The sequence below is a fragment of the Chelonia mydas genome, chromosome 1 (genome assembly GCF_015237465.2).
Source record: "Chelonia mydas isolate rCheMyd1 chromosome 1, rCheMyd1.pri.v2, whole genome shotgun sequence".
NCBI lineage: Eukaryota > Metazoa > Chordata > Testudines > Cheloniidae > Chelonia > Chelonia mydas.
In genome coordinates this window covers 134,372,089-134,492,180 of record NC_057849.1, presented here as the reverse complement: position 1 = coordinate 134,492,180, position 120,092 = coordinate 134,372,089, and the positions used below count along the sequence as shown (strand labels likewise).

The 120,092-nt window shown below is 41.8% G+C and overlaps 2 protein-coding genes across 3 annotated transcripts; both read left to right on the top strand.

The window, feature by feature from the left end:
• The first annotated feature begins 11,455 nt into the window (after positions 1-11,455).
• PIR (pirin) lies at positions 11,456-73,657 on the top strand. Its single transcript, XM_007070527.1, is given in 10 exon segments — positions 11,456-11,512; positions 12,236-12,269; positions 12,513-12,562; positions 13,055-13,261; positions 43,959-44,036; positions 49,031-49,057; positions 56,026-56,065; positions 61,379-61,461; positions 71,830-71,902; positions 73,542-73,657. Coding segments are annotated over 10 exon segments (765 nt in total).
• A 676-nt stretch (positions 73,658-74,333) lies between these two features.
• VEGFD (vascular endothelial growth factor D) lies at positions 74,334-107,683 on the top strand. Of its 2 annotated transcripts, XM_027832706.3 has the most exons (8): positions 74,367-74,938; positions 95,260-95,470; positions 98,998-99,188; positions 101,008-101,156; positions 102,454-102,551; positions 105,294-105,489; positions 106,825-106,907; positions 107,000-107,683. In XM_027832706.3, exons 1-8 carry the CDS (start codon positions 74,843-74,845, stop codon positions 107,188-107,190), a joined length of 1,215 nt encoding a protein of 404 aa, XP_027688507.1. In that variant the 5' UTR covers positions 74,367-74,842; the 3' UTR covers positions 107,191-107,683. The 2 variants fall into 2 exon arrangements, with proteins under 2 accessions (XP_007070562.1, XP_027688507.1); XM_007070500.3 differs by lacking the exon at positions 106,825-106,907 and having other exon boundaries at positions 74,334-74,938; positions 107,000-107,682.
• Positions 107,684-120,092: the final 12,409 nt, after the last annotated feature.

The window sequence follows — 120,092 nt, the reverse complement described above, 5'->3', positions numbered from 1 at the left end:
CCTTTGCAAACTATTATTTTGCAGGTATTTACATGTCATCTGTCACCATAGGATCTGGACATCTTGAATAGCATGATAAGAACACTACAATCCCTATTGGGTGGCCAAAAACATGCTTTCTTATGACGGTGTAATGGCAAAATTCATTGGCTAGCACCCATCTCATCACAGCACTCTAAAACCAATGCTAATTAAACAGATGTATCACCCTCATCCTTGAAGGGCAGCAAGCTGTACTCTCCAGTAAGAGGAAGTGAATTCCACAGCTGAAGGTCTTCTACTGAGAGACTCCTAAAACTGGGACTTCAGAGTCCTCTTCCTGGAACGGAAAGCTATCGTGTCCCAACTGCACTGTGAGTTTGTATGTATGGATGTGGATGATGGTAATTCATTTTGAAGGGAAAATTTCTCCATGCTAGGTAGGTCCAGCATACGGAATCCCTCCTGGACAGAGTTCTTCGTTTCATTAAAGCCCTCGTAGTGTTTGCTAGTAAGCCTTAGGTCTAGTTTACCCATGCAAACTGCATGTACAATACTACATTTGCATTTGAGAAGTAAGGTTGTGGTGACTCAAAATACTAGCATTTTAACAAAGTGTTTTTGGAGTTACAGTATTTTTTCTGCATTTTAAAGAAAAGGGGCTCCATTGTCTATGGGGAGAAATTTAGCACTGAGTATCAAACAAAATAGCCATGGAGGTTACAAAAAACCTTCAGGGCCAGCTTGAAATACCCTAGTTGTATTGAATACTGTTTACAGCATGAGCAATCCCATTGAAGTCAATTAGACTACTTTTGGAACAAAACACTACTCAGGGTGAGGGAGGACCTCAGTATCTCAGGAATACAAGATCAATTAACATGGAAATGGGAGCAAATGCAGAGTGACGCACTTTTGCCTTGTGGTGTGCAGGGAGTTAGCAATGCAACTCACATTAATATTTAAAGACTATCACCATTTGCCATACCAAAATTCATCCTAGAATCAGAATCTTCAGTAATGATTAATAAGCTGGTTAATTGTGTGGCGTACTTGTGCAAAAGTGATTGAGAAATCCATGGATTCCACTTAGAACTTGACTTTTTTAAGCTCATTGGCATACATTTCCAGTGAAAATGAACTAGTTGGACTCATTACGTATTCTTTCTATATTGCTGACTGTTAGAAATATTTACATTATACATAAGAGCAAGCACAAAACATACAATAGGTGTGTCATTTTAAGCTCACTATATAATGTAAATTTTTTTAAAACTGTGCTTCTTTTCCCCTCCTCAGACTAACTAGCATTCAGGCTACCAGGTGCCAGAAGGTTTTGCATGCAGCATATAAAAACAAGTAAAGCTTTCTTTTGTTGGACAAAAACCTAGACAACACGTTTTTCATGTTTTTGCACAATAATAAACTTGCTGAATCAAGTAAAGAGAGTGATTCTTGGCAAAGCTTCAAGATTATAAAATACAAATATTAAAGTGCATATAATATTAAAGTGTGCATGACACTTAATTTATTTAAAACTGGTCATTGACCAGATGGTATTCACGCAAGAGTTCTGAAGGAATTCAAATATGAAATTGCAGAGCTGTGGTATGTAACCTGTTGCTTAAATCAGCCTCTGTACCAGATGACTGGTGGATTGCTAATGCAATGCCAATTTTTTAAAAAGGCTCCAGAGGGGATCCTGGCAATTACAGGCTGGTAAGCCTAACTTCAGTACCAGGTAAACTGGTTGAAAGTGGAGTAAAGAACAGACTTATCAGATACACAGAAGAACAGGATATGTTGGGGAAGAGTAAACACAGCTTTTGAAAAGGGAAATTGAACCTCAGGAATCTGAACAGGCCACAGAACCTCACCCACCCACTCCTGTAATAGACCCCTAACCTCTGGCTGAGTTACTGAAGTCCTCAAATCGTGGTTTAAAGACGTCAAGTTACAGAGAATTCAGCATTTACACTACTTTAAACCTGCAAGTGACCCAAGCCCCGTGTTGCAGAGGAAGGCTGAAATCTGCTGGGTTCTCTGCCAGCCTGACCTGGGGGAAATTCCATCCCAACCCCAAATATGGTGATCAGTTTGATCCTGAGCATGTGGGCAAGAGCCACCAGCCAGACACCCAAGAAGGTTTAAATGGGATTTAAAATGGTGCATAGGATGGTGAAGGCACTCCGCATACAGGTGAATTGAACCGTTAATGGACTGTATATAATGGTATGCCCTGAGCCACTGGGGTAAAACTGTCCTTTACTGTTCAAGAGTGGAGGGTGAAGAGTGGCCATCTTCAGTTTGCTTTTGATCACTATAAGATTCAGCGTTGCCTTTTTTTTTTAAGGAAGACATAAAAATATATTGGCTTTAACCCAATGTAGAGAAGTGAATATTCCATAAGCAATGATAATTTATGCACAGGATAGGAACTAACCATAAACAATATGGCCAATCCCGAGTATTCAAAAATCATGAGTCAGGCCCGAAAGAATCATGATATTTTAAAGATGAATTTTTGTGGTCTCCTTTTGTCTTCTGGTTTTTGCACCTTTAAGGTGCACTCAGGTCCCACTTTCAAGCTTTTCTCCTTAAGCTTGAGTGCTAGCATTTTTTAAAATAAAAACTGAGATTCTCAAGTATTCTGTTGGCTTAAAGAGGTGGGTTTTCAAGTAGAACTCCAACTGTCTTGCGACTCGTTGTTTATAACAATCATGAACTTACAGCTTGAAGATTTAATATGTACAGCTAACATAGTGTCAGTGGGCTGAGTCCATCAACCTTTATTTCTCACGAGAACCGGCAGATGGCATTGTGTGGCAGCACTAAAAATCAGCATGCTGAATGAAGTAAGCATTTATTTCATGAGTATTTACTGGTGGGTGGAACGTACTCATAAAAATTCCTGTTTAAGTAAAGTGTCTTAATTTATGCTTTAACGGTATGATCCAATGGCTATTGAAACCAAAGGGCATTCCATTGACTTTATAACACCACGGACCTGAGCCAGTGTCCATTAGATAAGTATCTGCCTTCTGACTCCGCTAATACCGTATCTTGGAAAGAGGAGAGAACAAGAAAAATCTGAGTTTGAGTGTCCTTGTATGTGACATACTTGGGATAAAGTATTTATTTACTCCACTGGCTTAATGCAGCAGTTATTCTTCTAAATTTAATTATAATGGTAAGGTACTGCTTATTTTATTTCCCATTTTATAATAATACATAAAAAAGTGGGTTAAACTTTAAAGGAAACATTATAGTATAGTACTGATATCCTCACACCATGATATAGTTTATGAACATAAATATATCACTGTAAGGTCAATATAACAATAAGACAAATTTTTTTTAATGCAAACTACTATTTCACTCTAGTAGAACAAGGTATGAACCTGTAACTTGAAATGCAAAGGACAAATAGTATTTATAACTTTAAAATGTTCACTTAAATATAATAAAAATGATTGTCAGAACTGGTCACCCCCTGCCTCCAAATAACTGTGCTTGTAAATAGATTCCAAAAGTATAAGTTCATTTAAAATTGCAGAGAGAAACTCAAGGAAATGAATACAGACTTTGGCTGATGAAATAATGTCAATGATAGTGTTTCAAATTGTGGTCTCAGTTATAACTACGGTCAGCTTAGAATCATTACAGAGAAAAGTGAGGTTTGGAAGCACTTGCATTCAGCTCTGCTATAGAGCTGGTTGGGAATTTTTCAGTAAAATGGTTTTCATAAAAAAAATGCTGATTGATTAAAATGGAAACTGTTCACAAAACAGGGTCAAATTTGATGATTCTCCTGACTCGAAAAGCATCTGGGGAAATTTTTTTCCAAAATTGGCAAAATTTTAATATTTTAGAAATGAAGAATTCTGGTTTTCACTTTTGAAGTAGCTTTCTATTTTGAAATTTAAGCTAACTGTGATTGACAAAGGTTAAAAAATGTCAAAATCACAGTGGAACATTTGGATTGACGCAAATTGGAAAACTTTGTGACTTCCGTCCCCATTTGGGATGGGAAAAATTTTTCATTTCTCAAAAACAGTCATGGGATGGGAAAATCATGTATCATCCAGCTCTACTCAGCTACCTCACTATCAGATGTTCTCACTGTTGCTGAAAGACAATTGCCTGCTCCAGCTGGAGTAAGGAGAGGCAGTACAACCACTTAATAGGTTGAGGGTGCTTGATATTGTGAGGTGAGAACTATATCCAAGTGTTTGATTCTTTGGTGAAAGAATAAATTTCTCCTGTGATGGGAGACTAGGGCCTTTGGTTTAAAAAATGCCTAGGCCAGAGGGTTTTCCCCCCCCCCCCCCGGGATATGCCTATTACTGTACTGTCATGCTGAATATATTGAAATGTTTTTATTTTGCCCCTGCATTCTGATTTATTGTTGTCAAGAGAACTCAACCAAATGCACACAACAAGCTTGTCAGGATAAGGAGGGGGTTAGAAGGTGAGATAGCTGAGTTTGTTGGCGTATGGCTGGTCAGATGGTAGAAGCCTATACGAACAGAGGACTTCATATTCCGTGCAAGAAAAGAGAGAGAACACTTCAATATATCTTCATCCTCAGGAGGGTACAGCCTGTTGCCTCAGTAACCATATCTTGGGCTAAGAAACTCTTTGCCCTAGGGGTATTTTGGAATGTGAGGCTGCCATGTTTGTGGCTGACCTGTCAGTGAGGAATTCTGAGAGTTGTAGCAAAGAGACTTGCATAATCACATATCACAATTTTCAATCTGAAATCTCCTAGTATAAAAATAAAAGGAGAACGAGGAAAGAAACAAGTCTCTAGGGAAAAGCAGCGTGTGTCCTCTAACTTCTTGACATTCAACATGGCAGCAGACCAACAAATACTTAAAGGTGCAGTTCACAGAAAACAAAGCTCACTTACAGAGCCACACACACCGTAGGAAAAAATGTTCTCGGAAAATGTGTGGGGCCAGGTCCTGGGTGCGCATTAGCAGCATTTTCTGCTCCTGGAGAGATGGGGGGAGGGGAGGGACAAAGATAGCCTTATCCCACCTTTTTGCCTTCCAGCATATTAAATGGTAAAATTTGTTAAATCAAAAATTAATTATAAACACTTGAGTGTGTTTTCTGTTTAATAAGTATAGCTTTGGGCTTGGTATTCCCTTTATACATTGTCAAAATTATTATTACTACTATTTATGTTATGATAGCACCCAAAGCAGGCTATGGGCTCCTTTGTGTGAAGTGCTGTGCAAACATAGAGGCAGGCACAATTCATCCCCCAGAGAGTCAGAGCCAATAAGGTATCATTTAAGGAACTCATATTATTCTCCTGCAAAGTGCAGTAACTGTCCAGCTTACGCTTAATGTTTTGTTAACTTAGTGCTTAGTTTTTGCTGTGTTAGTCTATGAAACTTCCACATTGAGTACTTTAAAAACTTAACTTTTAGTATATAGTATCTGAGTTTTTCCAGCCTCTCCGCTCAAGTTAATGATCTAGCCTTATTATCATGCTTGTTGATTGCCTCTGGAACATCTCAATATCCTTTCTGTACAAGGCTGCCAGATACTTAGTGGAGTATTGTAAATGTCTTAAGAAAAGTAGATAAACTTATTCCTCTTGTTTATTGACAGACATATGTTGGTGTTGATGGTTTCATGATTTTGTCTCACACCCAGATTCCCTCTATGTGTTTGTGTAATATATGGGCCTCAGTTTCCATGGGCTGTGCTGCCAATTTAGGATGCAACTCTGCAACTTGATTCAAACTCACAATAAGACTCATTGGGTTGCAGACACATACAAAACAGAAACAATAATGCTTGCAGAATCTTCTGCAAACTGAAACCTTTGAGTTCTGCACATCACTGTTTGAGTTTTTTTGAAACCCCAAACCCTGACATCTTATTGGCTGGATTATTTGGATTCTGATTTTGTTTGTGAATTGGGACTAAGGTACATTACATTTGGTTCAGTGAAGCAGTTATATATGTTTTCATGTGAACATCTTCTTAAGAGGTTTCTTGAGGTTTTTTCTCTATTGTACACAGTAATAACTAGGCCTTATATATTGGTTTTCATTAGAAGATGACAAAGTCACTGATTTGGTCAATAGGGGAGAAGCGGTAGGTGTGATAAATCTTGATTTTATTAAGGCTTTTGACAAAGTCGCATGTAACATTCTCATAAGCAAACTAGGGAATGGTGATCTAGATGAAATTACTATAAGGTAGGTGTGCAACTAGTTGAAAGACTCTACTCAAAGTTTAAATTCAGTATACATAAGTACAAAGTACTGCACTTTAGGAATGAAAAATCAAATGCACGGTTACAAAATAGGGAATAACTGACCAGGTGGTAGTAGTGCTGGAAAGGGTCTGTGGGTTATAGTGGTTCAGAGATTGAATATGAATCAACAATGTGATGCAGTTGCGAAAAAAGGCTAATAACGTTGTCGAGTGTATTCACAGGAGTGTCGTATGAAAGGCCTCAGCTGGAGTACTTTGTCCACTTCTGGGCACCACACTTTAAAAAGGTGTGGACAAAACAGCGAGAATTCAGAGCACAGCAACAAAACGATAAAAGGGCTAGACAACCTGGCCTATTAGGAAGGGGTAAAAAAAACTGGGCATGTTTTGTCTTGAGAAAAGAAGACTGAGGGGGGACTTGCTAACAGTCTTCATTATGTTATGGGCTGTTTAAAAGAGGATGGTGAACAATTTTTCTTCATGTCCATTGAAGGTGGGACAAGAAGTAGTCGGCTTTATCTGCAGCAAGGGAGATTTGAGTTAGATATTAAGAAAAACTTTTTGACTATCACTTTAATTAAACTAATTAAATACAGAATAAATGGAGATCAGCCAAATATAATAAATCCTATTTGTGGTAGACTGAGGGCCTGTCTACACTACTGCTTAAGTCAATGTAACTTACATCGCTCAAGGGTGTGAAAAAAGCCACTCCCTTGAGCGACGCAAGTTACATCAACTTAAAGCGGTGTCCACAGTTCACTATGATGCTCTCCCGCTGACATAATTTCCACCTCTCATTGAGGTGGAGTAATAATGCCGATGGGCGAGTGCTCTCCTGTTGGCATAGCGCGTCTTCGCCAGATGCGCTACAGTGGCGCAGCTGCATTGGTGTAGTGTAGATTAGCCCTTAGTTAGATTATCATTTTAACAAACAAGTTTAGGATCATTATAGACCTAACAAGAAGCTGACCTTCAGATTATGATTTGGATGTTTCACCCCTTTTATTTTTTTAAGTAAAGAGTTCACAGTCTGACCATTTTTGCACAATACAAGAGTGGAAAAAGTCATTGGGTTGGATTCTCCATTACCTTGCAACCATATCACAAGGGCTACTTTGCACAGCCTATATCTGTGCAGTGTCAGAGTAAAAACACTACCATTTGGATTTACACTCACTTTACACAGACTTTGAGATACGTCTATTAGACAAAAGCCATGCATAAACTGAGGGAAGGCAGGCCTGGGTCAGCCCTAGTCAAATGCAGAGTGCAGTCTTGTCAACCTCAAACATTCAGGAATTATTAGTCAGCCTCCCAAAATCATGAGATTATTTTAAGCTTCATGAGATCTTAGAAAACAACACATTTTTGACTCTGTATGTGCCTTTAAATTTTTTTCATTGAGTCTTCAGTGTTCATGTTGTCAAGCTTTTCTCTGCAACAAGGGCTAAAAACATACTTTATTTTGAATGAAAACTACGATTCTCATGACTTAGGAGCTGGGGGCTGCAAGAAAAAACAGCAAATATTGTGAGATTTACAATCAAATCATGAGTTGCCAATATGCAGTAAGCAGCTCAGCTGCCCCCTGCTTTGAGGGCCCCTGAATTCCAGGGCTTAGACCCTCAGAGCACATGGCATGGTCAATTCTGGCTGGTCTCTGAAATCTTTTCACCCATTCTCTTTCTCAGAGCACAGAGAGAAGAAGCAGTGTGGTGCAATCCAAGCTAAAGAAACTCGCTTCCTGCATCCTAGTGGTCCACTGCTCTGCTCACGTAGTTCAAACAGAACAGGGAAAGGGATTGGCACGTGACAGTATGCACTGTTCCACAGTCTCTGAGCATGCTTAATGTATTTAACCAGTATTTGTGAAACCTTAATTCGTGGATCACCCAAGTCACTCCAGATGGTCAACAAAAGGAGAAGCTTTGTGAACCAAATAATGGGAGATTGGGCAGGGATTTGAGGAGGATGTTGCTCCATGAAAGGGGCTTTTGCTAAGTGAGGTGAATCACTGTCTTTTGAGGTGAATCACTGTCTGTTGAGGTGAATCTCTGTCTGTTGTGACTAAGCAGTTTTCTATGCGATAACAGTTAATTTATCTCATAACACATAGTAACAGAGATTGTACCACAGTCCTTCCAAGTGTAAGCACATTGAAATAGTGATGAACTTGGCCCAAAAATCTGAGTACATCTTTATATTTTTTATTTCCATCAGCGGTATTTTGGGAATTAAAAGTTGGGTATTGAGATTTGTGGGAATGGCTCCTAATTTATTCTGTTTTTTTTTCTGACTCGACTTTTGTCATATTTTGCAACCCTTCTGATTGTTGTAATATACAAGAGCTGACTCTTGGTGGTATTAATGGTTATTAATATTTACGGGTATTCATTTTACGGTCACAAATATCTGTTCTAGAAAAGGTTTCTCCGATAGTTAAAAGCTTACATAGTCATGCCAAACCTTTAACCACATGATAGTCTACAACTGTTTTGAAGGACAGTAATTATGTCTGAGGGGTACTAGTGCTATGCAACTTTGTTGGAGTCTCACAAATCAAAAATAAACCAACTAAGTAACTTCATCTCGGTTATGTCTTTTTGCCATGAGTGTTGAAATGTGCATATGTCTTGGACTTCAAGAATGTGACTTTTTTCCTTCCACTCCATTCCTCTGATAAGTGTTTTGTTTCAAACAAGCTTAAAAGTCTCAATGTTTTTTGTTGACATGGGCTCATACTGTTATGTGCTGTTGGCAAAAGGGGCTCTTCATTCTTTGGTTACTTACTATTAAGTGGTTTTTTCCCCTTCCATCTGGCAGAGTCTCAAAGTGAAAACGAAGATTACAAATGCTATTGTGGGCAGTGTGCTGAATGTCTGAGTTACTGCAAACATTCTTATCCCATTTGTGTTAAATTTGACTATTGTCAGATAGAATTTGCATGTAAAAATTATTTGACTGTTTCATGTTGGTAAGCCTCTTGTGAGATTATATGCATTGCAGTAATGCTACTATTAAAAAATAAATACTAGTGCAAGAAGAAAAATTGCAGCCATCTTTATTTGACACTTTCCTTGGGCTAGGGCTTGGTGCTGTTTCCATTCTCTTTTCAAGAAGAGAGTAGATGAAGTTTAAAGCAACTACTTTTAACCCAGTTTAGACTGATTTTTTTAAATCATGGGTTGCCCATGAACTCCATCAACCAGTGCAAAGACCTTGTTTAAATTAATCATAGTTAGACCCGGCAGCTTAAATTTTACGGTCAAAGTTGCCTAAAACCCATCTGCGGTAACACTCTTGGGGGTGGGGGAGGGACTGCAAAACAGCTCTCACACTCCCCTGCCCACCCTCTCAGATGTGACTAGCTTTTGGCCACTCTCACCATGCCACTATGCATAAAGCCAACATTAGGATTTTGGGGAGGATCGGTGAGGTAATAATTTAGAGGAATTGCTTCTTAACTCCATCGCCATGAGCCTTCTGCTGAAAGAGAGATGGAGCCCAAAAGTTTGTGCTGGGGTCTCTATATAGCTGCCAATATTTTGTGCAGATACAAAACAAGTGGCCTTTTTCTTTTAGGCCACAAACCCCAGGAATCAGCTGGAGGCACAGAAGCTCTGTGGCTCTGTACCATCCCTGGTAGCTCCACTCCTTAGCGTATGGCATCTCTGCTACTGATGGCTGCTCCCTGAAACTGCCTTTGAAGGGGTGATTCTACTGCACAGTCAACCCTTTTTATGGAAGAAAAAGCATATGTGTATTTCACCCTTGCATAACTCAGAAATGTTTGAATAGGTTTCCCCTTAAACTTCAGGGCTGATAGCCGGCCTAGGAAAACTTTAGCTAAGCCAAAAATACCTTTGGAGAAAGTTAAGAGCTTACACAAACAGAAGGTTTGTAATGGAAGTCTCAAGGTAGCATACCCTATACCATCTATACTGTAACAGAATAAAAGGGTAAAATATATTTTGTAATACCATATGTGGTCTGCACACATCAAAATGTTGTCCATCAGAGTCTAAATAGCCTGATTCAATACCAATGTCATGCTGTTGTAACTGTACTGACTTCCATGGAGTTTACGTCAACATCAAATTAGAGTAATGTAGTAATGAAGCGGCCCTTTGATTTAAAAATTAGCTTTCCTTATGTCTTGAAAGAAATAGCTAATGCATGATGATGCAGGTTTTGGTGTATGAGTAAGCCAGCCAGGCACCAGAGGGAGCTCACCTTCACTAAAAAGTTCTGAGGAAATAATCCTCCTGAAGTGGAGCTGAAGGACAGCAATCAACCTTTAGTAAATGAAAAGGTGAAAAACGAGCAGAGAACAGTTGAACTAAAACTTCTAATATGGCATTAAACCAGAGTAAAAATGTACTGTTACAGCATTTGACAATGTCTTTTTAAAATGGAGGGGGAAAACCATTGAAAGTCAGGAAAATCTTTTTTAATTGGAAGAATAGCTGTAAATTGGAAAAAAAAAACACCTGGGTTCTTACTATGCAATTCTTGAGTACAAGATGAACACTTCTCATACTGAACGTAAAGCGGTGCATAAAACTTCCTAGAAGGCTGTAATTCAGTGGATGCATAGTATAGTACAAACATCATAAACCACAAGGACTTAGCTCTAGAGACTTAGACATGTTAGCAATGTCTCTGTAATTGAAATAGGCGCTTCAGAAACTTGTAATATATGCAGGATAAATTTCAGAAGTTGTTAGGCTTTAGGTTGTTTGAAGAAAGGCAGAGAGGGTACATGAGATGAGGAGGAAGATTAGTGTGGGTACAATGTCTAACAATGAATTTGTTCTCTTTAAAAATGAGATTTTTCAGGAATTTGAAGCAAACTCACACTGTACAAAAACTTAGTGGTTCTCTAAAATATTAACAGATCCATAGCTGCACAGCTCAGGATGCTTTTTGACCAGGTGTCAGTAATACCTGCTGTTTGCCTGCAGACGAGACTTCCTTCTTATGGAAAAAGTCTCTATCCCTTTCTTCCATCCTCTGATTCCTGCATAAATAAAACCCAGCTGTTTGGCTATGTTCTGCGAGCAAAGTTCAGCCTTGACATGAGGACACTTATCTGTATCAACTCCAATGACTTGCCCTGCTTAATCCACCTCTGAATCTACTGTTGCCTCAGTCTTGTGATATTTGGAGGTTTTAAATGTCACCTGATCTCTGTATTTCTGCCTTCCAGCTTATGAATTTTTCCTCATCCAAAATGTCCATCTTCTCCAATGGGGCTGAAACCAAGGAAGATGGCTGCCATTTTCCTACGGTCCTGGCATGTAGACTTGAGGCTGTCTCTAATAGAGATGGGCCCCATTCTCATTGTTTTTAAAGGGAGTTGAAACTATGATACCCCAAGGAGAAACCTACAGATGTGGCCTGACAGGCTAGCCTCCTGGGCCAGGAGCTCAGGGGAGGAGGGTCCTGCGGGTCGGATGTGGCCCAGGGGCCGTAGTTTGCCCACCTCTGGCCTAGGGTGTCCCCACTCCAGGGTGCTTTCTCTGCAGTGATGATAAACTTAGTTGGTTTTACTTTTTCCTTAATGCCATCAGAGCAAAAACACTGGTATGCAGAAGATAGAGCCTTGATTAGTTTCTTCTGCAGTTTCCCTTTGTGTTGGAATTGAGACCAAAAAGAGGAATGCTGAAAGAAAAACAAAGGGAGAAAAGGAAAACATGATGATGGGAAAGGTCCATAAAGAGAAATGGAAGAAGAAGAGGAATGAGTGAGAGGCTGAGAACAAAAAGGTGTAGTGCTGATCCTAAAACTGTAATCCTTTTCAACATGGGTAATTTTGACATCAAAGATTGTGTGGCCATGTGAGTCACTACTGGGCTACTAGAACTTTCTGTTTTCTGCTACAGTGGAATAGACTAATTCTGTTGTTGTCTCACCTGTTTTCTTATGAGTGCTCTATATCTGTTAAAAACAAAACAAACAAACAAAAGGGAGCTTTTGCATAACACTTTCATCTGTCTCTCATTCTTCCAAGGTAACTTACCTGTTAGATGGTGGCTCTATGGCCCTCAAGTTGCAGTGGGGGAGATTTAGGTTGGATATTAGGAAAAACTTTTTCACTAGGAGGGTGGTGAAACACTGGAATGTGTTACCTAGGGCGGTGGTGGAATCCCCTTCCTTAGAAGTTTTTAAGGTCAGGCTTGACAAAGCCCTGGCTGGGATGATTTAGTTGGGATTGGTCCTGCTCTGGGCAGGGGGTTGGACTAGATGGTCTCCAGAGGTCCCTTCCAATTCTGTTATTCTATGATTCTATGAAGATTTTTGTGGACATGCTGGTAGATTGAACCCAGGAGATTTACAGGTATGGGAAAGTGGGCAGAAAGGAATCGTTGACATCTTAATCCTAAACAATGACTACTTGTGCCTTTTCATTTGAATTTGTGAAGAACCTACGGCTGAGGAACACTACCCCTCTTTCTGTTATAAGAGAAATTGAAACTGGCTGCTTTTCAACTCAGCCACTATATTGCACTCTGTTGTCATATGGTTAGATAAATTCCCAGCATGCCATATTACCATGGGAAACTTCATATTTTTCTATTTAAAATCTCTGCTAAAGTAGATTAACAATAAATTATATTATTTCAGTGCAGCACTTCAACATTTGAAATCAATAGATAAACTAAATGTTAGGAAAGATTATTGTTTATCTAATCTGTCTTCTAACCAGACAAAAGCTTTAGGCATATTAACTTGTCCAATTTAATGAAATTCGAGTGTGTTTTCTCTTCTCCATTTTCTAAAATTTAATGTCTGTGTTGTGTATTCTGTTCCTTCTATATCATCTTTCTAGTAGATGACAGCCGGGCGGGGTATTCTTCATGCAGAGATGCTCTGCTCAGAAGAACCAGCACATGCTCTGCAACTCTGGGTCAATTTGAGAAGTTCAGAGAAAATGGTGGAACCACAATACCAAGAACTGAAAAACAAAGACTTCCCCAAACCCTCCAAGAATGGTGTGACTGTGTCCGTCATTTCAGGAGAGGCACTGGGTGTAAAGGTAAACTGTGATCATTGGTACAACTGGTGACTATGTACAAGTAATATTTACATTTGAAGCTTTAACTATTTATCATATATTTGCTGACAAGTTTAAACATCAAATGTTTTGTCAGCTCACTTTTGTTGTGAAAGGAGAGATCCTGTGAGTTTTATAAACATTCTTTGAAGGTTGCAGTTATATGGTAATTGTTCCATCTTGTCTTTTCTGTTTGGTAAGATATGTTTCTTGTAAGAAAATGCTGCATTACATGTTATTCCCTTAAGTAATGTACTATAAATCATGCATATGACACAGTTCTCCACTCAAAAAGAGCAAAGTCTGTGTGCTAGGCAGAAGATTCCTTGGCCTTTTGGAGGGATGCAGTTAACTGTCAGTTAACACGCCCTAAAACAAGAAATGTTGTTGCAGCCCTTACTCACATGCGTAGTCCCTTTTAATTCAATGGGACCATTTGCATGAGTAGGGCTATTCAATATAAGGGTTGCAAGTTCAGGCCCTTAAACGTATATGAAGAGCTAAATAATGTTTCTGCAACAGGCTGGCAGTTCATCTGAAGCAACCCATCCTGTTAGCACGGTTTGCTCTTGTTGGGATCAAAGCAAGTTGGGAAAGGCAGGTGCTTAACTGTTCAGCTGCAGTAGTGTGTGGGGAGGGCATAGGGATCTCAATTCTCTAGTCCCGTGTTCAACCATGTTGGGGGCAAACACCTTTTGTTGGGATGCACAAGTGGTGTGGTGAGCAGGCTGGCTAGTGGTGCCGGCAACAGTATAGTGGACCCTGCGGGCCTCGTTCTATCATGCCTTGCGCTTTGTGTAATCATTGACATCTATGCAAAGTGGGTGTGAAATGCATCAGATCAGAATAGCAGCATTTCACACTCACTAGCACAGATGCAAATGATTATGCAAGGCATTGGGGAATCAGGCCCAGAATGAGCATATCTGCTTGGGGCCATGACCCGAACCACTCAGAGTGCCTGGGTGGCGGCACTGTGAGGAGCACGTAGCAAATGGCTCTTCTGGGCACACTGCCCCACATTTCCAGCACCCAAACAGACTGTGTCTCTTTGGAAATCATAACGCTTCAAGCCATCTCTGCTCTCACCTTTGCAAAAGGCAAAACAAGTTCCCATAGTCTCTGTACTCACTGGAGTCCAGCTGTATTTGAACCTTCTTTTTAAAATTTTGGCTGACTAACTGAATGTTGGCTGAATATATATTGACTAGGACCTGATTCCCCCATTGGCTTGCCCTTTGTATGGTCATGTAACATTTCTGAATCAAAATGGTAGCATTTTACAGCCATTCTGCACAAGGGGTATGGCAGTGGAGAATCAAGCCCTGAAACTATTCATAACATTTTCCCTGCTGACACTTCACAACAATGGATATCACTATTGTGCATGAAGTAAAGCTTCATGTTAATGATCAGTTAAAGGAGAATTTGGGGACTTTAGACCTGTAAATTCCTTTTGACAGATCTTAGTGTGTACTTGTAATTCCTATTAATGGAAATTACGTGCAGCAGAAGGAAAGCTATAAAATGCTTAGATTTGTACTGGAAAAAGCAAGTTTTTGCAAACAGTGACCAGATAAGAATTGGTACCAGAGCAATTTCTAGATATTATTAGGGCAATTTGAAATATCAAACTCAACTTATTTGTTAAGTCTATGTGATTATGAAGTGTCTATTCCCTGTGTTTTTCTTTCAGCTGCAAGTAGACTTGTTGTGGAATGGACGCCAAGTAACCAATGAAATATTATTGTTTCACATTTCAAGTTCTGCTTTGAACTCATATTTACTAAAACCAGGAAAATTAATATAATTAAATCTTGGTTATTTTCATGGCAAACGATGAAGGTTCATAATCTTGGTATTTGAATCAATCTTTTTATTAGGCGTTTTATAAGCTAGTTAAATTGCACATAAATCTAGCAGCATATGAAAAAAATTGAGCCAATGTCCTCATATACATAATGTTACTAAGAGAAGACATGCCTTTGTAATCTACTGGAATGTGCATTGTAAAGGAAGACTGAGCTTTTGTATTTGCAGACAAGGTTACAAAGAAAAAACAAACTACACAGCTGGCTAGGCTGGGGCCAACTGCCTACACGTAGTGCTTGTGAGCCCGTCCCCTCCCTTTCCAAGGTGAATCCTGACCACTCCATTTTGCCTCTACATTCCACTGCTCTCATTAAACTGACCGTTACCTTGTAGAAGCAGGGCAGCAGACAGTTGTCTCTTTCAGAATGCTTGTATATTTTTCATCCACACCTAGGGGCAGTTCAATCTTGATGCCCATTGAAATCTGGGCCTCACATGGGACTGCCAAGAAATCGCATGAGCTGGAGTGATTACATCAGTCCTGCTTGAATCCTTGTACCACCTCCCTCCTTTCTACTGCATCAAGTTTGGTCTTTGATCCTTGCTGTCAGGGCCCTACAGGAATGCCCCTGCCTAATTATCCAACCCTTAATTCAATGAGGCTGCATGGGTGGTGTAAGCAGGGTGGAATTTGGCCATCAGATTATACCCTTTTGGGTCCAGAACACTTGTTGTCTTACCCTACTGGACTGTAAATCACCTAGTACATTTTGGCACTACATAATTTTATACTGGGAGGTGGGTTGGAAGAGAACAGTCAACATGCACAACAGGAATAGTTTGTCTTGGACAACTCCTCTAGCAAGTCCATACTTGCATCTTTTAAAAGAATGATTCCTAGTCCCCTACTAAGAGCAAGTATGGCTGGTCATTTCCTAACTAAGGAAGTGTGAAGTAACTGGTTCCATCTGTAGCTGCAGACATTTAAATGAAGAGATGGGTGTGACAGGATCCCCAAAGTGCAGCCTGGGACCGTGGGACTGCTATGCCCCCTGAACTCTCTCCAGCCTGAGCCATCTCTCTCAATGCCTTGCTAGTGATGAGCAGCAAACCCCTCCAGGTGCTGTTATCACTCAGCACAACTGCATATGGAGCCCAACACTCAGTAGATTGCATGAATGCTCCCAGAGCCATTCATGAATCACACAGAGAAAGGCACCAGCGCAATCCCCCCACACCAGCTCCCAGCACTGTACCCCAGGAATATACTTGCACTCTTCAAGACAAGCCATGTACATTTATTAATTGGTTCACCACTTCATCATTGAAAAGTGGATATACACCAGCCTTTGCAAAACCTGAGCAGATCTGCCACACACTTCATACAAACCCACTGGTAAACATAAGCAGTAAAACAAATTTATTGACTACAGAAGATAGATTTTAAGTGATATTAGATGATAGGCAAAAAGTCAGAGTTAGTTACCAAAATAAAATAAAATATAAGCACACAATCTAAACTCTCAACCCTATTAGACTGGGCAACATCTAGATTAAGCAGTTTTTCTCACCCCACTGGATATTGCGGTCCTTAATATACAGATTTGGCCCAGGTTTACGGGACAGTCTCCTCTGTTGGAGTCCTGTCTTTGTCTTTGTTGCTTGCAGCAAAGGTGGGGGAAGGAGAAAGGCCCAGCATGTGGCCACCGTGTTCTGTTTTATACTTTTAGTCCCATGTGCTTGGGGAGCACAAATCCAGGCATGTCTGGGGGGTATTGCTGAGTCTCCAGGCAAGGTTGAGCATTTCTCCTGGTGTGGCCTCATGCAGGTGAGTCATTGAATTGTAGCTCCCTTCTTGGACAATGGTTGTTGATGGTTTGTTTGACACGCTGCTCAGGTGTTGGTTACTTTCTTTGCTGTTGCCTCTGAGGAGCTAATATCTGGCTGATTCCCCAATGTACAGCATGTTTTAGTGACAACCATATAGCACAATTCTCATAACTTCATATGCATTAAAGATATACATATATGGATAGAGAAATGACTTTCAGCAGATCATAACCTTTCCCCTGATACCTTACACAGCATGCTTTAAATGTAAGATCACGATGATATAAAACTGAGGAATATGGGGGTTACAGGATGCTCCTCCAAGGTATAGAATGTCACAATGGGGAAAAAGTAAACAGTTTCAGGAACGCTCAGTAAGGCATAATCATCTTGTTGCGTTTTTTCTTGTCATCATTTTTGTTTGTTTTTGTGATCGGCACAATGCCTGTGTGGAACGTTGAGCAGGAATGAGTTAACTTTTCTGCTACACAAATATAGCTTGGTGCAGGTACTCCATTTCTGTTAAGGCTGCTCTTGAGACATAGAGAATGTACATGGTAGCATAGAGTATGGAATTTCTGTCGCCTTCTCTCAGTGGACATCAATGAACAAGGAAATAGGCTTTTGGGGAGTGGCTTTGCAGATGATAGCCTGCTACTATGGGTCCCCTGAAAGGCATTCATTGTGAACATCTTCTACAATATTTTCTACAAACTAGTATTTTATTTATTTCACAGGTCCCTTTATTTTAAGAAGTAGATACTCTCCCAAGGAATATCCATACTTCCAAGTCAAACTGTTCCCCATGAGCTTTGATCTTACAACTACAAGCATGAAGTGCTGCAACTTCATTTGTAACTCAGAATTGCCAAACAAACAGTGCTGCAGAATGCACACAGCTCAATTGGTCCAAAATCTTAGTAATGTTGATCTTGCCTGTGCTCTTGCTTATTCAGGGTGCAAGTCCTTGACATAGGGCTTGTCTTCACAATGGAGGTAAGTCGACCTGAGTTACGCTACTCCAGCTAGATGAATAAAGTAATGTAATTTAGGTCAGCTTACCCCGGTGTCTTCACTGCATTGCATCAACAGGAGACACTCTCTGATTGACTTCCCTTACTCTTCTCGGGGAGCGGGAGTCCTGGGGTCGACTGGAGAGCGCTCTGCCATTGATTTAGCAGGTCTTTACTAGACCCGCTAAATCAGTTTCTGCTGCATCGATTGCAGCAGCGTCGATCTCCCCATAGTGAAGACCAGCCCATAGTTACCCGGAAATTACATTCCCACCTACTAGGATGGGATCAAATATACTCTTACATCGAAATAAAAATATTTGACTCACTACAGCATCATTATCAATATAATGGATAATAGTGAGAATAAACACACATCTGGTGCTCCACATTTGTACCTGGTGCTCCAAAAATATGAATTTACAGTAGGACCTCTCCACCAGAGCAACAGAAGATGGAACTGGTCTACAAACGTTGTGCATAATATTGTGTCAGAGATGCAGTACCGAAATGATGCTGGTTTTCTTCCAAATGGAAGAATTTATCTTATGCTATAAAGAAAGACCACTTATTCTCTGACTCATGGTTTGACTGGGTATCTTGTGGAGATTGTGCCGTTAGAAGCTGCTCAGCCAGGTAGAGGACACATAGACACTTGGATGTCCAAGGTGTTCTTTTGCCACTGCTAGGTAGTTGGTGGAGCCTCTTCTATCTATAGAGAAGCTAAAAGGGACTACACTGCTCAGATGGAGCAGGATTTCAGGCAACACAGGCCATCCACATATACTCCTCTGTAAAACACCTTCTGCTGTTTCCACCCATAGTGTTTAGAACCCACATACTTGAGGTCTGCCCTCCTGGAATAATAGCCTGTCAACTAAAACAAAGGGTGTAGAATGGACTGATTGCACAATAGGATGGTTACTAAACAAATACACCAGAAAACTGCTATATTATTTAGTTTTTACAAAACACACCAATTAAAAGTTCTCAGTCTAACTTCATGGTTAAGATGGGAGAAGAGGCTGCTGCAAGAGAGAAGGAAGAGAAGCCCTGACGATTTTGATTCCTTCAGTTGCTATGGCCAAAAGAAACTGGTAGGGTTGGGGCTGATGCTCTTTGTATGGTATTACCTTGCACCAAAACAGCAAGTCCTGCATGGGGGCATGTGTGCAGCCACTGCCTTGCAGAAGTTTCTGAATTTCAGAGCTGAGCGCATTAATACTCCTAAGTGTGAGGGATCTATACTGACAATATCTGAAGGAGTAATAAACCTTTCGACAACACCAAGTCCCTTAAGAGTAAAAAATCAATGGGACAGTCTCAGACTTCCAAATAGCCAACTGTCTTCCAGCCAAAATTCAGTGCTATGCTTAAAAACAATCTCTTAAATAGTCATTGGAATAGAAGAATGGTGAATAAGACAATAAATTGCAGTCACTGGGTCTATTGCTACACTCAGAATGTTGGACAGAGTGTTAACTTTTGCCTGCCAAAAACTCTGTATTTTGATGCAGGAGCAAGTCCAGCAGCAGGGAGTATCCCTTGATAATCTGCATTTAGGAAATCAGTCTGAGAACCTGAAATCTATCACATTAAAACGCAAAATCCACAAAAAATAATAAAATAAACTACATTGGCGTGTACCTTGTAATAACAGTATCTGTTCAGGTATAGCTACAGATATTCTCTTCTCACTCTGGAGAGGTAGCATCTGTTGTGTAGGGGGCACAATCTACTGGAAACTATCCACAACTCATTTTGGGTGTCTCCCTAACTCTCTCTTCTTACACATAGACCATAAGAATGATATCTGTTCTGTAAGACTTCCATGCTGTGCAGATATGAAACTATTAAAGTGGGGAAACTCCTTTTTTTAATGATGTAGAAAAGGAAGATCAGATGCTTCTGTTCTCCCTGTCCGAACACAAGAACAAGGGGAAGTTCAGTGAAACTGGAAGGTGATAAATTCCAAACTGACAAAGGGAAATACTTTTTATGCAATGTGTAATTAGACTGTGGAACTCATTGCCACAGGAAGTTGTTGATGCCAAAAAATAACAAGATTCAAAGCAGGACTGGAAATTGTATAGAGATAACAAGAATATCCAGAGTTATGTTTATTGCTAACAAAAATTTTGGAAAGGATATTTAAACCTCATGCCACAGAACTGAAGCCAATCACTAACTATTAGAGATCAGGATAAGACCTAACGTGGGAGGCCAGTTATCCAACATCTTTCTGATGTGGGGTTCTTACACTATCCTCTGAAGTGCCTATTGCTGGCCATTGCTGGAGACAGGGTGTTGGACTAGGTAGATTTTGGGTCTGATCCAGTATGACAATTCCTTTGTACACAGCACATAGAAACAAAGGGACAGTCTCCACTATACTCCATTTGAAATGAGCTAAAATTCCCTTGGACGACTCAAAGTATGCTAGGTTTCAGAGTAGCAGCCGTGTTAGTCTGTATTTGAAAAAGAAAAGGAGTACTTGTGGCACCTTAGAGACTAACAAATTTATTTGAGCATAGGCTTTTGTGAACTACAGCTCACTTCATCTGATGCATTCATTGAATGCATTCACTGAAGGACGACGCATCACTCTCACAGATCTTGGGAGACAGGCCAGTCCTTGCTTACAGACAGCCCCCTAACCTGAAGCAAATACTCACCAGCAACCACACACCACACAACAGAACCACTAACCCAGGAACCTATCCTTGCAACAAAGCCCGTTGCCAACTCTGTCCACACATCTATTCAGGGGACACCATCATAGGGCCTAATCACATCAGCCACACTATCAGAGGCTCGTTCACCTGCGCATCTACCAATGTGATATATGCCATCATGTGCCAGCAATGCCCCTCGGCCATGTACATTGGTCAAACTGGACAGTCTCTACGTAAAAGAATAAATGGACACAAATCAGACATCAAGAATTATAACATTCAAAAACCAGTTGGAGAGCACTTCAATCTCTTTGGTCACTCGATTACAGACCTAAAAGTTGCAATTCTTGGACAAAAAAACTTCAAAAACAGACTCCAATGAGAGACTGCTGAATTGGAATTAATTTGCAAACTGGACACAATTAACTTAGGCTTGAATAGAGACTGGAAGTGGATGGGTCATTACACAAAGTAAAATTATTTCCCCATGTTTATTCCACCCCGCACTGTTCCTCAGACATTCTTGTCAACTGCTGGAAATGGCCCACCTTGATTATCACTACAAAAGGTCCCCCCCTCCCGCTCTCCTGCTGGTAATATCTCACCTTAAGTGATCACTCTCGTTACAGTGTGTATGGTAACACCCATTGTTTCATGTTCTGTATGTATATAAATCTCCCCACTGTATTTTCCACTGAATGCATCCGATGAAGTGAGCTGTAGCTCACAAAAGCTTATGCTCAAATAAATTTGTTAGTCTCTAAGGTGCCACAAGTACTCCTTTTCAAAGTATGTTGTTTTTCTTCTGAGCTTATGTACATATTAATATATGCATGTTGTAGGCAGTCACCTAATGAAGCTCTGGACAATGTGGATCACTTCTGCTATCTCTGCTCAATTCTTACCAGCTCACTTATCCTTGATAGGGAACTTTTGATGCTAGAATCAGCAAAGCTTCTATTACCTTTGGCAAACTTACCTCATGTATTTGGAGCAACAAGTTGCTAAACCTGAACACAAAGGTGGCTGTTTATCAGGCTTGTGTCCTGAGTACCCTCCTTTATGTTGGTGAAAGCTGGGTAATGTACTCCAAGCAGGAGTGGAGATTCAACAGTTTCCACCTCCGCTGTCTTAGAAAAATCCTTGGAGTTACTTGGGACAAACGGATCACCAATGATGAGATCCTTGAGACAACTGGCCTACAGTCTATGTAAACTACGCTGGACATTTGCAGGCTTCACTGGTTGGGGCATGTCGAGCACGTGCCTCAAGATTGTCTGCCGAAGGCTGTGCTGTACAGTTAACTTAAGAACTGCTCGCGACGCAGAGGAAGGCTAAAGCTCCGATACATCAACAAGGTGAAGCAAGGCCTCAAGAAATTCAGCATTCCCACTGACCGCTGGGGAAAATCCTTCCCAAAATTGTTCAGATTGGAGAAGCTGGGTTAAGACTGGTGCAGTCACTGCAGAGAGCCATCAGACAGACCAGGCTGAGGCTTGCAGGTGAGCCAGGAAGCAGAGTATGCTTCAACTTTCATCAGGCAAGCATAGGCACTGACTTCTAATGGCGCTGGTGGATGCTTGACCCCCCTCTGCCCCCAGCCCTGCCCCGACTCCACTGCACCCCGCCCCCTCCTGTCCCCATTCCAACCCCTTCCCCAAAGTCCCTGCCCCAACTCCACCCCCTCCCTGCCCCTATTCGACTCTTTCTCCAAATCCCCGCCCTGGCCCCGCCTCCTCCCCTGAGCGTGCCACGTTCCTGCTCCTCCCCCCTCCCTCCCAGAGCTTGCTACTGCTGTTTGGCGGCAGCAAGCGCTGGGAGGGATGGGGGAGGAGTGGGGATGCGGCGCACTCAGGGGAGGACGAGGAGGTGGGGGTAGAGGTGGGGGGGAGTTTGGCTGCCGGTGGAGCACCCTGGAGCTCTGGAGCACCCATGGAGTCGGTGCCTATGCAGGCAAGTGGACCTATAGCCACCATGCGAAGGTTTGTTGCTCGTGCATCAGGCTCTTTTCCCATACCATTGCTAAGCACCCTGATGGACCGACTTTGTCATGTCTCCTTTCATCTGCCAGGATGTTGGATGTCCGTACCCATATAGCATACTGTGCGATGTCTTCATCTTAGGATATGGCATTCTTTCTGAAGGAGAGGTTCAGATGAGCAAAACTGTAGAACAAAAAATAGAGTTCATGTCACCCGCACTGAGAATTAGTGTTTGGTGGAGGTGGAGAAGCTACTAGGAGAGGCTGTTCTAGATTTGAGTTTGACAAATAGGGAGGAACTGGTTAAGAATTTGAAAGTGGAAGGCAGCTTGAGTGAAAGTGATCATGAAATGATAGATAGAGTTCATGATTCTAAGGAATGGTAGGAGGAAGAACAGCCAATGGATTCCAAGAAGGCAGACTTTAGCAAACTCAGAGAGTTGGTAGGTAAGATCCCAGGGGAAGCAAGTCTAAGGGGAAAAACAATTGAAGACAGTTGACAGTTTTTCAAAGAGACATTATTAAGGCCACAAGAGCAAACTATCCTACTGCATAGGAAAGATAGGAAGTATGGCAAGAGACCACCCTAGCTTAACCAGGAAATCTTCAATGATCTAAAAATCAAAAAAGAGTCCTACGAAAAGTGGAAACTAGGTCAAATTACAAAGGATGAATATAAACAAATAACACAAGTATGTAGGGACAAAATTAGAGAGGCCAAGGCACAAAATGAGATCACACTAGCTAGAGAAATAAAGGGTAACAATAAAACATACTACAAATACATTAGAAGCAAGAGGAAGACCAAGGACAGGGTAGGCCCATTACTTAATGAGGGGGGGAAAATAATAACAGAAAATGTGGAAATGGCAGAGGTGCTTAATGACTTATTTGTTTCGGTTTTCACCGAGAAGTTTGGTGGTGATTGGACGTCTAACATAGTGAATGCCAGTGAAAATGAGGTAGGATCAGAGGGTAAAATAGGAAAAGACAAGTTAAAAATTACTTAGACAAGTTAGATGTCTTCAAGTCACCAGGGCCTAATGAAATGCATCCTAGAATACTCAAGGAGCTGACTGAGGAGATATCTGAGCCATTAGTGATTATCTTTGAAAAGTCATGGAAGACAGGAGAGATTCCAGAAGACTGGAAAAGGGCAAATATAGTGCCAATCTATAAAAAGGGAAATAAGGACAACCTAGGGAATTACAGGCCAGTCATCTTAACTTCTGTACCCAGAAAGATTATGGAGCAAATAATTAAGCAATCAATTTCCAAACATCTAGACGATAATAAGGTGATAAGTAACAGCATGGATTTTTCAAGAACAAATTGTGGCAAACCAGCTTGATAGTTTTCTTTGACAGGTAACAAGCCTTGTGGATGGGGGGAAGTGGTAGTAAAGCTTTTGATACTGTCTTGCATGACTGTCTCATAAACAAACTAGGGAAATACAACCTAGCTGGAGCTACTATAAGGTGGGTGCAAAATTGGTTGGAAAACCATTCCCAGAGAGTAGTTATCAGTGGTTTGCAGTCATGCTGGAAGGGCATAACGAGTGGGGTCCCGCAGGGATCAGTTCTGTTCAATATCTTCTTCAATGATTTAGATAATGGCAGAGAGAGTACATTTATAAAGTTTGCAGATGATACCAAACTGGGAGGGGTTGCTAGCACTTTGGAGGATAGGATTATAATTCAAAATGATCTGGACAAACTGGAGAAATGGTTTGAAGTAAATAGGATGAAATTCAATAAGAACAAATGCAAAGTACTCCACTTGGGAAGGAACAATCAGTTGCACACATACAAAATGGGAAATGACTGCCTAGGAAGGAGTACTGCAGAAAGGGATCTGGGAGTCATAGTGGATCACAAGCTAAATATAAGTCAACAGTGTAACACTCTTGGAGAAAAAAAAGCAAACATCATTCTGGGACGTATTAGCAGCAGTGTTGTAAGTAAGACATGAGAAGTAATTCTTCTACTCTACTCCATACTGATTAGGCTTCAGCTGAAGTATTGTGTCCAGTTCTGGGTGCCACATTTCAGGAAAGATGTGGACAAATTGGAGAAAGTCCAGAGAAGAGCAAGAAAAATGATTAAAGGTCTAAAAAACATGACCTATGAAGGAAGATTGAAAAAATTGGGTTTGTTTTGTCTGGAGAAGAGAAGACTGAGAGGAGACATGACAACAGTTTTCAAGTACATAAAAGATTGTTACAAGGAGGAGGGAGAAGAATTGTTTGTCTTAACCTCTGAGGAGAGGACAAGAAGCAATGGACTTAAATTGCAGCAAGGGAGGTTTAGGTTGGACATTAGGAAAAACTTCCTGTCAGGATGGTTGAGCACTGGAATAAATTGCCTAGGGAGGTTGTGGAATCTTCTTCACTGGAGATTTTTAAGAGCAGGTTAGACAAACACCTGTCAGGAATGGTCTAGATAATACTTAGTCCTGCCATGAGAGCAGGGGACTGGACTAGGTGACCTCTCGAGGTCCCTTCCAGTCCTATGATTCTATGATAATTTATTGCTTATACCCCATAAGATGATGGACTCTTAGCTAAACTTCCACCTCATAACAATTATGTTGAAAACCTCTGCTATGCTGTGTTTTGCACAAAGTGATAGTGAGGCTTGCGTTGTTCAGTATCTGATCTAATAGATTAACTACTCGTGGCAGAAGCTTCAGGTGTAAGGCAGAATCTCTTTTATTTATCTGTGTATGTTTCAAACGTGTTACTTATTATTTATTTGTATTACCATAGCACCTAGGAGCCCTAGTCATGGACCAGGACCCCGCTGTGCTAGGTGATGTACAAACAGGGTATGTCTACATGACAGCAGGGAGGTGTGATTCCCAATGTGGATTGATAGACTCCTGCTAGTTTTGCTCAAGCTAGCACATGAAAAAGCAGTATGGATGTTGCTGCCTGGGTGGTGGCTTGGGCTAGCTGGCTGACCTCAGACCCAGGGGGTCAGGCGGGCTTGGACTTGGGCAGCTAGCATGAGCTGCTGGGCTTGCAGTAATGTCCTACTCTGTACCCTTGGCTATTGCTCTTCTGCCAGACTCTCTGAAGAGTCTCCTACCAGCTCTTGCCTCATCCCTGTTTCTCCATGACTAAAGAACAATTCATGCCTTTCATTTCCTGCCTTGCTTGCACGAACAGTTGTGACCCAGAACTAAATCCTCAGAATTCCTTGCCTTAAAGGGCTACACTGGCTGTGCCTGTGTTTACATGGCCAGCATCCTGTTGCAGAATGTCAGAGATGGAAAAGACTATTGAGTGCTCCAGAACTTCTCCTTGCCAGTAAAGAACCATGTGTTCAGGCACGGTATTGCAGAAGTTTTTTCAGCTTAGTACCCCCTCTAGCCATTTTTGTTCCACAGCGATCTGTCATTTTCCATGGGCTAGCCCTCCAGCCAGGTCACTACTTAGTGCATTCTCCTGCCGGCCCTTAAGGCCAGGGCACCTCATCACACTTTCCTTAAAAGATTATTCAGGACATCTCACTGTTAGGAAGTATTTCCTATTATTTTGCCAGTGTTTCCTATTGATGATATCATTCCATTACTCCTAGTTCATGCACCCAGTTAAGACACTAAATAAAAATATTGCCAACCCTTAGTTTCAGAAATCATGAATAGGCCTTAAAAATCATGAGATTTAAATTAAATAATACATTTGGGGCTCTTTTTATTTGCCTTCTGACTTCTGAGCCTTTAGAGTGCACATGGATTACGTTTTCAAGCTTGTCTCCACAAATATAGGAGCTAGATGCTTTGGTTGGTTGGTTGACTGATTTATAAGGAATGCTGAGATTCTCATAATCACATGAGTCCAGGAGCTGGGGCTTTAAGAAAAACACCAAATATCAAGATGTTGTTTTCTCCAGGTTTCTTCCCATCCTTCTGATCTAAATCCCTTTGTATGATTTTTATGTCCTGACTGCTGTTTGCAACTCCTCACAGATTAGTAGCATCGGCAAACTTCATAAACACACTATTTCTTCACTTTTCCAGATCATAAATTTACACATTACAAAAAAACAGATTTAGCACTGATCCCTGCACCACCTATTAGCTATCTCTCCATAACTCTGTACCGTTGCCATTTTTACCCTTCCTTTCCTGTTGACAGGTTTTCAAACCACATGACAGTGTTCCTATCCTAGCCAATTCACATTAATTTTGTAAGATTTTGTAAGACACACGGGTCGTCTACAGAGTGGGGTAATGCACTCTATGGGGATGTGATTTCTAAAATGCATGAATGTATTGTGCATTAATGGTCCATGTAGACCTGCTGATGCTCTAAAGGTACTAACTAAAGATACGTTAAAGCATACTAGGAACCATTAGTGCACATCGGCAAGGTCTACACAGACCAATTAATGTGCAACATGTGCGTGCTTTAGAGCACATTACCTCTTCCATAGAGCACATTACCTCTCCACGTAGGCAAGCCCACAGTATGAAATGCTTTGCTGTAATCCAAGAATGATATTTATTGCATTTCCTTCAACCACTAGTCGCGTATGTATGTCGAAAAGCAATCATGAGAAAACAGTGAGCATAAGTAAATAAAGATGGAAGGTGTAGATTTACATAAGGTATATATAATCAAGACCTCACTCTTAAGTAATATGGCAGAAACAGTATTCACAGCTGAGGCCTCCACGTCTCACATAGGTATTTTCCTTCTGCCATTCATGTAAATGGGTTTCATCTGTGTGAAGTACTGCAAATATGGCCAAAATAATGAGATACCCTTGGGATTTTATGGTTTTCATTGCCAGATGAAGCAATTGTCTGTTTACAAAAAGGCGGGGAAATAGTATAACTGAAGTCACTAAAGTCTGAGTTGGATACTAAACTAGATGAACCACTGGTCTGATCCAATATGACAATTTCTATATCCCTTTGAAGCATACATGACATTATGAGAAGGCACGTTTTAGTTCCACCTTTTGCCCATTGCTCTTGTTCCTACCTCAGTACTCTGTACATTGGACAAGAGAGGGAGGCTCTGAATTAATAGTCCTGATCTCCTCTTCTTTCACAGGTCATTTTCTATCAGGTTTCAAGATTTAATAATGGGCTCTTCAGTCTGGCAGAGAAAGATATAACATGATCCAATGGCTGGAAGTTGAAGCTAGACAAATTCAGTCTGGAAATAAGATGCCAATTTTTAAAGATGAGAGTAATTAACCATTGGAACAATTTACCAAAAGTTGTGGTAGATTCTCCATTCCTGAGAATTTTTAAATCAAGGTTGAATGGTTTTCTAAAAGATACTCTCTAGGAATAATTCTGGAAACGTTCTATGGCCTGTGTTATAGAAGAGGTTATAATCATAATGGTCGCTTCTGACTTAGAATCTATGAGCATGTCCCGATTATACGCATTTAAAATAAGCAGGCCCTTTAAGGGGAAGAATAGTGTTTTCTCCAAATCCCTCCGACATGACGTCAGATTTGTCAGCTCCTTTAATTTTATTTGTGAGTGTTGTGATAGTTGGTCATTCGCTCAAGGCCCTAGCTCCTGGAGTCAGATTATTAGGTGAAAATCTCAGCTTTTATTTATTTTTAAAGGAAATTTCTAGCCTCAATGGTTGTAGAGAAAATCTTAAAAAATTGTAGTTCAGAAACTAGAAGGGAAATTTAAAATAAAAATCTTACTAATTTTTACACCTTGTGATTTTTAGGCCAGTCTCATGATTTTGGGGAGTCTGACCGATTTTTTTTTTTGTAACACTTGGGGTTCTGTACTAGGTAGTCAGACCAAATCTATCCATGCAATACCAAAAAGAGACAGAAACTTTCATCCTGACCCTCTGTCTAGCAAAAGGCACTAGCTTGATCTACCAACCTCAGGATACCACAGATGGATCGGACCACATAAGTTCCCCAATATTTTAAGATGCAGAATCCCTGTTAAGATTCATGTGGGAGGTTCTTAAACTGTTGTTCGTTTTTTCAGCTTGGGCTACAAACATGCAATATGGATAAGCTTGGCAGAATTCTACTTTTCTTCCTTTATAATTTTGATAGATGATATTGATGTTTATTTTAACCATTATTTAGATTTTTATCTATTTTAATTTTCACAGTTGTGAAAAATTATGCATTTAAGCATTTTTATTTTATTTGTATCAATTTAAATTTTCACAGTTGCAGGAAATTATGAGATGACATTATTAATGATAGTAGATGTTGAGATTCAAAAGGTTAAAGCTTTATGAACCATTTAAACACAAATTGTCAACATCGCATGTCAACACATACAAAGTAAATATCCTTAAATCAACAGCTCATAGCTGTTTTTACTGTTCATTTGCTAGTTCAGGTAATAAACCGAATTCAAAAATCTAAATCACTGGATTTTGACTCTAAGAAGTCCTCAAGCAGCATTTTTCTTACTTTGCCTATCTGTAAACTTCGATTATTTATCAATGGAAATATTTTTTTTGTCAGTGTGTGTGCACAGTTAAATCAACGTTTACTGACATTTACTGGTAAAAATCTAATCCTTGCAAACTTAATATGGGCTTACACCATCCCTTCAGCATAGTCACCCCATATTTCCTATATCCTGGGATGGCATTCATCACCTGACCCAGTCCTTACCTTCCTCCATGCGCACACACATTCACAAAGGACTGACTGTGGTATATCCCTGTGACTGTTTGTCACTCAGGAGCTGCTATGCTGGAGATCAGGGGTGGGGGGAGGGAGGAAATAAATGAAATAAGCAGGGGGTCATGTATACTAGTGGGGCAGCAAAGAAAATAGCAGAGCATGCCCCACAGCTGTACATTACTGCGTAGTGTGGCTCTTGTTTTGCCACTATTTTTTTGTTGTATCTCCAACCAAAGCTAGACATTATTGCTCTGTGTCAGCATTGCTGGATTCTCCTGGTCTGCAGAATGTGTCTTGGAGCTTGCAGCAACTTGGCACATGCAGACAGTGCTGTTGGAACTGTCTGTTTCCAAGAAAATTGAGGTAATTTTTCAGTGTGGGAGAATGTTAGTGTTTGTGGGTCACTGTTGTTCTGACTTGGTTTATAAAGCTGCATGTGGCACTCTCTGTTATCCAAATTGAATTCAAGGTCAATGAGATCATTGCAAACATGCCCCATATGTAGAGTGTGAACTAAATGGAAGCTTTGAATTCAGATTTATTACTTGATCATTAAACTGACAGGTAATTCCCTAACACTGATACATTGCACTGATTCTGATAGCCAGTATCAGGGGGTAGCCGTGTTAGTCTGTATCCACAAAAACAACAAGGAGTCCAGTGGCACCTTAAAGACTAACAGATTTATTTGGGCATAAGCTTTCATGGGTAAAAACCCCACTTCTTCAGATGCATGGAGTGAAAATTACAGATGCAGACATAAATATACTGACACATGAAGAGAAGGGAGTTTCCTCACAAGTGGGAACCAGTGTTGACAGGGCCAATTCGATCAGGGTGGATGTAGTCCACTCCCAACAATAGATGAGGAGGTGTCAATTCCAGGAGGGGCAAAGCTGCTTCTGTAAAGGAAAATAACAGAACATCACTGGCCATCACGTACAGCCCCCAGCTAAAACCTCTCCAGCACATTATTAACGATCTACAACCTATCCTGGAAAACGATCCCTCACTCTCCCAGACCTTGGGAGACAGGCCAGTCCTTGCTTACAGACAGCCCCCCAACCTGAAGCAAATACTCACCAGCAACTACACACCACACCACAGAAACACTAACCCAGGAACCAATCCCTGTAGCAAACCTCGTTGCCTACTCTGTCCCCATATCTACTCTAGTGACACCATCAGAGGACCCAACCACATCAGCCACACCATCAGAGGCTCATTCACCTGCACATCTACTAATGTTATATATGCCATCATGTGCCAGCAATGCCCCTCTGCCATGTACATTGGCCAAACCGGACAGTCCTTACATACAAGAATAAATGGACACAAATCAGACAGGAAGACACAGTTAGGCCCTGATCCTGCAGTCGGATCTTTGCAGGTGGGTCCTTGTGCCTGTGTGTAGCCCTGGTTCCTTGCTTGGACACAAGGATCCACCTATGGGGATGTGACTGCATTAGTTAAATAGCTGATAATCTCTTTCCCTTCTGTGTGTTGGAAGGGGGACTGGGCGGGGAGGTGTTGGTGTTTTTTTGAGAGAAGAACAGAACACTCTATCCTCTTATATAAATATTTCAGTCCCATTTCAGCTACCAGCTTCTCAGACCAGTATCACTCAATGAGGGTAAGAGATTAAGGCCCTCAATCTTGTATCAGGATTTTCAACAGCAGACCCCCTGCATTAGTATGATGTCCCATGGAAGCAGGGGTCCACACTAGCAGATCCCGATGCAGGATTGGGGCCTATACAGGAGTTAGTGGCCTGCAGTTGAGCCACCACATTCACACTGAGGTTTTTGCTATCTAGATAGGGACAATGGACAAAAGACTTCATTAAAAAAAAAAAAAAAGCACACAGGGTAAATGCCCACTCAGTCCTCTCAGGTCTGTGCTCAATGGAAGTCTTTGAACCAATATAAGATAAACAGCTGTTGCCCAGCCTGCAAATAAAGTGTGAAATCTGGTATGGCTTTGGACCCCTTTACAAATGGTAAGTGTAACGTGGGTACTTACATTTCACTCCTGGTAGCTTGTTTGTTCAATGATCTCATTATTAGTATTAAGGATTTTGCACAATCAGAAGTAAATTATAGGAAATACTGCTTTTGAAATTCTTCTGGGCAGGATGTGCATTTTTATTAGATTACCTCATCCTTGGAGAGAGAAGAGCAGGTCTGTCCAAAGTAGATTCTGATATAGAAGGCTGGCTGCCAGGCATAGTTTCAGTTTCTGGGTTTACACTCTCGAGCGTGTAGTAGAGTTGAATGATTTGATTTCAATGACCGGTGTGTCCAACACAACAAAATACCGAAAAGTGGTAGCCACTGTCATCAGGGTTAATCATTTTGAATTTAAAGTTTATTTTAAGTAGAAAATATACTAGACTGTTGACATTGAATGCCCTCTGGCAAGAATTCAGCAGGTCCACATGGTAGTGTTTATTTTTTTCTCCCTTATAAAAAGAATGATCATCTTAGTCTTTCTTTCTTTCTACATACGTCTGCTCCTGATGAGCCAGTGGTGCAACAGGCTTAAATGACATCACAAATAAGGGGGGTCATAAGGTACACATCTGTCTGGGCCCCACTATCATCTTAAAAGCATGCCACGTCTGTGGATAGGTAGGGAGGTGTCTATATCTGCGTGCAACAGCCTTATCAGTCTCACAAAGGCTGTACGTCAACCCATCTGTCTCACTGCCACTAGCCCCACTGGTTGTAGTGAAACTGTCACTTCCACAATATGTGAGACCAATAACATAGATCCTTAAAGTCCTTCGTGTGAGGGAGTCAGAGGGTATGTCTGCATGGGAATAAAAGACCCATGGCATGGCCACATCTGGCCCAGGTCAGCTGACTCAGGTTTGCAGGGCTTGGGCTGCAGGGCTAAAAATTGCGTAGCTGTTCGGGCTTGGGCTGGAGTGTAGGCTCTGGGACCCTCCCACCCAGGGCCCTCCCTAGGGGGGTGCAGGGCCTTGGACATAGGCACTGAGTTTCTATCTGCTTAGGGGGTACTCCAGCACAAGCCTGAACATCTACAAAGCAATGTTATGGCCCTGCAGCCCGAGCTCCGCAAGCCCTAATCAGCTGACCTGGTCCAGCTGTGGGTACTTCATTGCTGTGCAGACATATCCATAGAGGCTAGCAGTAAGAGCACTGTTTTGCTTGAGGCTTTCAGATGCTCTCCTGTGACATGAAGAAGAAATCTGAACTGAGTTAGTGGTTTAAGCTTTATTCTGGGTGCAAGGTCATTTGTTGCCATTTTTATAATTTTGCAATATTTAATTATATTTTTCAAGTTGTGTATGTTGCCCTGTATATGTAAATAATGTTACCATTTGTGACAGGATCCCCCTGGAGTGCAGCCTGGGACTCTGGGACCACTGTGTTCCCTTAACTCTTTCCAGCCTGGGCTGTCTCTCACAATGCCTTGCTAGTGACCAGCAGCAAGCCCCTCCAGGTGCTGTGATCACTCAGCACAACAGCATGTGGAGCCCCACACCCAGCTATATTGAATGAATGCTCCCAGAGCCACTCATGAATCACACAGGGAAAGGCATCAGAGCCAAATCCCGCCTCTCCCTACCCCCCCTGCCCCCCAGCTCCCAGCACTGTATCCCAGGAATATACCGTCTTTCACTGCTCAAGATGGGCAGTGAAAATTTATTGATTGATTTACCATTTCAACAATGGAAAGTGAACATACACCAGCCTTTGACAAACCTGAGCAGACCCACACTTCATTCAAACACACTGGTAAAGATAAACAATTAAACAAATGTATTGACTATAAAAGGTAGATTTTAAGTGATATTTAAGTGATAGGCAAAAAGTCAGAGTTAGTTACCAAAAGAAATGAAATATAAGCACACAGTCTAAACTCTCAACCCTATTAGACTGGGCAGCAACTAGATTAACTAGTTTTCTCGCCCCACTGGATATTGCAGTCTTTAATATACAGGATTGTTCCTTAAACCTGGGCCAATCTCCTCTGTTGGAGTCTTGTCTTCTCAGTGTCTTGGTTGCTTGCAGTGTAGGTGGGGGCAGGAGAAAGCCAAGCCTGGGCCCCCTGTGTTCAGTTTTATTCTCTCAGTCCATGTGCTTGTAGAACACAAGTCCAGGCATGTCTGGGGGGCATTCCTGAGTCTCCAGGCAAAGTTGAGCAATCCCCCTGGTGTGGCCTCATGTAGGTGAGTCATTGAATTGTAGCTCCCTTGCTGGACAATGGCTGTTGATGGGTTGTTTGACACCCCGCCCGGGCTTTGGTTACTTTCCTTGCTGTTGCCTCTGGGGAGCTAATATCTGGCTGATTCTCCAGTTGACAGCATGTTTTAGTGACAATCATACAACACAATTCTCATAACTTCAGATGCATTAATGATATACATATATGGACAGAGCAATGACTTTCAGCAGATTGGAACCTTTTCCTGATACCTTATAAGGCATGCTTTATATGTAAGATCACAATTATATACAGATGAGGAATATGGGGGCTACAGGGTGTGCCCTCAAGATATAGAACATCACACAATTATACTTTGTTTTTCTTTGATTTCCATGTTTCAGATTACATACTCATCACAATGTGACAGCCTGGATTTTTGTCGCTGTATCCCGAGCTTCTGTAAATTGGTGGTGATATGTCCAAATTATGGCTGTCAAGTGATTAAAAAAATTAATTGAGATTAATCGCACTGTTAAACAATAATAGAATACTATGTATTTAAATATTTTTGGATGTTTTCTACATTTTCAAATATATTGATTTCAGTTACAACACAGAATACAAAGTGTACAGTGCTCACTTTATATTTATTTTTGATTACAAGTATTTGCACTGTAAAGAAACAAAAGAAATAGTATTTTTAATTCACCTAATACAAGTACTGTAGTGCAATCGCTTTATCATCAAAGTTGAACTTACAAATGTAGAATTATGTACAATTATGTATGCATTCAAAAATAAAACGATGTAAAATTTTGGAATTTGCAAGTCCACTCAGTCCTACTTCTTGTTCAGCCAATCGCTCAGACAAGCAAGTTTGTTTACATTTGTAGGAGATAATGCTGCCCACTTCTTGTTTACAATGTCACCAGAAAGTGAGAACAGGCATTCTCATGGCACTGTTGTAGCCGGCGTCACAAGATATTTAAGTGCCAGACGCGCTAAAGATTCATATGTTCCTTCGTTCTTCAATCGCCATTCCCGGGGACATGTGTCCATGCTGATGACAGGTTCTGCTCGATAACAATCCAAAACAGTACACACCGATGTATGTTCATTTTCATTAACTGAGTCAGATGCCACCATCAGAAGGTTGATTTTCCTTTTTGGTCGTTCAGGTTCTGTAGTTTCCACATCAGAGTGTTGCTCTTTTAAGACTTCTGAATGCATGCTCCACACCTCATTCCTCTCAGATTTTGGAAGGCATTTCAGATTCTTAAACCTTGGGTCCAGCGCTGTAGCTATCTTTAGTAATCTCACGTTGGTACCTTCTTTGCATTTTGTGAAATCTGCTGTGAAAGTGTGCTTAAAATGAACAGCATGTGCTGGGTCATTATCCGAAACTGCCAAAACCATGAAATATATGGCAGAATGCAGGTCAAACAGAACAGGGGACATACAATTCTCCCCCAAGGAGTTCAGTCACAACTTCACACATGAAGGAATCAAATTCCATTTTGAAGATTTCAAATTCTGTGATTAAACTGGTGGATTGTTAGTCCAAGGTTATAGAGAGGGAGATGGAGAAGAGAGAATATACACTACCACAGGAAATAAGTTACAGGAAAAAACACATGGGATAGCTAGGAGCTATATTTCACTGTGTATATGATATTGAGAACTCCTTTCTGGGTTCGGGCTATTTGTAGCGATTTTGATATTCACATACTAATGTACAGTGCATACATTTAAAACTTTATTGCATCTCCTTATTGTTCCTGTTTAATTGTGTTTCTGGTATGTCATCCAACTCCTTCCTGTCCCATTTGGGGACAGCACTTTTTATATATATAGATGGCGACTTAAGTTATTAAATTCAATTTTGTTGTGAAAAATTGAAACAGAATTACATGTTATGTTAGTATAATATAAGATGCAGGAGCACCAGCATATTGTGATTGCAGTGGTCACATTGCCTGGGGGAGACTGGAAAAGGCTTATATGATATCCAGTCCATCTCCCTTCCCATGCATAATTGTTTTCTGCTGTACATTTTGTATTGTCTTCAAGAGTTAGCTAATTCCCTAATGGCCTAAAATGAATATATTCCATTTTTATTGACTTATATATGTTCACAATTTTCAAAGGATCCTGGGCCTGTTTTATATAAATCATTATTTTACAGGGTCTTTTTACTTATTGATTATTCAGATCTCTTGTCTTTGTTTTTCTTGCAGAAGTCCAACTTTTAAAGAGGAGCTCAGGATCTCAGCAATTTGTGAATTATTAATTTCATCCTTCCTTTCATTTTATTGTTTAATTTTATTTATTTTGAATTTATATATAAAAGGATACCTTTCCCTGGATGTTAACTTTTTCTTATATTTTCTGGGAGTTAATTTATCACAATAAAAATCACAATAGATAAATGGCAGCATGCCACAAAATCCTGCCCTTCTGCAGAGAAAAATAACAAAAATCCTCATCTCTTTTTCCCAAAATTTACTTCTGCCCCACTCCGTTCAGCCCTCCCCAAACGTCTTTGCAGCATGCCGTGATGGTAACCAGATTTGGGATATTTTGGACAGGAGGTTAAGGGAGAGAGAGTTCTACAGTTAGGTGGTATCAGGGTAGCAGCCGTGTTAGTCTGTATCCAGAAAAAGAACAGGAGTACTTGTGGCACCTTAGAGACTAACAAATTTCTTTGAGCATAAGCTTTCATGAGCTACAGCTCACTTCATCGGTGTGGTAGTCACTGAGCATGCCCTGCCAGCACCTCTCTCTCTTACAAACTTAATGATCATTAGCTTCAGTCCCTCTGATAATTGCAACTGTGACAGGATTGCATGGGGGAAAAAGGTGATCTCTGAAGTAGGTAAATCCTAGGCCAGTGTCAACCGCTTAAATTTCAACAGACAGCCAATGCAGGTCATGAAACACCAGTATCCTGTTCACAGAGCAAGATACTCCACTTAGCAGCAGGCAAAGTGTAGCATTCTGCAGTAGCTTCAGCTTTCAGAAACTTGGGTTTAAGGTTTTCCCCCTGCAGAACATGTTGCAGAAGTCCTGATCTAACGGTGGTGAGAAGTTCCTTCCTAGCCCTGTCAGTGGATGGTTGGTTTATGCCCAGAATCAGTAGAGTTTATATCCCTTATCTTAAAAATTCAGTCTAGAAATTCTGGATGTGCTCACTATTCATATTAATTTCTAGGTCTCTCCCTCCCCTTTTTTTTAATTCGTTGTCCTTGGCCTCAATGATATCTTGTAACTGTAGATTCAAGAGGTTAATTGTCATTTTCTTAAATTGTTTCCTCTTATCAGTTTTAAACTCTTCACCTTTCACTTTAATTGAATATCCCTTTGTTCATATACTTTGAAAGATAAAGGATAAGTATGATAATGGACTTGAATGACCTAAACTGTAACTCCTGAGGTTCTCTGATAACTTGGACTCTCATTATTTATGAAATAGTTATTTAGTCTTTATTAACAACATTTGATTACAAAGCAAACAGTTGAAGTAAAAGCTTTTGTTTGTGTCTTTGATTTCTCTGTTGGTACTATTAACATTGCATACAGAAATATTACGTGTGTGCAGCCTGAATCTGTGGTCCAAACTGCTTCAGGTATTCATGTTAATTCATTCATTATTGCTTGGAGAGGAAAAAAAATTAGCTTCTAAATGAGTTTTTTAACAAGCCGTGGAGAATGAAAACTAAACTGTTGTGCTTTGATGTCTTGGAATTTACTCTTAGTCCTTTTAATATGGGTCAGGTAACCTAATCACAACAATCACATTCTTTGTTAGCAGTCTCAGCAGGGAAGGCAGGAATTGATTTGGCATGGAGACTAACCTCTCACCCCTTCAGGTGGTCCCCTCAGGAAAGCATGGAGGCACATAAATGGATTAGTGTGGGGAACCTTACACTGCTGGCTGTTAGTTCAACACTTTCCATGAGCATTACATTCATCTGGTTGTGACAATAGTACAGCTCTGTGCAACAAGTGAAACACAGATCTATTTCCATTCCATTCCTGTTTTCACATTTGTTTTTGTATTCCCTTTTCAGACTAAGCTTTTCCATTGCATTTGTACCCTCAGTTCATAGTAATATGATGGGAATATGACTAATGTAGATCAGTATCCTAATTGTTTTAACCAATAATGACTGATGGGTGGGGTATTTCCTGGCAGCTAGTGACCATCTGGAGGAGGCCTTTAACCCATCTGGTAATTAACTGCCAGGAAATGATTGACTCTGAGGTTGTTATAATCTGTTATAAACCAAATAGATTTTTTTTTCTTCTCTCACCATGTCTATTGCACTACCTACCTTATGTGCTCTCCCTGATGAATATTTTTTCTTTACTGAATAATTTATTATCTGTATATGTAGTTGTCCAAGATGCACCAGGAGCTTTACAGAAATAAAAAATGTGGTTGCTGCCCAGAAGAGTTTACAACCTGGGGCCTCAATCCTGCATTTGGATCTGTTCAGTGGACCCTTGTTGAATTAAAAGGGGCTCTACAACAGATGCGAAGGTCTGTCCACTCAGATTCAGTTGCCATATCAAGGCCTACATTTAGGTATAAAGCTACAAAATTGGAAACAGACAACAGGGGGATTATGGGTAGGGAAAATGATGGTTACAATAATGTGCAGCATCCCTAAAAGATATATGTAGATGAATGTTAGCATGTAGGATAGTTATATAACAGTAACCACCCAAGAAGCAGCATTGACTGGCTCTGGATGAGACCTATCTGTCAATGGTCAGAAGGACTCGTCACTCTAACGCAGAGCCTTGAAGAGGAGGAAAAATTGAAGGACTCTGGGCAGAGCCCCCGCAAAAGTCACTATTTGCTCATACCGTTCATAATGTTCCATGAATTGTGCGCAGCTCCGATTCTAATATCCTGATGGCATGTCATCAGTATGCATCTAATCACAAATGCAAACGGAATCTGTGTGATTTCTTCATTCATCTGACAGGAAACAACTATTTTAGGAGAAAAGAGCAGATAGGACCACTAATTATGAGATCTGAAGATGTGGGATTTTCATACCTCAGTTACAAATTGTAATCTGATCAAAAATTGAATCACAATTAGAAATGCACCATAGTGAATTAAAAAAGTGTGTCCTCTGAAAAACATTAAAACAAAAATATCTTTTAAAATGATACTATAAAATACTTATGGAAGCATTTGAACCCACATGTTGATAGAATTAATCACTTTATTGGTATGTAAACTCCACTTCATTTCATCGTATTTTATTTGTTTTGTCTGAGTATGGCAATAAAGTGCCAGCATTAAAAAGGTTCAGTAAATCAGCTCTGATACGTAGAAAGCAAATTGATGGAGGACTTAGTGTGCTTTTGTCTGTCATGCTTGCATTAGAAAATGCAGTTTTGCCTCATTGGTGCAGCCATGATTTCATTGGGCTATACAGCTTACATGTGGCAATGATTTCGTCTCATAATTAAGAAAACGTTTACAAATAAAGCCTGAGGAAGGAAGGAAAGAATGTTCAGAGTGATAAAAATTACAGACTTGTGAATGGGAAGTCTTTGAAGGGTATGCAGTGTGGGTAATCCTTGGTTTTAAAAGGAAATTTGTAAGTATTGATTAATGACACTGTGTTTTTTGTTTTTTGGGTTTAATATGGAGAATCTGCATATGATTAGAATGGGCCACTGCTAACTAAAGGCCAAATTCTGAACTTCTTACTCATTGCTTGGTCAGGGAATTTTCCACTGAAGCCAGAAGAGTTTATCTGAGCAAGGATTACAAGAAAATGAGCAAAGACTTCAGGATTTGGCTTTATGATTATATATCTTAGGCACTTAGGAAGTGGTGGAGATATTTTTACATGTCTGGTAGCACTGCATAGTTAAGGGTCCTTTATAAATCATCTTCAGGATGTGCATAACTTACAGCTAGACTGGTCCCTTGGGTATGTGGAAGGGGGAAATGTCAACTCCATGGCAACATATTCTGTCCCGAAGCCCTGTGAAGAGCTCTCTGTGGAGTTAATGGTTTATGAGCAGAGAGAGACTGGAAGGGGAGGGTGGAATTGGTTTACTGTTTGCATCATCTCTCCCTATTTCCCATGGGAACCACTAGGAAATCCACAGTCAAATGAATTCTGAGGCTGAATTAGCTTTTTGTATGGAGCCCTTCCACTCTGTGGAACCTTCCTTTAGGGGAGGGCTCCCAAGGCAGCTGTAAATAGGGAAAGCCCTGTCAGCACAGCTCCACCATGGTGAGTGACTTCAGAAGCACTAGGTCCCTGCATGGATAGCTCTGTCCTTTGATTACATAGGCAGATCCCCTGAGATCCAGACACTCTCTAGGCCAACCCCCTGCCTTTTGTTTAGGGATGAGAGCTCCATACCTTTTCCCCATCCCTGAGGAAATGATCTGGAGGCCTCTTCAGGAGTTTACCTGTTAGTGGGCTTTTCCACAGTGGGAAATGATCTGGCCCGTGTCTATGGAAACTCGCTCTTGTATGAAGCTGGCCTGTAAGGTTAAAGCCTAGCTGCAATTTGAAGACACAGAAGAGTAATGTAACATGGCTAATAATATTTGTGCCTTTACAGAAGAATAAAAGGAGGCAAATTTACTAATTCTGTGGCCTTTTTTGTGCTGTGACTTTAGAAGCAGATTTTATTTTTTAAAGGATGGTTTTGCAGTTCATTAATCCATACATAAAACAAAGCCCTTTAGGTATTGGGTATTTAACAATATGAGTTAACCCACAAAGATGCAGATAGTTTAAACCAGTCTAGTGTACATGTGCAGGAAATAATATCCAGACGCATGTCTGTTATATTTTGGATGTGATGGATAAGCCTGTATTACTTTGTCAGCGATCTCCTACAGAAAACAGTAAATGATTTTGTCGTGAACAATATAAAATCTCTGTAAAATTCCAACTCCCTCTTTTAATTCTTCTCCATCCCAGATTTTTCTAATAGTTCCTAACCCTTTCTTCTATTGTTGATTTATTTAAGTTTAAGCACTGAGTTTATGTATTCATGTACCGCTGTGATCTCCTTCACTGTGCTTTGCATCTGCAATGAGACAACTTATTTATTATCCATTTATGTAGGACTGTAAAGTGTGCACGGTACTTTACAACTGGTCAGCGTGCCATACAAGGAACGTCATCCCTGCTCTAAGGTGCTCATGGGCTAACGGCATAAATGGGAATATTTCTTTAAAGGGTTCTCAGAAGCTGCTTAAAAGACAAGATGGAAGAGGCTGCATTGAGATCCCTGACGCAATTTCAAAGCCAAAAGACTGGGCCCATTGTGTTCATTACAATGAAGGTGAAAGTGATCACTTGCTAGTGAGAGGCTCTGCTTGGTCTTGCTTTAGGTAAACAAAAGAAAAAGCCTCCTGTTTACAAATCCTCCTCACTCCCCCTAGGATGGATTAAAGGAAGAGAGAATGCTTAATGTCAACATCCTCCCTGTTCCAACATAACAATAAAATTACCCTTTTCAAACTAGAGCTCAAAGGCCACTGAAATCATCTTGAAAATGTTACTTTGTGTGTGTGTAAACAATGAGACAAAACTCACCCACTACTTAGGAACTGTTTGTAGCATGCTGATGGTACTAAATCTGCTATCAATAACTTTAGAGGCCACTGTTGTTCATTACAAACTCCATTTGTTTTGTTCCAATCTGAGTCCTTGTTAGTGTGCATAAAAGGCAATTTCTGCAGAAAGTCACGTCATAAAATGCAAAATTTTTAGTATTCTGCATTCTGAGTAAAATGAACACTACTGTAGTTTGAAAAAATATTTTGTGAAAATGGCTACATTGTTGTTATTCAGTGACCTAGATGTGTCATGGGAGGGCTGTGTAAAAACTGTCTATTGCACCCTGCCTTCAGATTTCGCTATCATTGTTCGTTCACAGATTCCTTACAGCGTGCTCTGTCCTGTGAAAACAGAAGAAGACATAGTCCCTGTTCCAGGGATAATCTCCTGCAAACATTTACTGTCAAGTGTAGTGCTCATTGCCACAGTAGTTCCATATGATATATCTACATGTCAGAATTTTTTGTGGTCAGACATGAATCTTAAATTGGCTGCTGCAATACTGACTGTCAATCAGTGTAGATGACCGAAAATCATGTTCAAACTTGTGTCAACTCTTAGTTAATCTGTTAGCTGATGTTATGCTGAACACAATTTGCTCTAGTTTATATTGGCCAGTCAGCTGTGGTCAGCATTGTGTCAGCAAACTCAACTCTTCACACTTCATGGTAAAATTTTATAATGCCCATCAACATCTGTAGGACTAATGACACTGAGCATCCTTCTGAAAATGTCTTATACAATTTTGAAGCTATGAAACCAATGTATTTATATAGAAATCTAATGGAGTCCAATAAAAACTACTCTAACTATAGAATTTAATAGAGAATGATAGTGTTTCTAGATTTTTTTAAACGTATAGAATTCTATAGCAGTGATAGATTTCTTTATTAAATTCTATAGGATGATTCAAATCCCTGTAGCAAGGGGTTTTTTTCTATTAAATTCAACAGCACTTTTCTAAAAGGACACTAGCTTAGCAGTAAATGTTTCCAGGAATGGCCCCTGCATTGTTAACTATTTTGAGGGAAACATTCTGCCAAGACTGCAATGCTATCAAATCTAGCAACACTCCACTGGGAGGTGACTGAAAAATCAGGAGAAAATGGCTGTCAGCATTTTGGAATAGACTGCCTTTTCCTAGATACATTCTGACAGTTTAACCAAATTATTCCAGCTAAACAACTTTATATAACAATAGTGAACTTATCAGTTGCTCCTGTATGTTTGTCATCCAGTTGTTTATATAAGATCTAAGAACATCTTAATAATTATATAATACCTTAGAAGGTTCTGAGATAGCTTTATCGCTTGTCTCCTAGGAAGGAAGGCTGTACATATTGGAGGATTTTCTTTTTGGGGCCTTTTTCATGCAAGTCTGGAAGTGCCTCTTAATTAGAAAAACTTCCAAATAAGGATAGGCCAAGTAACCTCCCCCCGACTGGAAAAAGTATTTTATTGCAGTAATAGTCCTGTTGGATATATTTATTAGTTTTATTTGCTTCTGTTCTATTAACATCTGTTGCATGCGTGAGATTTCATTGTTGTTGCTGACTTCTCTGAGGAGCGTTTTTGTACAAAACAAGGAAACATAATCATTAGAACACTGGCATCTTTCAGATTGTTAGACAGTTGATAGCCAATATGGGTATGCACGCATGTTTGCCTGTAGTCTCCAAAGGCCAAATGTAATATTGTTGATGGAGGTGGGGGTTATGCTAGTGCTTAAAAAACACCTAGATTTTTTAAAAAAAATCTTGATTTTCTTCAATATTATGTAAACAATAAGAATGCATGTATATAAACCTATTTATCCAGCTTTTGGTTAGCTGAAAGTCGGGCATGTCTCTACACATCTATGCATTTCTCTTCTGCTTAGCCCATACCCTGTTTTTCTAAAGACTTGTATTGTGACTGTCATACCAAAAAGAGAAAAGGCTACTCTTCACACAATTTCTTTTATTGGATGGGCTGGACACTTCCCATGAGTATACAGTGTATACTCCCAAAGGAATAATGGCTTCCTTGAAACAAGCAGATGTAGGGAACATTTTAAATATTAATCAAAAACTGTTCCTCCTCAACTCCAACCTCTCAGTTGGTAACTTTGTAATCTTGGCATAATGGTTTACTCTGAACTTTTCTCCTTGATCTTGTATTTTTGTGAAGCTGCCACTATAACAGTGGAAACTCCTACCTTGACTCCATTGCTATAGAAATCTTCATCTTCCACTTCATCTCCTCTTGAGTACTGCAACAACCTTCAGTATTGAATAACTAGAACTTGGGGAAGCAGACTTCATATGTACAGTGCTGTTGCTTGCCTTCTTGCACGTACAAAGAATATCTTATCCTCAAATGCCTTTACCACTATTCATCTCTGGACCCAGTTCAAAACTGTATAAGCCTTTCCCATGAGAATTTGACTTTATGCTACTTCTCACTCTCCCTGTTCTGTTAGCACCCAGCCTCATTCCCTCCATGCAATCTCACCGTTTTTGGGTGTAAAAGCCATTTTTCTGCAGGTCTTGCTATATGGAAGAGCCTATCTGTAACTCATCACCTCATTCACACTTTCAAACATTTCATATCTCAGCTGGAAATACAGCTTTTCCCCTTTGTCTTTACCTCTTGAGCTCTCTCATTTTTCTGTAATGTATTTATTATTTAACTTTGTCGTGGAACTATTTAAGTGTGAAAAGTATTTTGGAAAATGCTTCATATGAAAGATGCTACAAAATACAGTTAAATAATTGTAGTGCTGAAATGATCTTCAAATACTGTATGGAGTGTGTAACTCAATTTTTGTGTGTGTGTTAAATAACAATAAACTCAGTTATTCATTTGACGACATGCTATTTATTATGTGAAAGTCATTGTATGATATAAAGGTACATTTATAGAAGTGACCTTTTTCTCCCTACTTCTTCCCTAGTCAAAGGTTTATACTCGCACACCAACATTATATCTGGACTTCAAGCTGGACAAGGAGCCAAGCACATTCAGCACAAAGGTAGGAAAGATTGCATTGACCAGTTTAACAAAGACATTGAAGCCACTTCTCCTGTAATGGGTTGAGTATGAATCTCGGTATCTTTGTATCATTATAGGTAAAATATTCTCCTTATGGAGTGTTCTATATCCTCAGAGTTTAAAAGTTAGTTACCCTTGGCCAAATGCTGCCCTTGAATACAGGGGCATAATTCTCATTGATGTGAGTATCGTCCATGTATCCAAGGGCTGAAGATCCTCCCTGTATCTAAAGTATAATACTAGGTTATCAGGCCAAATTCTCGTGTCTGAAAACCATTAATAATTGGGAGATATAAAACTAGTCTAGATGTAAAACTACTACTAGATGTAAAACTAGATGTAATTTTGGGAGACTGGTTTGGAGAAAGGGATGTGCCTGGTTTGGATCCACTAGTTGGCAGTGACTAAAAATGATTACCATCCTCACCTGTGTAGTGGCTTGAGTGAAAGGATTGGTGCTCTCAGATTTGGGGTTGGGGGTTCACATCACAGTTGGCACTGTAGTATCTTTATCGCTGTTCTCAGTGGGGAGATTTCAAAGTAAAGCAGCAAGAGGACTAAACTACTCTCTTCCCTTCACTGCATTAAAGTTGAAGCTATTGGTGAGAGAATTTGCACACAGTTGCCTGTACTATGCCTTGTCTGTGGATAAATAGGGCCTCCACTCTCCGGGACTGTAAATCCCAATTTACAGCAGGGTTCAGTGGCCCTTCCCTCACTGTGGGGGTGGGCCTTCCATTACTTTGGTGGACTGTGCTCACCAGTCCCAGTCATTGGATAGGCTCACCACTAAATTCACTTCAGTTGGGAAACATTAAGAAGATTAAAACCAAACCAAACTAATAAACAACCTAAAGTTAATTGGTTAGCTCTCTGTATTGGCCCATGAGAAGCCACTTCAAATATCTTCAAGAATCAGCCATTTTCCTAATTTGATAGCAGAGAAGCAGTTTGACAAATGGTGGAACATTATTAAAGCACAGACTACTTGAGCCTTACAGTTTAGCTGTGGTATTTCAAACATTGTTCTCTCACTATTTCCTTGTATGTAGAGTTTTAATATAGCCTTTGTAGATTTGTTAATTAATAGATTACACTCTGTTGTATAGCAAATACCAATACAATTTGGAGGATTTCCCACCAAATCTACTGTAAAGAAGCATGGAAACAGTGTAACAATATGGGATTTTCATGTACATCCATTTTATTCTATAGTGACTACTAATGCACCCTATTTCCAATTTTTTTTCTGGGTCATCTTCGTGATCCCTTCAGACTAGACGCATCTAAGAGTTCAGCAGCAGGTCAGTTACTTTGCTTCCTCAGAAAACAGATGTTTATGCACAGTATTTTTACAATAGCAGCCGAAGCAAGTCAGTAAAATGTTGCCCATTACATTCTATGTCACTTGCAAAGAATCTAGGGCCCAATCCTCCTTCATGCGGTAACCCTTACTCTCGTGAACAGTCCCAGTGACTTCAGTAGGGCTCCTCATATGTGTAAAAATTGGCAGGACTGGTCTCATAATTAGCAAAATCTCCATCATTACCAAATTCCTTCACATTTGCAACACATTTTTGCTTGTTAGCTTGGTAAAAAAGAATTCTGTGTTGTTCATTGCTGTAACTGTTGTAAAGTATTTGCATAACAAATTGATTTTACTTCTAGTAAAACAATGTAGAGTTGTTCGCTGTCTTACATTTATGGCGGGGGAGGAGGGAGATAATCTCAGAATTTCGGAACATGCTGCATATACAGAAAAACAAATTACCTGTATATGCATTTGTCACAGATTTCATCAGATACATTACTCATGTACCATACAAATAGTAAATGTGACAAGTTTGGCCTGACATCTCATCTCAAAATATATATATACCATGCCGTCATTCTGTTTGTGTGTGAATATATAGCAAACTGTCAATCTTTAACGGCTGTGTTCACTCCATTGCACATAATGGGCCAGAACTTGGCCTCCAATAACACTGCTTTTAATAGGACAGCTGGGGTTTCTCTCAGTGTGGGGGATAGCTAGGTGCAAAAGCTGATACCCTTCCCCTTCTTGGAGGTATGTCAGGTGTGAGAGGAGGCGTGGCAGTCCCTGGCTGTGGAATGGCCCCTATAATTAGGAGACTCTGGCTTCAATTTAGTAACGTATTTAAATACCTGCTTATGTCTCATTCACTTAATGGACTTAAGCCCATGCTTAAGTGCACTGCTGAACTGAAGCCTGTAACCCAGCCTTCTGTGTGCGTGAAGGTGCAGTGCATAATTAAGCAGTATTCTATTTGCTATAAAACCAGTTCTTTTCAACCCCTTTATAAACGGTGTTACGTGCCTGCTACAACATGGATGTTTCAGAGAGTGTCTGTAGATAAGCATAATCAAATTGAGCATTACCCTTTCATCATGCTTTTCTCTCTCTCTGTATGTTACCAAATTTCCAGTACAAAATGTCAAATCTAATATTGTGCACTGGGCAGGAAGGAAATCAGCTTATGGGAGCACCCAATGGCTCACCCCCAAAAGGACAACCTATCAATAGAGCATCTTGCAAGTCTTGGCTGGTTCATTTCTTTTCTTTGATATTTCTTCAAAAAGAATTCTCATTGTAATTGTTTTATATATTGTAACTTCACGGTACCTTTTTTCTTATTGTCTGAGGGTTGCTCATCTTGTGTTGTAACTGTTGAAATGCTTGTCATATGTGTGTTGCTTTTATGATGATGATGTACCTCCGTAGGTGGTGTGGACTGAGAGAGAGAGCACTTCAGTAAATGTTTTTACTATACATTTGTGCAGGAGCATGATTTCCCTTGTGTGCAAATGTGGGAGAATGGCATATGAGGTGCAGCTTGGCATTTTATGAAATACTGAGGCCAGTTCTCGCCACAGAAAGGCAGGCACAACTCCCATTGAGGGCCATCCTCTTGCTGAGGATGGTGGCAGGGGCCAATATGACCTCACTTTCTCCCTGTCCTCTTGTGGTTCCTTCCCAGTCCTTCCCCCATTGAGATAGGTTCTTCTTTCTCCCGCAAGGTGCTTAGGCGGTGTGACATTGCACTCTATGTGATTTTATAAAAATATGCTAATGAGTGTGAATATAATGTAACTGGAATATGCTTCATGCAAAAGGTCTCTTGTAAGGTATCATTACAAAGCTTATAATCTACTGAGTGTGGTCATCTTATTTGGATAAATGTATCACTCTTGTATCTGAAACTAGTGTGACAGGGCAAGGCCAGATGGCTATAGAAAAGTAGTGGGAGATAGCTATATTAGCCCCAGGCTAAACAAATCCCTGGTACCAGGATAAGTGAAATGGCAGCTGCTCCAGGTCAATTAAGACACCTGGGGCCAATTAAGAACTTTCCAGAGGGCAGGGAGAAGGCTAGGTTGATTGGGACACCTGAAGCCAATCAGGGGCTGGCTGAAAGTAGTTAAAAGCCGCCCAGTCAGTCAGGTGGGGGTGCATGTCAGGAGCTGTGGAAGGAAGTTGTGCTGTTGGAGAGGCTGAGTAGTACACACCATATCAGGCACAAGGAAGGAGGCCCTGAGGTAAGGGTGAAGTGGAGCTTGAGGAAGTGAGGGCTGCTGTGGGGGAAGTAGCCCAGGGAATTGTACATGTCATGTTTCTAAAAAGTCAGCTACCATAGCTGAAACTATTAGGGTCCCTGGGCTGGAGCCCGGAGTAGAGGGTGGGCCCGGGCTGCCTCCTGCCCCCCATTTGCCCCCTGATTAATCACTGAGACTGGGAGACAACAGAGACTGTGCAAGGAAGGATAGCTTCTCCTCACCTCCCTCGCTGGCTTATGATGAAAATGGCTCAATAGTCTGTGACCCTTGTCTCTAGAGAGAGAAAGGTTATGTAGAGGGTCATGGTGAGCCTCTGAGGCCAGTGAAATCTGCCAGGAAACGCAGGACCCACAGAGGCAAGGACAGAACTTTGTCACACTAGAAATATGAAATATAACTCTGAGGTCCTATTGTAGTTATGCAAAGTGTGGACCATTAATGGGTGGTTTGGAATCTTAACGGCTCCCATTAACCAGGACAATTACCTGTAGATGGCTCTGTTTTACTTGTAAGTCTTCCTGTATACCTGTGGGCTGGCAAGTGGGTAATGAAGTCTTACAGTGACGTGATCATGTTACGTGAACTGGAATCCATCTTTAACCTAGTGCTTTTCCATTGAGAAGAGGGGTGGGAACCCAGAGGGACAAAGGATTCCCACCTTAAGCAAAAGATATATAAGTGGGTGGAACAGAACAAAGGGGTGCCATCATGAGAAATCCCCTAGCTACCACCTGAGATGGAACAAGGGCTGTACCAGGGAAAGGATTGTGCCCAGACCAGGAAGGTGTCCAGTGTGTGAAAGATATTTATTGAAACATCTGAGGGTGAGATTTTATTTGTATTCAGTTTTATTACTGTACTAGACTTAGACTTGCATGTTTTATTTTATTTTGCTTGGTAATTCACTTTGTTCTGCCTGTTACTACTTGGAACCACTTAAATCCCACTTTCTGTATTTAATAAAATCACTTTTTACTTATTAATTAACCCAGAGTATGTATTAATACCTGGGGGGGGGAGCAGGAGGGGTAGACAGCTGTACATATCTCTCTGTCAGTGTTATAGAGGGTGAACAATTTATGAGTTTACCCTGTATAAGCTTTATACAGGGTAAAACGGATTTATTTGGGGTTTGGACCTCATTGGGAGTTGGGCATCTAAGTGTAAAAGACAGGAACACTTCCTAAGTTGCTTTCAGTTAAATCTGCAGCTTTGGGGCACCTGGTTCAGACCCTGGGTCTGTCTTGGAGCAGAGAGGGTGCTGGAGTCCCAAGCTGGTAGGGAAAGCAGGGGCAGAAGTAGTCTTGACACATCAGTTGGTGTTCCCAAGGGGGTTTCTGTGATCCAACCCATCACAGCGGGATCAGGGCCTCCCTGCTTATTCTTACCTCTCCTTAGAAGATTAGGGTCCTTCCCTCCGACTGGGTCCTTGTGGTGGGGGCAAGAGCCCCATGGCACCACTTGCTGGGGATCCATGGGACTGTCTTCCTGTGAAGGGGTTGCTCTTCCACCTCACTGGGGGCGGATGCAGCCCACACAATGGGGAGAATGGGCCTGATCTGTCTCCTGTTGAGTAGAGCTCATTGCGTATTTTCTGACAAAATGTTTTTTGCTGGAAAACGCTACTTTGTCAAAACTGAAAGTGTTCATGGATGAATCTTCCCCTTTGAAAAAAAATGGAAAAAAATATTTTCCTATTTTGGAACTTTTCATTTTGAAATTTTCACTTATTTATATTTCAAAAAGGTTTAAAAATGTAAAGAGTAAAATCAGAAATGTTTTGAAATTATTGAAACACAATGTTTCGATTGACCCAATCAAAGTTTTTTTTCATATTATCAGTTCACAAACATTTTTGAGATTTTAAGTTCTCGTCTTGGTCTGGCTTGAGAAGAAATTTCAAAATCTCAAACTTTCACAAGATGAAGAGACCATTTCCCGTCCAGCTCTGTAGTCAAAGTCACTGTGAGCCATTCCACTGACTTCAGGGAGTGCTGGATCAGAGCCAATATTATTCACTCACTCACAAGAATGATGTGAACACTTATCAGGGTTTGCACAGTGCTTTGAAGATATGGTAGGCGATGTATGTGCTAAGTATTATTAAATGGATAGTGTCAGGTCAAATTTTTATCCAGAATTTAAGGTTTTGTAAAAACTATTATTTACAAAATCTAAAACCCATGGAAATGTTACCATGGCTATTTTTTAATTCCAGTGAGAAGAGTTTTCTTAACCATACATTCCTCTCTTCTGTTTGTAAAGCAAACATCACAACATTAAATGAAGTCATGAAAACTTGAAAGTGAAAATGACTAAAATTGAGTGTAAGTGAAAGTGACTAGTTTATTTTCAGTGACCACTGTGAGAAATATGCAAAATCAACAAGCAGTAGCAGGTAAAATAGTTATGTCAAGTTCTTCCACTTTTCATAATCTAAAGTGTTGTTTGCCAATGAGTAGGAAAATTAGAAAATGATTTTTTTTTACTTTTAAGACTTTCGAGAGGAAGCAGTGCAATTTAGTGGTGTAATACCATACCCAGAGTATTAAACTGATCTAGAGCTCTTAATACATACCGGGGAACCTCTTCAATAAAGGGTTGCACAATTGCACCCTGGAGAGCCTTTGTCACTCTGAAGCACATTTCCCTTATATACCCAAACATTGATACAAGGGGATTTATTTACCTTCATTCTTTTCTCACACTGCTGAATACTGACTTACCTGTATATTTTCCTTCATAATTGGCTTTTTTCCTGTGCCAGTGTCCCTAGCGACTCACAGAATTCACTCTCTCTTTGACAGAGGGACTGTGATGTCACATACATTGTATTAGTGTCTCAACTATATTAGTCCAGTCTGTTCTTCAGAGTAAAAAATTGTGGAGGGGAAGAAATTAGTTAAGAACGTCTGTGACAACACTGGGTAAGGTCATTTGTGGCTTTTTTGAGGATTGGGATGAGCATGAAGTGTTTTCCAGCTCAGAAAACCTGCTTCCATGCTGAAGACACTAGTGCAGCTTTGTATAGATTCACTGGCAATCGTCCAATGGTGGGAAAGCTAGTGACTAATCTACCCGAGTGCTCTCACTGTTGCCAGCACCTATAAAGCTGCACCAGTGCTAGAATAACAGTGAGAGAATTTCTGAAAATCCAGAGTCTTTTCAAGTCTTCTGCTGAAAAGATGCCACAGTTGGGAAGTGAAATGAATGGAGTAAGAGGGATTTTAGAAGGCTATCATGTGAATTTGTGAGATACCTTTGTGTAGGATTGGAAAACAAGTGATACAGTGATTTCACTATTTAATTTTAGATCTACTGTTTTTGCAGTCTGTGATCATCATTATCATCATGGCAGATCCCAACAGGACATAGCCTCCTTGCAGTTCGAGCACCACCCAGATTGATGTCTAGTTATGTCTGCCATGCGCAATCTTACCATGCCACTGAAGCTTCTGGTGATCGCATGATCGCCAGACATGTAGCAGCATTTGTTGGTAAACACACTTCCTAATTCAGGAGTCCTCTATCCTAATATAAGACTGTACCAAGAAAGCTGCTGACAGAGGTGGCTGGTGGATTTGGCTCTGGATATCCTCATTGCTGATCTTGTCCTGCCGCTTAGTATGGAGTAGCTGACAAAGATAGCGAGAATCAAAACTACCAACCCACCACTCTTCATCCTTCCTCAGCACCCACATTTTACGGCTGTTCAGTAGAGCGGATGTAACTGTAGTCCTATAGAGCCACAGCTCATAGCAAGTTCAATGTCATGACGGCCCAACAGAGGCTGCAGAAGGGCCCGGGACATGGTGGTGGCTGCTGCTGATATATGAATGTCTGCAGTTTTTGAGCATCCTCCAGCACTGTCTATGATGTTGCCCATGTATTTGGCAGTTGCCACCTCCTCAGTGTCCTAACCACACAGGTTAATACTTGACTGGTTGTAATCTGGAGCTGGAGGCTGCTTGATGGTAACGGCCAGGAACTTAATTTTGTCTGAATTGATAACCAGACCAATGCACTCTGTTTCTTGCCCAAGCAGATCAGCCATCAGCTGTAGTGATTCACCAAACTGAGCCAACATGACAATTTCATTGGTATATTTGAGGTCTCAAAGGAAAATGGTGTTCTGTTCAATGCCTACTGCCTCCTCAAGCTTGTCCATCAGCCAGTCAGTGCTGATATTGAACAATGAAGGTGACTCAATGCAGCCTTCCCGAACTCGAACGTAGTTTTCTGTTCCATTGTAGAGCTCTTCAATCAATGACACTATCTTCCCAGAGATGCCAAGTCACCTCATCGGCTTTCACAAGCTTGCTCATTGCACTGAATCCAAGGCCTGATGGAAGTCTATAAACAGTAATGTGCCCAGCTTATTAAATTCAGCCATCTTCTTAAAAAGCTGTCTCAAGGGAAAGATCTGGTCGATAGTGGACTGATCAGGTCCAGAGCCACACTAAATATCCCGGCCTCTACCATGAAGTGTATCATTGATTTGAAACATTAATATGGATGATAATAACAACAGCGTAATACCTCCATGGTTGCTACATTCGCCCTTATTGTCCTTTTCTGAACAGAGGCAGAATAACTCATTTCTTCCAGTCATCTCAGATGATAAGAGTGCACCAGATGGTCTGGAAGAGCCTGTGTAGCCATGGTACAACAATACTCTCACCTGTCTTCAGCACCTCAGGGTTGACATTACAAACCCCTTGTGGCTTCCCACATTTCAACTTATGGACTGTGATCCATGTCTCTTCTTGGTTGAAAAAAGATGGTAGTACCGGAACTTCCTGACCCGCTTCAATCAGAAGATGCACAGTAGGTGGTGGACTGCTGAGGAGTGTCTTGAAATGAGCTTCCCATTGATACAACTCATCTTGCAAACTTGGACTGACTCTTCACTTGGCAAGCTGGTGCCACCCTCCCCTACAAACATTGCAAAGTTGAATAGAGGATGTGAAGGTTTTGCCTGGGGACAGCCTGATCTAAACAGGCTGCGTGAGTGGACCACCAGCACAATGACATGATGACGTTTTGCAACTTACACATAGGGTCAAATGCTGTCTTCAGCTGTGAAGATGGACTTACGCATACAAATTCAGCAGTGGATTATTTTGAGCTACAACAGGAGCATATTGCAAATCTAAAAGAACACTCTGTCCCTAAGCTTAGTATAGAAATGGAGAATTTAAAGCCCCAAATATCCAGAATGTTATACACTATATTGCTGTTTCCCAGATACTGTACATACAATCACTATCAGAGAAATTCCATTATGGTGTCTTATGTCATCTTTCTCATTTTTATTCTAATAATAAGTGTGTCTTTTGGCCTGCCCATGTTTCCAGTGAAATCAATAGTAAAACTCATATTGAGTTTACTGGGGAAAGGACTGGGGCAGTAGAAGTTTTAGCAGAACTTTTAAGCCTGGGAACATAGTGCAGAGAGAGAGGTCGTTGGCAGAATGAAACAACACCTTCCTGAAATAACAGGATTATAATAATGCTAATTAAGTGCTGTGTTGCAGCTACCTGTTCTCAAGACTCTATGCTTAACCCATTTTTCCATATGTTTCTATTTATGGAGAAAGCTGTTGAGCTTACAATAGAAGTTTATATATCGAGTTTTTCCAGGCTAATGACAGACTGATAAACAGGGCCCAACTATCTGCGTGTTCTGGGCCTCAAGCCCAGAGAGTTGGGAAGATGTAGATTGTTACAGTTATTCTCTGCAGTAGTACAGTAGTACACCTATTAGATGTGTTCTTTAAATTTAGAAAAAAATAAGGACTTGGAAGGAAAATCCAGAAAGTATTTCAGAGGGGCATGTACTTAGACTATGCTTTCTTACTGCTATAACAAGTCTCCACATAGATGAGAACTACATAATAATAGCTTGTATATACCACTTTTAGATTTCCAAGGACTTTCCAAAATAGGGAAACTGAGGTATAGAGCAGTGAAGTAACTTACCCAAGGTCATACAGCAAGTTAGTGGCAGAACCAGGACTAGAATCTTGGTCTTTTGAGTCTGTGACCTGCCTTAACTACTGTATCAAGCAGCTTTTTGCACAGCACACATTTGAGGGCGGGGCGGCAATGTAAATGTATTCATTCTTTGGGATTTTTAAAAGAATTTTTTTTTGGGGGGTGGGGGCGTGTTTTCTTTTGGAAAACTTAACAGGTTGCCTGATTCTTCCACTACAAGGATACAAGTAACTCTTATCAACGTCACTAGCACTACTTCTGACCTGTGCCAGATGTAACTGTAGACCAGAAAAAGTTGCGCTGTGTTCATTTGTTTGTTGGTAATTATTGAATTTAAATATAATTATTTGCAGAATCCTTGTTTCTGCAACATTACCATTGCAAAGCGAAAACCAACCAGAAAAAAGATCTAAAAATGTGAAGGTTAATATTTCAGTAGCAATGTTAACTTGGCTTCATTGCACAAAGCCAAATATAGGACAACACATAGTGGATATTAACCACTATACTTACGAATCTGATCATTAATTGAAAATCATATAAACCTTTTTAACTCACCCTAATGACTGGGAAACCCATGCAAATTATTGAATTTTGGACGTTACCAAGTATGTGAATGAGTAAGACCTAATACAATCACCAGTGAGAATACTATATATCTCAAATGAGAAACCACAGCTTCTATTAAATTTAATGATTTCCTCCAATAACATTAAAAGAAAGATTATTACAGAACAAGAACGGCATCCTTACATTTAATTACTCTCCTCTGTGGCTTGCATGGTGAGGGTGTGACTATCAATCAAGCGCAGTTAATAATAGAAGGAGGCTTCTAAACTAAAATATGTGGTAAAAATCTTATACCAAATGACAGAAATTGATGCAGGAGATGGTTGGTATGGATTATAGGGAAAATATTTACTCAGGGTAAATTCAGCATTTCATCTTACAGAAGAGAAATGAAGAAAGTTAGCAAGGAACTCCTTGGAGAAATTAATGGGCCAAATCCTCAGATGGTATAAATTGCTGAAATGACACCAGCCAAGGATCTGGCCCCAGGTGTTTAGAAGAATTGCACAAAGAAAAAGGGTCCAATACAATAGTAAACTGTTACAGCAGGTAAGGAAAATGTGTTACTGATAGAGAAAACTGAGAAAGCTCTGAGGCTAATACAGAATTACTGTGAGGAAAGTAATAAAAGTGGATACGATTCTGGAATTTACATTTCAGAGCCAGGAAAGAAAATCCATAAATATATCTTATGAAAGAAAAAAGAAGGCAGACTTAAGTGCTTTTCCATCCAAGGAGATTTGCATGGAATTTGTGGTATTTTCTCAGAGACTTTATGCAGCCAAAACAAAAGGTGGAGAAAAGACATACTGAAAATGATTTAAAACAGGCAAACATGCCTAAAATCTGAGGGCACTGGCAGGAAAGTTTGGAAGACCTCATTTCAATTTGGGGGAAAGGGACATGCAGTTAAAATGTCTACAATCAGATGAAGTAAAAGATCCCGAGGGACTATTTTGTGAATTCCGTAATTAGTCAGTGGCCTGTCTGGTCATGCAGTAAAGCTATTTAAAACATTTCTACAAAGATGGAGTCTCCCAGATTGTATATAAGAGGAAGGGAAAAATAAATCCAGAGTGTATATAAAGTACTGTGATGTGCCAAATTCTTTGTGCCACCCACAAGTGTTAGAACTGCTCAGTTTTATACAGACAAGGTGGGGTGAGGTAACATCTTTTATTCTGCCTGAAGAAGAGTTCTCTGTGGCTCAAAAGTTTCTCTCTCTCTCCAACAGAAGTTGATCCAATAAAAGATATTGTCCCTCATCCACCTGGTCTCTCTAATATTCTGGGACCAACATGGCTACAATACCACTGCAAAAAACAATTTTACAGAAGCCTAAATCAAAATGGGGGATAAAAATGTGCCCCATAAGGGACACATGGGAAATTTTTCCAAAATGAATCATGTTGGAGAATTTTGAACAGGTTTTCCTGGCTATTTTCAGTGACCTTTCTGCCCTCTTTCTGTGCCAGAGTTCCACATAAATAACAAGAGAAACTAGATAACTTATACAGGGGAAATAGTAAAAGTGACCACAGAAAATGAAACAATAGGAAAAAATATCTAATTGTTTCCAGTTATAGTAATCTGAGGGATTACTTATAATGATAGTAGATACAAAATTTTCAGATGAAAATATGAGCTTTTAAATTGCTGGTGTCCCTTTAAACTGAAATAAATCTGTATAATTACGAGACCCACTGTGGAGCGTATCGTGGAGAATGGAGCATACAGTATCAGTATAATTCCATGCAGTGTTAAATATGAGTACATTAACATTATGTATGCTTACCTTTAATATTGTTTGATTATATTTCAGGGTAGACATCTTGTATTTACATGCTGTCTGGCAATCTGTTTGTTGGTAAGTTTCCCATTAAATTTTATTTCAGTTGTTCATAGGGAGGATTCAACTTATTAAAAATTACTGTTCTGCAGGAAAAAAGGAAGATCAGACCTACAAATAATTTAGATCCCATACTTAAAAAATTGAAAATAACAAAGGTATGTGGTTTAGTGCAGTGATCTGTTAGTGCAATCGTTTATACAGTGTACTTCCACTGGGTATCAATACATGTGCCATTGATACCATCAGGTTTTAATAAAAAGTATCCCAAAGAACATATTTACATTATACATTTTCTATATATTTTTTTCAGATCTGTTTGACAACATAACAAAACTGATTATGGCCCCTGTTGGGCAAACTGTTCTATGTAGGCTGATTCCTATGCCTTCACAGAGTCCTCATGGGGCTCCACACAGGTGCAGGCATCCACCCTTATAAGGCAACTTGTGTGCTGTGCTCATTAAAATGGGCTTTAGAGCAAAATGACATAGACATTGCCTCAAGCAAATCAAGGAATATGACTAGTGTAACGTTCCATCTCTTTAATGTTTTTTAAACAAAGACTAGTCAGTTAATAATAATCTCTAGCTCTTATATATAGTGGTTTTCATTAGTAGCTTTCAAAGCATTTTACAAATGGGGAAACTGAGGCACAGAGTGCTGACATGACTTGCCCAAGGTCACTTAGCAAGCCAATGGCAGAGCTAGGAAGAGAACCCAGTTTTCCTGAGTCCTAGCCCACTGATCTGTACACTAAGCCATGCTGCCTCCCATAAGTGGGCCCTCTCTCCTTCAATCATTTGTGAGTGGAGCCAGCTGCTGGCTCCCATATGCTTCTAGGCCAACTTGGTCTGGGGAGAGCAGGTCACTGTTCCTAGCTCTGGGTCTCTCAGACACACTCCTGGGTAAAGAACCTTTGCCTGACACCCTTCCATGGGCCATGGGGCTCTACAACCCGGCCACAGTAAACCACCAAATCGCTGCCTCAACCCTTCCAAGCCCCCGGTTCCTTATTCACCGTGCCTCAGAGTTTCACCTAGCTGTGGGCATGCTGACCTTCTTTCAGAGACAACGTAGCAGGCAAGCAAGGGATACAGGCTTAGCAAAGGAATTTCTTAATCACAATCACTTTTAGGTAATGTGACAGGGCAAGGCCAGATGGCTATAGAAAAGTAGTGGGAGATAGATATATTAGCTCCAGGCTAAACAAATCCCTGGTACCAGGTTAAGTGAAATGGCAGCTGCTCCAGGTCAATTAAGACACCTGGGGCCAATTAAGAACTTTCCAGAAGGCAGGGAGAAGGCTAGGTTGATTGGGACACCTGAAGCCAATCAGGGGCTGACTGAAAGTAGTTAAAAGCCGCCCAGTCAGTCAGGTGGGGGTGCATGTCAGGAGCTGTGGGAGGAAGTTGCGCTGTTGGAGAGACTGAGTAGTACACACCATATCAGGCACAAGGAAGGAGGCCCTGAGGTAAGGGTGAAGTGGAGCTTGAGGAAGTGAGGGCTGCTATGGGGGAAGTAGCCCAGGGAATTGTACATGTCATGTTTCTAAATGGTCAGCTACCATAGCTGATACTATTAGGGTCCCTGGGCTGGACCCCGGAGTAGAGGGTGGGCCCAGGCTTCCCCGCCTACCTTTGCCCCTTGATTAATCACTGAGACTGGGAGACAACAGAGACTGTGCAAGGAAGGATAGCTTCTCCTCACCTCCCTTGCTGGCTTATGATGAAAATGGCTCAGTAGACTGTGACCCTTCTTCCTAGAGAGAGAAGGGTTACGTGGAGGGTCACAGTGAGCCTCTGAGGCCAGCGAAATCCGTCAGGAAACACGGGACCCACAGAGACAAGGACAGAGCTTTGTCACAGTAATCACTGTAGAGTTACGGATCTTTGCAACATAACAAACAGTCCTGAAACACAGCCTGTTTTAGACTGTTCTCAGTATTTCTGAGGTCGGGTCAGCATTTCAGACTGGGCAGACTCTCCTGTCTTTTCTGTCTCCAGCCCAGTCTTCTGGCATGTGGAGGTGGACATCCCCCTTCTCATACAACAGTGACCCCTTAAATACACCTTCTGAAGCTGTTTTGCAATGTGCTTTTGATGAGTATAACTATTAACAGTAGGCTAACTTTTGTCTTTGCCCCAGGCCTATGGAAGGGGCAGCACGTAGTTACACTGCGCCAGGAGCAGACCAGGAGCCAGATTGAATGAGTGTCCCAATCTGGTTCCTGGCTGCCCCTCCTGCTCAGGGGACAAGGGGAGGTATCCATGTCAGCCCTCTACCCGGCACAGGTTACTTACCCCTGTGTGCCAGCTCAGCTGTGCTTGCTGGTGCAACATGTGGATGGAATCAAGGTCCCTCCCATTCCATGCTCCTGCCCACATGTGCAAGAATGGAAGTAGCATCACGGAGACAGCTGTCTCCTGTGTTGTAACCTTCCAGATGTGTTGCTCATGCAGGGGTGTGCGGGAGTGTCTTACATCACCTCCTCACTCCGTTGTGCAGGTGTGCTTAGGGCAAGGCACAACCTTGCTCTGTGTTGGCAACCAATAGAAAAAGAATAAGACTTGGTAGCAGTATAAAGTTTGATTGCATGTCCGGCGGTGTTTCTAGCTGAATATTTGCATTCAGTTGGTTTGGGTAATATACCTTATAATACTAGCAATTGCGGACTCTTTTCATTCTTAGCTCCAGAAAAAAAAGAAATAAACCCATTGGGGAATACATAAACAGTAGCTGAGATAGTCACACTCTAAAAATATTACAATGTACATGTAGAACCTGGTTTTTCAGGTTGCTTTTCCTTTCCTTTTACAAATGTTCAGACAGCCAAATCTAACAACACTTGCAGCAGAACTATTTTCAGTGGGGCTTTTCTGAACAGCACTGTTAGATTTAGCATTCTTGGCCAAAGTGAGTGATGGAAAATATTTATCTGATTTGGCTGTATTTATAACTGACAGCCATTTTAAAAACTTTTTTTTTCTCTTGAAACTTCCTTTTTTAATTAAAGAAAAATAATGATATTGATAAAATACTAGAGAAATCACCTGTGAACATAGGCACTATCCTCTTTCCTGCTACTCGGCAGCCCTTTTGCAAACATTTTACACCTAGTCTTTTTTTGCAATATTGACTAAATTTTGTAACATCTTACATTTATTTTCCAAGGACCTACCATTCAACTATGAAGCCAGAAATTGCTAGAACGGGAACAAAACGTTTGGATTACATCTATATCTGTACCTCATTTTAAGTGATCCTTCAAATCACAACTTTATGGCTCCCATCCATGCACTATTAAAATGAGTGGGAAGGAGCAATAATCCCATATAAAGTCCGACGTGCAGTTCCTTGGCAGACTTGTGCTAGTCAAGTCTAAATTCTGATTCCCTGGAAGAACAGTAGAAGAGAAATCACTTAGGAAGCTATAAGGTCATTCTTAAAAGGATGCCGATGCTATGTTCAGAATATGGGCCACTTTAGACTTTATTTTATTGCTTTGCAAAGTCCAATTCAGTTTTCAAAATGAATGCTTCGGTGTTCTTTCTGTGTATAAGGAACAAATTCATTCCAGCAGTCTAGCACTCCTTGAATATCAGACTACGGTGTGCACACAAAGGAACACAGATGAGTATATTCACTATCCTTGTACAGCTGCCCTTTCAGCGATGCTTGATAGCTTTTAAGGAATCTTAGCTCTGTCCTTCCACGTGACACATGGCGACGCATCCTTTTCCAATTTCTTCATGATTTTGTACCAGTTAACCAAGCCTACAAGAATTACATTAATCCCAATATACAAATGTTTGTCTGAAAAAGGTTCAGTACAATTTCATTTGTCCATTTTTAAAGCCCTCCCCATGTTGAAGGGCTTAGAAATGTCAGTACAAGAAAATAAAGTCATTTCTTACTCCTACCATAATTCAAGGTGTTAGTTTTGTAAATTATTCCCACTCTGAAGCCTACAACTAACTCAGAAGTCCACAAATCAGGTAGGGACAAGAGTTTGGGATTAGGGTAGGGGTGGGGGAAGTCTTCATATCAACCAGAAAAGCCAGATCACATCCTGCGTATCTGTGACTAACAGTCTTTCAAGGTGAAAAGGGCCCATGTAAGGTCCTATTCACCACTTAGGCCTCACTTGCACCTTTAATATTGGTCTTAAGAGGGATCTAAGTGCAGGGGTGAAAGTAAAGCCAAAGACTTACCAGTATGGGGGCCGGCTCCAGCCCCCGGAACGGGTAGGGCCTCAGGCGGAACGGGTGGGGCTGGGGGTCAGTGACCCCTGCCAGCCCTTCCACGCTGCCTGGCCCGCACTGCCCAGGGCTCTAGCGGCGATTTAAAGAGCCCAGGGCTCTGGCCGCTGCTGTAGTAGCAACAGTGGCGGCCGGAGCCCTGGGCCCTTTTAAATTGCTAGCCCCGGGGCAGCTGCTCCTTTTGCGCTCCCCCCTCCCGCTGCCCCCTCCATTGGTGGCTCTGTCAGTAGGGACCCAGCAGGCACAAAAGGGGCAGCAACGTTAAAGCACTGCCATGGCAGCGCTTTAAAGTCAGCTGGGTACAGGCCGGTACTGGCAGCCACTTTTTACTGGTACACCATAACAGCCCGTACTGGCTTATTTTCATCCCTGCCTAAGTGGTAGGTAGGGCCTTGTGAGGGACTGCCACACTGGGGGTGAAATGCACTCTTAAAATCAATAAAAATCCTATTTGAATATGCACCAAAAAGCTTTCATAGGAATATGACTATTAAAATTCCAGGCACTCCCCTCCTCCCTGTCTCTTTTTTTATCCTTTTTATTAACAAGCGTGTTAACACTAGTGCAGTTCTCAATATTTTCTATCCAGAAACACCATGTTACAACAGAAAAATGGTTAGGAGCTCTTCTCTCTCCCCTTGCCTGTAGCCATAAAGAAAAGGAGGGCAGCCATCACCTCCCAGACCTGTTTACAATCCCTAGGTTGAGAACTCACGTATTAGTGTATCAGATGCATTCATCTCCATCACACTTCTTCTCTCAGCTGGATAGTACTCTAATTCCTATGGCCATGGTTTATCAGAGGATGCACATTATAGACTTGACAGAGGGGGAGAAATGGCCTTTGTTCTTCTGCTGCAGAAAGGAAATGAAAAGTAAAAGACAACTGGGGTGGACAGTGAGTATGTGTGAAAGACAGAGTGGGAGTGTTAGAGGAAGATGAATGAAAGAAAAGCATGCATGTTCTTAAATAAAATAGCTCTCAGCAGAAGGGATGACTAATTATTTCATAATTTGCAGCTTTGATCGTGTCATGCATTGTCTTTTTACATATCTGGTCTATTCAAAGGATCTGATGATGCCCAACAGAAAATAGAACCCCATCACACAGCGGTATTGGATGATGGTGACTGTGTTCAGTTAGAAAACAAGGTAATCCTTATCCTGTTCTCATGCTTGGAGTTTGTAACTCAATTCTGTAAAAGATTTTGGATGGGAATTATTAACATTATTTCTTTGATTGGTATTTCCATCAAATCCCCCCCCTCTCCCCGCCCAAGTCTTTTACTGCACAAAATGTGACAACATACCATAAGAAATGTTAGGGCCAGGAAGAGGCCAGGCATCCCAGAATGCATGTCCTTTTCATAACTGGTCTTAAAACTGTTTTCTTATTTTTTCACCGTACACATCAATTCCCCCCTTGCGCTGGAAACACATCTAGATTAGGGGTGAAATCCTAACTGGGGAGCTTTGCCATTGACTTCAGTGAGGCCAGGATTTCACCCTAGGTGTTTGTTTCAGCTCCTTTATAATCCCTTTCATAATTCTGAAAATTCTAACTGGGTCAAAGTGAAGTGTCCCCTTTCACAAGAAAGGCAAAGCTCAATTTCATTAACCCTAAAAAAACAGAGAATCATAAAATCATAGAAGATTAGGGTTGGAAGAGGCCTCAGGAGGTCATCTAGTCCAACCCCCTGCTCAAAGCAGGACCAACCCCAAGTAAATCATCCCAGCCAGGGCTTTGTCAAGACAGGTCTTAAAAACCTCTAAGGATGCACATTCCACCACCTCCCTAAGTAACCCATTTCAGTGCTTTACCACCCTTCCAGTGAAATAGTTTTTCCTAATATGCAACCTAGACCTTCCCCGCTGCAACTTGAGACCACTGCTTCTTGTTCTGTCATCTGCCACCACTGAGAACATCCTAGCTCCCTCCTCTTTGGAACCCCTCTTCAGGTAGTTGAAGGCTGCTATCAAATCCCCCCTCACTCTTCTCTTCTGCAGACTAAATAAACCCAGTTCCCTCGGCCTCTCCTCACAAGTCATGTGCCCGAGCCCCCTCATCATTTTTGTTGCCCTCTGCTGTACTCTCTCCAATTTGTCCACATCCTTTCTGTAGTGGGGGCCACAAAACTGGATGCAGTACTCCAGATGTGGCCTCACCAGTGCTGAATAGAGGGGAATAATCACTTTCCTCGATCTGCTGGCAATGCTCCTACTAATGCAGCCCAATATGTCGTTAGTCTTCTTGGCAACAAGGGCACACTGTTAACTCATATCCACCATCTCATCCACTGTAATCTCCAGGTCTTTTTCTGCAGAACTGCACTTAGCCAGTTGGTCCCCAGCCTGTAGCAGTGCATGAGATTCTTCCATCCTAAGTGCAGGACTCTGCACTTGTCCTTGTTGAACCTCATCAGATTTCTTTTGGCCCAGTCCTCCAATTTGTCTAGGTCACTCTGGACCCTATCCCTACCTTCGAGCATATCTACCTCTCCCCCACAGTTTAGTGTCATCCCCGAACTTGCTGAGGGTGCAATCCGTCCCATTATCCAGATCATTAATGAAGATGTTTAAGTGCTTCAAAATGAATTCCTTGAGGACCTGCTCCTAACGTGAATCTCAATCAGCCCCATCTATACCCTATTGAGATCATCCTGCCTTCTTGCTGTGTTCTGACTCCACCTTGGGTTCGGTTCTACTCCTCACTCACACTGAGAAGAATCATGGTGTGGGCAGTGTGTGTGGCAGAGACACACGGAATCCAGAGTTGCTTGTGCTCAGACACAGGCTGGTGCGTGAGTGAAAGCTCTCTCTCTGCTTAGAGGGGACCTTCTTCTAGAACTCAAGGACAGGAATTTTGAAGGAGATAGATTTATTTATGCATTCACATGTATTCACTCCATTGGTCCCAGGCCCTAAGTGCATTGCAAGGTGTAAATAAAACAACATGGTGTTGGTCATGAAAAGGGGCAGAGTGACAGCCTTGGAGATTGAGGTTCTCAATAGATTCACAAAACACATCCAGCATGAGTAGCACTAGCTTCCCTGTGCCACCACAATGTCTGAAGGCAGTCCCGGAGGGAGTACCTCAAGGGGTCAGAGGAAGGGAATCATGGGTACCTATCCAGACTAAAAATAGGTTTGTGTTGTGTATAAGGGCAATGGACTCAAGGGAGAATGAAAGGAGAACTCATTCTCCATGTCTATTTAGTACTCATTCTTTCACTGAGGAACTCATTCTTTCCTGACAGGGCTGCCAACTGGTGACACTGTTTTCTGTGTCCAAGATTCATGTCTACTAAGGACGTGGATTTAAGGTTACCTGCTTTTTCATATAGGCCACTGACCAGCCACCGGATGATGGTGACTAGCAATTAGTCACCTAGGCTTCAATGCCATCAGCACAATATAAATGTCTAGACAGAGAGCACTGGATTTGAACTGGTAACCCAGATGTTAACAGCACATTACCAATCCCTGTGAATCAGCCAGTCCTTTTGGAGTGATTTTTTTAATAGGAAATGCAATGTGAGGGTTTAACTGGAATCTTTAGTAAACATTATTGATGGTTACAAGATCAAATAAAGATCAGGAATGTGCTAAATGAAATCTTAAAATAGTTTTTATATGTCTTAAAAGTACAAAAAAATCATCCTATTAGAGCCAGATATGAAATTTAAATATACACTCTGTATAACACATTGACTTCTATATAAACAACCACAGGGGATAGACCATTGCTGATGTCAGGGAATTGATTTACCCTTTTATTGACCTGAGATTTGTAAATGTTAAAATCCAGTAAATGTTAGTGTAAATAACCAATATTTCATCCCCAAACTTCCACTTGTATCCTATGGGTTTTCCTTTCAAGTTAGTGTGTTATTGTAATAGATGATCCTGGAATGGAGATGAGGCCTGATAGGGCCATGATAACTCTCACGGCTTTGCTGTCATATACCATTCCATCTATACTTTCATAGTTTATACTCCCAAGTGAATTATGATCCTTCTATTCACTCTGAAGCCATTATTGCACATGCCTATACTGCACTGAGGAATAAGGATATGTCTGTAGAGGGTATCTTAGGATCAGCAATAGGCAAAACGTTTCAGAAAAATAAATGTCATCCCGTCCTAATTTCTGCCTGCTGTCTATATAGCCAACTCAAAGCCCGTAGTTTAGCTTAGTTCGCCCATAGCTCCCTACCTGTTATCTCCATTATACCTACTATCTTTCTTTGAGAAGATTACATTATGGAGTATGGAGGGAGGTTGTCTTTATTCCAGAGCCTCCATGCTGAGCCAGGCCATCTGCTCTGTTGAGCTCTTACTCAGGCCCATATCTGCAAAGGTACTTAGGCACCTAACTCCTTTTTTTAGGCACCACTCTGATCCACAAAACTCCCACCCAGCAGCTGCCTAACTCTGCAGGTGCCTAAACTTGCTCAATGCCTAAGTTTTTGTGGTAAAAGTTCCCTAGGGGCCTATGTTTGATTCTGGGCGTAGGCACTGCTGTCTCTACTCTAGGTTCCTGGGCACCTATCTCCTGCTTAAGCCCTAAAGCAACCCATGAACTGGAGGAAGATAGGCACGCCTTTGCCTAACTAACCTGTGGGGCCAGATCTAGTAGGTCAGCTCAGAGGCCAACTAACTCCACACAGAATGGCCTGGCAGAGGGGGAGCTCATTTATAAACTTTACCCCGTGGTGAGAGCACTCATGTGGGATGGGGGAGACCACAAGTTCAGGTCCCCCTCTGCCTCCGAGGGAGAAGGGATTTGTACAGGGATCTGCTGCCTCGAACCACTAGGCAATAGACTCATTCTTACTCTCTGGCTCCATTAATATGTAATTATTCAATTAAAGTGGAATAGATGCAATAGGAGAGATTCAGGGAAACCCACATCAGAATACCATGTAGCCTAGCGGTTAGGGCACTCTCTTGAGAGATGACAGACTCCTGTTCTCCTCATCAGGCAGGGGCAGGGGGATTGAACCATCTCCTCCTTCTCCACTCCCTGGCTGTTCTGGGTGGAGTTAGGCAGCCTCTGAGCACACCTACTGGATAGGCCCCGCATGTTCGTTAGGTGGAGGAGTGCCTGTCTTCCCTTGGCTCATGGTTCACAAGGAGAGATAAGCGCCTCTCTGCAGCCTGGACATAGGCACTTAACTCTGTGAGAGGGACAGGGCTTAGCACACCCCCCTCTCTTCCATCTGTCCCACTGGCTAGCTTAAGCTGCTCCCTGCCTAGTTTTCTGGCTTTGTGGTTCGCATTCTAAGGCACCTCTCTCTCCCCATTCATTGTGTAGGAAGCCTAGACAACTAACTCAGCTCTGTGGATCACAGTTTGCTCTGTGATTTTCTAAGTGCCTACGTCCCTTGGTGGATCCAGGCATCAGTTACTCAGTTCCTGCATTTTCAGCAAGGATGGAAGGGAGGATATAAAGGGAGAATAAAAGTGGCTTTAAGCCACCTTGCACTCCTTATATGGTAGGGCCAGGCAGAATCTTGTCTGGCCCCGGGTGTAAGTTAGGCTAAGGGCAGGTCCAGTTTACACTCTACTTATCATGGTCTCCTATGGGTGCTGGGAAGCAGAAAATTGTCATAGTATACCCAGGCCACACTCTTTCCTTCAGAGCCTGGGAATGGGCCTCAGGGAGCCATTTCTGCTCATTCTAAGGCCTCTTTATTCTCTGACAGAGCAATGTGACAGAACCTTTAGCAAAACTGAGAGACAACCCCTGGGACTTTGCCAGTATGGTTGCCAACTTGGTAATACTGTATTTAAAAACTGGACACTCCAGCACGAGTGCTGGATCCTCCCCTTTGCCACCCCTTCCCCCTGAGGCCCCACTCCTGCCCCGCCCCTTCCCCCCAGGCCTCACTCCTGCCCCGCCTCTTCCCCCAAGACCCCACTCCTGCCCTGTCCCTTCTCTCTGAGCCCCCCTCCCTTTGCTCGTCTTTCCCCCTCCCCACACTGCTCACTGCTTTTCCCCCCTGCCCCCCTCCCTGTGTGGGTCAGGAGGGACTTGCCTGTGGAGCCAGGGTTGGGAGCTGCTGCCACCTGATGCAGGTAGGAGGTGGTCCTGGCTGAGTAGAGGTTGTCGCAGGTGATGACTCAGCACCTCCCCTGCCCACAGTAACTGGACTTTGGGTGTCCAGTCAGTAGATCTGACCAGACACTGTCAGGTCCCCTTTCCGCTCAAAAACCAGGGACCTGACCACCCTATTTGCCAGTCAAATGGAAACAAGGTGTCAAGGTTCCTTCCCCACTCTGAACTCTTGGGTACAGATGTGGGGACCTGCATGAAAGACCCCCTAAGCTTATTCTTACCAGCTTAGGTTAAACACTGCCACTACCAAAGTGTTACACAAAGAACAGGAGAAGTGCCCACGTCTGGAAACGTCTCCCTCCAAAAATATCCCCCCAAGCACTACACCCCCTTTCCTGGGGAAGGCTTGATAAAAATCCTCACCAATTTGCATAGGTGAACACAGACCCAAACCCTTGGATCTTAAGAACAATGAAAAAGCAATCAGGTTCTTAAAAGAAGAATTTTAATTAAAGAAAAAGTAAAAGAATCACCTCTGTAAAATCAGGATGGTAAATACCTTACAGGGTAATGAGATTCAAAACAGAGAGAATCCCTCTAGGCAAAACCTTAAGTTACAAAAAGACACAAAAACAGGAATATACATTCCATTCAGCACAACTTATTTTATCAGCCATTTAAACAAAACAGAATCTAACGCATATCTAACTAGATTGCTTATTAGCCCTTTACAGGAGTTCTGACCTGCATTCCTGCTCTGGTCCCGGCAAAAGCATCACACAGAGAGAGCCTTTGTTTCTCCCCCCCACTCCAGCTTTGAAAGTATCTTGTCTCCTCATTGGTCATTTTGGTCAGGTGCCAGCGATGTTATCCTAGCTTCTTAACCCTTTACAGGTGAAAGGGTTTTTCCTCTGGCCAGGAGGGATTTAAAGGTGTTTACCCTTCCCTTTATATTTATAACACAAGGTATTTTGTGTCACTTATCACCAGAAATTTTATAGCACAAGAGCTCTGATTAAAACTCCAAAAATGCCAACATTTCACTTACTTTTTATGTAACTATGATTAGTTCACAGAGATGAGGGTTTTTTCTGCGTTCCGCCATGATGGGCTGAATTCTGTTCACCTTACTCATTCATATGGTCCCACTAACTGCTTAGGGTTTGGCCTGAGTCTAAAATGCATATGGGGAAACCAATCTTACATCTTCTGTTTCTGTTATAAAGTACATCATCTTCGATGAAATGTAATTGCCACTTGGCTATAATCTGACCTCCACCCCAAGGTGCAGTCATGCTACCATCTGTTACCAAAGCTCTTCAGTTGCACAAGGCTACTATAGGTGAGGAATGTTCCGTCAGATTTCTTTGATATCCTGTGGGCTCTCAATCAGTAGCCACTTCGATTGCCTCACTCTAGAATTTTAATGTAATCTGTAAGCAAATGACTGCAGTAAAAACCCAGCAGATAGTGTATCGACTTGGTTGATGTTATTCCCTGCTGAGATATGTAACGTTGTTCTGAGTGAGGGGTAAGTTAAATGCCAAATATATCCACCTCGTCGGCAGCACTAGCAATGCAGAAGTCATGGGCAGGATTAGCTACGTGGATTCTCTTGCTTGTTCCCTAAGGGGAATTGCTTGTAGATAGTGAGTATGGTGAAGGATGTTGATGTGATTTGAAATCTTGTCTTTCCTTGACAAATCATGTGTTTGGCGTGGTCCAAAAGTGTTTATTCAGTTGTGCAATTGGTGCAGTGTATACCCATTGTGTCCCACGATGATTGTGCAACAACAATACATGTCCTTAAGACAATGAGGTTCTATTATTGTAATTTCCTCCTTGCAAAGCATCCAGCAGTTCATCTCTTTTGCTTGCAGTCTCTTCAGTATGCAGCAACACATTTGTTCACTGCTCCAGGGCACTGGGATCACATTACACTTTCCTTGCTTATTGTACATTGACTGCTTATGAAGTGTCAAATTGACTTGGAATTGTTCATCTTGGTTTTTACACCTTTAGTGGCTATATTTGTTACCTACTCCGTAACCCTCATCTGGACAGGTAATTACATTCTGACACCACTTGCCCTCTAAGGACCACAGCAGAGTGTCAGATTCCAGCATGTGAGCAAGTCTTTGCTATAGTGGGCATTGGATGTTTGAATTCACTCCACCAGAAACCTGCCTCTCCTCCTTTTTTCCCTATTGTCCAGCACCTTAACTCTTTAAACCCCATATTTTATATTTTTCTCTTCCCTTATCTTATGTTAGATTTCCTCTTAGATTTTTTTTACAGTGGAAAGACAGGGGGTTTTATTCTATTTTAGAACATTTGAGGGCATTTTTGAAATAACAAGAAAAACAAAATTGTGAATTCATTGCACTACATGGTAGTTAATGTTTGGTGACCATTTCAGCTGTGTTCTGACTACATGTCACATAAACACACGTTAAGGGCCACAAGGTAGTCAGCCCATGCAGAGGTGTGCAAAGGAGAGAGAGCACAAAGAGCTTCCATTCTCTTTTATCTCCTGTGTTGCAGGAAGCCACAGTTACAGCTGGGGCCCTACCAAATTCACAGCCATGAAAAATGTGTCATGGACTGTGAAATCTGGTCTTTTGTGTACTTTCACTCTATACTATACACATTTTACAGGGGAGACCAGCGTTTCTCAAACTGGGGGTCCTGACCGAAAAGGGGGCAGTGGCAGGGTTCCAAGATTATTGTAGGGGGTGTCATAGTATTGCCATACTTACTTCTGCACTGCCTTCAGAACTGGCTGGCCAGAAAGCGGCGGCTGCTGGCCAGGCATCCAGCTCTGAAGGTGGCACTGCCAGCAGCAGCATAGACGTAAGGGTGGCAATGGGCGGCCAGAGAGTGGCAGCTGCCGGCCGAGGGCCTAGCTCTGAAGGCAGCTGCACAGAAGTAAGGGTGGCAATACCATACCATGCTACCGCTCTCTGGCCTCCCAGCTCTGAAGGCAGCACCGCAGCCAGCAGCAGTGCGGAAATAAGGGTGGCAGTACTGCTATCCCCCCTACAATAACCTTGCGACGCCCCCACACTATATCCTTTTGGGTCAGTACCTTACAGTTACAACACTGTGAAATTTCAGATTTAAATAGCTGAAATCCTGAAATTTATGATTTTAAAATCCTATGACCATGAAGTTGACCAAAATGGACCGGGAATTTGGTAGGGCCCTAATTGTAGCCATTGCTGTCCTCATCAGTGGCTCTGTGGGCTAGTGCCCTTAAGGGTGTGAGTTGCATCAAAAGGGCAGAGAGGAGGCAGGGTTTTGGAACACCACTCCTCCACAGCAGCCTGTAACTCTGGCTTGCTACAGACGGGATGTTGCACGCTCTTCAGAATAGGGACCATCTCCTTGGATGTGTATGTACAGCGCATAGTGCAACAGGGCCCTGATCTACAGGAAAATCTCTCTAGGTGCTACTGTAATATAAATATGAAATAAGGGGTGGCACAGCAGTTGTTGTCTCCAGGAGATTTGGGCACAGTGTCTCCCATAGAGAGCTGTTTGAAAAATTTCAAAGTATTCTACATTTTGATGATTTATTTCTGCATTTTTTTTTTTTTACCAGCTCTCCTCCTGGATCTTCCTGTTGGGGTATATGGGCCTTGCACTGCCTCCTGTTCTGGGCTAGGCGTTAGTGGCATAATCTGGCCCTATCTATACACTAAGCAGTGAATTCATGGTTATTGTCATTCATATGTGCTAAAGCTGAACAATCATCCTGCAGATATCTAAGGCCCTGATCCTGAAAAGCACTTGGTACAGATAGAATCTCGTGCTGGCACAGTGCCCCATTTCTCTGCCTGCATTCAGGGGTCCAACAGCATGGAGTAACTTGCAGGATCAGGGCCTAAATTGGTTGTTTCATCATTAGTAATAAAAATATATATATACAGATCAAACTCAGCATTTAGCTTTACATTTCCAAAACACTGTGCTATTATGCCTAGAATGAAGTTTCTGGTTGCAACAGCCATGATATTAACAACAGTGTGTTTACTAAAACCATCTTTTAGAAGTTTAATAATGTGTGTCTGTTCATTGATAAACCTAAAATCAGCATTTAATTGCTATGTCATAAATATCTTGTTAAATCTAAATTAGATCCTTATTTGAGACACTTGAGATAATGACCCAATTTTTTTTCCTTGTAATTGTAAGTGGAACAAAAGGTCTTCTGTGTGTGGATTAGTTATAGGGAATGTGTAGATCCCCTCATAGGATCAATTTACAAATACTTGCTTAATGATTTTAGCTTGGAATTATATTAGCTTCCTGAACTCTGCTTAGTACAGGAACTTGAATTGGTGCAAAATCCTGTAACTAATGGTTTCAAATGCAAAAAATGTGATGAAGTCATCTGTTATTTTGAGGTCAGGGTTAATTAACTGCTTCTATTGAGCTCATATTTTATTGTTGCAGCCTGAAACTACCAGTTTAATTGGTGATAATCTAGGGCCTGATCCCACAAATCCTTTTTCATGTGAGTAGTCCCATTGGTTTTGGTGGACTACAGTGAGCACACTTCACAGAATCATGCTCTGAATGTTTTGCTACATGTCTCTGGATTAAGATGATTTTTGTTTCCAGCGCTTCTCTTTTTGTTTTGTTTGGCATGTGGAGATGTTGGTCTGGACCCGTCCTTGGGTATAATCTGTTGTTAAATACCTGAAAGGAATTTATTTTCTCACCTGAATTTTCACACTAAAGTACACGTGAGCAGATACTATACAGAATGAATTTGATACCAGAGGAAAACTTTCTGTTCCTTGTTTTGTCTGTGTGGCACCATCCCCTCCCTGTGCTCCCATGAAGCCTACTAAGAGCCATCTTGCAGCAGACCTACCTCCCCTCAGGGAGGCCCTGTCAAGTAGCTGTCTCCAGTTCAAAGAGTATAAAACCAAAGGGTCTTCTGCTGCTCCTAGGCTACCTTTCACTGTGTCCATTCCTACAGTGCTGAACTTCTCCTGAAGGCCCAGCCCCGACTTGAGCCACTAGTCCTCAGGGTTTCTTCTCTGGAGTCCTTTCCCTAGTCTGGTTCTCCCTGGACTGGATACTTATTCCCAGGCCATCTGCCTGGGGGTTGACCTTTCCCAGCCTCCTCCGGCCATGCCACCCTCTCCTTCCAGGGCCAGTCACAGGAGACCACTTTCCCCTGTAGCTCTCTTCCAGCTGAGTCTCCCAGCTCCCCCATCACCCAGCTCTTCCCCAGCTGGGTCTGATAAATGAATAGAGCCACCTGCTCCACAGCCAGTCAGGATCAGTTGCAGAGGCTAATCTGTGACAGGCGAGAGACTGAGCCTATCTCCCCATAAAGGGCCAGCCAGCCTGTGACAGTCTGTAAAATGTCTGTCTAAATATAATCTATAATAACATAATCTAAATATATGTTGCTATTTAATTCATTCAATTTTTCAGTGTAGGGTCCTGAAATAAGCTATTTTGTCTTAGTCGCTGGTGAGCCGATTAAAGAATCTGTGGTACAGCATGATAAGCGTTTCTAGTAAACAAACCACTGGTTGGTTGATGATTTTGTCTTGTAAACTGGCAGAAAGAATTCAAAGGATGTGGGCCATCTCCCATACCTGCCTGCTTTTGAAGCCTTTTATGTTCCTCTCCATCACAAATACAGTGATTGAAAATGAAAGTCAGTGCCTCCCATGTTCCCCAGCCAGTTTGTTTATATATGAGATAGTGCTGTTGGATTAAAGGTGTATTCTTTGTATTTCTATATTCTAAAAATAAAATATACTATATTTTTAAAGTACTATACTTTTCACTTTTTTTCCATCGATGTTTGTTTGAAACATTTTAAAAATAACGTGAACCCTGAAAAAAACTCCATGAAATCCATTAGGGATTTCACTATTGCTATTGGGTTTTTTGTGGGGGAGGGGATGGAAGTGCTCAGAGACTAAAGCGATGGGTGACAGTTGTTCACTGGAAAATGAAAGACATCTGAGTCAGGACATGGTGTGGTGGGCAGGGGGAAAGTTGGGAACCATGGGTGCAGATAGTATGAGCAAGCTGTTTCCTAGAAAGTCAGCGAAGTTAGAGTTTCTCCACATTTCTGTTGACTCTTTGCTTTGTCCCTGCCTTTATTAAAAACTTTAAAGTTTGAACCAAATCCCATTGGAGTCAACAGAAGACCTTCTCTTGACTTACGTGGGCTTTGGGTCAGGTTCTTAAAGGAGAGTCTAAATATAACTGTCTAAACCTGCAGCATTTAACTTAATTTTGTAAATATGATGGAGTCTATGGCCAGAAGGGACCATTGTGATCATCTCCCCTGACCTCCTCCATAACACAGGCCATAGAACTTCCAGAGATACTGTTGAGAATTTCTGCCGTATTAATAAGACTTAGCTGTTAATACGGCACTTTTCATCAGTAGCTCTCAAAATGTTTTACCAAGGACATTGCTATCATTAGCCCCATTTTACAGATGGGGAAGCTGATGCACAGAGAGGTGAAGTGCCTTCCCCTGGGTCGCCAAGCTGGGAAGAGATCCCATATTTTCCAAGTCCCAGTCCAGTGCTCTAACCACTAGGACACACTCCCTCCCCACACTAGAGCACACTGAGTAGTGCCTCCGAAGGGAAGTTTACAGTAAAGCAAACAGGGTCATGGGCTGTACTTGGGATGGATAACAGTGTGGGAAGGATAGCAGAGAAGCCAAATGTTAAATGAGGCATTTCAGTTTAAAATATTTTTAGATTAAATAGTATTTGAATTTAAATGATTAGTTAATTAACTGATTATAATGTAGTGGGAAAGGGCACTATACAAACAGGTGAAATTCCCCCTTTGGCAAAGGACCTGAAGAAACTCTATGATTCCCCTTGCAAATGGAGGGAGGGAGAGAAACAGACACACAGACAGGGGAGAGAGGAAGATTTAGCACATCCCTCCTGGGGAAGAGAACTTCATGCCAACCCTGAATGAACCAGTACAGCAGGGACAAGCCACAGTCACTGGGGACAAACTGGTTGGCAGGGTAGAATGTTGCATTCAGAAAACAGGTGGTAAAAGACTAAAGCCACAAATAATATAACAGTGTGTTTCAAAAATAATTTCTCTATTAAGTAACAGATCGCAGCTGAAAATACTGGATTAAAATTATTTTCTATACTAGGGTCGTTTGTGATGAATACTCAGGAAGAAATTATACAAGCCATTGATGATTACAGAAATGCAAAAAATGGATTTGAGAGAGCTGCCACCTGGAAGTCAAAGATAGGAAACCAATGATCTACAATGTTAAGAGTGTAGCTGGGTGTTTCATATTTACATCATAAGCGTCTGATCCTGCAATCCCTTACACATGTGAGTAGTTCTGTTGCCTTCAGTGGAGCTACTCATATGAATAAAAATTACTAGATCAGGCCAGTAGTATATACTTAATATACCCAATTACCAAGCATGTCTGTGTGATTATTGTTTTTTGAGGGTTAACTCTACATTTTTGCATATATATATATATATATATATATATATGCAAATGTGAGTGGAAAGTGCATTAAGTCATTTTGTTTTGGTATACAAAAATATGTTTCTCTTTTGCTGCAATAAAAAGACTCTCATTTTAAATCTATTGCTTCATAAGTTCTCTTTAAAAAAATCATTTATTTAAACTATTTACTTTCCTTTGTGACACTCCATTAAGCAAATCTTACAGCCCTGAAGATATAAAAGAGTATGTGGTCATCTCCCCTTTTTTAAAAAAAAACCGAGGGAACTAGCTATTGTAATACGTGTGCTGTGTAAGAACGTGTGCTGAAGTTTCATGTTTCAGGTAATCTTTTTAAAATAATGGCAGTCTAGATTGCATCAGTTAGTTTAAAAACTGCTATGCTATTGGTAGAGACAGAATGGGATTAGAGCCAAACTTTGACTCTGTTTCTGCCAAAGTCTGTATCAGATTTAAGACACATGCTTCTGCAAGCTTCCACGAGGGTTGTGAAAAAAGTTTTAATACAGAGTTGGATTACAGCTCTCTGTAGCTCAAAACATTGGCCGTTATACTACCGTCTTAAAAGGCAGCTGTAACACAGAGCACAGAATATAGCATATTTTTAAAGTTTCTGGACCACAAATTAATTGAGTTCCTTTGTGAGTCCAGATGGAAGATCAGTTAATAACATTAATGTGAATCTGATTACCTGATTACTTGTGAGATTATCAGATAAAACCAAGCAAATGCTTAAACTTTTTTCAAATGTGTCTAAAGAACAGTCTAGGAAATGACATTGTCTAGGTGAATTATAATTGTGTTGGATGAGACAACAGTTATTTACTTTCTCACGTGCTTATTCCGTTTGGATTTACAACTGAAATTCTGGAAGTTTTTTTTTAAATTGTTGCAAGAAATGCATTTCGAAACAGAGCCTTCCAGCTGTATGATATCAACTGCGTAGTAATCTGTGGATCTTAAACATGAGAATGTACAAACCGTGGGCAACCTTGAATATTTTCATGGTGTCTTTTCTGCATCTCCTGCAGGGATCTGATTATGAGTATGGACCTGTGAAGGTAGGTGGGCTTTAATTTACTAATATAACAAATCTCAATTGTCTGAGAATACATTAATTGCATTGCATGAAGTGGCGGTAGTGTCTAAATTATTTTTGTTTGTTTACCTATTTGGTTGTGTGAGTTATTGTTGTTCAGTTACACCGATATGAAGCAAGTGGAGAGGAACCAGTATTCTATACTAAATAGTTTAATCCATAATCATTGTTTAATAGTTTTGTCCTTTTGCCACTTATAAAGTTTCTGCCTTAAATAAATCCTTTAATATCGGTCTTAAAAATAACAAATTAACTTGAAAGTCAGAAAATTTAGATTTCTTTTAAAAAATAGACGTTCCCTATCATTTTGCATTAGTATATCATCTAGGGAATTACTTACAAGGTATAGAAAGATTTCCTCTGAAGCACTTGTTCAATAATTCGTCACCAATTAATGTCTCTTCTCACGGTTGTTAAAAGGCTTTATCCAGGTTTCTAACCTATGTAGTGACAGATAATAATACAGCATATTGACCGGGGATACAGTTTTCTTCTGGGATTTGTACATTAAAAATTAAGATGAAGCATCCTCATGAATGTGGGATTTTTCGGATCTGACTTTTTGAGAAAATGTAAATACTCCCAGACAGTAATTTCTAAAGGAAACCAAGTGTCAAATACGATTCCTAGTTTGTAGGATTTCCAAGTCACAGTTAATCCAGTGTGTGCTCCTGAGACACTAGCAAGTCCTTGTGCCATTAAGGAAAAAACAACACCACCAGCTAACACTCTTGTTCTTACTTCAGAGAATGTCTTCCTCTGCAAAGCAATGACCACACTAGTCCATAAAACACACTGAATTCTGACCTCTGTTTCAAGAGGCTGGGTTGCACACACAAATGCAGAGATCCACTACAAGAATGACAATTAGCATTAGTGCATGATGTGTGTTTGAGAATGACAAATGACTAGTCCCTCTGCATCCTCCTAGTATGAAGTTTTAATTTACAGCATGAACAGTCTGTAATTTGAAACAGTGAAGACTAGTATAATCAGTCTGTTCATTTCCTTTTCACCTTGATTGACAAATCATTGGTTTCTTCCATGTAGATGACTAAAGCTATGTGTGACTGGGTGCACAACAGAAGTAAAATAGATCATGAGAACTCTGTCTGCAGATATAGCACAGAGTGCTAATTCAGTATATTGGTAGTCCAATAGTTATGTGAGTAAAAAGTCTTTCATTGAATTTTGCAACAATATACGCTCTCCCAAGAATAAATGCAATGGCTTATTTAGCTATGACATCCTTAATAGCTTTTCTCCATACTGTATGTACTATGATGCCACTGTCATACAGTCTTTTCAACATATGTACAGCTGTAATGGTTGACATTTGGCTGCACTGTCAATTAGTCACAGTTTGGCCATAACGTATTACTGCAGTATAAGACCAGTTACACTCCAGCACTAACATGAAGGTGTGGTGTAGGTCAGTCCAAAAAAAGATCTGTGTTTCAAATAGACTTCACCATGTGATAAAACCAAAGTTAATTTCTCTGCTTTCTCATACTTAAAATATTCTTCTCTTTTTTTGTGAAGAGAGAGCTTCATGATTGAGTTTTAAGCACATTTAAGTTTTTAGATATTTTACTTCTTGATAGCAAGATTTTGATATTATTTTGGCATTTACTACAGATGAATTTCCTAAAAATACAACTCTTTAATGTAATGGTGTTTAACATAATCCATAGATTCCTAGCCGTTAGGGAGGGAAAATGCCATTTGATTAATCTAGTCTAACTGCCGGAATTTTGCAAGACTCCGATCTACAGCGCTTCTACTATTGTCTGAATAAAGACATTTTAGAATAATTTCTGTGATGGCAGCTTGGCCTCGTCCCCTATTAGTTTAACCACTGCCCAGTTGCTCCTCTTGGGTAAGATCATCTCTTCTGTTATGCAGTACAAAAGGGAGTAAATGGACCTAAGAGGCCATGTGGAGAGGAAATATAGCTATGTGGGATCATATCATGATTTATCTGGTGCTATTCAGCTGTTAAGTATTTCTCCTGCATGCAAGTAGCAGCTCTGTTACCCCAGAGGGTTGCATATGTAACCAAGGATGCTACAAACATTATTTTAGTTGCAGAACACAGAATATATATAACAATTCATACCATAATCTTCTAAAGCTCTTTTAAGTCAATGAGCGTTGTGCTTGAGTATCAACTACAGAATAGAGGTGTGTGCAGTATATTAAAAATTACACTCACTCTTGTGTCATTAAAGAACATTAGTTGGGTTGCAAAGTCAAGCATGCAAAAGTCAGAAAATGCCAAAATTAAGATTGACTTTTGCGTGCTTGACTCTGCAACCCTAAATGATATTTTACATACAAAAAATTTGTGGAATTTCCCAGATTAACAACCTCCCTCCCCCAAAATAACATCATGTGGCATCATATTGCCATCCACATAGTTCATCAGCAGGGTTGGAACCTTTAGATCCACCACAGACCTCTGCCATCTGAGGTAAGAGAGTAACTAATACCAATGGTAGGTGTCTCCTCTATGTGGCCCAGCGCTGGTGGGGGATGAGATACACACTTTGCCAGTAGGTTTCACAGATATTTGCTGACAGCTGAGGGATGTTGAGAACCCCAGGAATTTTGGGTTGCATTCCAGGCTCTGTAGGGTAGTGTCTCTAGTGGGCACAGACCCTTCTGCCCATTCCCCCCCTCCCCCGCCTAGGATTGCCAACATCCCTTATTTTTTCATCTCTGTACAACAAGACTGGGACTTGCTGAGTGCTGCAAAAAGCAGGTAGAAATACGCCTGGTGAATGTAGAGGAGTACTGCTTATTCATTATTACTGATGAAGATAATAGTAATATCAGGAGGAAGGGTGGGGCGGGGATGCGAAGAGAACAGTCCCTTATTTTTGAAATACAGTGTTGGCAATCCTACAGGCCTCACCCCAAGCTTGAACCCTTCAGCCCTGCCCAGTCTTTTCCCTACACCCAGCTCCTCATCCCAGACCCATTCTCCTCATCTAATTGGTCCTAGTATTCAGTTCTCTTCTTCCTCATCCCACTCCAGGTATCCTTGCCCAGCCAGTCCCAGTCTTCCCCTCTGAGCAACCATCTGCCCCCCTCCCCACACCCAGTCCTAGTCTCCTTGCCCCACCGGTTCCAGTTCCTCCCCTCCCAGCATCTCCATCTAAGCTGTTTTTCTCCCCATCATCTACTCGCTGATCCCCCTGCCCACCTTCCCAATTCCCACTGGCTCCCAATCTCCATCTCCCACCCTGGGCTCCTCCTCCAGTCTCAATGTTCCCACCTCACCGGGCCTCTTGTCCATCTCTCTTTGCCCAGCCTGTCCAAGTTGTCCCCTCACACCCTGGCTCCTTGTTAGATATGTCTCTCCTGCCCAGTAGTTCCCAATCCCAGTCTTGACAGTTCCAGCCTTCCTTCCCCAGCCCCAGCTCTGTCTCTGATCCCAAAATAAGAGACTGTCAGGATAGTCAACTAGGGAATATTTATTCCTTTCCCTGCCCCAGCTTCAGCATCTCCCCCCACCCTCCCATTTCCCTCTGTGGCTCCCAGTCCCAGCCACCATCTCCCTCCCTGCCAGCCTCCAGTGCCAGTCTTTCCCCCCTCCACTTCCGGCCCCTTATCCCAATCTACTCCCCCTCCCTCCCCCCATCAGGTCTGGCTCTTGATCCCTGTGCATTCAGTTTAGGCAGTGTCCTTCTCCACGCTCCCTGAGCCCAGAAGACGGGGCATTGCATGCATCAAAGAGACAGACTCCCTGTTTTCAGTTTTGGGGCCTGTGCCTGGCCCAGTCACCCTTTGCTGCAATTACAGGGGAAGTCCTGCTCAGCTTGGGCTGGAGCATGCTCAGTGCAGACGGAACCTTTAGAGATTTCAGCTGCTAAACTATAAATCATCTCTACAGAACGTGTGAGAGCTGTGCTTTTTCAAAGGCTGGTAATTTGGGTGGATTTTCATGAGAATGGGAAAAGGCACATTCCTGACACAAAGGCCACCTGCTTATCAACCTTCAAGTAACTGCTCCACAGCATGGAGGGGAAGAGGAGCTTCTAAATTAAAGGTCACCTGTTTTTTAACATGAGCTAAATGATGTATTTTTCTATAAACTCATTCATGGAAATGGCTGAAGCATTTTGGCTGAAACCTTCCAAAAACAAAATTCAGCCAGAGGCAGACATTTGCCAGGATAAAGTTCATCCTGAACAGTTGAAGTTTGGTAAAGTTATGAGCAACTGAAAACAGGGTCTTCTAATGGGAACTGTGGGGCATCTTTCATAATAGGTAATGCTGACAGCCCCATCTAAAATAATGGCAGACATTAATAGTGACTCTACAGCGGAGGTCATGTTGAAATTGGCACAAAATTGGAAATCCTTTTATTTCACACTTTAACGATTGGATTCAGGCTGCAAAATTTGGCACACTGGCCGTTCAGACAACAATTGCATTTTCCGTGTCATTTTTTTGAAATTAGTTATTAATTTTTGCAGAGGAAACATTAACAAATATTCCCTAGTTGACTATCCTGACAGTCTCTTATTTTTAGGAATCTGCTGGCTAAACAACCCCAACCATCTTTTCCTGTCTCTCTCCCAGAAATTCTCTATTTTTAAGTATCAGAGGCAGAGGCCACTTTTTCCAGAACTTTAAAAAGAACTATTAAGAGAGTTGTTTCTTTTATTCGTTGTAACCCAACTGATCTCCACCAAGAAAAGCCAATGGAACTGCTCCAATCCGTCAGCTACTTCTGTTTCCAACACTACAGCTGTCTTTGTAATGGAGATGCAAGTTCCTCATCTCTGACAAACTTGTGCTTCAACTTTCCCTGCCCCCTTTTCACCCTCTGCTAACCCCTCTTTGAAAGGGAGAGATGAAGCCTAAATTGTCAGATTCACAGCCCACCTCTGCTGCTGAAGTCTGCTACCTCTGGCAAACCTCCTGTAGTTATTAGAGAGGAGCCCTGGACTTACAGACCTGAGGAAGACCATTGTACTGGAACTCCTCTGCTTGGCTTAACTGCAAGGTAAGGGATTCTAGATATTCCCCAGCCCCATGAAAACCACTGTACCTTCTCCAATTGCTCATGGACCCACACACAGTTAAAACCACTTTTCTAGGCACCCCACACTCATACAGTTAAACCTGTAGAGGCTGTTTGCAGTCCAACAGTCTTCTGGAGGCCCATCAGACTGTGATTCCCACAAGAGGCTCACCAGATGTAGAAACAGCCTCCAGAGCACAACTGGTATATCCATTCCTGCGGCATGGCCCTCACCAGTCCACCCAGCTTCCTCTGCTGCACAATGTGGAGAAAGGAGGCACGGGTCTGCCTTCAATATGATCTTCATCCCCAGGGGCACATAGCGAGAGCATGCCTTATGCCTGTGTGATCACAGGGAGTGTGAATGTAAATGTCTTCATGTAGGGTGCCCAAGGAGGAGAGAGATTCTACTTTTCCTTTCCAAAAGCCAGTCACGCTCTGTCCGTTAATGACCACATTGGCACTGACTTTCAGACAAAAACTATGCATCAGTGCAGTGCCATCTGTAACCCTGTTGTTGAGGTTAGGAAATTGGAAGCGGTGGAGTAAGTGCGTGACATTAAATTCTGAGGCTGACCTGGTTAAAGATGAGCTTGTAGGCTGCAACACCCTGAAAAAGCAAAATCCAATTGAGGAGATTTTGCAAATCTAAAACACAGCATCCTAGCTCCTTCTCGAGTGCCAGCTTTGATCAGTGGCTGTGTTCTGCAGAAGATTTTGCCCACCTTTCATAAAAAGACGAGTCCGTGAATTTCCTATCACATCTGGCTCTTTCCTTGTGGAGGCTACAACACCTGGCAGCAGAGCCAAGCACACAATGACCAATAGAAAGGGAGTTTCAAGGCTGCTGGAAAACATGCCCCACTTTTATCTAGACATCTCTTCAGTGTTCCTTACACCTCACTTTCCATAGCAGTTAGCAAACTATTTGAAACTACCAGTATGAAACAGTGGCTTTTAACGATATTTCTCGCTTTTGCTGTACCTTTGCTGATGTTGATTCATGGTGAATGAAGTTGATAGTCACTATGAGCAATATCTTAAAAAATCCACAAAATGTTCCTATGCTTTCCCTGGAGAGTATGATTTCCCTCCAGTAAGTCATGGAGAAAGCCGGTTTGTTCCTGGCTTCTCTCTCTCATCAACTTTAAAAGTAACACAGGAAGATTAAAGCAGAATTCTGTTTTATTGCCATCCCACACTGCATCAGTCCTTGACTCTTTTCTTATCAGTTTGGAAAGGAAACTAATAACGCTGTGACCTTAGCTAGCACAACGCTTGTTCATGAGAAACAGCAGGAAAAGTCCTCCTGACTGCACAGTCTCAGTAGGAAATGTAATATCTGGAGATTCAGCAGACCTCTCTTAATATGATGAACTGTTGAGGGTAATCAAACACAGGCTAGCAGATGCTTTCAATCAATCAGTTGTTTGAAATAAAGACAGCAGCTAATCAAATATGGACATCAATCTTGGCCCACAACTGGGAGGCTATAAAACTGGTGGGGAGAAGCTATGATAGATGGGGATTGGAAGACATCTTCAGACAATCATGAGGGCCACCATTCTGCTGGTTGGTGATCAGACTGAAATAAAAATAAGCAAGTAACGTGGACAGAGCAAACATTTACTTATTGATGATTTTCCTCTGCATCCCTTACTCATGCCTTATCTACATAAGAGATTTGCTTCAGCTGTACCACCAGCAACCAGTCATCAGTGTTGTTGCACTGGTGCAAACTCCTAGTGTAGACAAACAAAGCAGAAACAAGGATAGCCTGCCTGAAAAATGCGGTAAGCTACTCTGGTGCAAATTGGGGCTTGTAGCTAGGGTGACCAGGTGTCCCGATTTTATAGGGACAGTCCTGATTTTGGGGTCCTTTTTTTATATAGGTTCCTATTACCCCACACCACCTGTCCCGATTTTTCACACTTGCTGTCTGGTCACCCTGCTTGTAGCAGATTTGCCAGTCTCAGTAGCGGTTTTGTACTGGTGCAGGTGCTCCAGTGGCTTGCTGCAATCCCCAGTGTGGATAAGGCCTGAGTCGTGTTTACTCACATGCACAGTATTGACCATTCGCCATCCACTTGAAGCAGCATATTCTTATGCACTGGTTTAAATCTGGATTTGGTTTTGTTGAAGGCTTTTTAAAAATCATCATCATAAAAAACCTCGCATAGCAGTTGTGTTGTTATAGTGAAGCGACTGGGGACTATGTTTATTTTAAAGCCTTTTGATATGGCAAGTGAGTGAGTGCACTTATAAAAGCCGGCCACTGCTATATCAAAAGGGGCTTTAAAATAAATGTCATTTTCAGTCCGTTAGGGCTAACTCCTGTCCTGAAGACACAGCCATAGTAGGGAGTGGAGGGGTGCCCAACTGCCCGAGGTGAGCAGTTGGAGGCATTCTGCTCCAAGGAGGCAGGATTCCTCTCCGAGCTTGCTGGCACACAATGAAAGCACACATGCAGAGCTGTCCCTTGGGTAGGGCAAACTGGGGCACTTTGGGGGGGCCCCACTCTTCGATAAAATCGGGACTGTCCTGAGATTTAGCCCTTTGTCCAACGTCCCGACCAATGTATGGTCAGAATGCCATTTGTCCCGATATTCAGGTGAGGAGGCGGGCAGGGAGGTGAGGTGGGTGGGCGAGCAGGGTGAGGAGGCGAACGGGGAGGTGAGCAGCAGGTGGGAGGGCGGTGAGGAGACAGGCGGGCGGATGGTGAGGAGGAGAGCGGCGGGTGGGGTGGGTGCGCTGGCCAGACAGTGAGGAGACTAGCGGGGAGGTGAACTGTGGGCAGGCAGGTGAGGAAGCGAGTGGCAGGTGGGCTGTGGGGGGGGTTAGGAGGCGAGCGACGGCCAGGTGCACCACGTGGACGGCGAGGAGACTAGCAGGAAGCTGATTTGTCCTGGGCCATGCACCCGCCTAGGGACAGCCCTGCACATGTGGTACTACACCCTTACTCCCCTTGCACTGTGCCCGTCCCTTTGGGGCTACTATGGATCTTCCCTGTCTCCTCCCCATCCCCTTAGGGGTACTGTGCATGCTCCTGAGTGCAAGGTTTGCAGTTTTGCCGAGCTCTAGCACAGACTGTGCAGTGACAGGGCAGAAAGAGAAAGGTCCTTGCGACATTCCTCTCGACCCAACACTGTGCACCCATGTAAGGGGCCAGGCAAAATTTGGACTTTCATGATGACTGTGCAAAGTCGTCTAGTGTATGACTTCTGTCTCCTCAGCTGGTGATACAACGCCATCTAGGGTCCTTGGGATCTAAACAGAACTGCAGCAGGTAGACAGCTGGTGGCGTGCTATGGAATGGATGCTATTTTGCAAGACTGAATGGGCATCACAGTGAGGTTTGGAAAGGGACGATTCCAGGGCTTGTTTTGCAGGTAGCTGTATTTCAGCCATAGGCACTTTTCTAGCTGTGGGTTTGAAACACAGCAAGTTTCCTGCTGTGCCTGATGACACGTCTGCAGCACCACTGACTGCAATGGTGCTGTTTACATGGAACTTAGGAGTTAGGTTTGGCTCCTGTTCAAGCGCAAGAAGTTTTTATCCTGTTGGTGTACTCTTTGTAGTGCTGCCAGTGGAGAATGATGCACACAATTGTCCTTTCATTTGAATTAGGAATGTGATTCAGAAGCGTTTTCCTTTGGATACTTGACTGAACGGCTAGGGAAATATTACTTAAGAAAAATTACAGTTCCAGGAAATGATATGCATATGGGCGAGGTAACATAAGTTCAGTCAGTGATGGCAGTCACTCGGCATTATACAGTGACATTTAGAAATCCTGCTTTTTTGATTGGCTAGTCACAGACCTAAGTCTTTTATTAAAGCAACGCAGGTCAGAGCCAGATACTGACAAAACTGCAAAACAACAGAAAGTTCCACAGCATTAAAAGAATATTTGTAATGCATATTGCATATTCAGAATCTCTAGTTCGCTTCTCCATCTCTGGAACAGTCCAGCATCATTGTCCAAACCCTGAGGCCTTGCAAATAATGGACAGTTACCAAACTGAAATGGCAACTCCCTGGAAACATTCATATCCCAGTGTAATAGAATATTTCTTGACATGTGTGTCCTGTCACAATGTTAAACTAGCTCCTAACATTCTCTATGATGCAAATATTACTAATTAGTGTCTGGAGTGGAATTCTGTACTGTTCCAAGCCTACTAATGTCAATTTGGAAAGAAAATATTACAGCATCACAGGAAAGTATGGGTGAATATGGTATTTATACAAACGATGGTCCAAAGAATATCCAAAGAGCTACAAAGCAGATGGTACCATTTAACTCGTACTGACTGATTTAGACAATCCCAGTGTGTTTATGATGCCCCTTCACATCCCAAGCTATTGGATTTTGCATGGGGAAGCATGCGTGTGCGTGAGAAAGAGGTATGGAATCCACCACCTCAACTATTGTGGGCAAGTGGGCTGAGACGGGGCAGGTCCCCACCACCTCCAGCCCTGCTTCTTTCCTCTCCCTGCCTCCCCGTAGCTGCCCTTCTTGCTTCTCCTCCCCCATCTTCTCCTCCTCACTGAGCTTGTCAGCTCCTTACCCACTCAGTGGTTTCCCATTCAGGAGCTTTAGGAGTCTCCCTCCAGTCTTTCTCTCTGGCTCCCTCAGTATAAGTAGGAGGTGGTCTGGTGGCGGCGGCAGCCTCCACAGCTCTCCTTCTGCCTGTGCAGCTCCTTAGCCCCATAAGGATCTGGACCGAACATTTAGAGGAGGGGGCAGTGGGCAGCACACACATGTTAAAAACAATAATAATTGAGATGAAAACATGGGCCCCAATCAGCCACCAGCCAAGGATGGATGGAATGCAGTTGGCATCTTCCCTATTCAGATACAGCCCCTGAAGCCATCCTGAGGGCCACTAAAAGGGCGAAGAATTGCTGGAGCACAGATCCATGCCTGCCACATGCTACCTCTGCCTTGGAATGGTCCCTGCAGCCAGGGCTGTGGTGGTGGTGATCAAGAAGCTCCCCATGGCGATGGACCTTCCTAGGGGAGAGATTGAGGCTGTCCTATGGCTTGTTTGCACCAGTCTAGCTAGAGTATAGGGATAGCGCTGCACTGCTGCACCGGGCCCATTCTTGTTAATTTCATATTTAACTGTGGGACTGCTGTCTCTGTGATTAGCCTCCAGAATGGCGCGTGGTTTGTATTCTCTTGGCCGACTCTGCACGTCAGTAAGAAAACCAAGAGATCTATATTAAAATAAGCGGTGTGAAATGTTTATGTTACAAACTCCAAACTCACTGAGAGCTTGCTATCATTCTTAAACCTTGCAACCTGATCTGAGAAGTAGTGTTGTTTCAATGGGAGAGCAAACTGACTCCCTAAACTCTCCCCGACTCCTTTCTGCAAGCATACACCCACCTCCCCACCTTCTACTACAAAAGCTACTACTGGCTAATGGGGTGTGGGGGGGGATATATTTGTGAGACTCCTTTTGATAAAATATTAGCAGTATTTAACTGCAGCAAGTGAGACAAAAAATTGAATTAACCTGAGTTTATTTATGGCTTTACTTTAAAATCTGGTGAAAATCTGCAGGGTTTTTTTTTGCTTCCTTTGAGTTTTTCAGTTCATCCAATTCAAAGGCCCAGACTGAAACCCAGAGATAGGAACCAAAGCACGTTACTTTGCATATGTCTCTGAGGACTTTGATAGCATAAGCATGCTGTTAAAGTGCTAGAAGTCCTATCTGCATTTGCTGTAGCTTTACAAAGGATGCAATTCCAGTGGACCAAATCAATCAAAATATAGAACAGCTGCTTTCTTGAAATCACAGTGTAACTAATACAGTTTTGCTGTGAAAACACATCACATTCAGCTAAGCCAGTAGCCATTTTATGACCATTTTGTAGCTATGAATGCGAAGATTAAGAAGCAGAAGATTAATTAAACCTCCTACTTCATGGAGTGAGTTACTAGAATATGGGAGATAGGAAAGAACTTTCCCTCATGCATGGGATCGCACAGCTGGAACACGATAAGCATGTTTCCCTGTCTCTGAAGTTTTAGGTATTGGTCCAAGAAGGTGCTGCCAAGATTTTAACGAGGGACTCCCTGAAATGTTGCCCCTCTGTCGGTGAAACATATGACATTCCCTAGGTAGAATACTCCCCCTAACACAAATCCATCAATCCTATCCTCCCTCATACAAACTCCAGACAAAACCTGATTAATGTTACATATTTTTTACTCCCAGAAATCCACCCGCTACAGACTCCCCCTCCTCCTGCCTGACTGGCTTGGAGTTGCAGGGAGTACACAGTGCATTGCCTGTGTGGACCTATAGCTACAGTGGGGGGATGCAAGAGGTCACGCTGGTAAAGAGCATATTCAGAGCAGGCTGAATACTTTAACAGCCTTAGCATTTTGGAGCGTGTTGTGAAACAATTGCTGCTGTCTGTCCATGATTATCACATCACTATGCAGAGGACCACGCTGGAGAGTTTGGGATATACCCCAAGCACAACTGACACATTTTACATAACCAGTGTGTACAGAGGGAGGTCGGGGGGGGGGGGGGGGAATCTTTAAGTCTTTTCCAACTTCCTGCTGCAGAAATTGAGTCCAGCTGCATATTCTTGTCAACCCTAGCACTCCATTTGTGCACAGCACGTTTACGTTTTCAAGGTTACCTTTGCAATGCAAAGAGCTGAAGACTGACTTTTAAAGAAGTAAAGATAAAATTTTCCTTTACAGGGCCCCAAAACTGGCTCTGTCAACAAGAGGCGCATCACTGTATGGGCCCTGCTGTAACAATGACAACAAATTATATGTTCTGAATGATACAGTGGGATAGCTTACACTTTTTTCTCAAGTGTTAGAGGCAAATTTCCTAGCCTGTGGCAAGAGAGGTGAGTAGCAATGTTCAAATAACTTAAGTCCAGATTAGTGAGCCAGTGAGTAGCTTCAGAAGTGGTTTGGCATAAGTCTGGCATGCCACGGGCAAACGATCAAAGTGGGCACTGATTTACAATGTGGTCCATAGTTTGCGACTGGTGTGCACTGTCACATTGTGCATTGTCTCTCATCTTGCAGAGCTGTAAGAGATGACAGCATCTGCTGTGCAAAGTTCTGAAATGGTTCAATGCGGACCATTGTTTCCATGATAGGTTGAAGCCTGGGAGTTCTTTAGTGGGGTTGGCAATCAGATGTTTGTTTGGGACATTAACATTATCCCAGAACTCTTTCCAGTGTGCCTCAGAATGGAATGAGAATGCTTTCAGAGCTTTAGCCCAATCCCCAAAAACCTTGCAAGATTTCAGATGTGTCTTTGGAAGGTTCTGGAGGTAGTCCTGAATTGTTAAATTCAAGTTGGCCGTGGTTCGCCTCTACTCATGAGCTGTGTGTGTCTCTCTCCCGATTTTGGGTAGGAGCACATGTGCCACAGTGGGAAACCATTAAACGAGTGTTCATTTTAATCCATCATGGCATGAAGTTGCACATCCAGAGATCTGGTAAGCGAACTGTCCGCCAAACAGGTGTGCAATATTGAACAGCCAAATAATGACCATTTAAAGCTAGAATGAGGTAATGCAACTTTACTGTATAAATATTAAGCCAGGCTTCCTATAACAAAGCAAGAGGCCATCAACTTCAGGATCAGCCCATTTCATACAAGACAGCAATGTTAAAATTGGAACTCTATTACTAGGAAGCCAACTTACTTTTTTAGGATCACGTTGGTAATTAGCAAAGTGCTTGATGTGCACATTACTGCAGCTAATGATTATAATGTGTAATGTGCACATCAAGTACTTTTATTAATTTATAACATCTATAATAATACTTATAGGCAAGTACTTCACAGTGGATAGTGTTACAGATGGGAATTCATGTGTCATGATTTCATAGCTGATATAGATTCAGAAATATTGTTGGAATGTCAAGAAATAGAGAATTTCCATAATGCAACTCAGAAATGACATGCCATTGCTGGTGATGTCATAATTACTGCAAGCCAGAGCCTAGTTTGTCAGCCATATGGTAAAGCTGGACTCTTGATACAGGATTTCATAGGATTCCGCAGTTGGTTGTTAATAAGTCTTTGATTTACTCTTGCAAGTCTGAATGTTTTCAAGCTGCTCAGGGTTTTCTCTCATAATTTTAGTATAGAGCACTGCAAACGTGAAAGTCACTGTTGCACTATAAGTCTACAAAAAACAGGACGATTCAGCTGCTGGTTTCCCAGACTACTGCCTATCATGCTAACCAATATTGTTTCGTTTCCTTGTACTTCCCCAGCTGCCTATCTGTATCTATCCATTGTCTCTTGTCTTTAACTTAGATTGTAATCTCTTTGGGACAGAGACTGTCTTGTTCTGTGTTTGTACAGCACCTAGCACAATGGGGTCCTGATCCATGACTAGAGCTCCTAGGCTGTATGGTAATAATAATAATAATTATGATGATATTGGAATTTCTTAAGTGGCGTTCATGCCGCTGCAGAGCCCACACAAGCCTGCCACCACTGCTTAAACCCAAGAGTGGATGGCGAAACAGAGGAGCCTCCACATAATATATGGGTCTTTGTGGTGGCATTACATAAGCTGGTGATGGGGTAGAATGGGAGGGAATTTGCTATTACCCATGGTTTCCCATTACACAAGTAATACCCAAGTAATTCCACAAGTGGAATTCCACAAGCATCCATGTCCTGATTCAGGAAAGCACTGGAACGTTTGCTTAGGTGTGAAGATGGTGTGGGTAGGACTTTGGGGAGATGATTTTATCAGTTAAATAAGATTTTCTTGGGTTTAAATATGTTTGAATATAGAGTGAAAGGTACAAGTGGGGCCATGGTCAAATTAATCAAAATGCAACTTTGTTTTTTAGTCCAGCTTTCTGTCTCTCATTCTGCACTGGATAGGCTTCACAATAGGTACATTTCCTTAAGTGAAGAGTTGATTGTTGCAGTCCTTGAAGACAGTGGCTTTTGATTTGCAGATACGCTTGTTTCTTTTCCAGTTCCTCACATGAATTTAAGACCTGAGTATGTCTTTCTTTTTTTATTACTTTGCACTCTTCTTTTCCCATTTGTGCCAAATTCCTGCATGAGATGCTGAGGGGTCCAAACTCCAAACAAATTAAAAGTGCAAAGTCCATCTGTAACAGCCCAGCAGTTTATTAGTCTTAAGCATCCCTGTTAGCAGATGTTGATCCTGCTGGGAAAGTGTTAGATGGGTTCTGCTGACTTACTGGTGCAGATGGCTCTACAGAGAGTTCAGATGTATGGTGTGGGCTGAGCAATCCTTGGGAAGGAAACCTAGGAGCAGATGAGCCTAGGGAGAAGGTGTTACTGATACTTATGTCGTCTGAGTGTGGATTGTTTTTGTCAGCAAAGCCCAATCTCAGGACAGGGCTGAGTTTGCACTTTATAGATGTTCTGTGTGGTCTGTGGGCCAGATCCTCATCTGATGTTTATCAGCACTTTATTGAATTCAGTGGAGCTATGCCTAATTCATACTCACTGAGGGCCTGGCCTTGTCTTTGCAGGTCAAGGTGGCAAGGCTTTTGCTCACACCATCTTCTTTTCCATTCCAGTGCTACCTATTTTAGGGGGTTTTAGGGTTCTGGACTTGTCTCAAATTATTAGAGAGAAGATAGTGTGGCAGACCCAGACCAGTGGGGTACAGGAGTCTGGTAGAAGGCAAATATAGTGGCCACTGGATGAATAGTTTTCTGTTCCCTGAGTGACCAGAGCAGAGGCTGCACTAGAGCAATCAGGAACCTGCTGAACCAATTAAGACAGGCAAGCTAATTAAGACACCTGGAGCCAATTAAGAACATACTAGAATCAATTATGGCAGGCAGACTAATCAGGACACCTAGTTTAAAAAGGACCTCCCATCAGTTAGTAGGGGGGCATGCCAGGAGCAGGGAGTGAGAAGGCATGCTGCTGGAGGACTGAGGAGTACAAGCGTGATCAGGCTTCAGGAGGAAGATCCTGTGGTGAGGATAAAGAAGGTGCTGGGGGGAGGCCATCGGGAAGTAGCCCAGGGAGTTGTAGCTATAGCTGTCATGCATCTGATACAGGAGATGTAGACAGCTGCTATCCACACAGCCCTGGGATGGAACCCAGTGTAGAGGGCGGACCCAGGTTCCCCCCCACCAACTCCTGATTGGACACAGGAGGAGTTGACCTGGTCTGTGAGCAACACCAGAAGGGAAGGTCTAATTTGGAAAGGGATCTGGCCTGTCCCCGACCCACTAGGTGGGACAACAGAGACTGCAGAGATTGTTCTCCATTTCCCCCATGCTGGCGAGTGCTGAGGTTAGCTGAGTGAACGGCAGGTTTTAGCCTTTAGCACAAGCAGCCAAACTGAGGCGTGCCGTGAACCTCTGAGATGAGCAAATCCACCAAAAAGCACAGGACCCACCAAAGCAGAGGAGGAACTTTGTCACAATAGGTGTTAGCCCTTTATGGCTTCTTCTGGAAATACAAAAGTTATAAGTATCTAAACATCCCAAAGTTGACCTGATGAATTTTTTCTTGATGTCTGTGAGATTGTTCTTAGCCCAGTGCAGGAAAACAGATTTTCCTCTTATTGTTGAAGGATAGCTTTGGAAAATCTGAGAGTTCAGTGTTATGGAAAAACATACAACTTGATGCAAGTACAAATATGATTATTACCTTCTGGTATGGAATCTGTTCTTACAGTTCAAAAATAATATTGAAAATGGTGGGAAACCAAAGAGCCTGGGATCAGTCATGTAAACATAAGACTTTGGTTTGATATTTGTTTTTGGTGTCTTTCTGCAGAACCTCTTACTGCAGGCCATAGCATTTGTATTTTGTCATTTGTAGTGTGTGCTTTTTGGTATTTGAACGTAAAACTTGTCAGATTCACCATGAAATAGCTTGAAACATGATTTTGTTCACTTTGGGGTCATGTGTATGAGTCTATCATGACTAGTTTCTCATGACTCTCCCAAATCATTGTAGATGGTAAGGTTTTTGAGGCATGGATAGTCGTTTCATTAGCTGTGTGTACAGTGCCTAGCATAATGGGATTCCAGTCCATGGCTAGGTACTATCACAATACAAATAATAACAGTGGAAATGACAGAAATTTCCACATCCTCCTGGACTGAGCTTAAGGAAAGGGGAAGACAGTGAGTAAGAGATCCCTCAGCACCAAAATACTCCAGCCTGACCAACCCACCTGAGACTGAACTACCTGACCACAAGTAAGTCTGATCAGACCCGCACCAGACTTATTTCCAAAGGTAGGGCCTTGGCAGAAGGAGTGACTGACACCAAACTAGAAAGCACAGTGAGGATCAGAGCAGTGTGTGATGGAGGGGGCAGGCAGGAGGTGGTTACAGAGCGAATTGAAGTGAAAGAAGGTAGAGATGGGGTATCTGGAATAGACCGGGGTATGGACCAGCAGAAGAAGCCATGTCCGGAATGTGCAAAGAGTGCAGAAGGGATGGGATCAGGGCAGTGAGAGGTGAGTGGGAGGTGCCCTCTGCACATTGCTTGAAGTCAGAGATATCCGAGAAAATGCAGCTCCAGTCATCTGCCAAAGCAGAGGGGAGCTCCCCTCCTTTCCCGTGCTTTTGGGACTTGATCCTATGCTCACTGAAGTCAATGGCAAAGCTCCCATTGACTTTAATGGTTCAAGATCCGGCCCTTGATAAGCAGCACTCCTCAAACCACACAGCCCAGGAGGAGGGGAAGTGATGAGCACTGCCCTTCTGTTTCAATCAACTTTAAACCTTTGTCCCCAAAGGGAGGCTGTGGTGGAGGGAGGAAAAGACATTTGAACAGTAAGCAGGAGGTGGACTTGGGAAATGCTAAAGCACTCACCTTCTGGGGAGCCTTTCCATGATGTGTCATGTTTAAAACCAGCACAGCTGCTCTGTTTTAAGATAAGGCCTTCCAGCCTCTGTGTGTGTGTAATATGTGTTGTCTGCTGTAGATTTGTAGCAATAAGCCGGCAGGATCAGTCCTCTTCTGCATGTTTTACAGCATCAGGCAACCATATGGTGCTTCATGTATAATATTATTTGAAAGTATTAGTTTTCATGTTTTCACTGTACGGGGTCATTTTTAGAACAATTTCCTTGAGACGTGTATGTTCTTGGATGACTTTGGTATCAAACAATATTCATTGCTTCTCTGACACAAGAAACGGTGCATAATTCTGTAGAATCCCTTCTGTCTCAGAGTTCACAGCGCTATGGATAATTAACAGGTTTGCTGCATTTTCTCACACTTTTAAAAAGTTTTTATTTTTGAATGCTCTTAAATTATGAATAACCATGTATACACGATGTGACCTGTCTGGAAATAGGAGAAACACAGTCTATTACAATATCCCTGCCAATAGAACTAAGATTTCCATATTATGCTCTCTGAACTGAACTTTTCTGGCTCTTGTTCCACTTGACTCAGAGTGGGAGACCCAACTCAGAAAACCTCCCCAACCTCCAAAGAATCTAGGCTGCTGAATATTTGTTAGGACTGTGAAACGGCTAGTTAAACATTACCTGAAGTCAGTCTTCCTCTCAATGCTACACAGCCTTATCCCTTCTTGTGACAGCCTTAAGAAGGCTAGTTCGATCTATGGTTTGAGGGATGACGGCCTTCAAGGTCCCGAGCACTCTGTCTGTGATCTGGCAAAGTGATCTGGCAAAGTACTTAAGTACTAGCTTAAGGTGTGAGCGGTCCCAGTGAAGTCAAAACATGTCCTTTACTCCCTTAAAGCTAAACATGTGCTTAAGTGCTTTTCTGAATAGGGATAGACTTAAGCATGTGCATGTCTTTCAGCACATACTTAAGTGCTTTGCAGAATCAAGGCCCTAGTCTGGAGGGAGCCTTTTCAACTGGAAGGACAATTGTGCATATGGTGGGGCCTTTGAGGATGACGGGCAATCTCTGTCAGTAAGTGAAGTGGAAATGGTTATGGAATACGAGATGCTAGGAGCAGTGCTCTTAAGGGAGCAATGGTTTATCTCAGCAGCTGTTGCCTTAACAGTAAAGTGCTTCAGGGCACCATAGATTGGGATGGGGATTACTGGGGAGAAGAAAATGGCTATAAAATTTTTCCCAGCCCAAAAAGAATCTAATATATGAAAAGACCTGGAACTATTCCATGTACAGGTACACAGCTGGCTCAGCTGCACTTTAACAGTGAGGGACTTGGAACAGTGAAGAGAGTTATACAGGTATAATCAAAGTGGTATGGCTTTCTAGCGTAGACAAGGCCATAGATTCACAGTGATCATGCAGATGTGTTCATGCTTTTCTTTTTATTGTGTTCTTTGGTCTTAGTGTTGTCAGACCTTTTTGCCTGATTTTTAGGAAATCCCTTAGTAAACTCTTTAACGCCTCCCTCCCCCCAAAGAACAAACAAAAAATTCCTCCTCAAACCACTGGCCTTCATGCAAAGTACAGAGCTATCTCTTTGAATTTGAATAATATCAGTCTCATTTTACAAGTTCCCTTTAATTTAAATCTGGTTTAAAAGTCCCAGACACTGTTGGTTGGGCTGGAATGACTTATTGCAATAATAAAGGACATCATGCTAGTGTTTGAGGGTGTTTATCATTCTATTCCGTTCTACTGCATTTGAGCTACTTATTCATTAACTGCTTTATTATTTGTCCTACACTCTTAGCGTCTGTGGGATCAAGTAGACAATTTACAAATGGAAAAAAATAGGCAAAATTCTTAGAATGAATTATTTATTACAAATTATTTTGTCAGCTTTTCTTTCAGCTTTCCTAGATCAGCAGAACTAGGATGGTATTGCAGTTCAGTATTTGTAATAATGATTCACATTTATATTACACTTTGGGGCTAGATTTCCAGAAGGGTTAAAAAGCACTTTTCAGGCTTCGCTAAATGTAAACAACATCAGAAATCACTTTACTCACCAGTGAAATATAGCAGCGTGTAAGATGAAACATGACCACTGGCCAGAGTACAGAGTAACACTACATATAGGCTTAGGATAGCAGTGAATAACTTATTTCAAGTGAACTAAGCAGGGAATTTTAGGTAGGTGGAAAGTACCTAAAACAAAGTTGGCCAGAACATCCGAGCTAACATCTGTACTCTTGAAAATAAAGTTAAAAAAAAATGCCACGGATGTTTTGATAATTAACAGCATATGTAGTCAGTCTGTTGGTTTTACATCTTGTCCAGAAGACTGCTCCTCACACAGCATGGTGTCCCCCGACTGTATATGGAGTACTGTCTTAGTGCTGATATAGATCTTGGACTATTGCCTGCTCAATCACCAATTTCATATATTGGGGTTTCCTTAATGTTCTTTTGCTTATAAGAATTGAAGTGCTGCCCTCCCTGGGATCTTATTTTATCAATTCTTATAAGCAAAACTTCAATTCTTATAAGCAAAACTTCATCATGTGGCAAAAAATTATTACCATGAGCCCCATCACAGCACAGTACACACACAGAGAAATACTGTATGCATCCAGTAAGGAATGCCCACAATAACATGCTAAAGCCATTGCTGTAAATTCACTTGTGAACAATACTCTCTGTGACTACAATAGTTTTGCTTGAGTAAGGTCTGCAGGATTTGGCCAATAATTAATACCGGAAAACAGGTAAGATTGTTGTGAACAGGCAGACTCTCAGCACTGTGCACACCCTGGGTTAATGTCCAAAACTCATCCCCCTTCCTGCGGTTAGCCTTTAACAAACTATGAACCTCAGTCGAAGTTTTCTCCTGAGTTTGGCTTGTTCCTAGGATATCTTCCTGCTGAGCCTCCCTGTCGATGGCCTTATACCTGGTTCCCCAGTTCTTTGGAGATATGCGAACCCTTTACCTTCACATTGGTTAGAGCTACTCAGAGTCATCTGTTCTGCTGAGTCAGCAGAAATAACTCTGTAGGCAGGGCACTAATCTTTACATGCGGGCTGAGTCAGCAGAGAACCCCTGTATTTCTATATAGAGTCCTGGAACATGACACCTTCTCACAAATGGGGGTATTTTATTAATACTGACATCAGGCAACAAGGTGAATTGGGCCCTATAGGTACAATTCTGCCTTTGGGGTGGAAGAGTTATATCATTCCAGCAGGAGCTCCAGCAGGCTTTGTGTCTCAGGTAAGCGCAATGTCTCCTGGAGCTGCCTCACTGTAAGGAAAATGCTGTTTTTTGAAAGTGTTGTTCTTATATGCTGCATTCTGTACACATTGCAAGTGCACTGCCCTTCTGATGTTCCTCTTTCGTCGCAGAGGGCATCTCTGTCAGCATTGGAACGGTCAGAACAGCTGATAAGGAACGCAGCCAGTCTGGAAGAGCTGCTTCGAATCACTCACGCGGAGGACTGGAAGCTGTGGAAATGCAGACTAAAACTCAAAAGCCTCTCCCATTTAGATTCCAGATCTGCATCGCATCGCTCCACCAGATTTGCTGCTGCTTTCTATGACATTGAGACACTGAGAGGTAAGTGTGTGGTTGTTCATGAATCATCAACATCATCTTCAGGATCACCAAGCACATCTGTGACTAGGAGTTAAATAAACAGGCATTCTTAGAATAGATCAACTTCAGAGGGGAAATGGTGAACAAGGAAAGCGATATCATATGAAGGAACGTGTTAGGCGACAGCCTGCATACGTCTCCCTGGTTTATGGTCAGAGCTGGTTTAGTGCTCTCTGTACACAAGCCAAAGAAAAGATATATGAAATATGGATTTGCCAGTCAACAAAACAAGAGGAGAAGTAAACATGCAGGAATGGCTTGGAAAGGCTGGCTGAGGGGGACTGCCAACAGCAAAATGTTAAGTCATGGAATTTGCCTGCAGGCAGAAACAAATGAGCTTTACAGAAAGCATTGGAATTTCTACTTTTATGAGCTGTGTTCTGATATAAGACACCTCATCAGCAGAGAGGTTGCCACCAATATGTATGGGTGAGAGCTATTTAGCAAGGAGGTACTGCCTTGATCTTCTTTAAGAGGTCTGAGAAAATCTATCTGGAGAGTAGAAGTAGGTGCTGAAACAAAAACAGACTTAATACCTGAATGAGATGTAGGTTAGTCATAATCTAGATCCCCACTTAGAATGAATTAAAATACAACTCCCTTCAAATGAGAGAATCAAGATTTAATCTAAGTTCATTGAACTCAAACAAAGAGACAGTGATTGTTCCTTGATGAAGTGAATAGATATTATATGACATACCCTTATTATACAAGCTGTGAAGTAACAAGGTGTAAAAGATCTGTTCCTTTTATTGTGCAGTCCTGAACTTGATATGATGTGACTACAACCAGAATATTCACTTCCCTGTGTGGAAGCCAGAAAACAGTGATCCTATTCCCGTATGACTTCTAGGATATTTGCAGTCCCTCTTTCACATCTTTGCTGACACTTTCACATCTTTTGCTTATTCATCTCTGAGCTGGAGCACAAAGACACAGACCAAAATGCCCTCACTAAATTAGCTTTTAGATGATTGAATGGGATTTAGAGTCAGAGTCAGAATTTAAGGCCAGAAGGGGCTACCAACAGTCTGACCTTCTGTATATCACAGGCCACCAACCGCCACCCAGCACTCGCACACTAAACCCAACAACTAGAATTAGACCAAAGTACTACAACCCTCAAGCAACTTAACTATTGTGTGCCACAGGCAAAGGACAGGAGGGACCAAATTGCACCAGCACCTGAGGCCTCTCCAATGGCAGGGAATTGATTTAGTGAGAGATGCTTACATGAGCCAAGCAAGCAACCAACACCATATGCTGCAGAAGGCGGTGAACCCACACATGGTCTCTGCCAGTCTGACCCTGTGGAAAATCTCTTCCTGACCCTGAGTATGACAGTGAGTCCAACTCTGAGCATCTGAGCAAGGCTCATCAGCCAAGCACCAGAGAGAGAATTCTGAGCACCAATCCACCCTATCCTGTGTCCAATCTCCATCTGTAGCAATTTCTGTTGCTTCAGAGGAAGGAGACCAAAAAAAGCAGAATACATTAGCGAAAAAATATCATTTCCTGACCAATGCAGGTGACTGGCTGAAGGAACATAAGACATAAACCAGAGACCCGCCCAGGACTACCAAGAGCAGTTGTGCACCACCAAAGGCAACCCTGTCACACAATTCCATTCAGATTTGTCAAGCCCTGTCTTAAAACTAACTACGTTGTTTGTTGCCCCCACAATTCCTATTGGAAAGCCATTCCAGAGCCTCTCTCCTCTGATGGCTAGATACCTTCTAATTTCCAACCCAAATTTATTCTTGTGCCAACATTTTTCTTAAACTTAAATAGCTCTTCTCCCTTCCTGGTGTTTACCATCCTGACCTACTTAAGAAAAGTGTTCCCACCACTCGCAGAATTTATTTTAAAGACAACAAAATCCTAGTACATCATGATCTGAGAACGCCTGGAGGGGATAGTTAAAGGACATGGAATTTATCTATGCACCTTTAAGAATTATGCACAGAAGCATTAGCAGTCATGATCCAGTCATTGTACTGAACTAATGTCCAGTGCCAGTTGCTAGGTTTTTCTATAGAAAACTTGAAATCAACCTTTAGGTTTCTCATTTAGTGAAACAGCAAGATTGCAGACAACTGATAATCCTCCATTTGTCCACACAACGACACAACAGATGAGCCCAGCAAGTGGCACTGGTGCAGTGTATGGCAATAGACTTTTATCAACACCTAAAAGTAACATAACTGCTCAGCTAATAAGGTTAGAAGAACAGTCACCCTCTCGAAAGAGTAACAAGTGTAAACAGATGAATCAATAGTCTACAGATGTCCTTTACTTGTGCCATCTGGAGGAACTGTTAGCTTTCTTTTCCCTTTAAAATCTAACTCCAGATACAGAGCTGCCAAATATCCCCGCCAAATCCAGGTGAGAAAATAATTTAAATTCAAATAATTAAAATTTGTGGTAGAAAAATCCTGTTAGGTGGTCTTCCCCATCTTCTAAGGCAGAATTATTCCAAGGCCAACTCTATTAATGTTTTAATATGCCCTGAATCACCACAGAATCTGACTGAGCACCTATTAAAATCATACACATAAACTTATATTTCTCTTCCCCTCTCCCAGTCATCAGGGACTGATCTCTGTCTATGGTGTATGTTTTATTTTAATGTGGTGGTATTGTGTGAAGACTAGGTCAAAGACGTAGATGCTCATCACCCCATTGCTTGTCTCTCTTTACTGGTTCCCCATGAACTACCAGGGCAAATTCAAGGTTTTGTTCTTCATCTTCATCTTACCTGAGCTCCATGAATATGTAACTCTCACATGGAAGAGATCAGAATGACCACAAACCTCAGTGCTTGCAGAACAAAATGTAAAACCCACTTCTCTGACCTAGTCTCCCTACAACACCTCAGTTTTTCAAAGTGATTAAATAGTGGGAGAATGTGTGCTTGAAGAGTATTTCTGTTATGCAGGTGACATCTTGAATGATTATGTGCACACAATTAAATTAGTTTGGAGAGCACATTGTTTTCTACTTTAACTGGAAACCTAAAGTCAGATTCTGATCTTGATACACTGGTATCAAATGGAATAACTCTATTGACTCTAATGCAGTTACTCCAGGTTTACACTGCTGTAATGAAAATCAGAATCCATGCCCCAAAGTCCTAATTGCACAATGGCAAATAAATGGATCCTAGGCCAAGATGTTTAAAAGTGACTGGTGATTTTGGGTGTCCAATTTGAGACATCTTGATGGGGCCTGATTTTAAGAAAGCACTGAGCACCTCCCTCTGAAAATCAGGTTCCTTTAAAGTGCCACAAGCTGGGTATCCAAAAATGGAGGCACTCAAATACACTGGTCATGTTTTAATGTCTTTGCTTATCGGTGAGATCCTGTCCCTATTGAAGTCAATGGGAGTTTTGCCATTGGATTCCACCCCAGACCTGCTTACTGTGCCTTTTTAACTGAATGCAGTTATTATTTTTTAATACTGTTCATAATGATTGTGCTTTCTGCAGTCATAGATGAGGAATGGCAAAAAACTCAGTGTGTGCCAAGGGAGACCTGCGTGGAAGTTGCCAAAGAGCTAGGTACAACCACCAACAAGTTCTTTAAGCCTCCCTGTGTGAATGTGTTCCGATGTGGAGGTTGCTGCAATGAGGAGAGCCTGGGCTGTATGAACACAAGCACAACTTATGTTTCAAAAACGGTAATTGAAACCATTTGTCTTCCTTCTTGCCTGTCACTGGCTCTGAAACAAAGTGAGGGAAGAGGATGCTGGGCCTCTGAAAGCCAGTTATGGAGATACCTGAGGATACAGCTATTCTCTACAGTCATAATGATAAGAATACATTTGTATTGATACAGAGTGAATAAGGCCTGGTGAATGATGATTTAGTGCCATTTTATACCCACTTTACACAAGTATACATGACGAAACCCGGTTCACAGCAGTGGAGAATAAGTTCATGTGAATGGACTATGGTCTCATGTAGCGTTAACGAGTTTAATTCTTCTTTATTCTATAGTTATTGAGACCTGGGATTGCCTGATGCTAGTGGCTCATGGAGACTCCCAGCACCACTGACCTAATAGATTCTGTAGGAAATCTGATGTGTAGTGCCTCAGAGATAAGTTCTAAATTTTGAAAATTGTGACCAGTGACAAAAGAAAAGTGACTAGTGGTTTTAGGTGTCTCATCGTTTGGGTGCCCTGCTTCACATGCCTTAAAGAAGCTTGATTTTTCCAAGTGTTGTGCAGCTTCTCTTTGAAAATCAGGTGCCCTCAATACAAATGCCTTAGGTTTTCAGTGCCCAAAATCATAAATTGCTTTTGAACATGTAGGCTTAAATCAAGAGCCAGATACTGACTGCTAAGTAGCAACAGGCAGCAAATAACCTGAATTTTGCAGGCAGCACTATTAATTTACAGTTGTTAAAACTTTATGCCTTTATAGAGATGCATTAAATTCTACTTATGAAAAGTTTTTGCACTGGTACAAAATTCATGGACAATTGTTTAAAGAGAAAGTTAAAATATTCCTGGAACAAGCATTCTAAACCAGTGGTCTTGATCCACCTCTGTTATTCCAGTTGTGTATCCGTGTAATTCCATTGATTTCAGTGGAGTTGTGCTGGAATAAAACTGGAGTAACGCAATGGTGAATTAGGCCCAATACCTTCTATGTGCAGGAGGTCAGACTAGATGATCATAATGATCCCTTCTGACCTAAATATCTATGAATCTGTGTAGATGTTTGTTAATCAGTTCTATTTCACATCAGGAGGAGAGCGCTCTTATGAGCTGTTGTATGTATACCACAGATGTCTGACTAACTCAGAGGTCTGGGTTAGGCTAGAAATCATTTATTTATTCATGTAGTTATGCTTGGAGCAGTAGTTCATAAGTCTGTTAAAAAACTAAACTTTATTCAATTCTGCGGAGTGTAACATTCTTTTAACTTCCTTCAAAATAGCTATTTTCAAAAACCTTTTGAGTACATTCTGTTCCCAGATACAACCATATAAATCCAGAATCATTCTACTAAAGTCAATTAAGTTACTCCAGACTTACATCAGTGTTACTGAGAACAGAATTGTTCCCTGAGCTCTTTATTTCTTTACAGAAAAATTGTAGGCTTCATGGCGAAACATCCACTGGAGGTTGAGACAGAGATGATAAATGAGTCTCTATATAAGTGATTGAGGTTACATTGCTAATGTATGTGAAAACAAGTTCCAGTCATCTACATGTTTTTCAGCTTTATTCCTGAAACATACTGTTGATTGCTCAGCAAATGATATTTACAATATATTATTTTGTTAGCCCTGGGTTGACTAAGCTGATCAGTTCCTAGCTCAGTGGGCATTGCTTAATTTTCCCTTTTGGTTAACTTAGGTCAGACCTGTGGTGGCTACCAGAAGAAAAGAGGAAGGGCAAGGGGGGGAAATGGCAGTGGGGAGGAAGCTGGCATTTAAAAGATTTTAAGCTGTATAATAGAAACTGAACAGCATATTTCATTCTCCTAGCTCTTTGAGATTTCAGTTCCTTTGACAAGTGTACCAGAGCCAGTGCCAGTCAAAATTGCCAACCACACACGTTGTAGATGCTTATCAACTGCTCAGCATCACCAATATGCCATCATACGAAGATCTGTCCAGTACCCAGAGGAGGATGGGTAAGGCTCTGTAATATTTTGTAAAGACACAGAGTATATTGCATTAACTAGGAAGTTCTTTTATTTTAAGTCATTCACTACTGGTTTTTTCCATCTTTTGCTTTCCCACTAGTTTTCAAACATCCTGGGTATTCTTCAAACTTATAGAGCCAAACTCAAGCCTGCTGTAAACAGGTTTAGTCTGCACATATTTGGCAGCCAGATTGAGGCCACAATTCAGCAATTACCTAACTAGAAGCACTTGGGTAAGCCCATCGCAGTTAATGTACCTACTCATCTCCTTAAAGTTAGGCCCGTTCCTAACTTGTGCATCATTGGATTGGGACATCAGTGCAGACTGCCACAGTGTTCCTATCTAGGGTAATATGACACCATGCTTAATTTGTAATGAAAGAGGTGCCAGGGCTCAAGCAATTTTTTTACTTTCATAACATGGCAAGCCCAGAGGCGCCAGGGCTATGAACTGCCAAGCCTAGAGGTGCTGAGGCTCAGCCCTAGCAAGCCCTGGCATAAATTAAGCACTGCTATTGCCATTAATTCACATAATACAGTTGACAGGTCTGGCAGTAAATACTTGTCTTGAGCACACTAACTGACTAGTGTTTTTCAGGTTTCAGAGTAGCAGCTGTGTTAGTCTGTATCCGCAAAAAGAACAGGAGTACTTGTGGCACCTTAGAGACTAACAAATTTATTAGAGCATAAGCTTTCGTGGGCTACAGCTCACTTCATCAGATGAATAGAATGGAACATATAGTAAGAAAATATATATATATATATATAATTTTCTTACTATATGTTCCATATATTTACATACAGAGAAGGTGCAAGTTGCCATACAAACTGTAAGAGGCTAATTAATTAAGATGAGCTATTATCAGGAGAAAAAAACTTTTGTAGTGATAATCAAGATGGCCCATTTAGACAGTTGAGAAGAAGGTGTGAGGATACTTAACATGGGGAAATAGATTCAATATGTGTAATGACCCAGCCACTCCCAGTCTCTATTCAAACCCAAGTTAATGGTATCTAGTTTGCATATTAATTCAAGCTCAGCAGTTTCTCCTTGGAGTCTGTTTATAGAAGCTTTTCTGTTGCAGAATTGCCACCCTTAAGTCTTTTACTGAGTGGCCGAGAGGTTGAAGTGTTTTCCTACCAGTTTTGGAACGTTATGATTCCTGATGTCAGATTTGTGTCCATTTATTCTTTTGCGTAGAGACTGTCCGGTTTGGCCAATGTACATGGCAGAGTTCTTGTGAAGCTTTTTTCAAATACCTGACCATATTGTTTTTCCTTCTAGTTGCCCCTTTACCAACAAACTTTGTCACAGCGGCTTGATATGGGACAGCAACAAATGTGAATGCGTGGTAGATAAAGAACATCCTGGCAGAAGGGAAGGTAAAAGTAGTATTGTTGACTGACATTTCTGCAGCCACCATCTCTATCCGAAGGGGCTTGATAAAGTTCTCTCCGTTTTCTCATTGAGATTTCTCTTGGATTCTAAATCAGTAGACTGCATTGCCTTATTATATAGCACTCTAGTTGTAAACACACACACAAATGGTGTTACCTCATCTCATTTTCTTCTGAGCATTTTTGCCTTTTCATATTAGCAATGGGACTAAGGAATAGCAATGTATTGGAAGGAATTAATGTAGCTGGCAATCACTCTGAATTGTCATTGTACACAGATGACTTAGTCGTTTGTTTAGGGGGCTTTCAACTTAGTATCCCCCATCTATTTGCCTGTATTCAAGAAATGTTCATGTTTTTCTGGGTTTAAAATAAATTGGCAAAGATATTACCGCACAAATTCAGGGCTACGTTCTACCTTCATATATAGTGCACACATGAAAACCTGACTGAAATCAGTAGGGTCGTATGAATAAAAATGTGCAGAGTGTGGACTTCTGCCCCCAGTAATTCGAGAGTTTGATCCTGCAAACCATTCCTCACATGATTGGTTCTTATAGGCTAGACATGGCATCAATTGCACTTGAGAGGAAATGTGCTTGAGAGACACCCTCTGAGGCATAATGCTTCCTGTGGTCCCCTCATGTGTCGGGGAAGGAGGGAATGTTTCACTCAAGCCTTTTACAGGCTCTTTGTTCTCTTTCCCCTTGTGCCCAGCTCGTTCCCTGGCTGGCAAGTTGGCACTCAGGGTTGAGCTGTGACTTGCTCCCTCTCTCCTCAGTCCTCACCCAGTGTATGGAGAGAGTTATGCATGCAGGCAAGACCAGGGCACACTCTCTATGATACCAATGGGGCTACTTGTGAGAGTAAGGTGCTCTGTTAGGCTACTGGATACAAACTGAACAGAATAAAGTTAGTAGCAATGATATGTAGACGTGACTTCTAAGAAAGCATCCATCTTGGTATATAACCATACGGTCATTATCAGCTATTGCTTCCTTCCTGTTTTCTTGGTGGAGAACAGTTGAATCCATAAAAGAAATCAACTGAAAACTTTCCTTGGGGAAAATAAACAAACTGCTATAAATCTAAAGAATCTTTCCAGATGAACATATTGAGAGGTATTAAAATCTCCCTAAATACCATACAATATTTATATTCAGGTGGGAAATAATGGGAATCTAATATACCTGGACTACATGGACACAGAAGAAAATCTTGTCTTTCTAGATGATCTTACATTCAACAAAATAAAGAATACAAACCAGTAATAAAAGCAATTTGGCAAGCATTTACATTCCTAGGCCAGTGACCTAAAATAAAACCACATAGCTCCATAAACTCTTCCTATCTAGTACACTCTCTTAGCATTAACAGACAAGAAAGCAATTTTACTGGGACACAGGTTTGTCATCCTGGATCAGATCATTAGTCCATCAAGCATGGTATCCTGGCTTTATCAGTGCTAAGTATTTGATACTTTACAGGAAGACCAAAGTGTGGGGATGAGGGGGGCACCAGGCAAACTCATATTGCACCTAACATCTAGCCATTTGTGCTATGGGCTAACAAAAGGATAAACAGAGTGACTTATAATAACTGTATTATGCCTTTTACTGATGTAAGGCAAACATTTGCAACACTGAACAATCATTTGCTGCAGTTTGACAGTAGCCTAGACAAATTATATTTTAAATAAGACCTTGAGGCTAAAGCAAAGAGAATTGAACAATCTACACCAATTAATATATGCCAAGGCTCATCACCCAAAGGGTGAAGGGCGTGGGGATCATTTCACCAGAAACTATGCAGATTTCTGTATCTTTAAATTATATTTGCTTTTTATTTTGTTTGGCTGTTAATTTCTGGTATTAAGTTAACAACGATGGAGGCTTCCCTCAAATAATGAGTATATCCTTTCTGGCCATTGAGGTCAGAGCTCAGATTCCAGAGGTCATAGTCATAGGTTAAATTTCACATTCCATAGGTTAAATCCAAGACCTACTTATAAAATTACAGGAAATTACCGTTCCAATGACACATTCTATGCTATGACCTTTAACCAGGGTGTGCTGCCAACACTTTACTAAGGGCTCTCATAAAAATCTTCACCTTTTGCCATGATAAATCTCCTGGTATGCCAGGATGTGCATGTTTGCAGAGAAGGGGTGAGGTATTTAGGAGCAGTCATTTATTTTCTGCTTTTACCATTAAAACAAAATGTTTTCACATTGCCCTCATCATATTAACCAAGAAGAGTGCTTAGCAAACAGACTTAGACTAGGCTGTACCTTGCTAGAATTGTTTATACTTTTGTTTCTGAAAAAATATACTGAGTGCATTGATTGAGAAGCACAGTGTTGTGTGTATGTTGTTTGTACTTTGTATTGGATACATGTTTGGTTTTTTAAATACCTTAAGGAGCTACTGTATTCAAAAATCAAAAAACTCCTCACAAATATTTTTTGTAGGTTGTTTGTGTCAGGGGTGATTTAGCAGTATAGCTCCCTCAGAGGCAAGGAAATCATCCCAATCTTCTCTTCAGTTTGGTGGAGGTCTCATCCAGCATATTAACTCCTAATAGAAATTCTTAGGATCAGATTCCCCCTTCATGTACACATGCATAAATCCTGGTGGTTTCAATGGAATTTCCACACATACAATCATATAATCTAAAGCAGAATCTGGGCATACAGACCTTATTGCCAAAAGATTTGTCTGTTACAGGACTCCCTCCTCTTGCTGAGCTGGCTAAGTGTGGACCACATATGGAATTTGATGAAGATAATTGTGAGTGTATCTGTAGATGGAAATGTCCCACCGATTTTTTCCAAAATAAAGAGAACTGCAGCTGCTATTTGTGTAGGGAGAGCCAGGAGAGCTGCTCTCAGAAACACAAGATATTTCATGCAGAAACTTGCAGGTATGTGTTTCTTCCCTTTCAATTTCACACCTCTTAACATAGCTGGGCAACATGAAAACCATGTTCTTTTCAATTAAGCAATACATGTGAACTTTTAAAATACAATCCACTTTTGTAGTTTTGGGGGTAGTTGTTTTTTAATGTTTGCCAGTTTTCTTTGCGGTCCCAATCGGTCCCAATCTATTGATATAGTGTCATTTAATGATGAAACCAGAGGACAGGAAGTCAAGACCCTGGGTTGTATTCTCGACTCTACCAGATACTCACTGTGTGACCCAGGGCAAGTCACTTAACAAATCAGTAAAATGGAAATAATACTTGTAGAAGGTGTGAGGTTTGTTTAGCTAAAGCACTTTGAGACCCTTGGACAATAGGTGCTACTTAAGTGAAAAGAGGAGTTGCTAATATTTGTTATGTAGTTTCTAAGCACCCTTCATGCACAGACATATTTGTTTCTAATATCTGGGGAACGATTTCTTTAACTATCTTATCTGAAGACAGTGTATGGCCCAGAGGGTTTGTGATGGGATTTGGAGCCTTTCATTTCCAGGTGGTTCAGATTCAGTCCATGTCCCTTGTGACTGACAGTCATTACCATCTGACTCCTGTGCAGTGGCCTTTGGGAAATAAGTTAATAGTCTCAATATAATTCATAGCGAACAGGTGTCCATGTGACAAAAATCATCATCACATAATACCTACCATTAAATGAGCATATTTTCTCACCACCTCAGCAGAGTACTCAAGGACTTAATGGGGGTGGGAAATTAACTATCCTTTCATGCTTAGAGATAGACCCTCTAGGTCAGGGCTGAGGTACCTTGAAGCTGTGTGGGGAAGCCTGCATTGTCTGTGTTGTATCTGTCCTGTGGATAAGCAGAGTGCTTCATCTGCAAAGATATCACTTCAGCACCATTCGGGAGTACTGCATTCACATAATTTAAAAGATATTGAACTAGAGTGGCTCCTTCACTGCTCTGAAGGGGGCTCAGAAAGAGGCGGGGGGACTGCTAGCTCCACAGTATTGCTCCCTCTCCTGGGATTCTCTATGATGTGAGGACTCTGCAGGATTTCAAGGTCAAGAGGGCATGAAGCAAGGAAACAGCTACTCTCTTCAGCATTGCCATCTGGTGGGCCCTTGGGTTTCCACGTAGGAATCTGATTAGAAATTACTTTACTCTTTAAAGCAACATTAACTTGGGGGCACTCTAGGGCTGCTACTGTGCAACTGCTGGGAAATTCAGGCAATGGCAAGACATCTTGTTAAAGAGAAGGGATGTCAGCAGAATGATGTGAAAGGGGAAGTCCTCCATGCAGATGCCTCTCTTTATCTAGGTTTGCCCTTTCATGTGGAACTACTGGACCTATCCATTCCATGTCTTCCCAATCTCCTCCCATGCAAGGGCATTACATTTTGGGTAAATATGCTAAGATGCTGAAAATATTGAAGGATATACAAGTGGAGAGCTATCACATTATCATGCCCCCCCTCTCTCTCTTTATTAAACAGCTGTGAGGACAAGTGCCCATTCCAACCCAGAACATGTTCAACTGCAAAGCCAGTGTGTACAAAGCATTGTCGTTGTCCAAAGGAGAAGAGAAGCTCTCATGGGTCACAAAGCAAAGAAAATCCTTGATCTAGCTTTCCCCCTCTCTCCCAGAAACACACTGCTTTGCAAAGTAGCTGTCACTGACTTTTAAATCATTAGTAAACATGGGACATCTTCCACATTAATCGCAGAAGAATGAATCCAGTCTGCATTTATTTATTAGATTAATCACTAACTATTAGTGGACCCTCTGGGTCATTGATAGCTGTCTTCTAATGGATAACTACAGTAGAAAGATTACCAGCTGTAGGAAAGGAAGAGTGGAAGGAGCCAACTCAACACTGTTATATGGAGGATGAGACTGGTATATGTGTAGTAGAGTGAACGTCACCGTCCAGCAGTTCAGGAATTTGAACTAAATAGTCTCTGAATTCTTAGCTAGTGCATCTCTTTGGTGAAACATTCTTCAGAGCTTCAGTGTACAGAATTTGGCTTCTAATATGTTCAGCACTGAATGATTTGATCTACTGTCCAGCTTTGATTATCATTTTGAGTTTATCATACAACTACTGTCAGATGTGCCATATTTAAATGTATATAAGAAAATAAATACTTCAGTTATTCAGTAAGCTGTTTATTATCCTATGTCATCTCAAACAAATGCATACCAAACAAAAGCAAACAAACCCACCCCACAAAAGGGTCAAGCTATGGCTTTGTTGGGTTTGTCCCCACTGGAACTGACCCCAGTCCACACCTAGCTTGGAGTAAAGACACTTGGTAAATCTGGTTGTCACAGTTTGAATAAAGGATTTCATTTCCCACACCGGTGATGGGTTTCAGTTTTGGGGGGGGGGGCTTGGCTCCTGCTGTGGTGTGTTGGTGGCACTCACACAAATACCAAAATACCCCCAGAGATTTTTCGGGAAGGCAAATTCTGTTGAGGGCTTGTTTTACTCTTAGGCTGTGATGCTATGGAAATAGAGAGTATCTTCTGAAGGCTGGAATTCACTTCACCCACATAAGACCTGAGCAATGGAGCATTACGCAGGGCCAAGCGTGGGAAAAGGCTGGGAAGCCCAATCATATGAGTCACTTAAACCTGGACTGGACAAGCCTGAAGAAAATACTGTCAGGAACAACCCTACACTGGCAGTGGGATGGATTAAATAACCTAACAGATCTTTTCCAGTTCTAAATGTTATGTTTCCATATGCTATTTTCAGAAGATAGAAGCCCAGGAGGAACAGTGGAAACAACACTGGACTGCCGGACATGACATAAGGAACAGAAAAAAATCTTTGTAATGTGTGGGCTGAGCATTATTTTCTGGATTTGTATAGGCTTAACATTTGGATTCCTTTAAAAAGACAAGGGCCAAATCCTGCAGTATTTACTCAGTCATTGGGCAAATTTCCCATTAACTTTAGTGCATAGGCACGGGAACTAGTGGTGCAGGAGGTGCTGCAGCACCCTCGGGCTCCCGGCTGCCAGCTCTGTGCCCGGGATCCCGGCTGCTGGCCCCACACGCCTGGAGTCCCGGCCTCAGCCCTGGGGGTGGGGTGGGGTGGAGTGGATAGTGGTAAAAGGGCTTGCTTTCAGCACCCCCACTATTAAAAATGCTCCACCGCCACTGCTTTAGTGGGATTTTTATCTGAGTAAGGGATATTGGATTTGGCCCTAGACAAATGTTCTGAACAGTTACTCCCAGACCTTCTATCATCTGGCTATTGCTGGTGTACTTATGGATTCTCCTGGCATACTCTCTTCTCCCTGATAAACTTCAAGTTCATACACCTATTCGTTATTGGACAGGTTGTCCCGGCCCCTTCTGCAGGTTCCTCAAGGGGATAGAAGAATGCCACACCTCCACTTTGCTCAAAATCCAGGGATGGACATAGCCCCTCAGTTGGACTTGCTGGCAGATTAGGCAGCACTGGTCCAATAGTTATTGCAGCTTGTACATTTCCCCAATATGTCATGGAGCTGTCGGAGAGACTACACTTCCTGAACACCATGCTGCCTCCCATTTTGGGCCAGGACCTACATGCGCGAAACTTTGTTATATAGCATTGTTTGCACAGCTAAACAATTTTTTAAAAAGTCAGGCAATACAATTCTATACCCAACTGACAAGGAAGAGGCATTGTTAACATTAGGTTTGCTACGATGTAATCCCAAGGAATGATACTCTTAAAAAAAAAATACAAAAATGAAGGCCATGATCCTGCAAAGACTTATGCATGTGCTTTATTTTACCAATTTTGAGTCATTCCATTGACTTCCATGGGACTACTGCCAGTGTACAAAATTAAGCACTTGCATGAGTCTTTGCAGGATCAGGGCTGCCTTCTTGTCCCCTGTCCCCATTCCTTCATAATACATAGTATCAAAGTTAACATTAGCAAAAAGAAAAGGAGTACTTGTGGCACCTTAGAGACTAACAAATTTATTTGAGCAGAAGCTTTCGTGAGCTACAGCTCACTTCATCGGATGCATTCAGTGGAAAATATAGTGGGGAGATTTATATACATAGAGAACATGAAACAATGGGTGTTACCATACACACTGTAAGGAGAGTGATCAGGTAAGGTGAGCTATTACCAGCAAGGGGGGGGAGGGGAACCTTTTGTAGTGATAATCAAGGTGGGCCATTTCCAGTAGTTGACAAGAACATCTGAGGAACAGGCGGGGATGGGGTGGGGGGAATAAACATGGGGAAATAGTTTTACTTTGTGTAATGACCCATCCACTCCCAGTCTCTATTCAAGCCTAAGTTAATTGTATCCAGTTTGCAAATTAATTCCAATTCAGCAGGCTCTCGTTGGAGTCTGGTTTTGAAGTTTTTTTGTTGAAGAATTGCAACTTCTAGGTCTGTAATCGAGTGACCAAAGAGGTTGAAGTGTTCTCCAACTGGTTTTTGAATGTTATAATTCTTGATGTCTGATTTGTGTCCATTTATTCTTTTACGTAGAGACTGTCCAGTTTGACCAATGTACATGGCAGAGGGCATTGCTGGCCCATGATGGCATATATCACATTGGTGGATGTGCAGGTGAACGAGCCTCTGATAGTGTGGCTGATGTGATTAGGCTCTATGATGGTGTCCCCTGAATAGATATGTGGACGCAGTTGGCAACGGGCTTTGTTGCAAGGATAGGTTCCTGGGTTGTGTGGTGTGTGGTTGCTGGTGAGTATTTGTTTCAGGTTGGGGGGGGCTGTCTATAAGCAAGGACTGGCCTCTCTCCCAGGATCTGTGAGAGTGATGGGTCGTCCTTCAGGATAGGTGTAGATCCTTGATGATGCATTGGAGAGGTTTTAGTTGGGGGCTGAAGGTGATGGCTAGTGGCTTGCTGTTATTTTCTTTGTTGGGTCTGTCCTGTAGTAGGTGACTTCTGGGTACTCTTCTGGCTCTGTCAATCTGTTTCTTCACTTCAGCAGGTGGGTATTGTAGTTGTGAGAATGCTTGATAGAGATCTTGTAGGTGTTTGTTTCTGGCTGAGGGCTTGGAGCAAATGCGGTTGTATCGAAGAGCTTGGCTGTAGACAATGGATCATGTGGTGTGGTCTGGATGAAAGCTGGAGGCATGTAGGTAGGCATAGCGGTCAGTAGGTTTCCGGTATAGGGTGGTGTTTGTGAGCATTGCTTATTAGCACCGTAGTGTCCAGGAAGTGGATCTCTTGTGTGGACTGGACCAGGCTGAGGTTGATGGTGGTATGGAAATTGTTGAAATCATGGTGGAATTCCTCAAGGGCTTCTTTTCCATGGGTCCAAATGATGAAGATGTCATCAATGTAGCGCAAGTAGAGTAGGGGCACTAGGGGACGAGAGCTGAGGAAGCGTTGTTCTAAGTAAGCCATAAAAATGTTGGCATACTGTGGGGCCATGTGGGTATCCACAGCAGTGCCGCTGATTTGAAGGTATACATTGTCCCCAAATGTGAAATAGTTATGGGTGAGGACAAAGTCACAAAGTTCAGCCACCAGGTTTGCCGTGACATTATCGGGGATACTGTTCCTGACGGCTTGTAGTTCATCTTTGTGTGGAATGTTGGTGTAGAGGGCTTCTACATCCATAGTGGCCAGGATGGTGTTTTCAGGAAGATCACCGATGGATTGTAGTTTCCTCAGGAAGTCAGTGGTGTCTCGGAGATAGCTGGGAGTGCTGGTAGCGTAGGGCCTGAGGAGGGAATCTACATAGCCAGACAATCCTGCTGTCAGGGTGCCAATGCCTGAGATGATGGGGCGTCCAGGATTTCCAGGTTTATGGATCTTGGGTAGCAGATAGAATACCCCAGGTCGGGGTTTTAGGGGTGTGTCTGTGTGGATTTGTTCTTGTGCTTTTTCAGAGAGTTTCTTGAGCAAATGGTGTAGTTTCTTTTGGTAACCCTCAGTGGGATCAGAGGGTAATGGCTTGTAGAAAGTGGTGTTGGAGAGCTGCCGAGCAGCCTCTTGTTCATATTCCGATCTATTCATGATGTCATTAGCAAAGCTTTTCTTGTCTCTCATACAGTTGGCCAGATTCCCTACAGCTGATGCAGGAATTCAAAAAATCCCTAAACCTGCTAGGCCCCTGATGGCTTGATGGAGATTTACCTGAAAGGACACTATGTCCCAGCACTGCCCTCCCTTGGGTTTCTATGGTGTAGAAGGGTAGATTTAATGGGAACCCTGCTGATGGAAGATGCACTGAATCAGTACATCCATCCTCCTACATCCCTGGTCACCACAGCCTACTTTTTGAGCGGTGCTGGCTCACTCCTGTCCTTCCAGCACAAGGGAGATGGCAGCTTATTTCTTCAACAGTAAATTCCTGCGCGGGCAGATCTTCTGCCGCCAAGGTCCTGTGTCAGTGTTTGTGCTGCTGGAAGCTGTCCTTTTCCATACTGCTATCCTACACGAATAGTGAGAAAACAAAACTGGAGCATGTTCCCAATATTCATAACATACCACATAACAGCAGCATGTGGAAAAGCTGAAAAGTTTAAGCATAACACTGCAAATGCCAGTTCTGTGGGAGGTTCTTGATTATTATAGCCACAAGACGGTCCGGGTGTTGCAAACACCATGGCAAAGACCGTAAATCCTCCATTTGGAAAACAAGGACTAAAAGGAAAACACTGACGGTATCCTTTGTTGCAGTTGGAAACACAAGCAGATATGTAATGACAAGAGTTTGATGAGGATTTATAAAAACGCTTTGAGGATATTTTATTTGAGAGATACTGGAAATGATCCATTTTGAAATCTTTAATGTACCATAAAAATAAATGCTTTTTATATATCAACTTTCATACCAATATATTATAAAATGCTTTACAGATTTCATAATAGAGATTTAGTATAACAATGCAGAAGTCTTAAATGAGGCATGTAAAACTGATGGCAGATCTGTATTTTGATTGATGTCGTTAGCTCTTCCTATGACTAAAAGACCTCCACTGCAAAAAGGTTGCTTGAACAGAGGAACATCTCTGTCTGAAATTTGACATGCCTTTTACTACTGTGTTCAGCCTGCATTGCTTTTCAAACATATGGACCCTGATCTACAGATCTCATAACCAGAGTAAGAATTTTAAACTTTCCTGTTATAATATGTCATAATTTTTACATAATCAGAACCGTCTACATCTGGATTCTGGCCTTTTCAGTTCTCCTCTATACATTAATATGTACATTAAGATTCAATACATTTGAATAATAATGGCTAATTCCTCATAAAGCCAATATGAAGTTTGATTAGAACACCAGTAATTACTGACTAACCCTTTCACATCTTCCATGTGTTTTTCTTGGACTGAATGAGAAACATAATAAATTTTCAACACTGATGCAGCCCCCCACCTTTGAAACAGTCAGAAAAGTATTGTCCACTCATGAAAAATTTACTTAAATTCTGGAGGGACAGAAGCATGTGTTCTGCCTACATGGGGAGGTGACAATGAAGAACTCCAACCAAATCTGGTAAGTATAAATAACCTACTTATTTCAAAACAATCCATACTTTGTATACTTGTGGAAGGGCCTGCAGCACATGGAATATGCAACAGAAAGCTGAGAGATCATTAAAAGATGATTGTTTTTTAAACAATATTGCAGTATCTATCCCTGTCCCTCATGCCCTCTCCACTTGTGGATCTCCAGCTCTGTAGTATTCGTTCCCCAGCCCATTCTGCAGACCATGCAGAGTTTGGGATTTGCAAGTAGAAGAACATGAGGGGCAGGATGGGCACGGTCTGTACATCATCTCCTCCACCTCAGCCTTGTGAGGATTCCTCACCTAAATTAATACTGACTACCACCATCAATGCAGGCCTACTCACATTCCACAACCTCCCCTGAAGGAGCTGTCCAGAGCCACTGTCCAGTACAAAATACCTTGAAGACTAGAGAGAGGAATGGACAGGGAGATACTGTGGCAGCAGAGATGGTCATTCAAGGCTACTATTGTATGTGGATATTAGTCTGATTCAGAAAGCTGAATAGCATCTGAATGTAAGGACGCATGAATTAGACTAGCAGCCTATTTGTCCATCCCTTTCAAACAAGAAAATTAAAATGATGGTGTTCTCATGCAAAAGATCTGCTTCTCTTCCTTCTTCCACTGGTGTAAATCAAGAGGAACTTTGTTTAAATCAATAATTACACTGAGGTGGCTACATTAGTGTAAACAAAAGGAGAATCAAACCTGCCGGAGCGGGTTTGAGTTACCTTCTCCAGGCAATGGGACTTGTCTTTCAACTGCAAAACATGATAGAGGCTATCACCTGGTAATCCATATAGATTTTGGATTCTAGCTGGGAATTACCACATGTGTAACTACAAGTGGGTAACAAGGCAAATGAATCTATGCTACTTACATAATCTATTCTACACTGAATGATAAACAAACCAGGATGTACAAATGATGTCCTGTCATCCATTTTCCCTCTGTCAGCCTCCCATATCAATAGTTACAGAAAACATCAACAAGAGGTTTTAACTCAGAGGAAAAAAATCTGGTTTACATTAAATTTAAAAGGAAACTGTTCCCAGTCAGTTAAGTATGATGGGTGGTGTCAGCACTTGGCATCCCATCTCCCAATACCCTTTTTTTATATTCTTACCATATTTTACAATGCCCCTAATTTTTAAAGGCCCTTCATTGGGATGACCCCTCCCTCTCGCAGAGGAAACCTGGAATCTCTTTCTTCCAGACCATGCCAGCATTTTTCCTTGGAAAGCAATGTAAGATGCCCTCTGCTTCTCAGGGGCTGAGAGCATTGAGCCTCTGCAGAACAGCAAGTGCTGCCAGGTTTCTGAAGAGCCAAATCTAATATACTTTAAAATGTTTATAACTGGATAGGCAATGACTCCCTGATTCTACATTGTTAGATTTTTTTTAAAATGTGATATTTGGTTGCTGAGAAATAATCTAAGGTTGGGTGACAAGATAGCAATACATCAGGAAGTGTTTCATCTAGTTTCCTGGCCTGGAGTGTGCTTGGTTACAATGGTGATTCTTTCTTTATGAAGACTCTAATTCTAATGTTTGGTTTATTTGCAGTTATTTCACAAGCCCAGGTGAGAATGTGATGAACACTAAACTGATTAACCCATCACATTCTCTCTCATCACCCAACCCGTTATCTGAATCCACGGACACTGTTGCAGGGTAAAGTATCTATCTAGGGTTTTCTATTGAGTCCATCACCTAAGTACCTAAATGAAGTTACTCCCCTGGAAAATTATATCTGCATGGCAACATCCCTAGTGGATTTCATGGAGGACTTTACTTTTCTTTCTTTCCCGATAAAGAACTACTTGCTTGTTACCTTACTGGCAAGCATAGTGCATTACTACTGAGAATAATCCCAAGGAAGTTAATTAAAAGGGGGATGGACCCTGTTGACGTGAACACTACTCAGAATTGGAATGGATGTTCAAACATAACTGTGCAATATTTGTCCAGCTCTATTCTTGAAGCAAAAAAGAAATTATATAAATACTGGTTTCAGAGTAGCAGCCATGTTAGTCTGTATCCGCAAAAAGAAAAGGAGGACTTGTGGGACCTTAGATTTGTTAGTCTCTAAGGTGCCACAAGTACTCCTTTTCTTTTTATATAAATACTGTATTACAAAGCAGAGCTCACCAAATTAATAAGAACTATGAAAGATTTGTTTACTAGATGTTACCCATTTAATGAACTGTAACATTTTCTTTAATTGGATTACAAATGTGCTATTATCAAAAGACCTTTAAATCCATGTAGTCTATCTCCAATCTGGGATTATCCTGTGTATCCTTTTAAAGAAATACTTGTTTCACTTTTTATTGATTTTTAGTTAAAGTTACAGTTGAGTACTCGTTTTTTATAAAGTAGGCTAGCTTTTAACCAACTGGCTAAATTTTTCACTTCTGCCCTGTAAGATTACATAGTTCATGATACAGTATATATATATATATATATCTCCTTTTAGATGGGAAATGCAGTTTGCTCTTAATCCAAGCCCGGTAGAAGGCATCCAAGATGCTACAGCAATGGGTACCTCAAATGCATGTAGTACTAGTAATAATGAATTTAATAATCTTTGCACTTTCAGTTAGATAGTTTGAAGGAAATAACTATAATATATCACATTGTCACAGAGTCCTTTCACACTGCTGCTGGGTTTACACAACTGCATTCAAACCTAGGCAGGCAGTGCCTTGATTCACAACACACTTGGATCAGTAAATTTTAAGGCTCCTCTAGCTCCATCTATTGTTCTAACAGCATTTTCCCTAATTTATACGAACAAACCACTTTCGTTAAAATTTTAATGCGAGAACCATCTTAGAGTTTTTGCCATTTATTTTGTACTGATTTTATGGCATTAATTATAAGGATTATTTTTGTAAAGGGATGATGTCTAATATTGGTTATTTAAATTCAAAATCTGATTTATCACAAAAATAATTATTTTGTAAGATTGGCCTTCCTGGATCTGTGCTAACATTGTTGATGCACAAATGGGGAAAAACACGTGTCCAATCTGTCCAGTTTGGGTCCAGCTCCAGGACTAGGGAGCTGGAGGTTTAGATCTGTACCCTCTCTGCAAGTTAACACACACAAAGCCGTTATTAGGGTGCTCTAAAAGGTCCAGTGAAGAAAAGTGAGCAAAGAAAAGTGTAGACTGAATATTGGGTGAAATTACATCACAAGACACATTATCAGGATCTGATCCTGATGTCTTCATGGGGGAGGACTGGAGGACTGGGCCTTCAGATTTTGGAATGGTCTCTTAACGTTGAAAGACTCCTATCTATCTTGAGTCACTTAAAACAGGACTGCCAAAACAAGTGACAGCACACTGAGGGGAACAATCCTACACTGGCAGGAAGCTAGACACGGTGACCCAATAGGTAGCTTCCGTCTCTAATTCCGTGGTTGAAAAAAAAAAATAAGTTCAGCTGCATTAGAAACAGTGGATGGCAAGGAGCTGGCGGGGATCTGAGTTTGCAGCGTGGAAAAAAGACAACTTATTTTCAGGACTCTGAGAGGGCATTTCAAACCAGCAAAATAAGTACTTTTTTACGATGTATATGTGTCATTTTATCCATGGACTGTGCTGCTTAACCCCTTGGTTGGTTATTTAAAATCTTACACCAACGTAAAATCTTGTCTGTGTTCATGAGGTTTTATTATCTACTAAGTCAGAAGATTTACAGGTGGGATTTTAAGGAAAAACAAGTGTTTGGATATAATGTCATTATCCTTCATGACCAATTGTTGGGCTGTGTCAAGTATTTGACTGGCTCTACATCTACAGCAATGAGACTCAGACTGCAGTGGTTCAGGAGCCAAATTAGGGATCAACATTACCCAAAAGAACCACAGTAGTGTAAATTCATCGTTTCCTTTATTCTCTCTCTCAAATTCTCACAGCAAAATGACTGACCAAGTATTATTATTTTATGAACTACAATTGGTTAATGATCAAGATGCTTTTACTATGTTGTTTAATAATTAAATCACACAGTTAATATCACGTACTGCAAAAAGTCGCAGGAGACCCATTAAAGAGCCACTTGTGGCTTGCGAGCCTTAGTCCGAGTACCGCTGATCTACAGAAATAATGCAGCACCAGTCAGTCTAGAGTGTTACAGTAACCTATTATTCTCACACTTTCAAAAATTGCTAAAGTGGACAGTTTCCTCTCTCAACGTCATCTCAGGCAGCAATGCCAAAAATCTCCACTCTCAATTACTATAGAATACCTCCAGCCAGAAACACAAAGTGAAAACCAAGAACAGTTTACCTTTCACTTCAGAGTAGAGGCACAAAATATCAATTCCCTCTTCACCTCAGAGCAGAGGCAAAGCTATCATGACCACAGACCAAAAAACCTATTTTTTCCTCATATGCCTCTTGGTTGTTCTTTACTACCTCCTGCTCAGCTTCACCTAACAATCTTGTTCTATACCTGGCATTTAAGGCCCCGATACTCCATTGTGGGACTATTCACAGTAGTAAAGTCAAGCATGTGCATTTAAGTGTTTACAGAATTGGGGCCTAAACCAATCTCTATAGGGCAGAGCCCATCAGCTTTCTTCAGTCCAAGGAAGAAATTTAACTTCCTTGATGCCAAACTCTGAGCACAGTACGTACAGCCCATCACAACTCCATTTGATTTCATATGATTCTTTATTGGTGCATGTTTGCTACAGTGCTGTAGTATAGATGTCAGGAACATCATCACTTGGGTCTGGTCCACACTATGAGTTTATGTCGGATTTAGCAGCGTTAAATCGAATTAACCCTGCACCCGTCCACACAACGAAGCCATTTTTTTCGACATAAAGGGCTCTTAAAACCTATTTCTGTACTCTTCCCCAATGAGGGGATTAGCACTGAAATCGACATCGCCGTTTCAAATTAGGGTTAGTGTGGACGCAATTCGAAGGTATTGACCTCCAGGAGCTATCCCACAGTGCACCATTGTGACCGCTCTGGACAGCACTCTGAACTTGGATGCACTGGTCAGGTGTACAGGAAAAGCCCTGGGAAATTTTGAATCTCATTTCCTGTTTGGCCAGGCGAGCTCATCAGCACAGGTGACCACGCAGAGCTCATCAGCACAGGTGACCATGCAGTCCCAGAATCGCAAAAGAGCTCCAGCATGGAACGAATGGGAGGTACTGGATCTGATCACTGTATGGGGAGAGGAATCCGTGCTATCAGAACTACATTCCAAAAGACAAAATGATAAAACATTTCAAAAAATCTCTGAGGCCATGAGGGACAGAGGCTACAGCAGGTACGCAACACAGTGCTTCGTGAAACTTAAGGAGCTCAGACAAGCGTACTAGAAAACCAAAGAATCCAACGGATGCCCTGGGACAGAGCTCCAAACATGCTGCTTCTACGCTGAGCTGCATGCAATTCTAAGGGGGGCCGCCACCACTACCCCACCCCTGTGCATGGACTCCGATGATGAGGTACTCTCCACCATGCCTCAGGATTTTGCGGACCGGGAAGATGAGGAGGAGGAGGACGAGCTAGAGGAAAGCACACAGCACACCGTTCTCCCTGACGGCCAGGATCTTTTTATCACCCTGACTGAAATACCCTCCCAACCCAACCAAGCTGCAGAAGGGACCTCTGGTGAGTGTACCTTTTAAAATATAATACATGTTATAAAAGCAAGCGTTTTTTAATGATTAAGTAGCCCTGAGGACTTGGGATGCATTCGTGGCCAGTATAGCTACTGGAAAAGTCTGTTAACGTGTCTGGGGATGGAGCAGAAATCCTCCAGGGACATGTCCATGAAGCTGTTTGGAGGTACTCTAAAAGCCTTTGCAGAAGGTTTCTGGGGAGAGCAGCCTTATTCCGTCCTCGATGGTAGGACATTTTACCACGCCATGCTAGAGGCAAGTAATCTGGTATCATCGCATGACAAAGCCTGGCAGCGTATGGTCCCGGTGTTTGCTGGCATTCAAGCAACATCCATTCTTTATCTCTCTGTGTTATCCCCAGGAGAGTGATATCATTCATGGTAACCTGGTTGAAATATGGGAATTTAATTAAGGGGACATTCAGAGGTGGCCGTTCCTTCTGGGCTGTTTGCCTGTGGCTGAAAAAGAAATCCTCCCCGCAGTTAGCCACGAGATGGGGGGAGGGGGGAGGAGCATTGGCACTGAGCTGTTCACGTTTGGCTAGCAGGGATCTTCCCTGATACCAGCCACACAGTGGGGTGAGGGGTAAAGCAATCATCCCAGAGAATTGGATGCGGGGTGGGGGGGGGTTAGTTTGGTTTCTGCTGCTGCATGTTAACAGGAAAACCGCAGCACTAAATTGCCAACTCAACGTGCTTTGCTTGGTATGCGAGAGGAGGGCGCTGCTGTTATGAAGGTTGCAGAAGCCGAAAGACTATGGCTTACCATGGCCGCCTGCAAGCTGAATTCTGTTGCCCAGCACTGCGTGTATGATCTCGAACACCAAAGCCGCAGGCACTCAATATAAGATGCAAAATGCGACCTTGTACCAAAATCACGTCCTATGTAATGTGAATAGTGTTGTTCACGGTAAAAGAGTATAGCCATTGTTCTGTAAAATGTATCTGTTTAAATACTTCACTCCCCCTTTTTCCCTCCAGCAGCTGCAAATGTTTCAAGCCTCCCTCCTCCGACCCAAAGGCTATATCAGATAAGGCAGCGAAAAAAACGCACGCACGATGAAATGTTCTCTGAGCTCATGCAGTCGTCTGGGACTTACAGAGCTCAGCAGAATGTGTGGAGGGACACAATAGCAAAGTACAGGAAAGTGGCTGATGAACGTGAGGAGAGGTGGTGGCAGGAGGATCAGAGGAGGCTTGATGCAACACTGGGGCTTCTGCGGGATCAAACGGACATTCTCCGGCATCTGGTGGAGATTCATGAACGGCAGCAGGATCACAGACTGCCGCTGCAGCCCCTGTTTAACCACCCTCCCTCCTCCCCTAGTTCCATAGCCTTCTCACCCAGACCCCCAAGAACGCGGGGGGGGGGGGGGGAGGCTCCGGGCACCCAACCACTCCACCCCAGTGGACAGCCC

What these genes read in the sequence shown, in the direction of transcription:
- VEGFD (XM_027832706.3), top strand. Translation starts at nt 74,843, where the DNA reads ATGAGAATGTACAAACCGTGGGCAACCTTGAATATTTTCATGGTGTCT. An exon ending in ATGAGTATGGACCTGTGAAG is followed by an intron (nt 74,939 to 95,259) that starts GTAGGTGGGCTT and finishes CTTTCGTCGCAG; the next exon opens with AGGGCATCTCTGTCAGCATT. An exon ending in CAACTTATGTTTCAAAAACG is followed by an intron (nt 99,189 to 101,007) that starts GTAATTGAAACC and finishes TCATTCTCCTAG; the next exon opens with CTCTTTGAGATTTCAGTTCC.